At 47.4% G+C, this 144,179-nt stretch overlaps 2 protein-coding genes and 1 pseudogene across 4 annotated transcripts; 2 read left to right on the plus strand and 1 right to left on the minus strand.

Moving 5' to 3' along the window:
* The first annotated feature begins 365 nt into the window (after window positions 1-365).
* On the plus strand, window positions 366-11,519 carry LOC119537485 (ankyrin repeat and protein kinase domain-containing protein 1-like). Its single transcript, XM_037839965.1, is given in 10 exon segments — window positions 366-455; window positions 457-548; window positions 4,722-5,016; window positions 6,211-6,362; window positions 6,624-6,673; window positions 7,321-7,476; window positions 8,184-8,302; window positions 8,573-8,609; window positions 9,472-10,203; window positions 10,206-11,519. Coding segments are annotated over 10 exon segments (2,292 nt in total). The 3' UTR covers window positions 10,775-11,519.
* Window positions 11,520-18,390: 6,871 nt separating this feature from the next.
* Window positions 18,391-79,899, minus strand: DRD2 (dopamine receptor D2). 3 transcript variants are annotated; one of them, XM_037841485.1, is made up of 8 exons: window positions 79,635-79,899; window positions 31,755-32,070; window positions 26,371-26,480; window positions 25,629-25,765; window positions 24,188-24,378; window positions 23,132-23,218; window positions 21,227-21,575; window positions 18,391-19,669 (listed from the first exon to the last, which is right to left on the minus strand). In XM_037841485.1, exons 2-8 carry the CDS (start codon window positions 32,037-32,039, stop codon window positions 19,476-19,478), a joined length of 1,353 nt encoding a protein of 450 aa, XP_037697413.1. In that variant the 5' UTR covers window positions 32,040-32,070; window positions 79,635-79,899; the 3' UTR covers window positions 18,391-19,475. The 3 variants fall into 3 exon arrangements, with proteins under 3 accessions (XP_037697413.1, XP_037697414.1, XP_037697415.1); XM_037841486.1 differs by lacking the exon at window positions 79,635-79,899 and adding an exon at window positions 40,162-40,182; XM_037841487.1 differs by lacking the exon at window positions 79,635-79,899 and having other exon boundaries at window positions 19,476-19,669; window positions 21,227-21,554; window positions 31,755-32,066.
* Window positions 79,900-93,239: 13,340 nt separating this feature from the next.
* On the plus strand, window positions 93,240-96,585 carry LOC119537304 (annotated as a pseudogene).
* Window positions 96,586-144,179: the final 47,594 nt, after the last annotated feature.

A 144,179-nucleotide genomic window follows, 5' to 3' on the forward strand; every position in this document is an offset into this window, starting at 1 on the left:
GCCGTGTGGGGGGCTATCAAAGGCTGAGACTGAGGAAGGATGCTGGCCTGGGAAGGGAGCTTCTTGGCGAGAGAGCAAGTCTTTTGTGGGGTGCTTTAGAGAGCAAACCCCCTTCCCAGGCCCGGGTCTCCCCCCCTACCCCCACTCCCCCACCCCTGCCTTCCTGCTCCGGGTTTCCCCGCCTTTGCAGGGCAGGATCGGCGCCTCCGGGGCGCGGGAGGAGGAGGGCCCGGCCGGCCTCGCGATCCCCACCCACCCCGGGACCTGAGGAGCAGGAAGCCGAGGCTCCTCGCCGCCACCAGCCTGCAGCCCCGGCGCGGGAGAGCGCGGCGCCGGCCAGGGCCCAGGCGGGCCACGCCGACCCCATGGCCGCGGGCGCGGAGCGGCGCCTGGGCAGCCTCGCGGTCTTCAGCCGCGACGACTTCGAGGACGACTGGCGCCCAGTGGCCAGCGGCGGGCTTCGGCCAAGTGTTCCAGGCGCGGCACAAGCTCTGGCGGACCGAGTACGCCATCAAGTGCTCCCCCGGCCTCCTGCCGGACGCCTCCAGGTACCCGCGCGCCCCGGAGGAGAAGAAACTGAGGCCCGGCCAGCTTTCGGCCAAGGGAGGTCCTGAGGGAGGGGTGGGCTGAGGTGGATGCTGAGACTCTTTCTATGGGGTTTATAGATTCTATCCAGAAGCCTGAGCTCCCACAGGCAGAGCCACGTCCTGCTTGCTTTCTTCTCCTGCATAGTTGGCACACCATAGCTGTTTGTTGGAATCGGCAGAGGTCAAAGGTGAGCAGGCACTGCCCTCCTAAGGTGCCTCTGTCCCATCTGAACCTCCCAAACGTGTCCTGCTGCTTCTTCCCAGCCGCCTCCTTCCTTCTGGGTACCAGATGGTATGACGGCCTGACCCGCCCCCCTGCCGCCTTCCCACCCATCCCCAACTCTCGGGGCTCTGCTCTCACGGGGGTCCTGCTGCAGGCCATCTGGAACGCCTCATCAGAGAGTTGGACAAATGAGAAAAGGGCTTCCCTGGGGAAGTTGCACTTGTGAAGAATGAGCTTGAGTTAACTAGGAAAAGAGGAGAAACCTTTCCTGGAAGAGGCAGCAGACTGTGCAAAGGCCCGGTGGTAGGAGGGACTGTTGATAGGTATGAAGGATGAAAACTGGCCGTTATGGATGGAGTTGAGCGAGTGATGGGGCAGGTGGAAAAGAAACACTGAGGGTTTACAGGCCAGGCTGTTGGTGAGGTGAGGTGGTGGTGGGAACTGATCAGATTTACAGTTTGGAGAGTCTATTAGAGGGACAGATGGCTGCTGGTCCAGTTAGGAGACTGTTGTCATCCTTCAGGCATGAGAATGTTGGGGGCCTAGACTGTCAGTAGACTTCAGAGCAAAAGTCAGGGCTAGCAGTATTAAAATTTGCAAGTCATTTTGTTAGGTGGTCATTGAAGTGAGGTCATGGATGAGATTGATTCGTTCTAAGCACTAAGTGAACAAATCAAAACCCCTTCCTCTAATAGAGGAAGACAGAAAATAAACACATAATTGTAACTCTTTTTGCCTTTGGCACTTATGACCACTTGATATTTTCTTGTCTGAAATACTTAGGAATAGGTAGATCTGATATCAGAGAAAAGGTTGGAGCTAGAATATCCATTTGTGGACATCTGTCTATGGGGGGATAAAGAGTGCCAGAGTGGGGTGGGGTTGCTATTTTGTACACAGTTGCCTGTAAAATACTTGCTAATAAGGAATCATTTGAGTAGAGATTTGAAGCAAATGAAAGAGCAAAGCCATGTGGCTCTCTCAGGGAACAGTGTTCTAGGCGAGGGAACACACGTGCAAAGGTCCTGCGGTGAGAATTCTCTTGGCATGTTGGAAGAACAGCAAGAGACTGGGATGGCAGAAGCTGAGGCAGTGAGGGAGTGATTAGTGGGAGACGAGTTCAGCAAACCATGTCCAGAGTTGGGGCAAATCAGGTAGGGCTTTGCATGCCAGTGGAAGGATTTTGGTTTTCACTGTGAGATGAGAGCCATTGGAAGGGTCTGAGCAGAGCAGGGATATGCTCTGTCCTACCATTTTTTTTTTTCCTTTTAATTTTGTTATTGTGGGGAAAATATAAATGACTTAAAATTTACCATTTTAACCATTTTTAAGTGTACAATTCAGTGGCATTAAGTACGTCCACCACCATTTTCAGAACTTTTTCATTACTAGATATGCCATAACTATGAAGCAATAACCCTTCATTTCACCCCCTCCCCCCAGCCCCTGGTAACCTCTCATCTATTTTTGTCTTTATGAATTTGCCTTTCTAGATATTTCATATAAGGGGAATCATACAATTCTTGTCCTTTGTGTCTGGCTTATTTCATTTAGCATAATGTTTTTCTAGATTCATCCATGTTGTATATATATCAGAACTTCATTCCTTGGAATGACTATTTCATTGTATGGATAGACCACATTTTGTTTGTACATTTAATCTGTTGATAGACACTTGGGTGGTTTCCACCTTTTGGTTGTTGTGAATAATGCTGCTGTGAACAATGGCATACAAATATCTGTTTGAGCCCCTGTTTTCAATTCTTTGGTGGTATATGCCTAGGAGAGGAATTGCCAGATCATTTGGAAATTCTACATTTAACATTTTGAGAAACCCGTCCTACATCTTAAAATATCACTTAGGCTGCTGGGTTGAGGATAGATGCTCTAGGGGAAGAGGGAGAAACAGAGCGACCAATTAGGAGGCATGGACCAAGATGCGAATGGTAGAGTTGTGAGAAGTGGTCAGATTCTTGCTATATTTGCAGGTAGAGCTGACGGGACTTTCAGAGGGACTGGAATGGAGGATGAGAGAAGAGGAGGCAGGGAGGACATGAGGTCTTTGCCTGGGAACTGGAAAGATGTGACCCACTCACCGAGATGAAGAAGGCTGAGGGGGGAGTGGGTTTTAGGGGGAGAATCAAGAGTTTGACTTAGACACGTTATGTATAGATACCCAACTGGAGAGGCCAGGATTGCCTAAAGAAAGAGTACAGAGTGCGAAGAGGAGAGCAGAGAGCTTCAAACGGAGCCTAGGGGTTGGTCAAGCAACAGATATGAACCAACAGAGGAAACAGGAAGTGACCAGAATGAGAGAGTGAAATCCAGGAGAGTGTTGGCACGTGGCTGAGGGAAGGGAGTATTTCCAGGACAAAGAACGAGAAATCAGCCGTGCCCCATGCTGCTGAGGAGATGAGTAAGCCGGGAAATGAAAACATGCCCATTGGATATAGCAACAGGGAGGTCGTCAGTCACCTAGCAGTAGCTGCTCAGTCAAGTACTGAGACCAGAAACCAGATGAAAGGGGATGGTGGGAGAGGAGGAAAAGAGAGGCAGCAGGTGTAACAAATGCTTTCAAGAAGTCTGCACGTGAAGGGGAACTGAGCAAGGTCATCACTGTTATTCCCACTGTACAGTTAAGAAACTGAGGCCTAGAGAGCTTCCTTGCCCGAGGCCATGCAGATAATAAATGGTGAAACTGGGATTTGCAATCAGGCTGCTCTGACCCCAGACCCCAGGCTTTTCCCCGTTTGTGACAGACGCCTTCCCAGTTCCTGTGGACCCAAGAGGACAAGAGGAGACAGAGCAAATAAATCTTGCAGAGGTGTGGGCGGGCTGTGGGGTGGACAGCAGAGGCGTGAGGGCAAGAACATGTGGGAACAGCCTGTCCAGCTGCCGAGGGACAGCGGGAGGTTTTTCCCAGAGGTGGGGCCGGGGTCTCAGGCTGGCGTCCCAGGGAGGCCCCCGTGTGCGTGTCTCCAGCAGCCTCTGACTGCATTGCCACTGCACTGTGCTTTTAAAAATGTCATTTCTCCTAATCCCATCCCCGCATCCCAAACAGTCCACGACAATTTGCGTAGTTACTATCCCGTGGTACATACAGTAGAATGAGCCAGAGACTTTGTGAACGCTGATTTTGAAAGGCCTTCCCTTAAGTCTTGATTTCTGTTTGATTCAGCCAAGATGTATTGTGTCGTGCCTGGCAATAGGGTGTGGGCAGCACAAGGAGGAAAAAATTGGAGTTTTTCCCTAAAACAGAGCTCCGGGCAGCCATGAAAGCTCATGCTTTGGGAGAAATCTCAATGTGAGGAAGTGCTTGTGCTGCCTGAACGAGAAAACCAGGTCACAAATGAGCACACACGCTACAACTGAAAGAGGAGAACAGAGCGAAAGGGAGGGAGGAAGGGAGAGAGATACCTTGAACATGTATGGTAGAGGAATATACTAACGGAGCCACTTCCAGAAGGTTGGATTACTAATGATTTACATAGTCTTCTTTCTAGTTCTCTGCATTCTCTAGATTTTCTATGAGGTATGTGTATCACCTTCACAATCAAAACGGCAATAAATGATATTTTAAAACGGAAGTCATGAGGCATAATATTGGCATTCCAGGGCCTTGCAGTGTACCAGGGGTCATACACACATAAACAAGTAGCCAGGATAAAAGGCACGCTGTGCTCTGTTGCAGCGAATTCCTTTCCTTTCTGTCTTGTCCCTGCCGGGCATCTGGCCCTTAACCTCTGCTGCCTTCTAGGGATCAGGCCATGTTTTTCTTTCTACCTCCACTGCCGTGCAAGCCCCCAAGGCTTCCCTGGGTCTGCACAGCCTGGCATCCTGCCTAGTTCTGCTGATTGCACAGACAATTAATGGGGTGCCCTCTTCCATCTCCTGCTCCCCCCTCTCCGTAGCTCTGATGTGAACTGCCTCATTGAAGAAGCAGCCAAGATGGAGAAGATCAAGTTTCAGCACATCGTCTCCATCTATGGGGTGTGCAAGCAGCCCCTGGGCATTGTGATGGAGTTCATGGCCAACGGCTCCCTGGAGAAGACGCTGCCCACCCACAGCCTCTGCTGGCAGCTCAAGTTCCGCATCATCCACGAGACCAGCCTGGCCATGAACTTCCTCCACAGCATGAAGCCACCTCTGCTCCACCTGGACCTCAAGCCGGGCAACATCCTCCTGGATGGTAACATGCATGTCAAGGTAAGGGTCCTGGTCAGTCCCTCAGCCTCCTTTGACTCCAGAGACCACACCAGGTGAGCAGGATTATCTACTTGCCTTCTCTGTGGCCTGTCAAGAATTTCAAGGAGCTCACTTGGTGAACAAATATTGAAGGTATGGGTCACACCTAAAACAGAGATGGGTGGGCACCAAAAGCCAGTGCATGAGGCTGGGCACAGGATCCTTGGAATAACCCTCTTTGGACCTCAGTTTTCCATTTCTAAAGTGGGTAGAATAAACCCTACTGTGCCTATTCTTTCTTAGGGTGGGGATGTGCATAAGTGAGATAATTCCTGGGGAAGTTCATAATGACCATTTTTCAGTTCCTAAAACATGCCACACTCTTTTCTTCTTCTAGACCTTTGCACATTCTGTTCCCTCTGCCTGGAACACTGTTCCCCACTCTCCTCTCTTTATGTAGCAAACACCGGCTCATCCTTCAGCTCTCAACTCAAACATCACTTCCAAAGGGAGGCCTTCCCCGATCCCTGCAGCAGGCCCCTGTTGTATACCCTTATGGTACCTCTGTTTCTTCATAGTGCTAACCCCAACTGTAAAATATTTAATCACTTATGAAATTGTTTCATTAATGATTATATTCCCTCTTCTGATCAGCACTTATGAGTGTAAGGGGGTGGGGGTATCTCTCACCTTTCTTGTCTACTGCCTGATCCTCAGTACCCAGCGGGATTGTCTGAGAGAATGGTAAACTGGTGAACGAATGAATCAAGGGGTGGAAGCAAAGGGGAGTTGAATATACATAATGAGGCCATGGTGTAAGTGCTTCAGGGCCCATGGGGGTGGAGTGAAAAAAGCCTCCCCAAAGACGGCATTTCTTTGCCAACTTTATCCGTTGCCCCTCCAGAAAATGGCGATAACTACAAGGTACTCACTATGTGCCAGACACTGTTCTCAGTGCTTTCTGCCTTTTCCCTCCTTTAATCCTCATCTGAACATTCTGAGTGAAGTACTCACATTATTTCCATTTACGGATGAGCAAATCGAGGCTCTGAGAAGATAAATGACTTGTCCAAGATCACCCAGGCAGTAGGTGGTAGAGCTGGGAGAGCCTCAGCTCTTGCTGTGACATGCCGCTGGAGAGGCTGCGAAACCGAAGCGCTTTCCTGGAGACAAGACTCCGTTGCACCCTATTCCCCACTTCTGGCTTCCTCCCAGATTTCGGACTTTGGCCTGTCCAAGTGGATTGAGCAGTCAACCCGGATGCAGTACATCGAGAGGTCAGCTCTCCGGGGCACCCTCAGCTACATCCCCCCCGAGATGTTCCTGGAGAGTAGCAAGGCCCTGGGGCCCAAATACGATGTGTACAGGTGAGCAGGGGGCAGGGCTGGACTCTGAGCCGCACACCCAGGGGCTGCTGGCTGCCACCACCCTGGGCAGGACGGGGCAGGGCCGAGGTCTGGGGTGGGGCTGGAGGTCAGTCCATCCCTGCCCGCGGGAAGCAGAGGAATGGAGGGCAATGCTGGCCAGAGAGGTTCTGACTGGGATTGGCTGGTCCCTGGCATCCCCTGACTAGGGTGCCCATGAATATCCGAGAAAGTCATTCAGGCCGCATCTTCCCTTGTCCACAGCTTCGGGATCGTCGTCTGGGAGATCCTCACTCAGAAGAAGCCGTATTCAGGTAGCGGGCGGCCATGGTTTTGTATCTAGAGACAGGACTAGGAACCCTCCAGATGGGGTCCTGGGAAGGGGGCTGTGGGAGGGCTGAGGGTTAGTGAGGGCTGAAGAAGAGGCTGGAACCCCGTATTCTCTTCAGGTGTTCCCATTCTCATCCTCCTCTCCTCTCCTCCTCCCGTTTTCTAGTGCTCACATTAAAAGTAAGAGTAGACAAAAATCAGCTCTTCCCCTCATGCTTTCTGGCTCCAAGTCTCTTGCCTTCCTAAGGGTTTGCCCCTGCCTTCTTGCACTCCTGCCCCTGACACCTAGAGGCCAAGAAGACAGACTGTCAGGAAACTTGGATAACCTAGCAAAGTGGAAAGGCAAAGCCTTTAACTGGGCCTGTGTCTGTCCTGCCACCTTGGACAGCAAAGGCCTGCAGTGGGGGGCTGATGTCTGGTCTTGGCCTGGGAGGCGGCTGGAGCCATGCGGAGAGACTCAGTGGCTCAGACCTGACTGTCAGTCTGCCCACAACTTAGCTGTGTACTCACCAACCATTTCTGGAGCCTATTGTGTGCATGGTGCTCTGGGGATCCTCAGAGCCCCTGCCGCCTGCCCAGCACCTCGGCCCAAGCCTCCCAGCACCCACCTGGCCTGGGCCTCCTTCTGCAGGGCTCAACATGATGGCCACCATTGTCCACGTGGCCGCGGGCATGCGGCCCTCCCTGCAGCTGGTCTCCGATGAGTGGCCGGGCGAGGCCCAGCAGATGGTGGATCTGACGAAGCGCTGCTGGGACCAGGACCCCAAGAAGAGGCCGAGATTTCCAGGTTCTCCTCCAGCCTCGCCTCCCCGGGGTGCTGGGGCACTGGGGCGCTGGGTGGGGTGGAATGCAAGGGGTCCCGCAGGAGAGAAGACTGGAGCCCCAAGGCCACTCTTGAGAGCGATGCAGAGCGAGCCCTGTGTCACTGAGGCCTGGATGACTTATTAAGGTGGAATCAAGTGCCGGGACAAGGGCATTGGGGAGCCAGGGCAGCTGAGGATGGAGGCCTGGTTCTGTGTGTGTGAATGTGTGCACCTGTGGGGAGTAGCATAGGAAACTCTTGTTTCAGGAAGTCAGAAGAGGTGGGATCTGGCCTGGCTCTACTGCTGAGTTTTTCCATTAGCCAGGGCTCCTTTCCAACCCACAATGCCCTCACCTATAACAGGTTCCCAGATCCTGGGATCACAGGCATGAAACAGACTTCAAAGTTATCCAGTCCTTTAGAGACTATGGAAACACACGTGAGACCTTAGAAATTGCCTAGTCCTGGACCTCATTTACAGAAAGGTTTCTGATCCCCAGAGAGGGTCAATGACTTGCCAAATGTGGCCCAGCTGAGCTGAGGCTGGGACCCAGGCTTCCCGCCTCCTCGTGCATATGAGTGAGTAAATGAACCCAGAAATGAACTTGGGGGGACATGGGGGATGTTATAGGGTGTCTAAAAGGAGGAAGGGACTGCTGCCAGCCTGTTGCTTGCTTTCCTGTTGCTTGCAGACATCACAGTGGAGACAGACATGCTGCTGTCCCTACTCCAGAGTCCCGTGGCCGACCCAGAGAGCGAGGCCCTGGCCAGGAAAGTGTCCTGCAAGCCGTTGCTGCAGCGGCCCCGGGAGGTGACAGCTGTGGGCTGGGCAGGCCACCCCTCATGTTGCCTGGAGCCCGCTGGGTGGTCTGTCCCAGTCTTGTGTCCTTCACAAGGCTGCCCGGCTGGGGTGGGCTCTGAAATCCAGCTCCCAGCCTGCTCACCAAGCCAAGAGGCCCAGCTCCGGCTGGGAGTCCCAGGATGGGGTACTGGAGAGAGGGAAGGAGGGGAGGAGGGGAGGATGGCACAGATCAAAACCGCCTGCTGATCCGTGCCTTTGTCTTCCGGTTCCCCTCCGCAGGTCAGTGAGGAGGTCAGCCAGGAGCTGATGGACAGCGGTGAGTCCAGGGTGCAGGAGATGGAACCAGAGGCAGGTTCCTTTCCCCATCCTCCTCCAGCCCGGCCCTCCTCCCTGGGCCGTCACAAGTCAGGGGTGGTGACTCCCAGCACTTGGTCCATGTTCCAGAAATGCACATGCCTTTGGGGTTCCTGGCTCTGTTTTCCTTTCCACTCTGTGTTCTTGCAAGGCCCACTCCTTCCTTCCCATCCTGGGAGGTGGAGCATCAGTTCTCAGGGAATTAAAAAGAAAATCCTGACGCCTGGGCCCCACACAGACTGGTTAAACCCGAATCTCTGGGGGTTGGCTGGGCAGGGGTTTTGTTTATGTTTTAATTTAAAATTCTAATGTGTTGCTGGGTGGAGCAAGAAGTGGGTCCTTAATGACCTTTCAGGGGTTCAGGTTGCAAAGCTCCAACCATAAATTTATTTTTGACTTGTCGTTCCTTACTGTGTGCCAGGCACTCTTCCAAAAGCCTTTACCTGCATCATTTGTCCTCACAGCAGCAGGCTGAGGCAGGCATTGTCAGCCTCCCCTTTACAGAGAAGGACCGGGAGGCTCCAAGAGGTGGAGAACTGGTCACATGATGCTAAGTGGTGGCGGCGGGATTTGAACTCAAGCCACAGTGCTCCCTCTGCCTCGTCTTTGCAGGAAGAGCTGCCAGACGCAGTTCTCTAAGACAATGGAGCAGTGTCTGACCATGACAGTAACAGTATTAACTGTGGAGTGATCTGTTATTCTCAGGAAAGCCATTTCCCTCTCCTCCCGTGGTCGCCCTTCCTGGATGGCACCTCCAGGATGCAGAGGGAGGGCCGAGCTGACCTCTGCACAAGTCTCTTTCAACCCCGTCTTCCTCCCAGCAGACTCGGGAGACTACCTGAAGCGAGCCCTGCAGCTGTCGGACGGTGAGAGCTCGGTGCCCGGTGACGAGGAGCTGCACATCTACGAGAACAAGGTCACCCCCCTCCACTTCCTGGTGGCCCAGGGCAGTGTGGAGCAGGTGCGGCTGCTGCTGGCCCACGAGGTGGACGTGGACGCCCAGACGGCCTGTGGCTACACGCCCCTCCTCATCGCCGCGCAGGACCAGCAGCCCGAGCTGTGTGCCCTGCTCCTGGAGCACGGAGCCGACGCCAACCTGGCTGACGAGGATGGCTGGGCGCCATTGCACTTCACAGCCCAGAACGGGGATGACCGGACGGCCCGCCTGCTCCTGGAGCATGGGGCCCGCGTAGACGCCCAGGAGCACGAGGGCTGGACGCCACTCCTCCTGGCCGCGCAGAACAACTTTGAGAACGTGGCCCGGCTGCTGGTCTCCCGCCAGGCGGACCCCAACCTGTGTGAGGCTGAAGGCAAGAGCCCCCTCCACGTGGCTGCCTACTTTGGCCACGTCAGCCTGGTCAAGCTGCTGACTGGCCAGGGGGCCGAGATGAATGCTCGACAGAGAAACCTGAGGACGCCCCTGCACCTGGCTGTGGAGCGGGGCAAGGTCAGGGCCATCCAGCATCTGCTCAAGAGCGGGGCAGCCCCTGACGCCCTCGATCAGAGCAGCTGTAGCCCGCTGCACACCGCGGCTGCCAGAGGCAAGTACCTGATCTGCAGATGCTGCTCAGGTATGGGGCCAGCACCGAGCTGCCGACTTGGCAGGGCTGGACACCCCTGCACCTTGCAGCCTTCAAGGGCCACCTGGAGATCGTCCGCCTGCTGGCTGAGAGTCACGCAGACTTGGGTGCTCGCGGCGACATGAACTGGACGCCCCTGCACCTGGCTGCCCGCCACGCAGAGGAGGTGGTGGTGTCGGCGCTGCTGCAGTGTGGGGCCAACCCCAATGCTGCTGAGCAGTCGGGCTGGACGCCCCTCCACCTGGCAGTGCAGAGAGGGGCCCTCCTGAGCGTCATCAGTCTCCTGGAACACCGCGCAGATGTCCGGGCCTGCAACAAGGTGGGCTGGACACCTGCCCACCTGGCAGCCCTCAAGGGCAACACAGCCATCCTCAAAGTGCTGGTCAAGGCTGGGGCCCAGATGGACGTCTGGGAAGGGGTGGGCTGCACACCCCTGCAGCTGGCCCTCCGAAGCCACAAGCAGGGCACCATCGCCTTCCTAGAAGGCAAGGAGCCCTCACTGGCCATTCTGGGTGCTGCTGAGCCTGGAGCTCACGCAGAAGCTTAGAGAACCTGGGCATCTCCTCACCTGGGAGGAGAGGGGCTGGAGGAAGGGAAGCCAGGCTTCTAGGAGGGCCCCTTGATCTCTGCGCTCCCCATCTGCCCCTTCAGCCTCGAGAGGAAGCAGGATCCTGGTCTCCTTGGTGATGAGGAAGGGGAAGAAACACCTTTGAGGTTGTAGCTGTGGAAGGGGCAGCTTGGAGAGTCTTGGAGAGCCTCTTCCTCAATGTCCCCTTGCACATCTCCTCAGATCCTTACACCCCACCCCCCTCCCTGGGCTCAGGTCCCCAAAGGGGATTCCCCCTCCATTCCTAAGACTCCTGTCACCTCTGCCACTTGCCCCTGAGTTCCCAGGGGGCTTTGGACCCTAGGAAACCCTCAGAAGATGAAGGGAGCATGGAAGTGAGGGCAGTGAGTCCCATCCAGCTCACACCTCGTGTTACTTAGTCCCTTACCACAGACTGGAGCAGGAGAGCCAGGCTCACTCACTCTGCTCGAAGGGCAGGAGCTGGAAGTTCAGAGGAAATCCCCGCTCACTATGGAAAGCCCCAGCCAGCCCCTGTCGCCACGCCAGGCATGTGTCTTCTTGGTGGCCCTGGTCCCAATGCCTGGGTTCCCCACAGTCTCTAGGGAGTGACGGATGAGGTGCTCCGTGGACAAGTGATCCTGTGGGGGAGACTCGTTCCTGGGGCCCCTGCCCACCCTTCTGTGCAACCCATCACGCCACCAGGTTTCAAACCTTAAGTCATTAAAGCTGTGGACCTGAGTGTCCCCCCCTTCAGAGATGGACAGACCTGTGGGACCAGGTGGTATACGGGGGCAGGATTGTGTGTTAGCTGATATGTGTGTGAGTGGTGTGATGCGTCTGGGGCAGCACGTGTGTCTGATCCATATGTGTGAGTTCACATGGGGGGAAGAGATGGAGGAGATGATGAGAGGAGTTGGAGGGGGTGTTTGTATCCTGTGTCTGTGTGTGAGTTCACATGGAGATGGAGATGCAGATGAGGAGAGCTGAGGGGGTGGAGGGTGTCAGGGCTGGGTTTCTGGGCTTGGTGAGGAGCCACTCCTGGCTGGGACGGCTTGCACTGGCCTTGGGCGCCCTGGGCCCTGGCCAAGCCGTTTGTGGGTTTCCTGCCCTGCCCAGACATATGGAATTGGGAAGGTGGGGGGGGGGTGGTAGACAGGGGCCAATCGTGCTTCTCTACCACTCCACACTGCTGGGATAGCACGCTGAAAGCTGCCTCTCCAACTGAAGGATGTTTTGTGATTTTCAGAGAATGCAAATCTTCTGCCCCAACCACTGGCCAGCTCACCCCCAACCCAGGTGGCAGACTCGCCTTTGCTTGTTACTATCCAGCAGCCTGGCTCTCCTGGGCTGGGTGCTGGGGCTAGGCAGGACCCCCCCACCGTCAGCAGCCTCCACCTCAGCATGGGCTGAGAGACAGGGCAGAGGGAACCTGTGGCTCCACATCCACTCCTGCTGGGTGCACAAGGCCTTTTTGGCAGAGCTGGCAACGTTGTCCCTCCATCCTGTGGCCCCTGACTGTGGCTGCAGCTTTTAGACCCTGGAGACTACACCCCACCATGCCACAGCCCACCGCCACAGCAGAGAGCCAGCTGGGGGGTGGGGGAGGGGGCTGGGCTGACCCCAGAAAAGCAGTTCTACGTAGTGGCTGCACGTTAGAATCTCCTGGGCGAGTTAGGGGTTGGGGTGGAGAGCGGTTGCTTAAAAATAAAAATCAATACATGACCCTACCCTCAACCAGTTCATCAGAATCTCCAGGGTAGATCCTGACATCAGCATTCAGGATGCTGAATCAACTTCCTGGATGATTCCCAAGAGCAGCCTGAGCTGGGAACCACCACCAGAGGGAGTCCCATGGGTCCTCCGTGCCCTTCTGTAGCATAACCATGCAGACAGTTACTGGCCAGCAGCCCTGGGCTGGTGGGAGTTTTTTTCTTCTCTTGGTTGGATGCGGGGGGACGCCTGAGGACTGGGCAGGGGACGCTTAGCAGACTATCCTATCCTCCTATTCCCCAATAGTTGCCTGGTCCACTCTCCTTGTGCTCCCTGAGACTAAGCCTTAGGCAAGGCTTTTAGTCATAAACGCCCCTGGGAGTTGTGTGTTTCCCAGGACAGGACTGTGCAGGGAGGAGCAAAGGGGAGGGGGCATGGTGCCGTCTGCTCCTCGTGACACCCTGAATTCTGAGTCTAGCTCCAAGTCTAGGATTCCACATGGGGCAGACAAGGGATGTGGGGGCTACATATTCATAGCCAGTTGAGCCTCTATCAGGAGTGTGAATTGTCAGGAGTGAACCATGGGAGAGAATAGTGTCTTCTTCATCCTGTTCAAAAGAGTTTAAGGAAAGGCAGTATCGAGACCTGGAAGAAAGGGGTCAGAGCTGGTAGATGATCTTTTTGCACCTATTGTCCAGGCCCATGGAGATGGATCCCTAGGAACCATTTCAACTTGGATTATCCTTGGTTCTAGGCCGAGATCCTTAGACCCCTTACTCCTGGGGAGAAGTGAGGTGACTAATTCAGGCCAATACTCCCTGCTGGCACCTGCCTCTCCCTTCTCCAGGTACCAGACCCAGACACAGACCCATGTGGACACGCACAGCACCTACCCTGGTCCCATCCCAATAGACCTGCCTTCTTTGGGTTCTAGGGAGATTCAGAATCGTCACCCTATGAAGTGGCTAGGCTGAGGCAAAGGAGAGAAGCGGTGGGAGGCTGGGTTTGGTGGAAAGACCATGGGCTTTGACGCCAGATAGACCAGGTCCAAATCTCGGCTGAGCCATTCACTCGGCCTATGACCTTACGTTGCTGAACTTTCTTAGCTTCTGTTGCATCTGTAACAGTGATAATGCTTATCTCACACGGTTGTTGTAATAAAATTAGATGCCACGTAGGGCAAAGGACTGGGCACTTAGTAAGTATACTACACATTAGTTTCTTGTGGTTTTTTCCACCACAGTGGAATTTTTCCCATAGAAGAAGACACTGGTAGTTTGAAGCTGTTATGTACTCCCAGAAAAAGCCATGTTAATCCATCCCTGTGGATGCAGACCCAAAGGTGGGACCTTTGGATTAGGTTATTTCAATTGAGATGTGACCCACCTCATTCAAGAAGGGTCTTATTCCCCTTACTGAAGTCCTTCATAAGAGGATAAAGGGCACACAGAAAAAGCCCAGAGAGCTCAGAGAAGCCCCAGAAAAGCTAAGAGATTAAATTAAGACAAGTATCCAGAGAAGCTGAGAGACGGAGCAGCCAGAAGCTGAAAGCAATGAAACCCAGGAGAGAAGGACCAGCAGACGCTAGCCATGCGCCTTCCCATATGACAGAGGTGTCCCAGATGTCGGCAGCCTGTCTTCAGAGTCCTGTTGATGCCTTGAATTGGATATTTTCACAGCCTTAGAACTGTAAATTGCAAGTTAATGAATCCCCATTGTAAAAGCCAACCCATATCTGGGACATTGCACTTTGGCAGCTTTAGCAAACTGAAACAGGCACAGGTCACCCAGCCTTTTTGAGCCTCTTAGCCAGGCTGCTCTGGGTAGCGGCTGCCCACTCTCCTTTGCCAGCCATTCTGGGGAGGCGACACTGAGACCTCTTGGCAAAGATGTTTCTGAGGGACACACCTAAAATAGTGTCAAGACAGCTATAGGGCAGAAGCAAACCTTCCCCTCCAGGCAGCTGTGCCCTCTGAGCCACAGCTCTGAGGAACTTCCAGAGTGTATTACCCAGAGCCACGAGTGCCAAACAGTGGGGCCCATGTGAGCAAAGCGAAGGTGGCCGCGTGTTTGCATCCGCTGGGAGAGGGGAGGGTCGGAGGCCCATGAGCCGCTTGGTTGGACCCTACTGTGCCTTAAAGGGGCAGAGGCAGATTGAGGGCTCTGCAGGCACCGAGAGGACGGGGATGCATACAGAGGCTGCCGGGAGAAACAGGGGGAGGGATGGGAGGGGGCCTGAGTCTTGGTGGGAAGATGGGGCTAGACAGACCGTGGGGCTTCACTCCTCCAGGGCATTTTCCTAACTCTCTTTGCCCACCCCACCCTTTCCCTTGCCCCAGATGCAGCCTGAGCCTGGCCTCGTAAATGGCTCTCTCACCCACACCGCACACCCATGTCGGCAACAGGGTGGGGTCTGGAGTTGGGTCTGGCCAGGAGAATCCCCAAGGTGTGGCTGCTGCCCCTTTGTTTCTGCAGCCCCTCCTCCAGGCCCTGCCCCTCACCACCCCCAAGTGGGACCACCTCCCTCCCCTTGCCTGGCCACCAGCAGTGCCAGGGAGGCTGCGTCCTCTCTGTGGCCTCTCACCCACGTTTCCAGGCTCAGGACAGAAGCCAGGTGTCACTACGGGAGAAAGTCCCAAACACAGGCCGTGTTCAGGAGGCATTCCTATGGACTTGGGGCTACCAATCACCCAGCCAGGATTAAAAGAACCTCTCCAGCCAGGGGGTTCTGCCCCAGCTGCTCTTGCCCTGCTCCCTCTCCTGGGGTATCCCTGGTCCTCTGCACTGGGGCTGCCTTAGATGCCTAAGCAGACCTGGGATGGGAAGAGGAGCGGGGAGCTGTTCTTACCAGGCACCCCCTTCTCCCCTCCCCTATGGCCCCCAATGTCAGGGTGGGTCCCCCCTCCAAAGATGGTCTGCTCTGTCCCACCAGCTCCCTGGGCCCTCCAGAGCCTGGGGGTAGCAGAGCCAGTGGCACATGGTTGGCAAGAGAGGGTCCTCAGGCATGTCGATGCCCATTCCCTGGCCCGCTCACTGCAGAAACCCCACTAAAAACTGCACCCCCTGCTCATCCCACACCCCCTCCTCCCTCATCTGCTTGCTGGGGCAGGCTGTTCCCACACGCCCCAAGGGTGGCAACCTAAAGGTTCTGCCCAGTTTTTCTTCCTCTCTCTTTTTAATTTTCAGACCACACCAGCCTCCTCTAACTTCTCTCAGGGCCGGTGGGAAAACTGGGATGGAATGGACTATCTAAGACACAGAGTCAGAAGCCGTGGGTTCAAACGCCAGCCCTGCCACCTGGACAAACCACCCTCCCCGTACAAGAGGCTTCTCTTCTGTAAATGGGATGAGCTCATTGCTCCTTTCCACACCTCCTGCCCTGGCCATCCAGGAAGTTCTCCAGACTGTCCGCCTTGCCCTCACCAAATCACCTCCATCTGGAGCCAAGGCACGCTGGGGCTGCTGCCTCACTCCTCGCGGTCATCCGGGTACGCGGTGCCCCTGGAGCTGGGCAGCTGGTTGCCTGCACCCCCTACCCCACCCCGCAATGGTCTCTACCCCTAGCCAGGGCAAGTGGAGGCTTTCACTGTCACTGTTGTGTAGCTATTTGGTTAATGCCTGTCGTCCCATTACACTGTGACCCCTGCGAAGGCAAGGATGCTGACCGTCTTCTTCACTGTTTTGTTCCCTACACCTTTCCCAGGGCCTGGAGCACAATAGTTGCTCAGTAAATAAGTTCTGAATAAGACAACGGCTGGGTGGATGGACGGACAAAGTGACTCGGTTTCTAGCCTGCTGGACTACTTGCCTTCACGATTTCCAGAACATCTCCCCCAGCCCAAGGCCACCTGGGACTGCAGCACCCACCTGGAGAAGGAAAAGGGTCGGCAGCCTGAAGAGATGCAGTCACGTCCGGACCTGCCCCCTTGTCACTGTGTGACTCCGTTTCTCATCTGAGTAAGGGGCAGCACCCCCTGCCCCAGGGTGGTGGCGAAGATGAAGTGAGTTGGCACACGCACAGTGCCCTGCCCTGCCTGCCCGGAAGGCTCTAGGGGAGGAAGGGGGCAGGTGGGGGGCGGCATCTCTGTCCACTGTAAGGCGAAAGGATGATCCTTTCATTACAAGACAGGCACAGGGACAGAGGCACCGGGAAAGCCAAGGAGGAGAGAGGAGTCGGAGGGTCTGCATCAGCCCTCCAGCCCCCTTTCCACCCCTGCTGTCAAGGCGCAAGGGCCACAGCTGAGGGCCTCGTGTGAGACCCGGGGCCCGGGCCACCCCTTCCACGTTTGTGTTACCGGGTCCCCCTCCTCCTGTTCCTTTTGCCCCTGAAATACTGAGGGGGGAGGAGGTGGAGCCCTCCCCCTGCCCACTCCAGCTGTCAATCCCCCGTCTGGCAGAGCCGTGAAGCTTCGTGACAGCTGTGGGCAACTTTCCACGGCCCCGCCTCCCGCCCCTGCCCTGCCCTCTTCCCCTCTTCTCCCTGTCACTGCTCTCCCTGCTCTCGCTCCTGCACTCAGATGGTGCTGGGCTGGCTCCCTCTCCTTTCCTTCCTTTCTTCGTTCGTTTCTTTCGTTCATTTCAGGTCATTGGTTCCCTCCCTCCCTCCTTCCTGTCTCTTTCTCCCTCCCTGTGTCTTGTCTTCCAAGTCCCAAGCGGCTGATAAACCTGTGACCTCATAAGATTTCTAATGACGAGATTGAACTTTTTAGCTTGCACCCAAGTCAAGTTCTTCCATAAACTAGTGTTGTTCACATGTTGGTTATGGGGTGGGTGTCAGCGGCCACAAAGTCCCCGGGGTTTGGCTGAGATGCCCCCGGGGTTTCTAGCCCGCTGGGGGTCTGACGCCTTCCCTGGGAGCTGGTCGCTGGGTCACCGTTCACCCCCCCAAGCTCCACCAGGGGCCCGTGTGGCCTGTCTTCTGGGATCAGGGTGCTCCTGGGGACGGGAGCCTCGCCCAGGGCTTACTGCTACATTCAGGTTCAGGGAGAAGATCAAAGTCCATAATTAAGTGTTCAGGGCAAGTTAAGTGTTCCAAACTTTGGTGCTAAAAATATTGTATTTAGTATGCAAATTACGCCCTGACAGCTCCCCAGAGCCGTGGGAGCCTGCACCTTGTTTATCATCACCACTGCTATTCTCGAGGTGGTAAGAATATTCCTCCTTCACCGGGACCATTTATACTTCATTTTTAAAAAGCCAAATTTCTCTTGTCAGGGAGGAGGGAGAACTGCTCAGGCCACAGCACTCGGGACCTTCCCTGCTTCCTCCAACCTGCCCCAGAAGAAGGGAAGAGAGAGAGAGACAGACAAAGCCAGCACCTCGAAGGCACCTTTTCCACGGAGTCTTCTCAGCTCTGCTGTTGGCAAGAAGGGCAAAGCGCTGGTCTTTCCAAGGTGCTGGGACTTGCAGGGGCGGAGGTAGGGAAGTGGGACACGTGGCTCCCCCCACCTTAGTCCCCAGCAGGACCCGGCTGCTCTGTGGGGAGGCGTCGCTGGGCATGCCGTGGGATTCCCATTGGAAACCTCTCCCCTCTCGTCTCGGTTGACAGTTTAGGGTCAGGGCCATGCTGCTGCCTGGGTTGGGAGTGAATCCCCAGGCTGGGAGTATGCACCTAGTGTGGGAAGGGAGGCCGGGAGATGAGGGAAGGAACTTTCTATAGAAGGGCCTGCAGCCCCCACCCCTACATATACCCACATCTACTTGCTCCTTTCTGGAGCAGCTTCTAACCTCCTTTGCTCCAAGTCCTGTCCACCTTGACGGCCACGGGCAAGGGCCTTCAAAGGCCCTCTCAGGCTCTGCTCCCCAGCACAGTTGCCAGAGATTTGGCTGCACCTGATGGCTAACGGTGAAGGTAGGGCTGCGCCTTCCACCCAAGGGTCCTTCAATGTGATTCTTGTCAAAGTTTTATTAGGTTTGGTCGATGTATAGTGATGTTACAGAGTCTGGGGCCCGGGGGCTCCCCCCAGGCTGCAACTCCCCCTCCTCCCTCAGGGCAGGGCCAGGCCAGGCCAAAAGGTATTCAGCAGCGTCTCAGCCCTGGGCTCCTCTAAGGCAGAGGCAGTGGAAGGGAAGGAAAAAGGGGAGGGAGAAGAGGCAAAAAGGAATAGAAAAGGAACTGGTTCCCAGCGAGTGTGGGGGGTAGGGCAGGTCCCCAGATGTGGTTACAAGCCCCGGCTTCCCTGCCTGCCCCCAGGCAGCCCAGTGATCTCTCCATTTTTATGAGGAGGGGTGCACTGAGGCCCTTCAGAGGCAGCAGAGCAGGCTGTGGGTGGGGGCAGAGCTCGTCTCCCCAGAGGCCCTCTTGGGGCCCTGCCAGATCCTTCCAAGGGTGTGGAAGCCACATGGGGAGCTGGGACAGGTCAGGATCCACCTCTGTGAAAAGCAGCGACTCAAATCAGGGGAGGGGAGGGAGCTCCAATTTTTGGCTTGGGCTGCTCTGGGGTTCATTCTGTGGTCTGGTATTTACACGGGTCTCCGAAGGCTAAAGTTGCCTGGGGCCTTGGCAAGAGCTTGCAGGGTGTGAATTGTCCCTCTGTTCCCACTGCATGCTCCAGCACAGCCAGTAACAGTAATGACCAGGCCAAGCCTGACAGGTAGAAAGCACTCAGCCTCTGAGCCCCGATTCTGACCCAGCAACCCCAGAGCCCCAGAGAAGGACAAGGAAGGTGGCTGCATCTTTGGTGCCAAGGAAAGGGTCCTGGATTGGGGAGGGGCACTCTGAGAGCTGCCCCTGAGCCAGGGGGTCCAGCCTGGGGGCTGACACACCATGCCGGGCTCCCTCGCACTGCCCTGGTGGAGCAAGGGTGCACGGGCAGCGAGGGGCACGGAGCCAAGCTAACACTGCAGAGCCTGCCAGGGGCAAGGAGCAGGCCGGGTCCACCCCGCGCCTTCCTGCCCAAGGCTCCCAGAGCTGGGGGCCAGCCTGGGCAGGGAGGAGGGCAGCAGGCTGCCGTGCAGGAGGGCAGCAGGCTCAGCAGTGTAGGATCTTCATGAAGGCCTTGCGGAACTCGACGTTGAAGGTGGTGTAGATGATGGGGTTCACGGCGCTGTTGACGTAGCCCAGCCACGTAAAGGCGCTGTACAGGACGGGTGGGATGTTGCAGTCACAGTGTATGTTCAGGATGTGCGTGATGAAGAAGGGCAGCCAGCAGATGATGAACACGCCTGGGGGAGAGGGCAGGGCTCAGCCCAGCTCCCAGGGCCCAGGGCGAGGCTGGACAGGGAACTGCTGGCCCCCAACGGGGTGCCCCGACTGCGAGCCGCGGGCCCTGCCCCGAGCACCGAGGCTGCAGCTGCAGCGGAAGTAACTCCGCAAGGGGAGCCCCGGGTCTTGGATTCTGGAACTGTCTCTGACACCTGATTGCAGGGGCCAGGTCACTTTGTCTGCCTGAGCCTCACAGTCCTTATCTGTTAAATAGATAACGATAATACCTGCTCCGTAGGGAAGAATAAATGGGTCAAGAACAAGTCCAAAAGGCTGACATTCTTCAAAAAAATAAACAAAGCTAGCAAAGGAAAAAAACCACAAAAGACTGACATTCTGACCCAAGTCAGCCAGCAGAAATGGAAATACTTACTCTAATTTCTGAGCATCTTTGAGAACGACAACTTCCCTCAGAAGCTGCAAGTGGAGCAGGTTTGCTCATGGTGATGGTGGAAGGCAGTTTGGGCCTGGCTACCTGCTCCACCCCTTCCTCATGCCATCCTACGCCTTCCCACCTGCATGGTCCTCCCACCCACTCTGCTTGTCCAACCCAGGTGCGCCCTCCTCCAGGAGCCTCCTGCCCAGACGGGCCTTCTGTGTGGAGGTGTGGGGTGCACTCGAGGAATCCCTGGGGGGCAGAGCAGGCCTGCAGAGCAGAGGCCCAGCGGCCAGGAGGAAGGTCCTGGCTTGAACCCTGCCCCGTGCACTCATCTCTCCTCCATAAAGCAAGGGTGGTCAGTAACACCTGCCCCACTCACTTTGCACGATTGTCAGGAGATCAAAGGGGAGCCTGGTTGAAGAAACACCGTAAACTGCCCCAAGTGCTACCCAGAAGGCCAGGTTACGTCAGTCCTCCAACCACCACATCAGTCCACCCCTTGATTTTTGGCCTTTATTATATGGTTTTCTAGGAGACCTTTGTTCAAAAGTCTTGCCCAGCTGGTGGGACCACAACATAATTAGATCAGAGGCCACCCCTCATGCCCTCTTTTATTTTCTCAGCTATGGTCCCACAAGGACTTACTTGGTTAAGCTCGAGTGAACTGAATTTCTCGGCTTCTGAATAATAGAATATCAACAAAAACAGTAAGAATAAAACTTAAGTGTGTGTGACTTTGCAGTTTATAAAATCCTTTCACCAACCGTGTCATTTCACCACCACCATAACTCTGAGAAGCAAGGAGACCAGGGAGAGAAAGGGACTTGCCCGGGGTCATGAGCTTGGGGTTGTCATGGCAGAATGGCCAAGTTCACAGACTCTGGAGTCAAATCGTGGGTCCCCTGTGGTCAAGTTACACAGCCTCTCTAAACCTGTTTCCCCGTCTGTAAATGAGCCTAGACTCTACCTCCTCGGGCTGGCTGCACTCCAAGGGTCTTGGCCTGAACCCAAGTAAGTGCCAGCCCATGACCGCTCAGCCGTGGTTAGGAAGGGCTTGGCAGGAACAGAACCTGCAGTGATGGGTCCATTCCCCCGCCGAGGCTGGACGGGGCTGCAGCCAGCAGCCAGGCCTACTCACCGAGCACGATGGCGAGCATCTGGGTGGCTTTCTTCTCCTTCTGCTGGGAGAGTTTCCTGCGGCTCATGGTCTTGAGAGAGGTCCGGGTTTTGCCATTGGGCATGGACTGGATCTCAAAGATCTTGGCAATCTTGGGGTGGTCTTTGGCATGCCCGTTCTTCTCCGGTTTGGCGGGGCTGTCGGGAGTGGTGTGGAGGCCGTGGTGAGATGGGTCGGGGAGGGTCAGCTGGTGGTGGCTGGGTGGGATGGGGCTGTACCGGGTCCTCTCGGGCGGGCTGGTGCTGGAGAGCATTTCCATCTCCAGCTCCTGGGCTCGGCGGGCAGCATCCTGCACCAGAGTCAGACAGCTCTGGGTAGAGCCAGCCAAGTTCTCAGGCATCAGCCACCCGGCTTCACCCAGGTCTCCCAGACCCTCCTGCTCCTGCTCCTGTTCTGGAGACTTCTACAAACATCACAGGATCACCCTGCCTTTAGAGGCAAGGAGGATGATCCCTGGGAGGCAGGAACTATTAGGGCACCTAATAGCCTGCCCCTTTCTGTGGGCTCAGCCTTGGTCCCCTCTTCCAGAGCAATCCTTATGCAGCCTCAGTGACCCCACAAGTATTCCAGGATGGGGATGGGGTGCTCAGTTCCAAGGCACTTCTCTTTTATTAACTGCACAAACACTTGTTGTGCGCCAGCTAAGTGCTAGGCGCCAAGCTGGCTGCTGCAGATAAATAACTGAATGACATTCAGCCCCTGCCTCCAGGGGCTGTTGCTCTCACTTTGCACAGAGGGCCCCCTGTTCCTCCTGCCAGGCTGAAACTAGTGGCCCAGTGCTCCTGTATCAAGGGCTGCCAGGCTGACTGAGGCACCAGCACCCACACATGGGCTCCACATTCTCCCAGCTAGATTGATCCAAGTGCCAAAGGGCTGACCCCTGGGACTACACATTTTCCCTGCCGGGCTCACCTAGGAGTCCTGGATTGATCTGCCCGTGGTCCCCTATGTTCTTCCTTATGCACCCCTGTTCTGAGGCCTTGGGGTCTCAGCCTGAGCTCCTGGGCTGCTGCCTCTGCCTGTATTCTGAGTTCCTGCCGTGGCACCTGCCTCAGAAACAACTCTTTGGAGTCCTGCCCTTGCAGCCCAGAAGAACGGCAGGGACCCTGCTTCTCAGGGACACCTGACCTGGACTTTGTGTGTGGCCCTCTGTGGGTTCTCTGGCCAGGCCTCTGCCCATCCAGAGGTTGGGACACCAGCCCATGCCTGGACACTGGTGCCATCGTCACTGGGCGAAGCCTGGGGCCTGCTGTGATTTGGTACCTCTGGGCTCTCTTCACCTGGCTGCCTCTCACTGCCAGCCCTGCAGTGAGCTCTGTTCCCTCCTCCCCAAGCTCCCACCTCCAGCTCCAGAACCTTCCTGTCCAGAAGTGAAAAGAACACGGGCCTGGATTTTGGAGTCATATAGGTCTGGGTTCAAATATGCACTCTACCACTAACTGTGTAGCCTTGGGTAAGTTACCTAACCTCTCTGAGCCTGTGTTTCCTCTTCTGTAAAGTGAAGATCCGTCAGATAAATTAGGCTCGCCTCTCAGGGTTGTTGTGAGGATTTGCAAAATAATAGGAACATGGTAGATGTTCAATAAATGGGAACGGCCATTATTTATTTTTATTATGTTACTATGGCCAGCCCTTCCTCCCCACCAGTTTCTTGTGCTGGGGGCACACATCTGAGCCTCTCAGAATAGAGCTCCATGCCTGCTTCTGAAGTGTGCACAGTGAGTATGCCCTCAGCAGAGGCAAACTGAGGGATCCCGGATACTCTCCTCCCTTTGGCCAGATGTCGAGGTTGCTGGGAATCATGGTGGGGGGGGGTTCTCTAGGGACAGAAAGACCTGGCTCTGGGTCCCTGACCTGGACACTTACCGCTCTCCGCCTGTTCACTGGGAAACTCCCATTGGACTTCATGAGTACGGTGCAGAGCCTCATGTCTTCAGGGTGAGTGCAGTTTCCCTGTGGAGTGAGCCAGCATGTGGGTCATGAAGGCAGGGAGGGACAAGGTGGGGTGGGAGACAGTCCCTGGAGATCCCAGACTTGGCACTGGGATGCAAAGAGGGTCAGCAATGGGAAGAGCAGGGGCCTGGGGAGGTCATCGAGGAAGGGTGAGGGCTGCTACTGCAATAGGAAACAGTGGGCAGGACAAGGGACAGAGGCCCTGATTTTTGTGCAGCACCTGCAAAGGGTCTGGCGCCCTTCTCACACTGAATCCTCAGAAACATCCAGTGAGGTCAGTTTTCCGAGTCCCGATTAACAGATGAGGAAACAGGCTCAGAGAAGTTAAGCAGCTTTCCCAAGATCACACAGCAAAAAAGTGGCTGTGCCAGGATTTGAACCTGATGTCTCTAACCCCAAAGCTCTTGCTCCTTCCATGCTCAGCTTCTCCAGGGAAGGTTGAGGAGAGGGGAGAATTCACCTCACAAAGAAGAGGTGGCAAGAGGAGAGGTTTGAGAGAGGTGAAAGACGGGCAGAGTGGAGAAGCAGGAAAGAGGAAGGAAGAAGGAGATGTGCATGGAGAGAAGGTCAGAGAGTGTGGAAGGCAAAGGAAACAGGACGGGGGAGTCAGAGGGCGGAAAAGGAGACAGGGAAGCCAAAGTGGGGAAAGAAGAGGCCAAGGAAACAGAAGGAAAGGAGCCCACGAGCTCCCAAGAGCTGCTGCATCCACACACACAGACACTAAGACCTCCAAGCAAAGACTCCTCCTCCCCACTGGTCCCCCCACTCGTCCCACCTCCCAATCCTGGAGACCCCAGGTCATGCCATGGAAGTCCAAGCCTTGGAAACCTGCCCTCTCCAGCTCCTCCAAGCCAGACTAGACCTCGTCCTGCTCTGGTGCCCCAGGTCCCACTGAGCATGGGAGGAGCCCCCTTGGCAATGCTTGCGGGGGGGGGGGGGGCATTTGGAGGGGAGGGGGGATCTCGGGACCTTGAGCGGGCCCTTCAGGTTGGCCCTGAAAGCCCGGCTGCTGCGCTTGGTGTTGACCCGCTTGCGGCGCTTGCGGAGGACGATGTAGATCTTGATGTAGACCAGCAGGGTGACGATGAAGGGCACGTAGAAGGAGACGATGGACGAGTAGACGACGAAGGCGGGGTTGGCGATGATGCACTCGTTCTGGTCTGGGGGAGGACAGCCCAAGGGGGCAGGGGGTGAGCAGGCCTCGTTGCCCCAGCGCCGCCCGGGCCCATTCCACATTCACCATCTTTACAGGAGTAAGAAACCAGCTAACAGGGGATAGGAACAGGTGTTCAAAGAGGCCTGGATGCGTTCGAGGTAAAGAAATGCCCAATATAAATCAGAGTATTAAGAACACAACTGCTAGCAAAAAATTAAGCTGTGATTGGGCAGCACTGAGTTTTTGCATGAATAGTCCCCTCATTCCTTGGTCATTAGTTTTATCATTTGTGTGCACACAAGCAGAGTGAGAGTGTTCAGAAGAAATGATGAAAGAAAATTTAAAAAGAGTCAACCATTATTTTAGTCTTTCCTGTATATTGGGGTAGGTCTGCGACTTTTTAGTTTTAGGGTTGAGATAACTTGGTCCTGTTTGCTGAGCTCAATGGTGTTCAGTTACCCGTTTTGAGAATCACTAATTGAGCCAAATTTCATGTTCCCTCCCAGGTGCAGCAGATGCCTGTGCTCTAGCTCGGGGCCTTCCCAGATTAATCCAAGTACACTTAGCTCTCTTCCCACTTCTCAGAATTCCTGTGACACTTAGATTTTGAACTTCTCATTTTCAAGACTTCACTGTAACCTGTCTCAGGATGGTGTCCAGAAGGCGCGTCTGCACTGCTCCTGTCTCCCTGACAAGAGTGAAGTGTGTGGTGCCAGGTCCCCGTGACTCCCATGTCTGAGCCTTACTCAGCCTCGCACGGGAATGGGTGCCAGGCAGACTCACCTCCTCCTCCTCAGTAGGTTTCCTGCTCCAGGTGGCTCTGTCCACCCTGGGGGCTCCAACCTCATTATGTTGTCAGGGGTGGACGGAAGCCCAGCAACACAGCCACCACCATCACCATGCATGTGTGCACACACACACACACATGCACACACACACACACAGAGTTCAGTTAGGTGTCTAGTGTGCTTCAATTTAATAAACAACATTGAAAATGCCCAGGCGTCCTGCTGAATCTTATCCCCACTTTTCACCCAACCCCACTGTGCCCCAGGCCATTGTTTCCTCTCTGGCCCAACCTGGAAAAACTCTGGGTTGGGCTTGGCCCAGGAGCCCCAGCCTGGCTTCAATCCTGGGGGGCTAATGGGACCCCACAGAACCCCCACCGACCTCTGCACCAGAGACCCTCAGGGTTCTTCAGAGCAGCAAGGACCCAGGCCAGCGGAGCCCCAGACAGACGAAGGCAGGACTCACCTGTGTTGTTGAGTCCAAAGAGCAGTGGGCAGGAGATGGTGAAGGACAGGACCCAGACGATGGCGATCATGACGGTGACTCGGCGCTTAGAGCTGTAGCGCGTGTTGTAGAGCATGGGCATGGCCACGGCTGTGTACCTGCAAGGGCAGGAGGCAGGAGACGGAGAGGGCCCTGAGATGGGGTGAAGGCCCAGGGACCTCTCACTTCACAACATGCACTCACCTGACACACTCCCACTCCTTGGGGCTGGACAACTGGTCTACCTTTACGGAGCCTGCCTGAGGGCTCTAACCCAACCTTCCTTCCTACCTGCAAACTCAGACAGTGAGGACAGTTTGTGATGCCCACTCAAGTTCTTAATGGCTGACCAGCTATTCCTTACTCCTGCATCGTATCTATTGCTCCAGGGTTTGAGAACTTCCACAGCCACTGACCAAGGTCACATAACTAGGAAGGGGTAGAGCTAGGGCTTCAGTCAAAGTCAAGTGCTTTCTCCTCTACGCTAGTCATTGTCTGGTCTGGGTATTCTGGGAAACATCACTGTCTATGGATGACCTTTCTTTAGGGAGTCTGTATTCTCCCAGACAAACACACACATGGCACGCACACATATGAACGCACAAACACATGAACTCACACAGTAACACACAGCATCACAGACAGAGCCTGACCCTGAAGAAGTAGGGCACAGCCGGAAAGGTGAATTACCAGCATCACCTCTCCCACCCTGGCTGCGGCTCACCTGTCGATGCTGATGGCACACAGGTTGAGGATGCTTGCTGTGCACATCATGACGTCCAGAGTAACGAAGATGTCACAGTGAATCCTGCTGAACTTCCACTCACCCACCACCTGGGGACAAAAAAGCCGAATGGGTGGACAGCAGAGGGTGAGGAGTGCAGGTGGAATCAGTCTTGGCCCTGTAGCTTGGTCCTCCTGCCGCACAAAGGGCCATGGGCTCAGAGGGCAGCTGAGGGAGTCTCGTGGGTCTCAGGCTGGGGTGTGGGGGAACAATGGGGAGTCGTGCCCCCGGGTGTCTTAGGCCCTTGCCTGGGCTCCTCTACTCCCAGATATGTAACTCATCTTTGTGCCAAGACTGTGCTAGAAGAAAGACAACCAACTTATACCAGGCACCTCAACCTTGAACCTGAATCTGTAAAATAGCTGTGACCACCTTGTCGTCCCCGCATTACCAATGAGGAACCGAGCCCCAGAAGAGCGCCATGACTTGCCTGGAGCCTTTCAGCTCTGCTTCTGGTCCTGCTCAGACCCAGTCTCACCCGGAGACAGGCAAGTCCTGCAATGCCCAGCACGTGTGAGGCACAAAGCTGGGGCTCCTATAAGTGCTGCTAAGAATAATGGTGAATGCAAGGTGCTCATAAGGTGGTATGTGGGAACGTTGTATTTTATGCCTGATTTGTCTATAAACCTTCAATTCCTCTAACGGGAGGGGGAGGGAGGGAAGAATGGTGAAGATGATGATTTTCTATGAAGCCAGAAGAAATGTCTGCCCCTTGTTTACCTAGAGAATGAAAGAAGGAAAACCTGGGACAGAGCTTTGGAGCGGACACAGGATGGGCTGGGGAGGGGCTGCTGTAATGCCCTCTGCCCCATATGATGGGAAATGAAGAGTCTGGCTGCCTGCAAGAGCATCCTGCATCCCTCTCCCTACATCACATGTGTGCAAAGTGCACACACAAGTACTCCCATCATCTCCCTTATACACATCCACACCTCCTATACACCCAACACTCATGCAGGCACACACACACGCACTCCCATTTACATACACACGCATGCACACACACAGCAGGCTGGCCCTAGCAACTCTGGTAGTTTGGAGCAGCCCCAATCCCTACGGTCAAAGGCAGGACAGGGAGATGTGCCTTTAGCGGCTACCAATCGGAGCAGAGAGGAGCAAGAGCGCCCCCTCCCGGGGAGCAGAGCAGGGCGGGTCCGACGTTGAGCCAATGACAGCGCGGCCCGTGCTCATCACCCCGCCCCCTTCTCCGCTCTCCAGCAGAAAACCCCATGTTGGCATTTAAGCGCAATGGTGGGCAATGAAGCTGCTGTTGTCGGGCATGGAGTAAACGGCATCTTTTCCTGGGAGACAGGAAGCCCCTTGTGAGGCACTGCCTTCTCTGGGGCTCAGATGGGGATGACCTAACAGGGCCTCTCCTGGGTTCTCCCTTGTGAGGACCAACCAGGTGGGCAGAGGTGGCAGCTGGGGGTGGGGGTGAAGGGGGATGGAAGGGGCTCCCTGGGGCAAACAGAGTCTACCTTTAGGGAATCACCTGAGGACTCTCCTAGGACTATTTGGGAGTTGCTTTCATGTCACTGGGGATGTAGGTCTGGGATGTCAGGGCCCTCTTCCCTGTCCTCCCTCTGCATTCCTTCTTTCCTGCAAACACTGACTGAGCGAGTTAGCTATATGCCTGGCTCTATCCTAGACTCTGGGCTACAGTTGTGAACAACACAGACATAGATCCTGCCTTCAGAGAGTTCTCGATCCCCACCCCATCCCAGAAGAAAGAAGGGGTTCCCTCTGTGGTCACAGGAGCAGCTGTTCTAGAAAATGGTTAGGGGCAGCAGAATCAAGAAAAAGTACTGGTAGCTTCTGTTCATCGAGCATCTACCAGGGGCACTGTACTTTATCTTATTTATTGTTTTTAAAACAAGGAGGGGATGCTTATCCCCATTTCACAGATGAGGAAACTGGAACTCAGAGGCGCTAAGTACCATGGCCAGGATCACCCAGCTTGCATGCAGCAAGGCTGGCATTTGAAGCACAGTCCCCTGGAACCTCAGCTTGTGCTCTTTCCTAAACTGTCTTGGAGGGTGCCATCTAGTTTGCCAAAAGAGCACTTGGTATACATCAAGAGTGAAAATGAGAGATTGTAATTCCCTGGATGGACAAACTGGAGGTCAGAGAAGGAAGAAGATTTGCCCTATGTCACTTGGCGATTGGGTAACAGAAGAAGGACTAGTGGACTCCAGTTGTCCAGCCCCTCCCAGGGCTCTTTCCTCTGCACCTTTGGATAGTCATTGGCATTCCTGCTCATGTGAAGCTGAGACCTGTAAGACGGGCATTGAGCTGCCTCTGCTAAATAATACTAATAACAAGCATATATTAAGCACTTACTGTGTTCCAGATACATCCCATTCATGTCTACATAAGGTTGATGGCAAACCAGAGGGTAAACGATAGGGCCACCTCTCCATGGAACCTCCAGCAGCTGTGCCCTCTTGCTGCTTGGTGACTTTGTATATGTTTGTTCCTCTGCCTGAATAAGCCTTCCTACAGTGTCACTGCTTCCTGCAAGCCTCCCCTGCAACCTGCAGGCTGGTTGACTTGCCCTGCATTGCTCCCAAATCTCCTGCGGGGACTGCTCTCCTGTGACCTCCAGCAGGCTGCACTGTGAGGGCCTTGCCATGTCTCTTCATTGATGGCAGGGGTGGTGCCACCCACGCAGGGGTGGTAGTGGGCAGAGAAGTGCTCAATAGGGGTCGAATAAGTGAATAATTAACTCCACGATCTTGGTCTCTTCACCATCACCACCTCATCTTCTCATCTGAAAAATGCACACAATCATTCTCATCTCAAAGAGTGGGGAGGACTTGCTGGATGGCGGCCCCTGGCTCTCTTCTCCCAAGAACTTCTCCCATGGCTATCCAGATGGAAGGTGGAAGAGTCAGGAACTGAAGCCAGTCCTCACACTCCAAGTTCACCATGCTTTCCAGATACTGAGCAGAGTAAATAACACTCACCCATTTCCGAGCCAAACAGGTATTGGCATAACAGGCTCTCGGGGGCATCTAACATCATCTGGAGATGGAATGGGATGGACAATCCTCTTGGAGAGAATACAGTATGTGGTTGTGAGGACACTTTGACAGGATGTCACAGATCCTGCTCAGGACATTCTTTAGGGGCTGTGAGAAGTTGAGACAATGTCCCTTAAGTGGGGCTCACCGTAGTGCTATTGTTTTGATGAGGATTCTCAGGGAGAGTTCGAGCATCGCCCTCTGAGTGCCTTTGTCCACCCTGCCCCCTGAAGCACTCAGCTCCCCCTTGAAAATAAAGTGAACAAGTATGTTTAACAGATCTGTTCGAAGGACAGATCCCAGGAATCCCAGCACAGCCTACGGACGGAACCAGCCGTGCCCTAGTGTGTCAGGGAGGGGTGGTGGGTCTGGAAGCCAGCAGGACCCATGCCCGGGTCCTGGGTGAGCACACCTCCCTCTGGGAAGAGGGCACCTCTTTGCCTGCGTGGTAGGGTGGAAGGGGTTCTCCTATGGAGAGGCACCAGAGATCTGTCATCAGCTTTATATTTGTCAGCATTGTCACAGCTGACATTCACACAGTGCTTCCTATGCAACAGGTACTGCTCTAAGCACTTTTCTTCTATTAATTCATTTGATTCTCAAACAATGCTAGGGGGTGAGTACTACTGTATCCCATTTTAGAGATAAGGAAACTGAGGCACAGGCAGGTTAAGTTTGCTCCTCTAAATATCCACCATTTTTCCCTAATGGTCTGAGACCCAGGCCCTGCTTTCAGAAGGGAGCAGGAGCAGAACAAGCCTAAAAACTAAAAAACGGGGGCCCTCAGCCAGGATGTGGGGTGGACAGTGTCTAGGGACGCCATAAATATGAGAGTCCTGGAGGAACTGGACCGTGGACCTGGGTCGCCCGTGTGTTTTTATGTTGCTTTGTGTTTGTTGTTTGCTGCTTTCCTTTGGGTCCTTCCTTAATGCTCAGAACCCTCGAGCCTCTTTTGGCCAGGCAAAAGGAAACCAAGGCCACGGTGGACCAGGAGGGGCCACAGATCCCTGAAGGTAACAACAGGACCCACGGGGAGCTCTCCGGGCTGGGGGGACAGGAAGGTGTGCCACTTCTCCTGCCTGAACTTCTCCTTGAGGTCTCTGCTCAAACCTATAAAAGGTTTCATGCTTTCTTTTAGCAACAGAAGCCCTTCCCTCCTGGGCAGTGGCTGTCTCTATGGCACAGTAAAGTCCTCTCTTGCCCAGGGCAGGAAGGTAAGGGCTCAGTGACCTGAGTGCCTGGCTCCCTTCCTATGCACCCAGACTCTCAGGCCAGCTTCAGCCCCAGACAGGCTCTCCCAGAATCCTGGACAGAGAAAGGGGCAGGATCTGGCTCGTGCCCACTGGAATCCCCTCGACCCTCTCACATCTGCCTGCCATCTCTGCACCCTGGAGGAGGGTCCACACTGAGGGGCTTCCCTATCAGCAGTTTCTCCCTCAGCTCTGTGACCTGGGTCAAGAGAGGCCACTTCTTAAAGCTTCTGTTTATATTCTGTAAGTAAAGAGAACATTATTGACTCCCAGGATTTCTGCATTTAGTGAGTCGATGACCGCAACACGCCAGGCACAGTTCCCGGGCCACGGCGGGGGGCCGCCTACCCACTGCTACCAAGTGCAGAGCTGAGCTCTGTCCGGGGCTGAGCCAGGGGCCACCACATGCTCCGTCCTGAGGACAAGGAGGCTGCAGCACAGTTTGTGGCAGCTTCTACCTGGAGATCCTAGCCACAGGCACTAGAATAAACTGGGGGTTGGGGAGAGAAACTAAGGAAAGCCTGGACAGCAGCCCCCATTTTTGAGTGGGGTGAGAGGAATGAAGATTTAAGGCCTAGTAGGGGGTCCCCACCAGTGACTCCCATTTCCACTACTGCATCCTGAGAAAGAACTACATGGAGCACAGAACCGATGCTGGGGTCAGACAGATGCAACCCAGCCTGGACTTGCCAGCTGTGCAGCCCTGGAGAAGTCGCTTAGCTTCTCTGACCATCAGGGTCGTCATCTGTAAAATGTTGAGAACAACGCCCACCTCTCAAGGCTGCTGTGAGGGTTACATGGGATAATGTTGCATATCAGTTTAACACAAGCTCCAGCACTCAGCAAGCACTCTGCAAATGATAGTTATGATGATTAAGGAGACAGCTCCCTGCTTTATAAGGAGGAAAAAACTGGGCCCAGAGGAGAAGGCATGACTTGGGGGAGAGCATCAGATGATTTATCGGTAGGAGCCTGGAGGAGACTGGGCTCCAGGCTTCAGCCCAGTGCCCTCCTGGGGAAGGTGCTGGAGCAAGGCGGGACCCAGACCTACCTCCAGGTAGACGACCCAGGGCATGACCAGTGTGGCTACCAGGAGGTCGGCCACGGCGAGGCTGACGATCAGGTAGTTGGTGGTGGTCTGCAGTGCCTTCTCGCGGGACACGGCCATGCACACCAGCACGTTGCCAAAGACAATGACGAAGATGAGCAGGGTGAGCAGCATGGCGTAGTAGTTGTATTGGGGCCTGTCTGCCTTCCCCTCAGACCCGTTGAAGGGCCGGCTCCAGTTCTGGTTCTCCAGGTCATCCTCGTACCAGGACAGATTCAGTGGATCCATTGGGGCAGCGGAGCCACTGGGTGGCCAGGCTCTGGCCAGGAAAAATGGACACAGAGTGAGCGAGAGGGCCCCGCAAAGCATGCTGCCCTCCTCCTCCCAAAGAGGGCTCTGAAGCTAAAACCAACACTGGCCGGTGAAAGATAGAACTCTCCAACTTCAGGACTTGATATTTTGCATTCAAAAATTTCCCTCAGGATGTTGGGGCCTGCTGCCATTATTCTGCTAGCAGGTGCTTGCAGATAGTAAAACTATCATTTTTAAATATAATTATATAGTATACGAGCAAGAATAATTTTTTACAAAGTATAATAAAACAAATGAGCAAGAGAAGAACTGATCAATAGGCACTTATTAACAAATCCCATGCACCACACACTTAAGATAAGTTAGGAGTCACAGCTTCTAATAGTAGGAACAGAAATATGCATTTACTCATTCTTGATTCTATAAATATTTATTGAGTACTATTCTATAAAGTGCTAGAGACATAGGAACAAATTAGACATGGTTCTGCAACTCAAAGCCTAGAAGAAACAATTAATCAATTAAGTCTATGGATGGTAGGAACCGGGAAATGGAATGGAGTATATGTGTGTGGAGGGCACGTATCCTAGTTTAGAGATTCAAGGAAGGCTTTCCGGAAGAAGTATTTTAAACAGATACCTAAAGAATGTGCAGGAATTAGCCAGGTTAAGAGTTGGGAGCCAGGGGGAGGTTTCTAGACATAGAAAGACAGAAAGAAGGAGCCATGTGGAGCAATTGAAAGAGATTCAAGATAGCTGAAGCATACAGGGACGTGGCAAGAGTTGAATCTGGGGAGGCTGTGATAGATGAGCTCACAGAGGGCCTTACAAGTCATGTTAGGAGTTTAGATTTGATCCTAAATGGAAATCACATGATCAGATTTGGTGTTCAGAAAGATGATTCTGACTGCAAAGAAAGGACGGATGGGAGGGGGCCAAGAGGGAAGGCAGGGTCCCAGGTGGGAAGCTGTTGCAAGAATCCAAGTAAGAGATGACGTGGTTTTGAATGAGCATCTCATCCCAGGGGAGAAAAGAATTCCTGAAGGAGGTATCATCTGAGATGAACTACAGGGAGGAATCAGCCAGGTGACTGAGTCAGGGGCGATGTCTCAGCCAGAGAGAACACAGCACAGTCCCAAACAGCAACTCACTCTCTTTGGCTAAAAGCATCGGGCATGACGGGGAGATTGGGGAACATGAAACTGGAGGGCTGTGCATGGAGCAGGTCAGGTCTTGGCAGTCTCGGGGAGCCACTGGGAGTCTGGACACAGGGGAATGACCCCGATGGATTGGTGTTTTCGAAAGGTCACTGGCTGCTGCAGGGTGGCGGAGACCTGGGAGGGCAGAGAGGTGTGGCTGTAATTCAGGTGGCAGATGGTAGTCACCAGAACAGGGATGTAGAGAGGTGTTCAGAATCAGGAGCTAATTCAGAAGTCGATTTGATGGAACGTGGCCATTGAAGAGATGTGCGGCGAGAGTGGGGGTGGGACAAGCAGGGAGAGAAGGAGTCAAGGTCACTCCGAATGTCTGCTTTGGGCTCTGGGAGGCTGGTGGTTTTGCTCACTGAGAAAAGGGAGCCGAGGGGCTGAGAAGCAGACTTGGAGGCATGGAGCAACAATGAGATTGACAGCCTGTGTTTTGTGTTTTGTGACTGAAACATAATGCACATATAATATAGTTGGCTTTCCTGCTAACAAAAGTGTTCCTTTTCACACAATGGAATTAACTTTATCAGCATTCCAAGGAATTCAGCACAAAGCATCATGGACTTCCAGGTGCTTTGCTATCCAAACGATTTTGAAAACCAATTTATGCTATTCAGGGTGAAGGTGGTACCATGTCCAAAACAAGGAGGAAGGCACCCCAGCTGCAACAGGTCAGAGGGGACCCCCAGAGAAGGGTCTGTCCTCATCCCTGTCTGACACGCCCACTCTGCCAGCTCTCAGCAGAGAAGCATGAATGATGCCCAATTCCAGCACCACCATTTTGGAGTTTCGGAGAAAAGCAAAATGCCCAATTCTATGTGGAGTGACACACCCATGCAACAACTCTTCCAATTCTAAGAGTGAAGCACTGTGTCATATCGATGCTGTGCTCTGCAAAGCCAACTGATCCCTTTTCCCACTTGGAGCACACAGTGGGAGATCCATATATGCTTATTGATTGGACAACTGGGGCTGCTTCTGCCATTCATTTACTCAATAAGCATACATTGAGCGTGCTAGGCAGAGAGCACTACGCACGGAGACGTGCAGGGCACACTCACTTTCCTGGGATCCTGGCTATCCCACTCTGCCCCCCCCCCCCGCCCTTCTTAATCCCTTAGCCAGTAGGGCAGTGGCATCTGTCTGGGTCTCTGGGCTCCCGGGCTCCCCACAGCCTCTCCCATTCTCCACACCTGAGCAGGCTTTAGTTTCTGCAGCACAATCTGGAGCCTGCCTGTTGATAGCCTCATATACTTGATTGCTTGCCAAGCTTTTTTGATAGACTATCTATCTCCTTTATCCTCAAAACAACCCTCTGGGGTTTGGAGTTGTTATCCCCACAGAAAATTGCCTGGAAAACACTTCCTTAACTGTCCCCCTGCCCCTTACCCAGTTCCTGCACCATCTTCAAGCCTTGCTCAGAAGCCTCCCCTAGAAACCACCCCAGATCCTCCTGGTTGGGCTACCTTCCTTTCCCCTCAGGGCCCCCAAAGCATTGTTTCATGGGTCTGTTCTGGAACAGATCCATTTGTCTATTTCACTGGCGTTAAGCTTCCCAAGGGTTGCATGTGTCTTGCTCATGCCAATTATTCTTTGTGGAATAAAAAAATTTTTAAAATACACTCTTGTCTTCTTTTTTGATTCCTGTGATTTGGATGCAGTGAATATTCAATGATGTCTGCGGAACTGAATCAAAGCCTCTGTTCGTCTAACTGGAGAGAAGACCCCTCCACACCTGAGACAACTCTTAACGTAGGCTACCAGATATAAGAAGGGATTGTAAAAAGTTATGCAGTTCAAAAGCATCGTGGAGGTTGCCTGCAGATTCCACAGAAAGCAGACTCTGAGAAGGAAATTAGCGTGTGGGAGATGCATGGGCAAGTGCTCTCAGGATCGATACCTGTGGAGACGTGAAGGAAGCAGGTCTGGGCAGAGGGAGAACTTGAGCTGCTTTGCAGCCTTCAGGGAACCTGCAGAGTTGTCCCAAATGAGGGAAGCAGGGTCAGGCCTTTGTCCTCTCTCACAGTGGGCTGTCCCAGGGAAGTGAGGATGGCCTCGAGAGTGGCATCCCTCGTCAGTGTTGGAGGGCAGTCAGTTGACAACACTCTAGTTGGGGTAATGACTGCTGCAGGCCCAAAGGGGGTCAAGGTGGTGAACTGCAGCACCCACTACAGAGGACATTCAGAATTAGAGAGAATGTGCACATGAGCACAGCTAGGGTATTCCTGGAACGCATCCTGAAGGAAGGCGAACTTACCCTGGGACTGGAAATTATGGACATGATTCAGATGCAAAAAGTGAACATTGCATACAGAATTTCTGTTTGGTGATGGAAAAGTTTTGGTAATGGAAGTGGTGATGGTAGCACAAAAAACACCACTGAATTATATATGTGAATGTAGTTAAAAAGGAAAATTTTAGGTTGCATGTATGTTACTAAAATAAAAATTTAAAGACAAAGAAGTGAGTGCTGCAGACCAGGGTGGGACTGGGAGTGAGCACTCATCCCCTGAGTCTGGATTGCTCTGCAGAGCAAGCCTGAGTCCCTGTATCCAAGACCGGAATAGGTCTCATACGTTTAATTTTCTAACGTAGGGTTGATTCTCAATTTTTCTTTTTGCTTCTTTGCTGATATAAATGGAGTATATTTACATAGAAAAATTGGGAAAACATGGCAAATGCCTATAAAACTCTATTAGCATCCTGGTAGAGGATTGTCTTCTAACCCCAAGAGCCAACCCCAGTCCCTACCATCCCTCAGCATCCCTCCTCTGGGCTGACATCTCTCACAAGCAGGGCTTCCTGGACAACTCTCATCATAGAACAGCAAGCTGACATCCTGTCTTCTCTTTTCAGACAGCAGCAAATCCACCCACACAGATAAGTTATGATAGCATGGGGAGAGGTGTCAGTAAAGTGTAGAGGATGAAGTCCAAAAAGCAGGGGTTCAAATCCCAATGCTACCACTTACTAGCTTCGGGGCTGTGATATAGTATTTGGCTTTCCTGAGCCTCATTTTTCCCAAACGCAAAATAGGGATGTAATAACTGTGAGGATTAACTAAGCTAATGCATGTGTGTGCCTGGTACAGGTAAGGCCTTAAGGAATGTTAACTTTTAGAACCAAATTAAGCAAAGAATTAAACTAAACAAGCAATCAAACCATAAACCTGAGGCTCAGGGAGATGAAGTGACTGTCCTCCTGGGCTCCTCCTGCTGCACCCTGCTGTCTCCCATGACCCGCCTGATGTCCTGAATTGGGGTATTGATGGGGGGGGGGGTTTCGAGCTGCAGCAGCCAATCCCTTGGGAGGGAGTCAAGCAAAGGAAAGGCACAGTCGGTTCCTGGGCCCTGGCTGCAGGACAAATCAGAGGGACTCTCGGGGTGGGGCAACATCCAGCTTGAAAGAGCCAGCTCTCCCAGAGCACCTGTCGTAGCCAAGGACTGTAACACCAACTCCATATTATATTTCATAGGCTCTACGACAGAATTGAATGTAAGAGGCACCATTATTTTATGTACCACTTAGAGAAAAAAAGGCAGTCAAACCAATATAGCTCTAAGATGCCATTGATTATAAAATGCATTCTGATTTCAGGGGCATTAAGATATGAAGGGAAATGTGCACTGTAGGATGGATAAAATGCAGTGCCTTCCTGGCATTTCTCTACTGCATACCAAAGCTCGGAGGGCAGGGAAACCGTCCTGCCCCCAGGCTTCCCCTGCTCTAGCTCCAGCTCCATCCCTTCCTCTTTGCCGTCGGCCCCTGGGCTGCACATGTTCTTAGGCTCAAAGGGTGTCCAGTGAGAAGGCACACTCCAGGGGCACCTGGAGGACCTCTCAGAGCCTGCTCTTACCGCTTCCCCTCAACCTCTTTATCCTGGTCATGGGACGGAGGGGAGGAAAGGTTCTTACTGAGGCCTCTCTGGGCTGCTCCAGTTGTTCTGGCCTGGGGCTGGTCCAGGGAACCAGGTGAGTGCGATGCTCACTCTGGGGCTCCTGTAGGTGGGAACTGACAAGCCCACACGGCACCCAGCTTCCCGGACTCACCAGGACAGTCCTCATCTTCCTCCGAGTTTGCTCCCTGCCTCAGAGATAAAAGCTTACAAAAGCTCCAAATCCCAGACCCCAAACAACAAGCATTTACTGAGCACCAACTACGTGCATGGAGAAGGGCTGACTCACTGCAGTTTCTCAGCTTTTATTGTGAGAGGGATGGATGACTTAACCCTGAAGATCCCATACCTCTCTCAAGGAACCATCTTCATCTTTCCTGTGCAGCAAAGTGGGGCAACTGCAGACAGCTTACAGACAAGATCCCATGGGTGCTCTGGGACCCCAGGCTTTTCTCTGACAGCTTACCTTGGTTGTGGGAAAGAGGAGGGAGCCAGGAATAAAGGGAAGACTCCATTGGTGTGGATGGCCTGAAAGCCTCAGGCTGCTGCAGTGCCTTTCACCTACCTCCAGGACTCGCAGCCCTGCCCTAGCTCACAGGGGCAAAGATCTACTTAAAGATCTTCCAGAAACATGCTCAGCACCTCAGCACACCTCCCCATCAAGTTCTGCCTAACATTTAGCCGAATAGTGTGATAATGCACTTTACTGAATCTTTGGAGCAGTTTCCCAAGAAGATGCCTGGAATGAAGTAAGCCAGGGAATATCCCAGCATTTAGGTGTTTCCAGCCGTCAGCAGCCTCTGCCATTGACCCCATTTGCCTTACAAATGTTGCCATTTTCTATAAGTGCCCTAATTTGAAAAGGGTTGAGAAGCATGTGGTCTGGGGCTAAGCTGGCCCGCCACACTGGGGGCTGCAGAGGCGAGGAGAGCAGGGGGCGAGGGTGGGATTAGATGCAGTGGCTGGGAGGTGGCTGCCCTCCAATCACACCCCAGGGACTGGCAAGCCCCCAGCCCTGTAAATACAGCTTTGCACAAGTATTTGTTGGAAGGCAGAAGCTCCTTTAAGGCTCCACGGTCGAGGTTAACACCAAAACCTAATCTTTTCTTTCTGAAAGAACTTGGAGGCTGTGGTCACCCTTGGTCCCAGCCTGGCAGGGTCAAGGTCAAAGGGTCGATCTGTTAAAGCAGCCTGGGACCCTGGAGGCAAGCTGGCTGGTGGGAGGAGGAGAAAGGAGAGGATTCTCTCCCAGGTTTCTATTCTACAACCAGCAAAACCCTGGGGCATAGAGCTGGGGAGGTGGGGGGGGTGAGGACCGCTTCGTGCAATATAAACTCAAGAAACCTGTTTTCTGCGTTTCACTCAGCCTAGGTCTCTGGTGCTGCCTCCCGGAAAGTTTGGAATTTGAAGGAATCAAATTGTCTAATTAAAATTTAACAATTCCTTATCAGGCTCCCTTGGCGGGTGAGATACTGCTGTCTTAAACACATCATTTTTTTTCCTCTTTTCTGAGACTTGAAGCATTTCAATGAAAAAGAAGAGGAAAATAGGCATTAGCATTTACATTTGCATTTAAAAAGCAGCAAGCTGGAGCTGCCAGGAGTTAGAGGGGAGTTGGGAATGAGCAGGTAAGGGCTCGATTCTGGTACCTGGCCGGGGTAACTCAGAACTTGGCTCCCACAGGCAGGGTCCACACTTTGACTCGGGCCTGGGCCCAGCACCTTCTGCAGCTCTCAAGAATGAAAGGAGGGAATGGAAGAGAGAGGGAGGGGAGCACTCCATTCCTTCCCCCTCTAAATTGCGAAGGGAGAGAAGAGTCCCTGAATAAGGCCGTCACTTACTCTGGCCAGAGGAGGGCAGTCTCAGCAGGGAGCACAGTAAGGGGACCTCGTTCCTAGAGCCCGGGGCCGCGACCCTGGGAAGGTAAAGCAGGTGGATGGATGGGCACAACCAGTTATATCTGAATAGAAAGAGCTCCAAACAAAGTCCTGGGACTGGGGACAAGGGCAGTGGGGTGGAAGAGGAGGAGGGGGGCTGGGGAATGCTGGGATGGTGAACCCCACAGGGAGTAGGGCTGGGCCGACAGGTGCTTCCAACCCCAGGGCTCACCTTCTCCTGCCCAGAACAGCTTTCCCAGCGCCCCAAGCCTATTTGTACAGGGGTGCTGGGCGGTGAATCTGTGGGTACAGCAGACATCAGTGGTCACTCCTAAGGGTGGAAACACCCACCGACTGCCCTTTCCCAGTCGGGGGACTGGGGGTGGGCCTGCTTCCAGAAATCCCCAGGCTCCATGAGTTCCAGCTCTCAGCAGAGCCCTGGCCCTTCAGGGCTCAGGGGTGGCGTGGGGTGCCCTGCTACCTCCTCCTGACTGTGGAGAGGGGCTTGGGTTAGTGAGGAACTGCCCTCAGGTGGCCTGGCCCACCATTTGGGGGTGGGAGAGGCTTCTGCTGAGGGCCAAGGGAGGTGGGGAGCACACTCAGACACCCCCTCGTGCTCCCTCCAGGCATGGGGAGCCTCCCCGGCCCAACCCGGAGCTCTGTAGAGGTAGCGAAGCCACGGTGCACACAGCAAAGGCGGCAGACCCAGATACATTAACTGGAGGGAACATCGTCACGGTTTCCTAAGAAAGTGCCTGACGGCCTCCCACTCCTGCTCTCGTCCTGGGCCAGCACCACTGGCTGGCGGATGAAGGCGGGCACGGTCTTGAGGGCCGGCGGTGGCCCTATCTTAAAGGCTCGCGTCTTGTAGTTCAGGCTCAGCCCCCTAAGCCCTGGAGCTAAGCCCAGCCCAGGCAGCCCTGGTCGAGCCTCCTACTTCACGGCAAAAGTAAAAGCCATCCTTGGACACGTGCTCTGCTTCCCGGCACCAAATCCAGAACCCGACCAGCACAGACAGCCCCCTGCACCTCCTCTCATGTTCTGGAGTCCCCGTCCTTCCATCTGAGCTCAGGGTCCTGCCTCTGGGCTGAGCTCTCCCCTCCTTCTCGTGTGAGGACCTACCTCAACAGCCACCTCCCCGGGAAGCCTCCCTGATGCTCTAGTCCAGTCCTGTCCTCTTGCGGGACTCTGTTGTTGCCAAACTGGGAGCCACGTCAGTGTGAGGACCGCACCTGCCTCGTTCCCTCATGGCCTTCTCACTCCCCAGCACAGCACCTGGCAATAGTCAGTGGTCAGTGAATGTGGGAGAGACACCCATGGGAGCTGGTATTGCACTCACAGGGGAAGCAGCCGGTTCCTGGGTCTTTTTTCTGTCACGTCTCTCCCTGGGTCCTGCACGAGGGGTGCCAGTCGCCTCCTCTGCGATCCCTTCCTGGCCCTCTGGGTCCCAGTCACAGTGGCAGCTGGGGTAGGAGGCCCAGCTGGTTGGAGTCTGTCCAGTGGGGCACACGGGGGTTATAGGGCATGGAAAGGAAAGAGAGAATGTGTGTGTATGTGGGTGAGTGCGGGGAGGAGGGGACAGGTCACAGATAACATCAGTTCTATGGAAAAGGAAGCACAGAGCTGGTGGGGGGGGCCTGGGGAGCCCAGGATTTCACATCATCTAGATTGAAGCTCCACCGTGGGGGGCAAAGTCGCAGGAGGCAAGGCTAGCCCCAGGGAGCCTCCTCCTCACTTTGGCACCGGCCAGCGATGATAAAGCATTCACAGCGAGAGCATGGAGAGGAGTGGGGGTGTCCCTGGGGAGAGGCTGGAGTACACACCGCTCCTCAACCAGCTATGGCCAAGAATTTGTCTAGGAGGGGGAGACCCCAGTGGGGCACAACGGGGCCTCCTTGTCTGTGTTGTTCCCATCCCAGACACCAGCCTGCCCAGGTGTCCTGGCGTGTGCAGCGCCCGGGACCTCCTGCCGGGTCCCGGGCCTCCCTCAGGGCCAGCTCAGTGCCTCTGGGACCTGTGGTGGGGTGAGGCAGGGTTTGGAGTTACAGTGAACACAAGAGGGGTGTCTGCCTGACAGTCCCATCCCTGTGGTTTTTGATGGCTCCGTAAAAATTTCTCTTCACAAACTGTCAAAGTGTCACAAATTAATTACCTGTTAGCTGAAGTGACTCAGTGTGGGGAGGGGGTGGGGGGAGAATGGCTCCGGTAACGATAATGCTAAGCGGGGTGGTGGGGATACTGTTCTCTGCGTGCACTGCCTTTTGATTATAAATCCTCACTGCTCTAGCACCGTGCGAGGGAAGGGGCAGATCACCGGGGCAGCTCACGTGAGGAGCAGAAAACCGGCGGGTGGGAAGCAGGCTGGAGGGGGTGGGGTCCGCCCCAAAGGCCCCCGCCCCGAGAAAGAGAACGGAGCCTCTAGATATGGCTCAGGAGATCTAAATTCAGAACTGAGCCCACAGGCTGGCACCAGGTTCTCCTCCCTGTCTTTTCTCTCCTTTTTCCTCCCTCCTCAATTTTTCCCCACAAAGAAAAGAATTGGTAAGTTGAGCTTGTTTTGCCCTGGGGGGCTGGGGCCAGGTCCCCGGGGGGGCCAGGGGTACCGCCTCCTGCTCAGGCGGGCTGGGTCTCAGACCAGACTCCTTGACCTTTACTTTAATTTCAGGAAAGAATTGAGAAAACACGCTCTTGAAAGTCAAGAGGGAGACAAATTCTGAATCTTTATTGCTCTAGATGGAGGGAAAACAATCCTATTTGGCAGAAAATTGCTCTGCTTTATGAAAAGATATCCCTGTTCATAAAAAGGGAAATGGAGCCAGTCCAAACAATAGCCGACACTCACGATGACGTGGCTGGGAGCCGTCCGGAAGCCGCTCTCCCCGCGTCCCCAGACTCATCAGCTCCAGAGGTTGACGGAAGAAGGTCAAACTCAGCCGCAACCCCCGGCACTTGGGAGGGGCATTTCTTTCCCAGTTGACAGAGAAAAGAGGAGCCGCCCCCCGCCCTCCCGAAACAGAGCAGATGAGGGCAAGCAAGATTTAACTTCACGACTCTCACACAAATGCCTATTTGGTGTCAGTACCTCCAGGATGAATTGAATGTAAACCGTCACCACAGGGATGCAATCAGCAAAATCCAGACTGTAGAAAATGCTACAGGACAAACGACCTGGTTTCTTCCACAAATAAATTATAAGGGAACAAAAAAAGAGATGGAGGGGGAGCTTCTGTAATAAAAGAAACTTCAAAGCCGTATCAGCCAATGGCAATGTGTGGGCCTTACTGGAATCCTGATTCAAAGAAACCCACTTTTTAAAATTCTGGACATTTATGAGACACTTGAAAATTTGAACACTGAATTTTTTGATGATATTAAGGAATTACTGATAACTTCTATAGGTTTGCCAATGGCATTTGGAGTTATCTTTTAGAGATACACACTGAAATATTTACTAATGAAATTACATGATGTCAGGGATTTATGTGAAAATGATATGGGGAGGGGAGTGGGGAGCACAGATGAAACAAAATCAGCCACAAGTTAATTGTGGTTGAAGCTGAGTAAACGATGAATGGAGGAGGGTTATTATGTATTCTTTCTACTTTTATGTATGTTTGAAATTGTCAATAACAAAAAGTTAAAAAAAAAAACTCTGCTCTGCTTTTTAACTTCCTGCTTTCTTCCTGTGCCCTCAAAAAAGGTGGGTGACAACCCAGGATTCAAGACATCCTTCCGATCCCATTCTGGCTTCCTTTCCTGGCAGTCTAGCCTGGCCAGTCTAGTCTGGCCCTGTCAGTTCTGACAGAGGGGATCATATGGCAGCAATGGGGACTCGCTGCGTGCCAGACACCTTGCTAAGCTCTGTCAAACACTATCCGGTTTAATCCTCACAGCAGCCTACGTGACAAGTCCTATTATTGTCCCTATTTTATAGATGAGGAGACTGAGGCTCAGTGAAGTTAAGAGGCTTGCCAAGGTCACCCAGCTGGTAATCAAGGAAAGCATGGGTCAAACCTTGATCCTCTGGCTCCCAGTCCAAGCCCTCAGCCTGCAGCACTGTGGCTAAGAGTGGATGTGGCGGTGGGGATTGGGAGCCACAGCAGGAAGACAAAGAAAGCTACTGAGGGCTTGCAGAGCCTCCAGATGGGGGCTCCAGCTAGTGCAGAATAAGCCTCTGGCTGACCCTGTGCAGCCCAATGGCCCGGGTCTGCTGCCTGGGTGCCCCCCAGCTCTGGGAGCCCAGAGAGCCGGCCTGGGGCCCTGCACACCTGGGTCCCCTGCACTGAGGAGAGAAAGCCTGCAATGCTTTCTGTGGCTGAGACCCTTTTCAAGGACGGGACAGCCGTGGCCTAATGGGCTGTCTCAGGTTGGGGAGAGACACCTACTTTAATGCCAAATATAACAGCAACTGAGCTCCTACTACATGCCAGCGTATAGGATTTCATTTCATCCACACACAGCCCGAAGAGCTACTAGTCACATGTGAAGGATGAAAAAACAGACACAGAGATGGGGGGTGAGCCACGTGCCCAAGTTCACCCAGGTGTGGTGGAGTGTGAACACAGGTCTAGATGTCTCCATATCTGGACTCTCTTCCTTATACTAGTAATTGATTCTGGACCGAAAATGGGAGAGAGTGACGTCTCCGGAACCCCAGGTCCAAGATCCACCAGCTTTACCTTAGCTTGGACCCCTCAAGGGTGAGTCCAGGGCTGCCTGCCCGCCAGGCTGTTAGGGCTCGCACCGGTGTCCAGTAGGAACCCCTCACAGCCTTATAAAGAAAGAAGTCGAGGTCCAGGACGCGTGGCATTTCCTCGGAATTCCCAGGAACCCTTAGGCAATTGGATGTTTTCCAGAAAATGACACTTTTGGGCCCTCCAGGGCATCAGGCTGCTCCAACAAAGTCAGCTCTTAGGAGTACAGAGCATGCCAGATTCTGGGTGGAAAGAGGGAGCGTGGGGTCACCGGAACCCTCAACGAGACCTGCATCGGCCCCTGCGTGCTCCCTGTGGCTCACCCTACAGCCTGCTCGGCCTGGCTTCCTCCAGCTCCTCCCTTGTGTTTCTTTGGACATGTGGGGCCAGGGTGTGGCTCCACCACTAACGGCAGCACTATGGGTCTCAGCATCTTGCTGGACATGAGCTTCTGCCCCTCGCTCAGAGCAGGGAGGACATGGGCATGGCCACAGAAGCCACCAGGGAGCAGTGTCCCCCCACCCGGCGGACGGTGCCTGACTTCCTCTCCCACTCAACAGTATCAGGCCAAAGGGCAGCCCCAGGGATGGGCGTAAGGTCCTGAGAGCACACTGTTTACCCGCTGGCACTGCCCACCCTCCCGTCTCCCCATCCTTGCCCCAGCACTTGAAGCTTTCCCAAGCAGTGATGAACACTAAGGAGGGTAGCTTCCTTCTATCCCAGGAATCGAAGGAGTCAATGTGGCCCTTTTTTCTTGGAATTCAACAGACAGACCTGGGTTCCAATCCCACCTTTACCCCTTCCTAGCAGTGTAGCCTTGACAATGGAATCTCTCTAGGCCCCAGTCTTCCTATCTGTAAAGTGGGGACAGCAATCTCTCCCGCATTTGGGTGGTTGTGAAATTAACCTAGAAAGGGTGAATCAAAGGTCTAGGGCATGGTAGATGCTCAATAGATGGCGGCTAATATGAAGATACTGTCAGAGAGCTGGAACTGAGCTGGGTCAGGTCCAGAGGCAAAAGACCCAAGTGGGCAGTGGGGGGGGGGTGGCTGAGAGAAACAGAGACCCCCTACTTCACTGTGTCCCCCACTTCTCCGCACACTCCAGAGACTGTAGCCCTGCTCACCATCTATCCATCCCCGGCCCCAACCAGTCCTCAGATGTTGGAAGAACCCAGCAGTTGACCTTGGTCGGAGCCCTCTGTGTGCCATACAGATTTGCAGCAACCTTGATGCTTCCCTCTAAATTTCTGAGGGAAAAAAAGAGCCTTACTTGGCCTGTAGTCTTCCTGGTAAATTCTAAGGATACAAAAAACCATGAACTGTCTGCCCTGGAGGGTAAGATATGAGGTATCAAGCAGTCATTAGCATTGGATTAGTTTGTCTAACTGCGTGGATGTCTGACACACAGAGGGATAATTGAGTTCTTTTGGATGATCTGCTTAAAGTTCTCTGATTTTTAATTTAAGTAATAATAATTTAATAATGAGAGCTGTTGTATCTAATTTCAGAGAGTAGTTGAAGAAGCAGGTGAGATGACATATTCCAAAGCATCCTACAAACTCTAAAGCCTATAAAAAATGTTAGTGTTATTATTATGATCACGATCTAGACTCCCCTTTGCCATCCATATATTGACAGTTCACACAGCCTCACTGGGAAGCAATTGTGGTTGGCACCATCCACTTGCCGTTTGCATGTGCTCTTTGGTATTTCTCTGTTCTGTGTCTGTCGCATCCCTCTGATGAGACTGAGAGCCCAGACGGACAGAGGTTGTCTGAAACCCGTGTGTATCCTTGGCACCCACTAGGAAGGCTACAAGCCTGGGAGGTGCTCAATAAGAGTTCGCGGGGGCGGTGGGTGTTGACAGTGATAGTGCTGCCTCGGGTGGCTCTAAAACGGGGATGAGACGCCCTTCCTTGCAGGGTTACTTTGAAGATTAAATGAAACCCATCAAGTCCGCAGCACAGGAGGCACCCAATTGTCCCTGTCCCCCTGGGGACCACCTTAGTTTCCTAGGGCTGCTGTAATGATTCCTAGGTGGCTTTAGACAATAGGATCGCATTCTCTCGCAGGGTCGGAGGCTAGAAGTCCGACATCAGGGGGTCAGTGGCACCACGCTCCCTCCGGAACCAGCAGGGGAGAATGCGTCCTTGCCTTTTCTAGCCGCTGGCATTGGCCATTGACCCTGGGCGTTCCTTGGCTTCTAGATGCATCGCTCCAGTCTCTGCTTCTGCTGTCGCGTGGCTTTCCCCCTGGGCCTGTCTCGGCGTCCGCATTTCCTGCTTCATATAAGGACGTCGGTCCTATTGGATCACCCCCCACCCCCAATCCAGTTTGGCATCATCTTAACTAATGACATCAACAAAGATGCTATTTCCCAATAAGGTCACATTCACAGGTCCAGAGTTAGGACTCGAACCTATCTTTTGCAGGGCACCATTCAACCCATTACAGGGGCCAACCTGGAAAAATGTAGAACACTGAATTTTACTGTTGGAAGAAACTTTAGAGAATATCTAATCTAATCCCTTCCTTTTACAGATTAAAAAACTGAGGCCCAGAAAAGTGAAATGCTTCCCCAAGTTCACAGAGGCAGTATCTTTCACCACCATTTAAAACCATTCTCCTGCTCTACTGCACATAACTCTCTGTCCAGCATAGAAAGGGCTCAATAAATGGCAGATATTAGCTACCATTGTGGTCCCTGTCATTATCATCATCATCTGCATCTTCAACGTGAAATTAAGTCAGCTAATTTCAGCTAATCATTCCAGACAATGATTCTGGAGCCTCTGTGAGTATCTTTCCTGTAACCTAAATTCATCCTGCTTCCATGTACACTCATTTCCCCTAGACCTGTCCTCAGCAGGGATGGGGAACAGCTGGCGTTTGGCAATGCTGCCCGCTTACACAACCCCCACTGGCCGGTTCAATTCCTGGCAATAGCCATTTTCTTTTAACCTTAACTATAAGGGCTGCTTTCCAAGGCTGAGCCTGTTCTCTTGCTTTCCCCTGGGTATTGATGAAGGCACACACACCATAGTTACATGCCCATGGATGGTTTCCCCAGATGCCAAGGGAGCAGCATCTGGGACATGGGGCCTGTCAGGTTTCCTTGTGGAATGCCGCTTCTTGAAACAATTTATTTGGGGTGGGGTTTTTCTGTTCCATTCTTCCCCAGGAACCTGGGGAAGGGATGAACCTCTGGATCTGTTGTTCAACCGCCAGACAGGGCTATGAGGGGGGCCCGCAGCATCCATTCGTCAGCATCCATTCGTCAGGTGCAAAGACGACAGGGCATCCCCAGGCAGGACAGCTGCTGAGCCACAGAGGATGGTGGGATGGGGCCAGGTACCCTGCTTACAGCAGATCCTCTTTTGATAAAGGTAACTGCACTTTACTCCAAAATCCCACCTATGGTTGGGGGTGGCAAGGCGGGGAGGGAAGGAGGGAGAGAAGTGGAGGATGCTCATTGGGAATGTCACTGAGGAAACACCCCTGGCTGTAGCTGCCACCCTGGCTCCCAAACCTGAGAGTTTCCAAGGCAGAACATAAACACTTCAGTCTTTTCTTGGGACTCCTGGGACACAGATGAGCTAAGTTTTCTGAGACCGTCATGGCAAACAACATAATGTCGTTAATCAAACTTCCTGTGCGCCCACCCAATTTTGATAAATCAGCCTTTTGATGCACTAAGTGAAGATGAATTAGCAGTAATGAGGCTGTGACAGCTCCCTGATGCACGAGCTGACTGAGAGCTTTGATGGCTGTGGCAAGAAGGAGGGGGAGCTCTTCTCGGGGATCAGTTCGAGCTGCCAAGCTCATGCAAATAACCTACTGATGCCGAGACACCTCGGCTTCCACCTGCAAATCATGTGTTCTCACGCACAGAGTAGCCATCCAAGAAGTCTGAGCCTTTGAGTATCTGAGGAACAGAGTTTGCCGTCCTTCCACAAAGAGCCGAATGCCATAAGCTCCGAGCCAATAACAACTTTGGGCAGACCAGAACAAGGAATCAGTCCATATTGCTGCATGGGGAAAATGCAGGCTGGTAAATCCTTCTTATTTGCAAGGCTGCCTATGACTTAGCTATGTTCTCTACCAGTCCAGCAACAGAGACTCAGCACTAATGAGCTAGATTCTTTCATAGCACAGGTTGCAAACTGGTAGCCCAACAGGCTACACTCAGCTTACAGATGTGTTTTGTTCAGCTCGCAGAGTGTTTTTGAAGATTTTGAATTTATTTTCAATTGTAGTGGCTTGAATTGTGTCCCCCCAAAAGATACGTTCAAGTCCTAACCCCTAGCGCCCATAAATGTGTCCGTATTTGGAAACAGGATCTTTGCAGATGTAGTCAAGATGAAAGCATACTGAACTTGGGTGAACCCTAAATCCAATGACTCTTTTCTTTATAAGAGAGCACAGAGATATTTTTTGGACACAGAGACACTGAGAAGAGGGGCACAGAGGGGATAAGGCCCTGTGAAGACAGAGGCAGAGACTGCAGTGAGGCAGCTCTAAGTTGGGGAACTCCAAGGATGGCCAGCAACCACCAGAAGCTTGGAAAAGGCAGGGAAAATTCTTCTCTACAGCCTACACCAGGAGCCTGGCCCTACTGACAACTCGAATTTGGACTTCCAGCCTCCAGAACTGTGAGAGAATAAATTTCTGCTGTTTTAAGCCATCCAGTATGTGGTACTTGGTTATGGCAACCCTGAGACACTAAGACATCAATATTTAAAATGTGGAGATTCCACATTAAAATAAGATGTCCAGCTTCTCTGTAAAAAGAAGCACACTATCATGGAAATACTGGGCTGGCATTCCTGCATGGCAACAAGAAGGTGGGAATAAGCAGAGGCAGCCCTCCTCTCACAGGGCATGTGTTCTTAGGTTTACCACAGTCCCCACCAAGCCTTATAGCCCTGCACCCAGCTGGCTTCACTCAACTTAATTTACTGCCAGGTTCCAGAATGGATTTAAGTCTGTGGCTTCTGTTTTAGAACAAGTCAGGGGGAACTGTTATTACAGTGCTGAACTACAAAGGCTGTGTCCGAATGACGCTCCAGCATCCTCTTTCTTGATCCCCACTGTCGAGGCTGGTGGAGGCAGGAGGATGGACACTCTCGAGGCTGGAGAGTCTTTAGGAAACCCTTGGTGTCTTTTCAGCAAAGCTGTGGTTTTCTCCACCTCCCCAGGCCTGCCTTGAGACTTCAATCCTCTCTCTTGAGGCCCCTGTCCTACTGTTTCTGAAGCACAGGCTCTCTTGGGGTATTTTCAAACCCCTGCTGATATTCGAAATGACACAGTAAAAACAAATCTCTCTCCTCAAAGGCTGCATTTGCTTTAGACTTTCTATGATTGATCATCTAATTACATTTGTGGCCCAGGAAGTGATAATCTCTTCAGCAACTGGGGCGTGCATCGCAGCTAGAAACCAAACATTCCATCTTCCTGGCGTGCGACAGCGTGGGGTCTGGAGTGCACCATGTGCACCACCTGATAGCAGGGCTGTATGTGACCCGGGGGAGCTGCACCCGTCCTAGTCTGAGCTTACTCGGTGCAGTGCTGAGCTCCCTGAGGGAAGGCTGGTTCTGCAGCTCCCATCCTCCTTCCTTACCTGAAACGCTAACAAAAGAACAAAGGTGTACTTAATGAGGAGGGGCCCCAAGGATTCTGGCCCCTTCCAGGATGGATGGTGATGAGGGTGAAGCCACTGCCGCCGCTCACCTGTGAACTCCAATTCGGAGAACACCTGAATGTCCCGGAGAACTCCAAGTTCAGGCTTGTGGGAGGATGTTGTCCAGGGGTCTCTGCCCCTTCCAAATTTCTTTCTCTTTCAGTTTCTGTTACCTAACTGAGGCCACCTCCTCCGAGGAGCCTTCCTGATCTCCCCCGGGCTGAATTACTTGTTTATTCCTCTCCAGCACAGCACGTGCTTTGTTCTTGGAACTTTGGCATTAGGGTCTGCAAGTCTGTCTCTTCCCATCTATCATGCCCTTAAATGGCAATCTCCGGGTGTTATCTTATTACTCTTTTGCTCCTGCAGCATCTAGTACATGCTAGGTATGGAGTGAGAGCTCAGCAAATGACAACTAAATTGAGATGAAAGACCATACACTACAGAAGCTCTCCAATGACCTCCCTGTTACCGATGCATTGGAAAGATGCTGATCAAGACCCATGGCACTTGTGTGCTGCCTGCTAAGATGCTATGCTCTGTCTGCCCCCATTCTCTCCCCTAGCAGGAGAGCTGTATGCTCACCTTACAGTCAGTTACATCTGTCCCCAAACCCTTCTTGTAACTGTAATTATATAATTCAGTTCACTATTTCATAACAATGAAACATGAATACCAAACGAATTCTCAACTCCATAAAAACTAAGTTGAATGCACCAGAAAAAATTTTGATAAAGAAAAATCACTTTTAAAATATTCTAACAAGTTATGTGTAGGAGACAAAACTCTAAAAATTCTGAAAGTCTAGGAGTCCACACTTACCGTGTTTTGCAAGTTTAAGTCTTTGCTATAATTTTAAAAAATAATAATAAATTAAAAACTGGAAGTTGTAGATGAATTATGGACATAAAAGTAGTAGATGAAGAACTGTGGGCATATTTATGCAAATAAGCTCCAAGTGGACTCGTACTCAAAAAAATCAGGTCTGGACATACACAAAAATCCTAGTAAATGAATGTACATGAATGTTCTCATGTAAAATGAATTGTATATGAAGGATCATTTTTAATGAATGTCCTCTTTAATGAACTTTTCCCACTGGTCAATCAATCATTCTGGAGAAAAGAGCTTCTCCTATACTGGCCAGCCAGTAGATTAGCTTTTTCTGTGTTTTCTGTCTCCTTAATGGTACTATGTGTCCCTTGAGGAAATGGCATGCCTGATACTTCTGCAACCTGCATTAGCCCTCTGCATCCATGGGTCACCTATATAACTGGTGGCTGGTTGGGGGACAATGGCAACTGCTCATTTACTCAACACTTATTTGTTGAGCTCCTGTTATGAGCCCACACTGATGAGGAATTGGGGTTATATCACTGAACAAAAGTGGCAAATCCCCTGGTCTTCATGGACCTACCATCTAGAGGAAGAGAGACTGGCTCTGCGGGTGAGACTCGGATGTGTGGCAGGCTGGGCATTGCGAGTAGGAAAGAGGACACACTTTTTGGGGGGAGGTGACAAGGCTAACCAAACAGATCAACTTCCTGCCACTTTTGCAGCTGAATGGGATCTTTCACTCCACAGGATGTATTTTTAGCAAAAGGAAAGTCTCTGGGAGTCTAGTCTTGTGAAATACAGTCAATTCTCATTATCTGCAGTAGTTACGTTCTACAAAGTTGCCGCAAACAATGAATTAGAGAAATACTGAACTAGAGGATTCCTGCCAGCCTCTGGTCACAATATTATTGTCAATGATCAATAACCTTGTTTTACATATTTCTATTTAAAGGTCCCTTATTTAATGTACAGTTGATTCATGAACATTGAACTCACAGTCAACAGCACTGTAGCTTTTGTCTGATCAAAGCCTACCTGACACACGTATTTTCTCCATAAGGCACATCACCTCCTTCTTGCACTTTGGAATACTGGATAGCACTTCAGCACTACACTTGAGGGCCATTTAAAAAAGCAAAATCTACTAACAAAAAGCACAAAAATGAGAAAAACTAAATATACCTTGGCTCTAAATACACTGTGAAAAGGACACTTTACAGTATGAGAGCTGAAGCAAGAAAGCAGAGCATCATCTTGTTTGACCTCAGCTGGAAACACTCATGTGTCAGGTAACTCAAATTTTTCATGCCACAAATGACTGCAAAAGTGCTACAAGTATGGATTTGGGAGTTATAAATAAATTTTAACAAGTTGGCAAATTTGTGAATACAAAATCTGCAGATAATGAGGATCAACTGTCTAAGGAAGTGGGAAGGCATTAAAGCAAGACTGCAAAACTCAGTGCTGTCCACTCCATCACAAATGTTTAAAATAGTTGCCCCACCTTCTGCAAATACCTGGCCAGTACTCTTCCAAAGAAGAGAGATGAGGGGGCTGAGGAACAGTCACAGACTGGAGGGGACTAAGAAGACGTGACAACTACATGCAATATAGGATTAGATCCTGGATAAGAAAATGGACATCAGTGGGAAAACTGGTGAGATACAAATAAAATCTGTCATTTAGGTAATGGTATTGAACAACGGTACTTTCTTAGTTTGAATGACTGCACCATGGTTATGTAAGATTATGTAAGGTTAGGGGATGCTGAGGGAAAGGTATATGCAATCTCTCTGTACTACTTTTGCAACTCTTCTGGAAGTATAAATTATCTCAAAATAAAAAAGCTGGAAAGAAAAGCAACGTAAAACAGAGGCATCCAGTGGGGACACTGAGTGGGTTGGGTGCAGGTGTGACGGGGTGGGCCACAGTCTCCCTGGACTTCCGGGCCCTCCGAGGCCATGCACCTCCTCCTGCCTGTGGGCAAGGCTGCGGGGCCTCCTCCTACATCAAGAGAGGGTCCCTGCTCACTCATCCATGGATGGGGCATACGGAGTGTCAGGGATGTGCCAGGCGCGGTGCTGGATTCTGGGGCCAGGGGTGGGAGACAGAGGAGGAGAGGGGACTTTATATCTGTCAATTGATCAATTTTTAATGACAGTACATTTTAATCACTACTGTGTGCCAGGCACAATTAAACTCCTTACATAGATGTTCTCCTTTAAAACTTACAGCATCCCCGGTTTTCAGGAGACTGAGGCCCAGGGAGGTTCAATATTTATCTAGAGTCCCAGCTGCTGGGAGCAGAAGCAGGACCAAGGCCAGCCTGTGCCCCAGGGACACTGCTGGACACAGAGGCTACCGGAGCAGCCTGGCCTTGGAGGCGCCTCCCCTGAGCATTCCCAGGGGCCCAAGAGTGTGAGTTCCCTTGAAACGTCATCCAAGTTTCCCTGGTGGCCGTTTCTGCTGAGAAGAGCAGCTTCTACCCCTGGCCTTGAGGATCAGCGTGGGGTCACTGCAGGTGCTGGGGAAAGCTGACTTTTGTCACCATGACAATAACAACAGTGATCAGAGCTACTGTTAATTGACTGTTCCCTGTGTAGTAGACGCAGTGTTGGGCACTTCATGCATCTTTTTTCTAATTCTTAAATATAATTAACCTCTTTATTCCAGATGAAGTGAGTGAGATTAAGAGAGGTTAAATAACCTGACATAGTGAGTGAATGGCAGCAGAGGTGGGAGACTGGGTTTGTCTAGTTCCAAAACCCATTCTCTTCCCAGGGTACGAGGAGGCCCCCACTAAGGTTCTGAGAATGCAAGGACACCTGTAAGGCATTTTTACCTCTATTATTGCCAACCCTCAGAATAATCTAAAAAGCCAGGAAAATGATCCCATTTTACAATAAGGTTGATGGAGGTAGCTGTGAGAAAAAGAAAAAGAAAGCCATAGCGTTTGTCAGTGCTAACGTGTGAAGACATAATGCTGCCTTCACCTGGAATAAGGTGTTGCTGTTTCCATCTGTAATTCCACTGAGAGACTCAGTGACCACACAGCTAGGAAGTGGCAGATCGGGCCTTCAGATCCAGGCCCCTCTGGCTCTAAAGCTCACATTCTTTCTGTCATTATCAAGGCCAGGTCCCAACGGCCCCGGCCTACTGGTAACATACAATCAAACAGAAGGAAGCCCTGTTGAAATGTGCAGCTGTAATGGCACCATTCAGGTGTCTGCAGCAGATGAAGATGAAGCTGTCACCAACAGTAAGTCATGGTCTCTGTGTTTCCACAGTGGGGAGAGTTTGCATGGAACCATCCACACTTTCCATCTGCTCACCTGCCTATGACTAGCCATTTGTGCCGAAAGCTGGCAACAGAAACCCTAACCGGCCACCCGTGATGTCATCTGCAGCCCTGACTCATGAGCAGGGCCAGAACTGGGCGAGGAGGGCTAAGCAAACACAGACCTGTGTAGGGGTCCTGTAGCACATCACAGCCCTTGGGAGTCCAAACATTCTCCAATTCTGCTCCATCCCCCAAAGCCAGCAGGCCACACACCCCCTGGGCCTGGACAGTGTGAAGGTGAGGGGTGAATGTAGGAGATCCATTGCCCCACACAGCCGCGTTCTGTTTCACTGAACCCGTCTCTCTCCCCACTGTGTCTGCACTGCAATTGCACAGGCTCCATTATGTTGTTTCTGAAATTATGAAATCTTCTCCCACTCCTGCACCTTTCCTGGGCCAGCTCCCTCAGCTTTCCTATTGAATTTGCAATTTCTGGCACATCCCTGTTGCACAGAATGCCAGGTATAGGTTGATGGAAGCGGCTGTGAAAGCAAGAAAAAGAAAACTTATACCACTTTCCAGTGCCTTCTTAACACCCTCTGAAAAATGAACATGTTGCTTCTTCCAGTACATCCAGAGTACATGAGACAGCTGGCCACCAAATTCTCTATCCACCTTGCACACAAACAGTGGTGCACGGGCTCAGTGGGCAATGGAAAATAAAGAGGGAGCTCCGGGGTGTGAGGGTGTGAGTGTGAGGACGAGATGGGGACAGACACAGGAGCAGGGGTGTATAGGGAAAGACAGATGGCCAGAAGCCAGCAGACCTGAGTTTTGGTGCCAGCTCCACCCCACCTTACCAGCTGCGTCGCCCAAGCAATTCCCTTCCCTCTTCTGGGCCTCGGTTTCTTTTTCTAACAAAGGGGCTGGACTAGATGACCCACAAGTTATCTTCCTCGTGGCCCTGAGAGCCCATCCTGCTGACAAGCTCTCCAGCTTGTCCACACTGAGGGGCCAGTGGTTGAAGGAAGGGAGTTCAGGAAGCCTGGGACTTCTCCCTGCCAGTCAGAGTGATAATTGTCTGTGGTGGTCGCTGCATATGGAAAACAGACTTCTGATGAGCAGAAGACCCCCACAAAAGGATTCTAAGAGGCCTCTGGGGGTGGGTCTTGCAAATGAGGACATGATTGGAGGACCTTGGGGCTGGGGCCTCAGCATCATTCTGCAAGAGGGAGCCAGGGAGTTAGTGGGAGGTAACAAAAAAGTCTTCTGACACCTTTTCAGATCCTGGTGAGATCTCTGGTCTCTAGGCGAGACGGTAGCCGAGAGCAATGGCTTCAACCTGGGGCAGCACCAAGGCCTGGAGGGAGCCAGCTAGTGACTGTGCTCCCAGCAAACCAACCCTTCCCCTCAGTTCCCCATCTGCCCCGGTGAGCTCCGGCTGGAAACCAGGCTCTGAACCCTGGGGGAGCTCCCTGGCTCTTCCTGGAAATCCGAGGCTCCTGGCTCCCTCGCAGAGCTGCTCCCCACTGTAATAAGCCCAGGAGTCAATGCCACAATATTTTCTCCTCTGAAGGGGTTGGTGTCGCAGTAATTGCCACTTGGTGCTCCCTTGGCGGCTGCATTCATCGCCTCTCTCAGTCCCAGCCCCAGCCAAGAGAGAAGGAGCTGCAGGAAGCAGAGCCAGAGGGGCCTGTTGTGGCACACTGTCCTCACCCAGGGGCAAGGGCAAAGCACTCCACTCTGTCCCTCCATCAAGCCCGTTCTGGCTTCCTGGGGAGGCCTGAGGTCCAATGTCACTGGGGTTCTCCCTGTGTGACAGAGGTTGATGAGGAAGGGGTAGCTCTCCCTGGCGACCTCCAGAGGAGCTGAGCCTTGCTTGGCCGGCGCGGATGCGACCAGGCCCCTGGGCCGGAGCCTCGATGGAGGAGAGAGTGAGGAGTCAGGGAGAAGCTGGAACCTTCCAGACTCCCCTCCCACCCGTCTCTTCATCCTCACTCTATGCCCTTTCTGCACATGCCCTCTGGAACCATCTCCCAAAGCCATGGCTTTAGGCTCATGCCATCGCCTTGCTCGAGATACCCTCAGTGACTCTCCTGAAGGATAAAGTGCAGATGCGTTAGTCCTCTACCTTCCTAAATAAACCTGCTGCTCTTCTGTAAAAAAATCTACAGTCTAGCTGGAGTTGTATTCTGTGACTTTCCTTATCTCCTCACTTAGCATCATCCTCCCTATTCCCTCAGCTTTGAAGATCACCAGTTCTTCTCATGCCTCCATCCCCAGATCTCCAAATCCTACCGACCTTTCAAGGAGCAAAGCAAGCCTACTTCCTCGAGGGGACTTTCCCTGACTGCACCACCCAAGGCCAACACCATCTCTTCCTTCTGAACTCCCGTAGAGTTGGATACGTGAGGCTCAAACAGAAGGCCATTTATAACTAGTTTTTATTACAAGGCAGAGGAGCAGCCAAGGCCCCTGGGGAGGAGGGACCCCGGAATGCTCAGGGAAGCTGAGCTATGGAGACAGCCTGGCTCAGGCATTCGTTAGGTTTATGGAGTGCCAAACACCTACATTATGCAAAAGCCCTGTGACCTGCAGGCCTCCTTCCACAGGAAACAGACCCCAGTGAGCCGAGTGCAGGCTCTTCTCCCAAGGAAGACACACAGCCACAGTAAGTGCTCAGTAAAATTTGCCGAGTGGATAAATGCTGCACTAGCAGAGTTACCGAGGTGACGTGGAGCTGCATCCACGGAGACAGAGCCAGCCACGGGAGCCCTACTGGGGGTTTAGGCCAATTTTTAAGCTGGAGTAATATTTGAAGAAGCCAAGCCTCACTTGAGAGTAGAAATGGCCTTAGTATCTGGCAGATGAATATGCTATTGGCAAGCCAAACGGGTCTTCTAAGAACTGGAGCCAAGGAGATTCCCAGAGATCTCTTGAAAAGTCACCCCAAAGTCAGAGCAAGTTGGCTGAAAGCCCGAGAAGCAATCTGGGGGCGTAGGAGTGAGCTGAGGCAGGCACAACCCAGCAGGAGGTAGAACTGATCGCTCCGAGCTGGAGCTCCCACTGGCACAGGCCCTGTTCGTTGTACTTGTCACACTGTATTGTTAATATTTCTTGGCACTTGAGATGAGTCCCTCCTCAGCATCTGGCATGCGTCTGGCACCCGGGAGCACCCTCTATAAATGCAGTGTTGGTGAGTGAAGTAGTGTGTGTGTGGGTAAACAGGAGAGGACACACCTCACTTAGAGGAGGCCCCTCAGTCTATTCTAGCCTTATGAGACTGCGACAGATCCCAGTATTTCAAAAGAAGACAGAAATCTGGACTTGCATTTGAAATCACCTTATTTTTAAATGCTGGCACAACTAATTCATTACAATGTTTGAGCCAAACCTCCGCCATGGGCCAGATCCAGCTTGCATCTTCCACCCACGCCATCTATAACACAGAAGCTAAACAAACAGCCACAGTTGAAAGCCATCGCTGAATTTTGCTTTTACAAGCCTATCTCAACTAGGCTTCCCAACGGCAGGGGGGTAGGATTATCACTCCCTCCTTAGGAGTTGAGGAAGCTGGCTCAGAAGGTTTGTTAACTTGCCTAAGGTCACTCCGCTAGTAAGTAGCAAAGGACCAGAGCTCACATCTCTTTCTCCTGGATTCTTTCCCCAAACCCCACAGTGTCCCAGACCACAGGCTGCCGAGCACAGGACTTTGAGCTGTTCAGAAAATATATCCAAAGCTAGGAAATAAGGCTGCAAGCCCAACTAGAGCATGTCACTTTGTTTGGTTACTGTAAGGTAGATGTTTACAGGTAAAAAACTGAAAACATGCAAATGATTTTTTTTTGTCCTGTAGAGACGGTAATCCCAAATTGTATCTAATTTAGCAGCCTTACTCCAGCATTTTTCCTTTCTTCCACTGATACATTCATCAGTGGCCTTAAGCAAATTGTATCTGTTGTAGCTTCTTTTGAACCCAGCTTTGTCATTCCAAGGGCTCCCTCATTAAGGGGTTAAATAAATCTTTGGTATGTAAGGGTTTGAGAAACATGCTTTTCACTCCCTGAAAACTATTACTCTAACAGTGTATATGATTAAAAAAAATAAACTCTCACAGGAATATGAAGCAGCTGGGCATGGACCAGGAGGCCGGGGGAACCCAGCCGTCTCGTTTCTTCTCACCTCACCTGGCTCCCCCCAACCAACACCCTTGACCCACACCCAGCCTGCATGCCAGTGGTTTAGGAGGCCCTGTAGGCAAGCTACACACTTCCTCCTTGCAGGTGATTCACAGCTTCAGGCTCCGCAGCTGTGGTTGCTGTCTTACACTCAAAAGCAAGAGGTGGCAGAATTCTGATTAGGTGTGGGAGACAGGCACTTTCCAGGTAAATGAAGCAGGGCAGCAGCTCCAGGATGCGGAGATGCCAGCACCATGGAAAGGCCAATGTCGTCTGGGCAACATAAGGGCCGGTGGATTCCTGCACGTAAATAACCAGAAAAATAAACACACAGGGAGTGGCAGCAGCTGCCAGGCACTTCTCCTGTGGTCCGCAAAGGATGGGGTGGGCCTGTCTAAAAGTTCATCACTTGCCGTCTATATTGGGAAGCAGGGGGCAGGACCACTGGTGTGTGTGTGTGTGTGTGTGTGTGTGTGTTAGGGCACGAGGAGGTGACACCTGCTGATCCAGGTCAACCCCTAGCTCCCGAGGATCCAACTCAACCCACACATCTGGAAGTCTTCCCTCCCTCTGGACCTCCCAGGGTCTCGCCCTCCTCTGAACCACCTCTTGTTGTCTACAGCATCTCACACCACGCTTTCTTAAGCTAGTTATTTTATTTGGAATCAGGAGGCCTAGGGCTTAATCCTGGATCTGCATCTTGTTCGCTTCGAGCAAGTCACTTAGTCTCCCTCTCCCTCTCTAAGCCACAGTTTTCTCATTTATGAAATGGGGATAAAAGCTGCTCTCTCTGCTTCATGGGGCAGTAAGGATCAAGTCTTGAGTTCAAATCTGACTCTGCCACATACAATATGTGTGACCTTGGGAAACCGACTTAATGACTATTGCTCACTTTACTCATTTACGAAATGGGAATGATGATAATCACAGTAGTTACCGTAAATATTAAATGAAATGACGTATGCTGGGTGATTATATCGATCTCTGACATATCATAAGCATTTAATAAGTTTTACCTGCTATTAACTGAAAATTCTTTGAAGCAGTAGGACTCATCAAATGAGAAGCTTTGTAATTATAATTGCCTATTATCTTGCATTAGTCTCTGGCCGTTTCAGATGTGTTCGTTTTGTTTCCGCTGATAGATTTCAAGCTTATGAAATCATTTAACAAATATTTATGGAATACCTTCTATGTGGTATTGTGGATTCCAAAATAAATAAGACACAGTTGTAGCCCTCAAGGAGAGCACAGCTCAGTGAGAAGAGTGATAAGGACATGAGTGGTTAAAATAACACCCGACAAAGATGACAGAAGGAACTTGGGAGGACCCTCTAACCAAGCTGGGGGCAAAGCTATGCCACAGGCTTTAAAAAAGCTCCATGTTCCTCCAAATCCATACACTCTCCTCCTAGTGCAAGGCTTTGCATATAGTAGAAGCTCACTATATATTTGTTGAATAAACATTGGAAACTGAGATCTTTTATTATAATCTAGGTCACCCAGAGTCCTCCGTGTGTAGGGGAAGGGGAAATGAATACTAATCCTGCCACATCCCAAATGTGGAAAGGCATTTTCCATATGGACCAATGGTGTCCTGGAGCTGGCTGTGCAGATCCCTTCCCGACTCTGCATTCTGTGACATCAGGTTGGCAGCTTGAAATCAGCTACAACAGCAATGGTTCAGAGAGGTTAAGTAAATTGAGAGAGGCTAAGAAAATTGCTCCAGGTCATATAGTGATAGAAAGCAGGTGGGATGTGAACCCACCTGACTTCAACCCTGGCTTTCTCCTCTGTCACTTGGGCTTGCTCCAGAGCAGATTAGCACATCTACTGGCTGAAGGGGGGAGCAGAAAAGCTCCGCCCTCTACTGACTCTCCTTGAAAACTCGGGGCTCCCTGGACTCCTGGTCTGGGAGAGCCCTGTGATACCTGGCTCTCCTCCTATCCACTCTGTTCAACCCCACCAAAAATGAATGAACCGCGGCGCTGACGGTGAGCCTTCACGGGCATCATCTGAGATGCAGCCACCACCGTGGAAGCCTGTGGGCCTGGGCAATGACCTGAGATGACCCAGCCAGCTCAGGAGGTGATCGTCACCTGAGATTATTCCAGGAGGAGAATGAGGCCACAAACTGTGAGTGATGTGCTCAAGCTTCCATAGCTAAGTAGGACAGGGATAAGAAGTTTTATAAGAATTCTAAAAATGAACGCATTTGTTCTATTTAATAAATACTCATCTGTACCTACAAAACACTTTGCTAGGCTTGGTGGGGGGATTTTAGTTTCCTTGGCTGCTCACGCAAATACCATGAAATGGGAGGAGTTAAACAATGAGAATTTATTAGCTCATGGTTTTGAGGCTAAAAGAAAGTCCAAATCAAGGCATTAATGAGGTGATGCTATCTTCTTGAAGACTGAGGCGTTCTGGGGCTGGCTGCCAGCAATCCTTGGTTCTTCGCTTGTCACGTGGCAAGACATGGAGGCATCTCTTAGTCTCTCCCTTCTTTTCCGAGTTCCATTGATGTTCAGCTTCTTGTAGCTTTCTCTATGTTTCACTTTTAAAAGACTCCAGTGATAGGATTAAGACCCATCCTGATTGAGGTGGGCCACACTGTAACTGAAGTAACCTTATCAAAAGGTCCTACTTACAATGGGTTCACACCCACAGGAATGGGTTGGGTTTAAGAACATGTTCTTCTTGGGAGCATACAGCTTCAAAGCACCACATGGGCTGATGTCAAGATGACACATTCCTTCTCCTTAAAGCTTGTTCTTGGGTGGTGGAGGCAGATAAGTACACATGCAGCCGGAGTATTGGAAAGGTCGCCAGACTTGCAAGTCAGACGATGCTGCACTGGAATCCTGACCATGCAGCTTCCTTGGGCAAACCACTCGATTTCTGTGAGGCTCAGTAGCTATATCCCTCAGGGTGTCTGGAGGATTGAAAAATATATACCTATGGCAGTGGGTTGCTTATTCAGTCAGTAAATATTCATTCAATCGTAGGAAGCTACAAGCAAACAGAAAGAAGGGGAGTTCTCAGCAATAAAGCAGTGAACCCATTCTCTTGTACAGTAGTTCTTCATGGACTGTATTTTTCCAGGCATGGACCTTGAGGATTAATCTACAGGGGTTTTAGCACTTCTGCTTCCAAGGAGTTGAAAGAGTGCAATAGAACCGATTCTCAGCCTGCTTTGGCTTCACTGGCTCCGATACCTCCTGGCCTGCCTGCAGGCTCTGATAACTCAGTCCCCCAAGACCCCAGCTCCCCAATCCCCCTCCATCACCAGAACCAGAACCAGAGCAGCGGGGAATTCCCAGAAACAAAAGCTCTATTTGCATCTAAGTGAAAATGGGAAAAAGGGAAGCCCAGTCCTGTTGACTAGGAATGAAATCCCTTTTCATTTCCATTTGTGAGATTTCCATTTGTCTGCTTTCTGCAGCTTCTGCCAGGGCAGCCTCTGAGCTCTGTCTGCAGAGCAAAATCCAGGCCTCAGAAATATCTAATTTGGAAATTATGGGCTGTTTGAGTGGCAGCACTCCAGCCTGCTGGTCCTGGTCCCCTCTGCAGGTAACAGTTCCAAGCGGCTGATGAGCTTTGTCACCTTGGCCCTGCTCATTAGAGCCTGAGCCAATTACTGCCTAGCCCTGCAACAAGCTGAACCTCCAGGGCTGCCCACTGGTGGTGCAGGCAGGGGCGAGCACTGGGCGAGACTGGGCTGCGGAGAGGCACCCAGGCCCTGTGCTCTTTCAAGTCTGGGTCGTGGGGAGGCCAGACAGTCTAACAGGGATTAAAAGGGCAGAACCAGACTTTCTTAGCTCCCCTGGGCTCCCAGCTAGCTGGTGACACAGCCAAGACCTGCAATTAGAAAAAGAACTGCCTGAGGCAACAGCTCAGCCTGTTAAATGGTGTTCAACCTGAGTATTTAACAACTTTAATACATAAACATCCTGTAACACATACATAGCATTTTGTGTGTGTGTGTTTTTTTTTTTACAATAAAATGATTTTCCAGGTCTCACACTCTGTCTGATAAACACTTCTCTCACCAATTTCCTCATTTCATGCCTTGCCTCTACTCCTTAATGCATCTGCAATCTCTGGTCCATATGGGCGATAATGCCAGGAGTGGGCCTACCTGTATCACCAGGAAAAAATGAGAACAAGGTTGTGTTTACTGCTTCCTGATGTTTGCTACTGTGAAAAAAACACAGCATTTATGGTTTCTGATGGAGAGGACATGGGGCTCAGCCTTGTGCTGGCGTGAGAAATTATCGCTTCCTCCAAACAAGTCAGCCAAGAGGAATGCATGAATTGATTTGAAAGGACATGTATCAGCTGTAGTCTAGAAAATATGATCATCCACTACAACTTGTGCTGTGTGTAAACCAACACAAACAGGTGTGTGTGCAGGGTGTGTGTTTGTGTATGTATGTGCACATGTAAATTAGCATTGATTGAAATCTCCATTGTGTATAGCCCTGTGGAACACATTTGCGTATGTAAAAGCAGTCCACAAGTTCCAAAATTTGGGAATGTACACATTCCTTCCTTCATATATTTGCTTCACAAATATTTGAGGGTCTACAGTGGACAAAACAGCAAGGACAAGGAGAAGCCCTATTGACCTTACATGCTAGGGACAGGGTAGAGGGATGGGGAGAGAGAAGTGATCCCAATACATTGCGGTAGGCTCTGTCGTGAAAGTGAAGGTGAACTAGCATGTGGGAGTGCTTGGCATGGCTTAGGGACAGCACGGGGGTGCTCAAACCAGACGCACCTGGGTTCAAATACCAGCTTCAGTTCTTCCTGCCTGTGTGGCCTTGAATAGGTTTACTTAATATTTCTGAGTTTCACCTTCCTCATCTGTAAAATGGGAACAATAATTCCTTTCTTTTATGGTTGTCACATGGATCAAAGATGATGGGTATGAGGTGCATAATAGAGCCAGTATTTAAAAATGGTGGACATTATTATTTTTCACCTGGGTAAACTGAATGCTACTCTAGGCAAAACACCATCTGATTGTAAAATTAACACCTTATTACTGGATGTGTTTTAAAGCAAGGTTACCTTCAAATGCATCTCTGGGTGGAAGAGGAGCTGTCATTGGTGGTCAACTCTCAGACTGTGGTCTGTTAACACTGGAGGGACTCATCCAGGTCAATCCCATCATTTTACAAATAGGGAATCAGAGGACAAGAGAGCTCAAATATCCCGAGGCCACCTGATTAGGGTGGCAGAACTTGGACTAGAACCCAAGACTCCTGACTCTCTAGACCCCTGTAAATACCCCTGTGGGTCTAGTTTGCCTAGCAAGAAAGGCCAGCAAATCAGCAGATTGCCAAATCGCAAAGAAACTGGGAGGCAGGCCCCAAGGAAACAGTGCCACAAGTCTGGAAGAAATGTAATGAACTGCAACTTGACTTTCCATCCCCCTGCTTTTTATGGCCATTCTATTAGGTTTCCCTGGGCCTCTGTGTCTAGGGGACAGTAACTTGGAGCCTGTGACTAGAGGCAACATCAAATCCACTGTCTTCCAGACCATTTGCTCACTTAGACATTATTACAGTTCATCCCCGCCGGGCTGCTCCCAGGGCCAAAGCCACCAGCAGCTGTTTGCTGAGGGCCCCGCACTCATCCAGCAGGACACTGGCTGCCTCCAGCCCCAGCTGATTGGCCCCAGGAAGATGCTTGAGTGGGAGGGGAGCAGTTTGCAGGCTGGTGCAACAGGGACAGGGGCAGGACAGGGGAGGAGAAACTGCAGGATACCCAGGTGGGTAGGTTTCCCAGGGCCACAGAAAAGCTGGACTGTCTGGGATTCCCGTCTAAGGAGATGTACAGGGCTGCCAGCAATCAAAAACTTCCCCAGCAGAAACTCCACCTGCTGCTCACGAGCTCCCTGCCACTTTTTCTAGATCAAAGAATGTTGGGGGACACTGCTGTGGAGTACTTAGTCTCAGCCCCTCCTCACTGTGAGGGGTGGAAGTGGGGTCATCCTCCCCGGCCTGCTGAAGCTTTGCCGTTCAGGAGAGGCATGTGGACACTGCTGGCCATGGACACGCCTTTCCTTGCCCTTTTCCTCCTCTCTCCCCCGGCCAGGAACATGGACTCCTGTGGCTGTGACATTACCATGGAGACAGGGAGTAAGCAGATGCTGTTGAGGGCAGATAGCTGCACCAGGATGAAGAAGAGAAGCTGGGAGCCAGAGAAGCTGGGAGGCCCCGGAGTTCTGGGTGCTCAGGGGGCTAGAGCAAGTCTCAAGTCAAGTCCCAGATTGAGGCTTAAAGTTCCAAAGCTGGACTGAGAACAGCTCCTTGGAGATCCCCCATTCCTCTCACCCTCCTACCTCCCTCCCTGTCACAGTGACAGGATTCATTTTTCTTTCTGGGCTTACTCAATTCATTTAACCAGTCATTATGGAGCATCTACTATGGACCGGATCATTACAGACCAGCAGCCAGACTGGAATCCCCAGGAGGGTAGGCTCTGACAGGTCCAGCCCTACCAGGAGCCATGCTGGCTGCCAAGCAGGACCACAGGGCTGGTGGCTCTGAGGACCGTGGGATCCTCGGTTGCAGGCATGTGACACCATGCCCAATGGCCCCAGAAGCCTCCCTATCAGCAAGTGCATTTCCTAAATCCTTGCGGACTGGATAGCTGGGCACATGGAATGATGCTGTTCCCCCAGGATCTTGGGTTTAAGATGGAGAGCGCATCCCTGCCAGCCTCAGTCTGGGAAGTCCTCATTCTTCTCTGCAGCAGCAGGAGTCAGCGCCTCGCCCCTGCCCCAAACCCCACCACATCTGGGAGCAGCAGTAAAATGACTTCCAGGAACGTACTTGGAGCACAACCTTGTATGGACGCAGGGGTTGTTATTCTTATTATCACTATTTCCTAGCAGAGACTGAGGATCCCCATGCTGGACTGCAGTATATGAGAACATTGCTTTGTGCAAGTACATTGAGAGTCAGACTTCGATTTTAGCCCTAACTCAGCCTCCTGGAGACCGTGGATAATTCCCTTGGCCACCTGGATTCTCAGTTATCCCACCTGTGAAATGGGAGTATTTGACTCAGGACCTGGCACATAGATGGTGTTTCACAAATAACTGCAGAACAAATGTTGAATGAACAGCTCCAAATCTCTGAGTTCCTTATGACTGTAGATGGCACTTTATATTTGTGCCCAGCTACCAGTCTCGGGAATCCAGCTTCCCATGGATGGTTCCCATCGGCCTCTCCTTTTTGGAACATTCAAGGCACCCCCTTCCTTCTCCCCTCTTCCAACAAATTCCCCTTTACCTCCCCCCCTTACCAACCACTGCCCAGCAGGCTAGTGAATACCCTTTTATCCCCAGTCCAAGTCGAACTAATTGCTTTCTCTCCTGTCCTTATTTGCCTTCTAATTCAGGAGATGAAGCTTCAATTAGATAAGCAGGCCAGCTGTTCCAAGAACAGGTAACTGGGAGGGAAATGGTCCTGCCATGGAGAAGGCAAAAAATATCTACAGGGACCAGGAATGAGCCAGGCAGGAAGCCCCTATAATGGGTTGAATAGTGTCCCCCCAAATTCATGCCTATGCAGCACCTCAGAATGTGGCCTTATTTGGAAATAGGATCTTTGCAGACGTAGTTAATAAGGATTGAGATGAGATCACAGTGATTAGGAAGGAGCCTAAATTCAACAACTGGTGTCCTTATAAGGAAAGGAGAGGACACGGAGAGATGTAGGGAGCAGGACAGAGGCCGAGATTGGAGTTATGCTACTACAAGCCAAGGGGCCATCAGGAGCTGGAAAAACCAAAGAAGGAATACTGCCCTAGAACCTCTGTAGGGAGTGTGGCCCGGCCAACACCTTGATTTTGGACTTGTGGCTCCTTGAACCATGTGACCTAATGAGTTCATGAGCTAGCCAGGGAGCAGAAAAGAAAACTAGTGTGACGAGCTTTAGAAGGGAAGTGCAACCAAGAAGAGTACCTAGTACACAATCATGCTGCAGAGGTCTGCCCACCTTCCTTCCCCCTCAGGAGACCTTCCTGGTGTCCTGGGGCTCAAGCAACTCACAGAGATCTGTAGCCATCCTACTCTACATGCTCTTCCTATCACATTTAGGAGCCAAGCAAAAGTGCTTAGAAAGGAAGGCAGTGGGCCTTTGGGCTGGTTACCTGGTTTTTATCCAGATCATTCAGGATGGTGGAACAGGGGAGCTATGTGATATATATCAGCTTTTGAGCAAATCTCAGCCTCCTCTGCAAGATGTCTGCATTTATTCATTCATTCGTTTGTTCATGCAACAATTACTGATAGCCTACTGCCAGCCAGGCATGGGAGTTGTCCCTTCTCCTACCCACCTCCTGAATGCCCAGTCCCTGAGACCTCATTGATGACAGAGGAGTAATCAACACATCTTATGTTTTCTGGAGCTGGTTAAATTGGGGAAAATTTTGATGAGGCTACCTGTGGTCGAGCAGTGTGGCCAAGACCATCTTTGGCTTTGGAGAACAGGACAGGGGGCTGGCTTGGTGCAGTGGGCTGTCATGGGCAGACTGGGGATCTGGTCTGATCTGCTGCTAAGTAGCCAAGTGATTCTGGACACATCCTCTCCCTCTCTGAGCATGAAGAGTTCGTGGAGGTCCCTAAGGTCCTTTTCAGTGTTGCCATGCTGGGGGCTCTCCAGCCTGCCTTAATAATGTGGGGATTTCAAGGATGAGCAGAAGACAACATGTTCCTGTCTTATTATTGTTTGGGGTGGGTGGGGCCCAGCTGTGGGGAGCAAATCTTATCATCACAGTCCCACCATGTGTAGGGGACTGATACCTAGGCCTAGAGAATTCTGGCCTAGGGAGTCTCAAGTCAAGTCCCAGATTGAGGCTTAAAGTTCCAAAGCTGGACTGAGAACAGCTCCTTGGAGATCCCCCATTCCTCTCACCCTCCTACCTCCCTCCCTGTCACCATCCAGTTGGGGGGAAAGACCACTAAACAGGCAATTATAGTACAGTGTGATAAACCCTACACTGCATGCTTTGGAAATAGAGTGAAGGGGGTTCTAGACTCGACTGGTGGGGATTGTAAGGGGGAAATCAGGGAAGGCTCCCTGGAAGAGGGGCTGCCCATGCTTGGTTTTAAAAGCTGAAAGGGAGTTAGCCAGGTTAAGGACGGCAGCATTCCAAGCAGAGAAAACAACATATTCAAAAGTTAGATATAGTATAGTGGGTGCAGAGGAACAACAAATACCCAACACATCCATTTTCTTTCCTTCTCCTTCTAACCTCTACTCCTTTCATCTCTCTCATCCACATCGTTACATCCACTTCCCACCTCCCTTCTTTTTTCTTCCATTCTCTGTGGATATGAAAATGAATGTGACCTAATGAGTTCATGAGCTAGCCAGGGAGCAGAAAAGAAAACCAGTGTGACGAGCTTTAGAAGGGAAGTGCAACAGGTTACCACCGCAGGCCCCTCCCCTCCCAACCTCATTCAAGGGCACCAGCCCTTCCAGGAGACTGCTCATGTTCCCCTATCCCTGTACCTCATTACCACCCCCTCTCCCCTCTTGCACAAACCCTGTTCCTTGGAGGTGCATGCCACCCACCTACAACTCCCTGTGTCCCTCTTTGTCATGTCATGAACAAATTCCTGGTGACTTTCCCTCCCTCACTGCAGACTCGGGCACTTAGCTCTCTGTCTTCCACTCCACCCCAAGTCTCACCATTGAGTGGAATTAGCTTCCAACACCTTAGTCTCCCCGCAACTTGACTTCCTCATCTCTAAGTACTCGTCTCCACTTCAGTGACCTATTCCCACGATTACATCATGGACTTTGTCATCACTGGGGACTGCTCTTTTTGGATATCAGAAATTCCTTTATTCCCCACTAAGACCACAGCTGCCTGTGTCCCAGCTCAGTCACACAATTGCTCCAGGCACACCAGTTCCCTGACCTCAGCAACCCATCAGTCCAAATGGGACTAGATTTCCCCCTAATATCTACAGCCTGCCTTTGCTTTCCTTTCTACGTGGATTTCTGTCCCAGCACCTCAGACATTTAAAAATACACTTAATTCCCTTTGCTCATTGTCTATAAATCATTCTTGGCTTCTCTCTTCCCCTCATCCTCCACATCCCATCAGTCACTCAGTTCTGTTGAGTTTTAAATATCCTTCAGGTCTTTCTATCCCTACCTTAGTCCAGGCAGGGCTCCCACATCTCATCTCTGGGCAGTTGCAAATCCTCCTAGCCTAATCTCCCAGTCTCGTTTCCTCTACAATAGGTTCCCCACACAGCAGCCTCTGTGATTTTCTTTTAAAGCAAATCAATTAAGTTATTCTCCTGCTTAAAACCAAACCCTTTGAAATGGCTTCTTGTTGTCTTCTGGATAAAGTCCAGTCCTCTTCACCAGGCCACGAAGTTCATAATCTGGTCCCTGCCTAATGGCTCTGGTGCCACCTATGCCACCCAAGTTCAACTCTGCTCCCCAACCAAGCTGAGTTTCCCTGAGTTCCTTGAACACTCCACGCTCAACCCGAGGCTTACGGCGGCAGATGGTGGAGGGGAGGGCCCTGGGGCAGCAGTCATTCTGCTGGTCCAGCTCTGTCATTCTCTTGTTGTGTGACACTGGGCTTTTCCAGGGAGAACGCTATGATTCAGATCACACCTTGTCCAATTTCCTCACCTATAATGAGCTGTTTCTTCCCTTCCAAAGAAAGGGGATGAAATTTGGAACACAGATCAGAAGGGTCCTCTGGACCTTTCAATACCTTCTAATACTTATGACGATGATAAGAATGACAGTGAATGTTTACTGAAAGCTGACCACGTGTCAAGCACTGGGCTAAGGGCTTTCAGTGCAGGATTCATTTACTTCCCACAAAACCTTCTGTGGTAAGTACCATGGCTATCTCTAATTCATTAAGGAGAAAACTGAATCTCAAAGGTATCAAATTAACACCTGGTTACTGGTAGAACAATGATCAGGAACTATATCAGTTTGGATTCCAACATCGTGGTCTGTATCACTTTGTTATGCTGAACAGCTGGATGGGCAGGGGGTGGGTATCCCATATTTTGGAAGGGATTTGGGGAAAGGTAGTAGGTTCAAACTGTTACTGCTTTTAGGGGGAGGGGGGAAAGTTGTCTCAGGTAGGATGATGCTTATCTCTACCTTTTAAACTGAGGACCAGCCCAGCTCCCCAAACTCTAAATCCCAGCATAAATCAAAACCACCCAGAAACTCCAAAGACAGAAACTACCCAGAGCTCCAAAGACAACTCCCAAACAACTGCTCTATCCTGTTTGTCTCCAGGTCCCCAGGCTGACCTGACCCAATGCATCTGCATTATGTTTCCGTGACAGCTCACCCCAGCCCCGCTTCTGTGTGTGTGTGTGTGTCTGACTGAAGCCAGCTCCAACCATTCAATACCCCTGACATGCATGACCCACAATGACTGCAGAAAATCTCCAGCTAATTCATTATACAGTCATGGGTGAAGGGAGCCAGACAGAGCTGGCTGAGAGGGAAAGATGGAAGGTATGAAACAACTTGTTGACCTCCTGGACCTGTGGAAGGCTCCTCAGACACTGCCAGATACTCGTGTTGGGCTCCAAGGGAAGTGGTGAGAGAGTGTGTGGCTATAAGGAGTAAGCCATCACTCCCCACCTCAACAATTTAACTGACTACCAAGTGCTTAGCACTACTTTAGGCTATAATGGATTTGAGAGAAGTATAAGACAGAGTCTCTACTTCAAGAAGCTCACAGTCTGGCAAGGATGACAAGAAATTCAAAATTGAAAGGTTAGTATTATGCATTAAGATGGCAATAAAAGAAAGGAGGACAAGAGATGTCATATAGCCCTATAAGAAAGTAGCTCAGGTACTTTCTGGCTCTGTGACTGAGCAAGTTTTACTTAATTTCTTTGTGCCCTAGTGGCCACATCTGTAAATGAGGGTTATGTTACCTACCTCAATGGATTATCATAAGGATCAATATGATAGTGTATGTGAAAGTACTTTATGAACAGAAGAGATTATTATTGCCTCGTGGGTTTTTGCAAGTTAAAAGGGAATGACAACTGGAATAGTATTTTATATTGAGGGTGGTTCTTTCTGAGTGAAGAGTTTGAGAAGTATCCTAGCCTAGGTTCCCTAATACAAGGGTGGCAAGCAGATACTTTATTTGGGAAGTGATTTCTAGAGACCATGAGTGCAGGACCAAGGAGAGTGAAACAGGCAAGGGGCAGAAGCTAATACAAGGATGCTGTTGAGTTGGGCATCACCATGGCCAACTGGTGCTCCATCACACCAGATTCTCTGGAGGAGGCATACAGAAAGCATCTCAGAATAGTCCACCTAAGGATCAACATAGAGAAGTACAGATCTATCAGCTTCCATCCCCACTGGTTGAAGATTGCCACACTACTGGGTTGTCCATGTGTGAATTCCAAGCGGGTTCCCACAGACATACCATGCCATTGCACAAATTCATCTTATTATTATAAGAGACACTCTGCACATACTTGAGTCAAAGTGCTATCAATGGAAGAAGGTCAAACCTGCCTGAAACTATTTGCCATAGCCAAGGCTGAAATAAGGATTGAGACTGAGAAACTTTGAAGTGTCCGATATAGAGTTATTTTTTTTTCTCTTTTTTCTTTAGAGAGGTTGTGTGTTTACAGAACAACTATACATAAAATACAGGATTCCCAATAATCTAATAAGAGAAGATAAGATATTGAGGGTAATCTTAATGACATGGTAATGCTCAAGAATGACTATGGTTCATTAATTTTCTTGGGGCATGGTAGGAGCATATTGGAAGCAATGCACTTATTTTAGGTTATTTGTTTTTCTTATTCCTTTGTTTTGTTTTGTTTGAAATGTTTTTTATTTAACTATTTGATAAATAAATTTTAAAAAAAGGAAAAAAAAAAAAGGGGAATGACAAATGCAGAGTATTATCACTATTTCCATTGTTCCATGGGGAAAAGGTAATTATTAAAAGAGCTTAAAGATGCATGCTGATGGGGGAAGGGGGAATAGGGAGTAACTGCTTAGTGGGTGCAGCGTTTCCTTTTGGGGTAGAGAAAATGTTTTGGAACTAGATGGAAGTGGTAATAGCACAACATTGTGAACGTACTAAATGCCACTGAATTGTTCACTTTCAAATGTTTCATTTTATGTTATATGAATTTCACCCCAATTAAAAAAAAAAAATGCATTCTGCCTTTTGCCTCATTGCATCCCTAAAAGCAAAATGGGTCACCATTAGCTCCACTGAAGCCACCCATGAAAATTTTACCAGGGTCTCCACTCTCGCTGCACCTGCTCAAACAGGCATGGTCTGATGTGGAAACACAGCCTCAATATGTGCGGTCAATGCTTCTGTCAGTGCATAAAGGATACAGGCTTCATCTAAGGTTGATTAGAGGATCTTCCTTGAATGGATTGTCCAAGACATCTACCTGACTAAAGAAACAATCCTAGCTCTTTGTATCTAAAATAAAACTTAAAAAAAAAAAAAAACACAACACCCTTCAATTAAAAAAAAAAATGTATGCTGATTGGCTGATTCTCCTGCCCATGTGCCCTTCTTTCTGATATTTGCATAGCACACCCTCCTCTGTATCTGTTAAGTCTTTTCTCAAATGTCACTTTCCTAATTAGGCTAGCTCTGACCACCCCATTTAATAATGCAAACTGCCCCCCTCCTTCCATCCCCGAGTACTCCAGATTACCATTACTCTAATCTATATTTTTTCCTCTACCTTTATTATCTAACATACTCAATAATTTACTTTTTCTATTTATTGTTTACCATCTCTCTCCTCTAACCAGAATGTAAACTCTACAGAGGGGCAGGGGCTTTTGTTTTGTTCACTTTTGTCTTGTGCACTGATGTAGCTGCAACCAAGAAGAGTGCCTAGTACACAGAAGGTGCTCAATAAATATTTGTTGAACGAAAGAAATTTTTAAAAATGCATGCTGAGTGGCCACATTAGCAAACATTGAAGGAAGAGTGAGTTCAGGAATGCAGAATAGTCTGGAAAGACAACGGCTGAGAGGGCTTGTGACCACAGTGTGTGAAGCATGAGTGCTTCCAAATCTCAGAACAATGTAACCTGAGGGCACCCCTGGAGGCTCACAAGAGGTGGTTCAGTCCCATAAGAAGATGTCCGTCCATATACAGGGGGTAGGAAACAGACTCTGTGTCATTGCAGAAGACAAGTTTGAATAACTTCATTGCGAATATTTTCAGGGTATGTATTAGCCACCTACTGTTTTATGACAAATCACCTCAAAACTTCATACCTTAAAACAATAAATATCAACGATATCATAGTTTCTGTGGGTTATGAATCCAGGCAGCTTGAGTGGTGGTTCTGGTTCAGGATCTCTCAAAAGGTTGCAGTTAAGAACTTTGGGTGGGTGCAGTCACCTGAAGGCTTGTCTGGGCTGGAGGAGCTGCTTCCAAGATGTCCACTCACATGGCTGTCGGCAGTTGCTCATCATGTGGACCTTTGCATAGGGCTGCTTGAGGGTCCTCGTGACATGATGGCTGGCTTTGTCCAAAATCAGTGATCCAAGAGAGAATAAGGTGGAAGTCATGATATCTTTTATGGGCTATCCTAGAAGCCATGCTCTGTCATTTAGGCACTGTCTTATTGTTACACAAGTCGGTCTGTTTAATGCAGGAGATGACACAAGAACATGAATACCAGGAAGTAGGGGGTACTGAGGGCCATCATGGAGGCCAGCTAACACAGAATGTAACCAAGGAAGAACCGAGGATGTTTAGAAGCTGCATGGCTCTATGGAGAGAAAATATTACCTTCCACCACTTTCTTCCAGCTCCCCAGAGTAGACTGGTCGTGGTGCAGACTTTGTGCCACTAGTCACCCAGAGTGATCCCAGGCCTTCAGCTATCCACATTGCATAGAAACATGGATAACTATGGGGACCTTGACACCCTCTTCTTGGGACCCAGGATACTAGTTTGCACCTTTCAATATTCTTCTCTTGTTGACCCTGCCATAAATGAATGAAAAAGTTGAGGGAGCTCAGGGTCCAAGAAAGAATGACCACACAACCCACGGAAGATGTCCTGCTATCGCTAGGCAGCAAGCCTTTTTAATTGGCCAGCAGCAGGTGTGTCAATTGGGAAGGAGTCTTCTCCAAGGAAGGATTCATAAAAATAGGAAAAAAGCCAAAGAGAGAGAACAGTTTCCTATATGGAAGAGTGCCAGGGCCAGAAGCTGTTGTGTTCCATCCTCCTCTCTCAGGAAGGACCACAGTTGATCCAAAATGAAGGTGGCATTTTCTCCTGCCATATATGATCCAAAAGATGGAGAGCACGTAGTTCAGTTCAGCTCAGGGGGGATTTCTTTGACCCTCTCTGCTAAAGAACTTGTCCTTGCATACCGGCATGTACTCCTTATTTTTCACTTTTAATAAAAAGTGGGCTGTGCCAGAATGCACCATCCCTTGTGACAATGCCAGTCAGGAAGGCTGACATGAGGAAGCTGATGGAGGACTGGGGAAGCCAGAAAGGAGAATGAGGCCATGAAAGTCATCACCACTGAAGACTGACGACTCTTCCGGGTTTGCATGTGTTAAGATGCAGGTTCAGCTGCTTCTAGTTCAAAGGCATGACAAGCAATTTGAACCTCTCCACTCAGAAGGAGTAAGAGCTTCTGACAGGTGAGTGCCAATGAATTTTGGTGCCAGATAAGTGGAGAGCACAGGATAAAGAAGTGTAAGCTTGAATTCTGTCAAAGTTTTAGAAATGTGCTTAATTTGGGGGAGGTAAAATCACATGCTGAATTAATGCCAAAGAACAACAGCAGAAAGTGCTCCCCATCTCAGGTTTCTTAATAATAACAATAATGATCACTATAGTTAACATTTATTGAGTGATTAACTCTGCCAGGGACTTTTTCAAATATCTTATATCTATTACCTTAATGAATCGCAGCAACCCAATTTGATCGCTGTTAACCTCCTCATTTATAGATGAGAAATTCTAGGTAGTAGGGTTTCTTGCTCAGTGTTTAGAACCAGGCTTCAAATTCTGGCAGTTTCACTCCAGAGTCCACTAGCTTAACTACCATACTATGTTGCTGGTAAAAGGCTCAAATAAGAAATCAAATGTTGGTGCACGTCATTGATAAAACTCATGCCGAGGTTCAACAACTCAGATAAGAAGTCTTCTAGCTTGGCATAAGGTGAGCATCATTAGTCAATTATTTTGGTGGAGCCTTCAGTGCTGACAAATCTCAGAATTTCCAATCTATTTAGTCGGCACATAATCAAGTCCCTTCTTCTGTATGTGAAGAAACTGATATTCCTGTAAAGCGACACGCCCAGGAACACCCAGGCACGTCCTGCCTCTGTCCACCAGAAAAGCACTGATCAAACTAGGCCTTAACGATAATTCTCGGGAGTCACTCCTGAGGCTGGTGCAGGATCCCAGGTCCTCCCACCCCTCACCTCCCTGTAAAATCAAGAAGCTTAGTCTTGGAGATGTAGCAAGTATTCAGTCATAAGAAAGCAACACCAAGGGCTAAATGTTGGCAGAAGTCTTGGTTTCATCCTTTCCCTAGTCTGATTCCCTTCAAAGAGAGGTGAGGGAGGTGAAGGTATCATAGTTTCAGGTGGACTGCATAAATAAGCCATGACTTTACCAGTCCTCATCTCTTCCCCAACCCTGTCCTCAAGCTAGAAGTCTTAGAGACCCGCTTCCCTTCCGCTCCTGCCTCCCCTCTGCTCCCTTGGCTTGCTGAGATTCATTCCTAAAGCACTTCATCCACAGCAGCCTGGACCTAGGTTACAGAACAATACTTCTTAAATGGTCCTCAAATTTAAGAATCCCAAGAAGTTATTTCATCCATCTTTCTCCCTCTACTATATCCTCTGCTCACTCTTCTGGTATCAAAAACAAAGCTCAGTATCACTTCAGTTTGTTAAAGAAAGTACCTTCTTAGCCCCATTCCCCTCCCTTTGTTATTCTTTCTGCCACTTGGGTCAGACGAAATGTAAAAAGAGGTAAGGCTCCAAGCCTAGGCTGCTTCCTCTGCAGAATGGGAATAATAAAAGCATAGGTTTCATAAGGTTGTTGGAGGATGGGGGGTTGAAGTGAAAAATACATAATAAGTGCTTACTACTGTGTCCCATGCCCAGCAAGTACACAATAAATGATAGAGGCACTGGTGAGCAGGACGACTTCTCAAAAGCAGCCCTTTCCAAGGAGTCCTGTGAGTGAGTCACTTTCCCAGACCCAAGGTTCCCAGGGAATTGCTAGTGATGTGGCTGCCTGGGGTAACGGGAAGGAGGAGGAGGCAATTATACAGTGTGTAACAAAAATAATTTCATTTCTAATGCCTTTCCCCTGCTGGGCCACTTAGAATCCAAACAATAACAAGACGGGAGTGGAAATGAAAAGGGCAAGCACATTCTGAAGGAGCCAAATGACGAATGGATGGGCCCAACACTCAACTTTGACTCCCAGACGTCTGTAGGAAGAATGTCCTTGGGGCCACGGCTGCTGTTCTGGGATGAGCTGCAGTGCCCTGGAAGGCAGGTCTGTCCGGGTCAGCTGCAGGCCTACTGACAGGGCCCCTGGGGACTGAGTCTGCCCGACTTCACTTACCATCCTCTGTCAGCGAGCAGATGACATCACTCAGAGGCTCCAGGGAAAGTGAGGGGTCCTCCCTCCTTCCCCTTCCCATCCTTACAGACAGCAAAGAATTCCCCCATTTCCTCTCAGAAAAAAGTGAAAAATCCCTGCAGGTGCCATCAGATTACAACAAAATTGCCCAAGCTGCACTAAGTTGATATCTGTACACAATGTGCATTCAAGGACAGCCTTTTCTGAGGGCCTCAGTGAGCCTCCTTCTCTGCCCCCACCTCCATGCCCTGCCCAGTCCTCTCCCATATGCCCCCAGCAGCATCCAGGCCTCAGCTGGGAACACTACAGCGGCACAGCCTCTTCTATCCAAGGGAGGAGGGATCCCCAGGCCCAAGTGCGTCATCTCTGGCTCCTCCCTGTATATCTTTGGCAGAGACACATTCCCGTGTCTCCTAGGGAGAGAAGAAGCTGCACCCTCCCACGGGGCATCCCAACTGCCAAGGGTGTCAATTTAACCCATCTTTCAGACCGAGGTGAAAGGGATAAGAAGAGGGAAAATGTGCAGTCCAAAAGGGCAGGATTCTCTCCTTTTTTCTGGACCCAAACAGAAGCAAACCAAGTGGCTGAATCTTACAGTTTTACTCTCCACTCACATGTACTGACATTATAATGAAGCTATTTTCCAAGCCTGTGCATTTAGATAATATGAGTCTATTGTTAAAAAAAATAATAAAATAAGAAAGAAATCTTCAATTGCATTGGTGAATGGGGAAGGTGAGAGGCACGGGTGTATTAACACTGGCTTCTAACACTATTAGAGTAATTAAAGAGGCTGGAGATAATTATTATCAGTCTACCACCCAGAATTGGTAAATAAGCAACTTGCACACCCTTAGTGACTCCATTTAGTATCCTGGAGAGCTGAGTGCTTACACATAATCTCAAAGCCCTATTGAGGGGAGGGAACAAATGGTGCTGGGGTTCAGCAAAATGACTGGCTACGTACAGTGGAGGGTCCTGCTGAGAAGCTGAACCAAGTTGAGCTCTTGCTGCTGCCTGTGGTTTCCAAGCATTTCCTATATGCAGGATGCTCTCCTTCTATGCAGAGTCCTGGTAGGATGGAGAAGCTTTGTTCGCTGAATCCAGTCCTGGTGCCTTGGAACCAGAAAGCTCACACCACTCCTTTTGGGGAGAACTTTAATAACAAGAAAGAGATCACCATATTTCTAGACTAATGGTACAGCTGCCCTGTTTGGGTTCCCAGGCATCCAGGATGACCTCCTAGGGGCCAAATAATCCAAGGATCTGAAGTCCTGTAAACTGTGTCCCAGGGGAAATATGACTGACTGGGCAGTCATTTTCAGTTACTTTCAAGACCCAAGATCTTAGATTACTGTGACCTGCTGATACGCAACCTGATTCCGGGACATATCACAAACATGGCTTTGGGGTCCTGGCATCATAAAACCTCAACTTTGATTCTCCTCTCCTTTTCTAGCTGCTGAAACACCATCACTGCTGGAGATTCACAGGGAGGGAGAAACTGAAGGTGGCAGGTCACAAAATATGAGTCACTGGATGGGTCAGGGTTTGGCCCAAGGAGTTCTTATCACAACCCCCAGCCACCCCCACCATACTTCCTCTGTGCTGTCTTCCTAGCCATGCTTCTTCCTCAACACCAAAATACAACTTTCACTTGCAGATGAGATGGAGACAGCTCTCTTCAGGACAGAGTCCACCTGCCTCTCCCCTGTCACTTGTTTACCCAGAGAATGGTGACCTCAGACCAGCCTGGCTTCAGTAGATCAATCTCAGGAATATATAGTGTCGGATTTCTGACGAAACCATGAGCTTCCCTTTACTTCCCATGGTATAGGAGTAGGAACAGAAGGGTTCCTTGCAAGTTTGGGCTCTCTTTCATCATTCTCAAAATTATAAGTGCATGTTCTAGACAGAAACAACCCATCCTTGCAGGTGAGGGTAGAAAACTGACTAGCCACAAGCATCATTTCTGGTCTATTCATCCCTTGCAAGCTTTCTAGCTTATGGAGCACCAGAGCCAAATCACAACAGTCAATATGTCACCGCCAGCAGGGCACAAGTGGCTATCAGCCTTGGGGAACATGACGTGCTACCAGGCTGAACTAATCACTCCTTGGCATTTCAGGAGTGGCTGGGTTAGCAAACTACAGGACATGCATAAGGAAAGAGAATAATTCACCCAGAAGGGGAGAGTAGAAAGAACACACTGGGTCGGTGCCCAGCAGGGGCCAGTTAGTATTTACACAAATCAACCTGAAGCCATGTCGGTGATTCTTAAAAAGGTAAAAAATATATATGTTTTTGGAAGAAGAAAAGCCCAGGAGGATCCTGGAGGGAAAGAAGAGGTTGGGCTGCATCTTTCACTGCAGCAAAGGGATTGAATCAAGGGAATGGTCCCTCCACCAACAGTCGTACCCGTGAAGAACTTAGCAAGTATAAGTGCAGGAGGCAAGAGGTCAATTAAACACCTTAATCATATTCCCTCTAGTCTAATAGGTCTGAACTTTAGGAGATGATTCCTTAACCCATTGTACATATGAATCACCCAGAAATCTTGTTCAAATATAAATTCCTGGGCCCCAGCTTGAGATTCTCATCCAGTAGATCCATGGAAAAAACAAAAATAGGCATTTTTAACAAGCTTCCTAGGTGATTGAGATGCATGGAGTTCACTGAGAAAAAAACAAACACTTAGATAAACGCTTCTCTAAACCTCTACAACCAATCAGAATCTCTCCTTTTCCATACACCCCAGGCTGTGCAGGGAAGGTGAAAGGAACTCAATCTTCTTCAAAAGACCAAGGCCTGGGATGCCATTGCCCCTACTTGGCTCTAGGTCTAACCCCTCCCCAAACTTCTCCCCAGTCATATGCTTGTGTTCCTTGAGTTCAGAGACAGCATCAAAACCCTCTGCCGACAAATGTGCCAAGAATGTTGAACACTAAACAGAGAAGTCAAAGGCAGGGGGCTGGGACCCAGCAAGCCAGCTCACTAGATTCTCTTGAAATTGGTCACATTCACCACCGCCTTTCCCTCTGCCCACCCGCATCAAACAGCAGAAACACGGGGAAAAATGAGAATCATTTCTTTTTCAAGTAGTCCTAATGCTGCATGATGAATCAGGGATAAGCACAAGTATTTGCATCCAAAGAGGGTTGAATCATTGAACACCTAGTTCCATGGGGAGGAGCAAAGATTAGCCTGGAAGGTTTATAGCCTGCTCAAAGTCCAGATATGGTGGGATCTGGAGAAGGCTGGGCAGGGGGCCCCCAAAGTGCCTTTCACCTCATCCAACCTCAGGAATCCCCAGCACAAAAAGTAGTGGGGTATGAAGTGGGACACGAGCGATTCAGTCAGACAGCTTATTAGTGGTTGAAAGCAAGGGCCTGTCCCTCCGGAGCTGCAGCCCTGTGACTCTGGCGAAGCCTGTTGTGTAGACGCACACGCCCCGTCTTACCTTCACTCTTCCAGAGGAACCGCTCCCAGGGTGACCGCCGCAGACAGGGATGCGGGACGCGCTCTGTCTGGCGCTTAGAGCGGCCGCTTGTCTCCGCACAGCACCCTATCAGGGCTTTCGGTCCATTCCAGAACCGGACAGTCACCCTCCTCTACTTCCCCCACCGTCACTCCCACCTCCAGGCCGAGATGGGCCTGGAACCCCAGCTCCCTCCCCGACTGGATCTCAAACAGACAGAAGGGGAAGGAGAACCGAAAATTCAGAACCAAGGACAGCGGACAGGCTAAGGAGAGGGAGAGCGACGTCAAAACTGTCTTCTCCCCCACCTTTGGCTTCTGTCCTTAGAAACATTAGTCTCAAGTCGCTAGCATGAGGAGTTGCCGAGAACAACCCTTCTTCCTCCCGGGCAACCGGAATCTCTGGCCGCGCGCCCTGGGGTGCCGGACTCGGGAGCCGGCGGTCAAGTGCCGGCCCGAGACGCTCAGCTGCCGCGGCTCTGCGCGCTCCCTATCGGCGATCCGCCCCCGCCGGTCCCTGGGCGAGACTCCCCTCCCGGGCGGCGCGAAGTACGACCGAGAGCGAGCGAGGGGTGCCGGCAGCCGCCGGGATCCGCACCTCCGGAGGGAAAGGGGCCCGACGGAAAGTCCGTGGAGAGCCGACCCCAGGCGGGGCGCCCCGTGCAGACCGCACAGGAGTGGCGCACAAACTTCTGGCCCCGGCCGCGCCGCCCGCGGAGCACCCTCCTCCTCTCCCTGCCGACCCGCCTCGGGCCCGGCGCCTCTCCTGCCGCGGGCGCTTACCTTCAAGCCATAAGGCGCCCGGGGGCAGAGACGGCGCCGGCTGCTCGAGGCTTCCGGCTCCCGCCGCATCCACGCGCGGCCGCCCCTCGGCAGCCGTCCGGGGCCGCGGCTCTCCTCGGCGGGTCCCTGGCTCCTGGCCCCGGAGCCCCTGGCCCCGCCGCGCCGTTCAGAGCCCCGGCGGGCAGCCGCTCGGCCGGCTCGGGCCCGCGGGGAGCAGTGGACGGCCGCGGCGGGGCGGGGCGGGGCGGCGGGGCGCTGGGGAGAGCGGCGCGGAGGTGGCGCGGGGCGCGCGGGAGGCGACGGCTCCAGCACTGTGGCCCGACAGCTCCGCCGCGCCGGGAGCGCGGGGAGCGCTGGGGAGAGGCGGGGCCACCCTGGCCACGAGGCGCCCCGGGCCCCGCCCCCGGGCCCAAGCCCCACCCACACGGCTTTATCAGCCGGCTGGGTGCAGCTGGACCTGCAGCGAGCGGCCACCGGCTCCGCGGTCCCCGGCTTCGTGCAGGTCAGGTGGCCCAAAGCTGCCGAGGCCGAAACTGAGCCCTCGATTGCATAGCAGGGGGTCAGTGCAGAGTGGCCGGACTTGGAGCCACAAAGATGAAATTTGTCTCAGTATTTCCTCCAGAGACCCACACAATTATGGAAATGACCTCAGAGGGGGAACTGAGTCCCAGAGAGATGGAGTGCCCTTCCAGATTCCAGAGAACCAGTGCTGGACCAGATCCCATCTCCTGAGGTGCAGGCCGGCACTTCTCACGCACAGATCCAGCTCTGCAGGCACCGAGGGAGAGGCTGTGAATGGGCCCGGCCTCTCCCCAGCTCCCTGCCCTTGGCTCTATATCACGTGGATTCTGGCCTGTACCCCCATCCCCACAGGCTTGTGGAGATCGTCAGGAATCTTAACATTTTGCTGTATATGCTCTTGTTTGTTTGTTTTGTTTGTATTGGGGTGGTTTTTGTGGAGTTTTTTGGCCATATTTGCTTTTAAAAGTCAAAAACATTACAGATAAAATAAAAACACACAAAACCCAGTGTTCCCGTCCCATACCCTTGGGTCATTCTTTCAAGGTTTAATCCACTTAAGCAGGGCCTTGGTGCCTCCCAGCTCAGCGCCTCCACATCAGCTCAGAGACAGGGCGGACAGGCTGGGATCCTGGGTCCTCACACAACCTACCAGTTGTGTGATCTTGGCTACATTGTTTAATCTTCCTGAGCCTCAGTTTCCCCATCTTTAAATCCAGGCTAATAACACCTATTTTTCTAGGCTATACTGAAGATAATAGAGGTAAAGCTGTTATACAAACTGAAGAGGTGTGACCCCTGGCTGACCTCTAGGTGCTCTGAGATGGGGAGGGTGGCCTTGTTCAGTCAGGAGGCAGAGTGGGCTCAAGACGACCTCCATGGGACGCACCAACCCAAGGGCACGGTGGCTCCACGCTGCCTTTATTACCCCAGTCTTGCATGGCTGAGTGGATTTCATGCTGCTGTGAGTGAGACGGATGGATCTTTTCATTTTCAATTAGCAAACACCTCGCTCTTTAAACAGGCAGCCCTGTAAACAGATGCACAGAGTGATGGATGACAGGAGCATCTGCGGCTGAGCAGGCGGCTGCACTGGAGGCTCCCAGCGCCCGGGGCTGCCAGACCCCTCTGGAGGACACTGGGAGCCCCCCACCCGCCTCCAGGCAGAACTGTGGCCCAGCCCAAGTGGGCAGGAACAGTGTGTCCTTTCTCCTTACAGCTTTCTAGGAAGGGGGCCTCACCTCATCTGTAAGTTCCAGAGCCTCGGAGTCAGGAAGTTCTTCCTGATAAGCTACTCAGATCTTTATTTCTACCCTTTTCATTGTTGAAGATGGTAAGCAAATGGATGACAATGGGTAGTAGAGTAGGGTTTCAAGATGGGTTTAGGGGTTGGTGGGGGTTAAGAAAAGACTGAGCAAACAGACAGTAAGGGAAGAATATGACTCCATCCTCTGCTCCTAGGACTGCCCTCCAAGGTGGAGAATGCGGGAGGGCTGGAACATGGAAAGCAGGGTGCACCCACAGGGAGACACAGGCTGTCACAAATTATTCCACAGGAACATGCACTTATCTGAGGAGTTGGGCAGAAGAGGATAAGGTAAATGACACTGTGGAAGATACACAGGTTCCCACTCTGTGACCTTGGGAAAGTTCTCAATGTTTTTGAACCTCAGTTTTCCAACTGTAAAATGGGGATAGAGAACCATATTGCAATATTATCATGGAGATTAAAGGAAAATAACTTTTTGAACTAGTGTTTGATCTATTTTGCTCGTTCTCACTTCTTACAGAAAACTGCAACTGGAGAAGTCCTCAAGGAAAGGCAGACACTCTTGGTGTGGTGTTCCAACTCAAGATTTCTTAACCTACTTTGCAGATGAAAATTCAGTCCCTATGCTCAAGCTCCAGGATTTTTTTTTTCTCATCCTCCTATCTTTTCTCATTTTGTTCTTATCCCATTTGCAAATGCGAACACTAGGAACACTAGGGTGGCCATCCATCTGGGTCAGAGAAGGTGTGGGACAAAAAGAAAATGATCTCTTCCTTTTATACCTTTATTATTTCCCTCAAAGCACAGAAAATCTTAGAGCAGGGCAGAATCCTTGGTTATTGCTGCCAGGATACTCCAGTTAAAGAACTGAAGATAGACCAGGCTGGTAGTCCTGAGGGAGGGGTGTGGAGGGAGAGGATTCTTTCCAAAGCACAGACATTTAGGGCACTCTGTCTGACCAAGCCAGGAGTGCAGCGAGAGTTAGCTGACATTTGCATGTGTAATTCATACTTAAACAATGATTTCCTCACTGGTAGAATGTAACGGTCTTCCACATCAGTGTGACATGTGACATGGACATAAACAGATGTTGTTTGCATCCTCCTGTTTTGGAACAATAGAGAATACAGGTGTGACTCAATTTAAGAAATTCTATTATATAATTCTTTAGAGTTACAAAATAGAACAATTAGAATGCAATTATTCATATTACAAATTTTTCTAATTCCTTGATGGGAAGAGTTCATAAAAATATACATCTTGCATTTCCAAGACCACTGCATTCATCAATATATACAAAAACAAAATAAAACATCTTTGGAATTACCAGGTATGTAGGTGGGAAAGTGATTGAGTTTCGAAAACAATTAACTTATACACACCGTCTTCTGTTGTATTTTGAGAAGTCCAATCAGTACTGTCTTGGATTTCTTTAACCTTTTTTAATAGATAATAAACCACTTTCTCATCTGTGATCTCTTTAACCTTCCAATAGCCTTGTGATGTCAATAATGTCATTAATTTGGGAAAGCACTGGGAAGATTACTAAGGGGCTTCCCCTTCCAGAGGATGGGAACAGGCAACAAAACTAGGGTGATAGTTTCAAGTCATCTGCAAATGCAAGGACCATTCAGCCACTGGGGTGCAGGATGGAAATGAGCAGTCCAGCTCTCAGTTGGGAAGTTCTTCACCCAGCTTTCTTCATTTGAAGGTGAGAAAATAAGGAGCAGAGGTGCTATTAGTCTATAAACTAACCAGCAGAATTTGAGATTCTCTGCCTTACAACTTGCTCCTCTGCATGTGTTTCCCACCTTGGATGACTTGATAACTATACTGCCCAGCTGTTCATGCTGCTGCCTCTTCCAGCTCAGTCTATGTTTCCATTAAGGAACACAGATGTAAGAAACAGAAACAGTTCTGGGCAGTTTAAGCAGAAAAGCAATTCACTGAAAATATTTTGTAATAGCTAACAGAATCAGAGGGATGATTAGAGAACCAGGCTAGTAAAACAGTCAGGAATGAAAGAGATGGACACTCAGTCTTCAACCAAAATCCAGCCTGAGCAGCAGTCCAGCAAGAACTCAACTATGGTAGCTAACTTAACACAGGGCATCTGTGCTGCTTTGAAGCTGTTATGGACCCCAGAAGAGCCATGATCTTTTAATCCAATCTTGTGGGGTGGGACCTTTTGATTGAATGTTTCCATGGAGATGTGACCCACCAATTGTGGGTGAGAACTTTGATTAAATTATTTCTATGTAAGTGGGTCTTGATTAGGTTACCAGAGTCCTTTAAGAGTGCTCATGAAGAGAAGGAGCTCAGAAAAGCTGAGAGAGACATTTTGGAGAGAAGCTAAGAGACGTAATCCAGAGTTTGCCCCCGGGAGAATCTAAGAGCCAACACAGACCCAGACGCTTGGAGATGCAGACAGAAAGACGTTCAGAGATGCTAAGCTAAGAGATGAAGCCCAGAGTTTGCCCTGGAGACACTAAGAGAGGATCCCTGGATGCTTAGAAATGCCCTGGGAGAACCAAGCAAGGATGCACAGAGCCTGAGAGAGAGAGGTGAAGAGAGACAGAAGCCCAGAGACATTTTAGAGAAAGCCATTTTGAAACCAGGACCCAGGAGCAAAGGACCAGCAGACACCAATTACGTGCCTTCCCAGTTGACAGAGGTGTTCTGAACGCCATTGGCCTTTCTTCAGTGAAGGTATCCTCTTGTTGATGTCTTAGTTTGGACACTTTTATGGCCTTAGAACTATAAATTTGTAACCTAATAAATCCCCTTTTTTAAGGCCAATCCATTTCTGGTATTTTTGCATAATGGCAGCTTTAGCAAACTGGAACAGCACCTGAGAGCCCCTTCCTGGCTGCCAGCATCAGATGCTGGCATTCCTCTGGCACTCTGCTATGCTGCTACTTATGCTGCCCCCCTCCACTGTCCCTGCTCTTCTGAATCACTCGCTCTTGAGTCAAAATCTGGGGCAGCTGCCTTTGACTGGTTGAGCCTGGTTCTTGAGCCTCACCCTTCAGTGGGATAAGGGCTCTGTATCCCACCAAGAACAGGCACAGTGCGGGGTTCTCCAGATAAAAGGAACAAAGGTTGTGGAGTCAAATAACAACAAGTATCTACTGTATCCCAGATCCAGAGAAAAATGAAATCACTAAGTCCTGTCCATTCTACTTTCTGAATGCTGCACAAATCCATCCCCACCCTCCATCCCCACTACCACCACAATCCACGTCAACACCCTCTTTCATATAGATTATTATCAAAGCCTTCCAACCACTCTCCCACTTTCAGCCCATCTTGCACACTGCATAAGAATGCTGCTTCTAAAACACAGATCTGATCATGTCACCCTCTGCTTAAAACCCTTCTAAGTCTTTCCATTGACTTCAGTATGAATTCTAATCTTGTTAAAATGGATCAAGTCTCCACATCTGTTCCTCTGCCTCTCTGCTCCTGCCTAATCTCTGGTACTTCTCTCTCTTAGTGAATGAATCAATGAATGAATAAATGAGTTTTGAAAAGAGTTTCAGGGATTATCTACTTTGAGTTTCCCAAATATCAGTCCTTGGATTGAATGTAAGAGAAACCCCTGGCAAACAAAGAGAAAAAAAAAAAAAAAAATACAGGTTTGGGGGCTGAAGCTGAGATCCAGTAGATTAGAATTTAGGGTCCTGGTGTTCCGGTTCTGTGTTTCTAAAAGCCAACCAGAGATTCTGAGGACCAATCAGGTGGAGAAGCACTAATCTAATCTATTATTGCCCCACACACACCCACTTTTACACCTGTGGAAGCTGAGACCCCAGAAAAGTTAAATACTCAATGTATATAAATGGAGTTTGGTGTTGAAATGAAGCAAAACTTTGAACAAAATTAATCTGACACATTTAGTGCAATACATAATCATTATTGTGCCACATGGTAATTAGGCATAAATAGTGGGCAAGCTATTCAGAGGGAGGACAGTTATTACAGTTATAGAAACCAAGAACTTAGGGGGTCAGCCTGCAGGGAGGGAAAGGAGCCACTGGGAAAGATTGGAGGGCTCCCAGGTGTGTCACCTGGGATCCAACAGATCTGACGACAGGTGGGACTGCCCGTGGATTTGGAGCTGGGCTTCTGGGAGGTGGCCCACGGCAAGCCCTCAGAGACTGGGGAGGACACAAAACAGCATTGGGTCCCTCCTTCCCGTGAGGGGAGACTGGACCAGTGAGGCATCCTATGAGGAGGGAGTTAAAACAATTGTAAACCTCAAGTCCTTCCCTGAAAGAAGTTTTGAGGGATGAGATTTAAAGGAATCCCATTCTCTGCCTACTTTCAAGTGGAGATGTCTTCCTGAACACAACTGGAATTGTCAGTTGCTTTCTGAATACACGTCCCGCACCATCGTATATCCAGCCTTTGCCCTCACTGTTCTCTTTGTATGAAATGTCTGATCTTCCCCTCTCGACATGTACATGTTGATTCCTACCAGTCCTTCAAGGCCCAGCTCAGTCGTTGTGTTCCAGAAGGCCTCCATCCAGACACAACAACCTCTCCCCAACCTAAATAAAGACGTGAACCTCTTCCTGACATTTATTGCATTGTTCTTTATGTCCCTGTCTTACTTCTTAATTGAAGAATGATATCTTCTAGCTCACCTGCATTATCCATTGTCCCCGGCACAGAACCTGTCACAGGGTAGACTCCCAACAAAACAAAAACCACTGTTAGATACCCCCTAGTGTGGAGTGGTTTATTTAGACTGCCTTCTGACCTCCGACCTCAGATACCCTGGGGTGTGGAAGTTTTGCTGGGGGTAGTGATGGGGAGTGCGGGGCAGGGGAGGAGATAACCTTTTGCTCGGCACCTGGACAGAGGGGGGTGGCTTGAACTAGGTGGCCCAACACTGGGGGCTTTTGAGAACAGCTGGATGCTGTTAGATGCTGAGGCACTGGGATATAAGAAGGGATAGAGAAGGAAGGGGGGAGAAGTGGCAGGGAGGGACAAGGGGAGATGAAGAGGGCGATGGAACCAGACATAACTGGCCCTCTTTGTACTTGGATGTCTCTTGCTTAGGGCACAGCCCTTTTCCTCAAAGAGATAGAATAGAAAGGAGCCAGCCCAGCAGTCACCCTAGCTCTCACCAAATTCTTGGTCTGCTTGGGTTACAGAAGGTGGGGCACAGAAGTCCAAGAGGAAACAATGCCTGGGCCATGTTCCTGACCTGCACTCAGAACTAGGGAACTGGTTTTCTTGTATCATTCACCCTCCTCCAGATGTTTCACACACTTGCTACAGGGTTCTGTCAAACCTATGGACGGCTCCAAAAGGTATATGCCATTGCCTTGTTTTGTGACCTTGAACCAGTTGCTTAGTTAAGAGAGTCTCAGTTTCCTTATCAGTACTAGGGATATAATGATTATTTTAAAAAGTTGTTGTGACAATGGGATTGGGAAAGCCATAAGGACCACACTCCACTTTGTCTAGTTTATGGATGGATGAGTAAAAAAATAGGGGAAGGAAACAAACAAACAAACAGACAAAGGTACCCAGTGTTCTTTTTTACTTCAATTGCTCTTTTTCACTTTAATTATTATTCTTGTTATTTTTGTGTGTGTGCTAATGAAGGTGTCGGGGATTGATTTAGGTGATGAATGTACAACTATGTAATGGTACTGTGAACAATCGAATGTACGATTTGTTTTGTATGACTGCGTGGTATGTGAATATATCTCAATAAAATGAAGATTAAAAAAAAAAGAATAAAAACGATGATCAGCACAATCAGAATGACTACCATTTGGGGGATGTTATGTGCCAAGTGTTATTATAAGTGCCTTATGGAAATTATCTTACTTAACACAACAACTTAATGAAGTAGATACTGCCAAATATCCCTACTGTTTAAGTTGAGAAAACTTACAAGATTATAGGGGACAATTAACTTGCCTAAGTGGCTGTGATGGTTAGGTTCATGTGTCAACTTAGCCAGGTGATGGTACCCAGGTGTCTGGTCAAGCAAGCACTGGCATAACCACTACTGCAAGGACTTTTGTGGCTGGTTAATAAACCAGAAGGCTGGTTTATTAAATCAGCAGTCAGTTGGCTACAGCTGTGACTGATTTCATCAATGGAAGACATGTCTTCTACAATGAGAGAGTGCAATCAGCTGGATTTAATCCTATCAGTTGACTTTTAAGGGAGAAGAGAGAACCTTCACTTCTTCAGCTAGCCAGCATCTCCTGGGGAGTTTGTCGAATACCTTAATAGAAGTTGCCAGTTTGCTGCCTGCCCTACGGAATTTGGACTCGTGGGTCCTGCCCTATGGAATTTGGAATTATGCATCCCCACAGTTGCATGTGACACTTTCATAAAATCTCGTATTTACAGATATCTTCTGTTTCCCTAGAGAATCCTAACTAATACAGTGGCAGTGTCTGTTTTTGAACTTAATTCTGTCAGACTTCAAGTGGCCTTTGCCACTATAACTCTCTGCTTTCCCCAAACATGCCATATGTCCCTAAACATACAATTGCCAAACTCCATATCTATAATGCAACCCCACATTAGTGGCAAGTACAAATACCATTGCCAGTTAGGCCATATTGCCCTTTTATGTGCCATACTCATTTCAGGCTCCAAAGTTCTGCTCAAGCCACCACACTAGCCAGGAACATATCTTCTTCCCTTTCCCAGCTGTACAAAACCCTGGTTTCCAGCTCACATCCCATTTACCAACTGCAGTCACCGAAATGCCTGTCTGTTCTCTTCCCCTACTTCTCTCAGGTTCTCTGGCACAAATCCTCATGTCTGTATATCTGGTCACCTCAAATAATATTGTATTACTTGTGCACAAAAACTGGTCTTTAAGTTTCCTTTATTTGCCATATAATTGCTAATAATGGTAGGCACATAGAGGAGGTGCTCAATAAATATTTGCTGATGTGACGTGAATATAAATATTCATTTAAGAAAGTGAAAAAAAAAAAAAAAAGTTGTTGTGAGGGTTACATGTGACCTTGTAGTGCACCTTGAGAGGGCATGCCCAGCCATAGGAAGTGCTCTGTAATTGGACTTTGCTATTTCTAATGATGTGTTTGACCTTGGGGCAGGCGATTTTGTAGGAACTAATGGAGTAAACCCACCTGCTTCCAAAAGCATCTTCTTCTCTCCTTGTGCCTCTCATGGGGACAGGCAAGGCTTCCCAGCTAGGAGGGTGGCCAAGCTTCCTCATCCTTCTCCACGCTGCCCAGCTCCCAGGGTATCCAGCAAGCCTTCCCAGAGGGCCTTCATTTACCTCTTTGCCACTGAGGCCAGAAACCTGAGAACTACCTGGGTTTCCCTGGGTCCATTATACAATCTTGTAATTTTCTACAGCAATATTGTTTCTTAAAACCATGACAGTCATAAGTATAGTTTAGGGTAAAACACTACTCAGTCAGACAGCTGGGGAAACCCTCCCTGCAATAAGGAGGCAGCGGCAGCCATACATTGAGCCCCTTCCAGGGAAGGTTCCCAGTGCTATGCCAGGTGTGGGGAGCAGAGGCAGGGAGCCCCTGAGCCCTGATGCTTCCCTGCTGAGCTTTAGGCCACACTGTGTTCCTCATCCCACACCCAGAACCCTAGTTTCTGCCTTGGATTCCACGTGTAACATTGTAGGACAGTTCTAGCCTTTGCAGGGGGGAGTGAAGAGCCAGGGGGCTGGCATTATAGCCTGGCTCAGGCCCTCGTCATCTCCTGTGTGGACCATTGCAATTGTTTCCTCATCGCTCTCTGGCTCCAGCACTACCCTTAGATTCAACTTCTGAGAGGGCCATCCAAATGCAGATTTTACCTCCTAGCTCTTCCCCCAAGCCCTTCAAGCCCTACTCATTGGCCACAAAATGAAGTGTGCTCCTCCTTGTCTGCTCCCCAAAAAAGATCTGCCCTGCTCTGTCTCCATCTACATCTCCAGCCTCACTTCTTGCCTCTTCTCGCCTCTCTTTTGACTCTGTGGGTTACTTGCCCATGCCGTAGCTCCTCTCACATACACACATCCACAGGCGTTGCTTGTCCCATGCCTTCTAGCTGGAATGCTCTTCCCTGCTTTCTTGTCTGCTTCTCACTCGTCCTTCTGGAGGAACCTAGGTCTCATCCTCTGCAGCAAGCCCCAAATGGGAGCTCCCAAAGCACCCTGACATACCTCTATCTAACCACATCCGCATTACATTGAAATTATTGGCTGGTTCTGTTTCCCCCAGGTAGACTGGAAGTTCCTTGGTGGAAAGGATAGTTAAAGCCATCTTTAATTTCCCAGTGCCCAGACAGTGCCAGAAATAGGGAAGATAATTCAATGAATGTTGAGCTGTATTTTTCTGCTGAAGTCTCTGAATCCTGACTGCTCTGAGGGTCCTCATGGCTGTGTCCAACCAACTGGATGGACCATATCTTCCCCCATGATGGACCTGCCTGTGCCTACAATTGCACCACTGACCTGCTGTCTGCTTCCCAGTGTTCCAGACATCCACTTCCGTCCACCATACCAGCTAGCCCTCCATGCCTTACAACTGCCTGCCCCTGGGGCCTGCTTCCTTGCCATTAGGTTTCCTATTGGGTTGGACCATTTGGGAGCACTGGAGGGAAATCAAAGGCAGGAGGAGAATGAAGTCAGGATCAGTCCCCAGGTCACTTCTGGGGTCTGGGTGTCCCCCTCAATCAGAGGTTACGGCTCTGCCTACTGCCCTCTCCACACAGCTCTCACTCTCTTGCTTCCCCTCCCTTTCTCTCTGTCCATCTCTTGGCCCCTTCAGGCCCTTCCAGTGGCAATGGGACTCCACTGTCACTAGTCCTGGAAGACTGTATTAACCTTTCTGGTTTTCCCATACTCTGCCTACACACTGGCAAAATAGTCTTTTCTTTTCTTTTTAACTAGATTCTTTCTCAAATTATCCAATTTGAGTGTGCCATCTGTTTCCTGTTGGAATTCTGACTGATGGAGAACCCAAAGTAAAAATCCAGGTATCAGGGCATGGGCTATTGAGAGCACAGTGGAGTAAATGAGCCAAGTCATAGTTATAAATGAGAAGCAAGGTCAGGAACCCACAGCACCAAACGAAGCTGCAAGTGTTAGAATGCTGAACAGAATAAAAAGCAGTTCAAGCTAATTCGAGTGGATGGTTTTTAGGCAGCAGGGGGATTTAACTTTATATTTTGCCTGTCCACCATCCAATCCCCCCTTCTATGTGGAAATAATCCCCCATTGTGATGATCTATGGTGGGTCCTACTGACCTGCCTTTCACTCTATAGGCTGAAGGAAGGGTCTTTTCCTCTCCTTGCCCCATGACAGGTAGGACATGAACATGTGACCTGGGCTCAGCCAACTGGACATGTTCACCTCAATTCTGGAGTTGGTGACCCTAAAATGAGAGCTTGCAAGGGGTCTTTCATGGATGGCCACGGTGCTCTGCAGGAGCTGTGGGGATGCCTGCTAAATAGACACTGTACCTCCTTCCCCTCATGACAGCTGCCTTGGCAACTGCCCATCTTCAAAATCTAGGTCTCTTATGCTGTGAGCCCACTCTGCCTTTCCACTAAATCTCCTCAGTTGTTGAACCTGGCCAGGATTGGTTTCTGTTGCCTGTAACCAAGGCCCCTGACACATACACTGGCACAGAGCTCCCTGACAGGACTCAAGAGGACATGCCCTGGGTTGAGCTAAGGTTGGCCTCCAAGGGGCTCCCCAGGTTCCAACACCACCCCAAGCTAATCCACAGTCCAAGGCACTCCATCTTTCAGCTCACATCAGATGAATTAGATGGACAGAATTAGATGGACAGTGTGGAGGCATGGGGCCATTCCATTTCAGCACCACTCCCTGGCCGGGCCTTGCCCATTGGGAGCTTTAAATCTGGACAGATATAAGATACAAACCAGATGCACAGTTGAAAGGCCACATATTCCAATACAGAGGAAATGAGTTTCCTGCCTAACCAATGGCTCTAGGATATTCTTGGATCCCTTATATGAGGGAAAGGCCCCACCTACCACTGTGCAAAACAAGGAATGGGAAGATGCAAGCTAATGGCACCCAGTCTCCGTACCTAGATACCTAGATACAGATAGAGACTGGATTGAATAGTGCTGCCTGGCTTTGCCTGGTCCATCTCTGCTTCCTTTCCTTCTCCATGCTTGGGGCCATTTGACCCTCACCTTTAGACTCAGCTCCACCCCCCTAGTTCTCAGGACCATCCCTCACTGATATAAGAGGGAGTAACAGGGTCCCCGGCTAGAGCAATGCTCAGTGTCAAGTCCTCACCCTTTGGGGGCTTCCAATCTAGACCAAGACAAGACACAGACAAGATACAGAGTTGAGCAGTCATGAGCTCAAAGCCCCTTCAATGAGAAACTGCTCCTGTCATAATTGAACAGCCCAGAGCAACCGATCCAAAGGCCATCCAGCAATCATGCAGAGGTCTGACTCAAAAAGAGCACTCTCAGCGGAGATATTTATGATTAGCTGGATCAATTAGATTTTCTCTATTAAGAATTTGAACGATGAGATTCTTAAGAGAGAACTGTTCAGTTCGTGAAGAAGCTCATTCTGAGAGAGGTCAGGAGGTGGCAAGAACCACGAGCAGCCATGAGTAAGTGACATTTATGAGTAAGCCAAAATTTTAAGTAAGCCAAGGACACAGATAGGGTGAGGGGGTTGGTCCACAGCCTGAGAAGTGCACAAACACAAAGAAGCAGACACACAGAGTATAAGACCTTTCAATGAAGATGAAAACCACCGAGGGTGATGATCTCTCCTGATCCCTAGAGCTGCTTTGGATTTGGCAGAGTCTTTCCAGTGTGGTCTCTGTGAAATCCAAAAGGACATCAGTTGCTTCTCATAAGGCCTGGTTGTTAAACCCTTCCTGGATACCCATGAGGGCTGGCCATGTGGTTGAGATTTCTAACTCCCTTATTTCCATGTGCTTCCTTACAACACTCCTTCCCTCACCCCAAACACACACACGCGCACACACACACACACACACACTCACATACACAATCAACTCAAAGTCAAGACCTGGAAGGAGTAAAAGAAGTGGGAGGGCACTGGGACCTCAGAAAGGACATGTCGTGGTGCACTTAAAGCTGACAGAAGGAGATGTAATCAAAGGCCAGGAGAAGGCCTTTCATCCACCACTGACTGTTTTCTGCCCACCTCCCCTTCAGACCCCTGGGGTGTCCTGTCTCTGGCTTCTCCAGCTACATGCCCTTCTTCATTCTCCTCCAGGTTGGTCATTGCTCTCAGGATTCTTGGCATCCAGGTCACTCTGAACTCCCCCCTCCCCCCACCTTCTTTCCTTGGTGTTGACAATTCCTGCTTCCCTTAGATCAATAAAAAGTTGGCATTTTTCAACCTTGGAAAACCAAACACAGCCCAAATTGGGGAGGGGGGGTGGTGGAAGGAAAGGCAAGCAAGACCCATCCATTCATCTAGTCCACATCCTTTATTCCAGGGTTACTGAATCCTCCTCTCAGCCTGCCTTGCCTGGTCCACCGTGGCTGCTGTGGGTTTGGATGGATGAGGTTAGGCCTGGCCTAGAGAGCCTCCATCCCTGCAAAGCTAACTGTCTTGCCTCCCTATTCCATCAGGCTTCCCTTTGACCCAGCTGGGCTGCTCTTTTGTATATCACCACCCTAGTCATGGCAGATCCTTGTCCCTGGACCTTAGAACTCCCCACACATTCCCTGGGATCTAGGCTCTTCTGTCACTGCCTTTCTCCACTACTGAGGTTTCCAAGACTTTGAGAAGCCAATGCTTGCCTCTGACCCAAGTCTGACTTTTCTGACCACCATGGGTGAGAGGAGTCTAATGCTTTGCCGGACTTACTCTGCTTCAGGCCCTGGGGAGCACACACGGGCTCCTCACCACCCTTCAGATTGCACAGATGGTGAAACAGGCTTGAGAATTACTTGAAAAGGGAGTACCAGGATCTGAACCCAGTCACCTTGAATTCCAAGTCCAGTGCTTTCGCCACTAATGTTTTCATGGAGCTTCTAATCCACGGATGGCAAAGGGGTTTCCTCTCCCATGTCAGTTTGAATTGGCTTAGTGACTGCCTGGAGAACTGCCTGGAGAACTGGTGAGAAGGATGTTGGGGCCACATCTGTGTTCAGTGGGGGCGAGTATCATAATAGATTAGAGATACCTAGCATGGGGCTAGCTGGAGGGGTCGACAGCCAGCCATGTGCCATATGTTTCCCACCCTTCATACAAGCTGTTTTTGTGGAGGCCACTTGGCCTTAGGGATGGTGCATTGTCCCCACAGCTTCTCTGCTTTACATCCATCCCCTGCCCCGTGGAGAAGCCTGCTCCTTCCCAACCAGTATTCAAGTTCCATCTTTGCTTCTTACTAGTGACATGACGTTGGGCAAGTTAGTTAACCTCTTTGAGCCTTAGTTGCTTCCTAATAAAGACAGATAAGTCTAATGCTTAGCTCATATGGCTCAGTAAGTGTGAACTGACATACTCCCTGTAAAGCACCTGGTATATAATGCCTTACACAGAGGAGGCATTTAATAAATATTAGCTGTTGTGGTGGTTGTCATTGTTACCAGCCATTATCCTATCTGAGATTATAGCCCACACTGGTGCACGTACCTGCTTCCTATTTCTATGACCTGTCAAGGCAAAAGAATCCCATCTTCCCAGTTGGCCCAGACTTTCCTTTGAATGTCATTGGAGCTGTCACAGCCAATACCACATCTCTGTTTACCATGAAGTAAAACCAGACTCTCCACTTTACTGACAGACATTTCAAATCCTCCCTTGGGCTCCCTCCTAGTTAATGTATTGGGTGTCTTGATTGTCTCATTAAGCTCTTTTTCATAAAGTAGTTGGTAAATACTTGATAGGACATGAAAGCTAATTATCATCTTAATGGCTGAAGATGACCTGGTAAATAATATGTATAATTTAATTGCTAGAGTAAACCCCATAAATGTTAATTGAGAAATCAAAACCCATAACCAAAGGCTTTGAAATTTCTGGGCAGGTAGTTCTGGAGCTTTGGAAGCAATAGGATCAGGTTACTGCGGCATAGCAGGCTGGTGACTCTGTTCCTTACCTGAACCAGAGAATTGAGCCGTCCTCCTTCCTAATATCGGAGAATGCGGCTCATGGATCCATCGTCTTCTTTGGACATTTAGTCATTTTATTAAACATTTCTTAAGGGCCTTGTACTTTTCAAGTGAGCCAAGGCTGCCTCATCTCACTACTTACTAGTAAGGTGATCTTGGGCAATTTGCTTAATCTTTAAGAACTTTAACTGAGATGTTGTGAGGATTGTAGGATATTATAATTTAAGTACTTTAAATTACCAAACACCACATGCATTCAGCAAATTTATTAAGCACAAACTATGCAATAGACATTGTACTAGACATTATATAAATATTAGATTTCTTGTAACACTTGAACAAACAATAACAGTCTCCCAGGAAAGTAAGCAAACACCATTCTACTCCACGCTTTTAATGTTTCATTTGTGAAAGTCCTGTTAATTATTTTGTATTTTGGATGTTAATTCTTTTGTATTCCCAAATATTTATTGAATTCCTACTATGAGCCCAATGGGGGTAAAATAGTGATCAAGAACCTGTCCTCCTGCAGTTTTATGGGTATGAAGGGGGAATTTCTGAAGGTTTCCAGCAAGAGAGTGATTTGATGAGATTTGTGTCTTAAAAATATCATGCCTTTTTTTTTCTTTCCAATCATTTGGAAATTTCTTCCCTTCTTTGCCTAGCTAAGTCCTGTTAATTCTTTCTTGCTTTATATCACTTCTCCCAGGAATACTTCCCTAATGCTAAGTCTGGGTTATGTGCCCTCCCATGTGCTCCTTTCAGGTCTGCTGCAGAGCCCTCATCACACCGCATTGCAATTGTTTGGTTACTTGTCAAAACCCTCCTGGACCATGAGCTCCACGAGATCCTCCTGTCTTCATATTTGTACCCCCAGTGTCTAGTTAGAGCACAGAGGATGTGTTCAGTACATACCTGCTGAATAGTGACTCAGGCAAGAGCAGTTTCAGAGTGTAGAAACTACAGTGGAATTTAGCCAAACTCCAAAGTCAGAAGGAAGAGTTCCCACAAGACTGCCCTCACTTAAGTAACCAGCTGCAAGTTTGGGGGTCCTCAGTGCTGGCTACAAATTTGAGAGACCCCACAACTACCTTCAGGTTCAATAATTTGATGGAAAGGCTCACAATGATCACTGAAAACTTTTATACTCACAGTTTTATTACAAGGAAAGGGTACAAATTAGAACCACAGGTTTTAAATTTTGATGAGGTCCTATTTATTTTTTTCATTTGTTGCTTGTGCTTTGGGTGTAAAGTCTAAGAAACCATTGCCTAATACAAGGTCCTGAAGATGCTGCCCTGCATTTTCTTCTAGGAGTTTTATAGTTCTGGTTCTTATATTTAGGGCTTTGATTCATTTTGAGTTGATTTTTGTATATGGTATGTGTTAGGGGTCTCCCTTCATTCCTTTTCACGTGGACATCCAGTTTTCCCAGTGATTTTATATCCTTATTTTTATTTGACAATATAACATTGAGGCGTCTTGATCAGTGCTCGCGCCAGGGCCTACTGCCTCTGCTTTGTCCTGTGGGATTTCTGGCGTCGCCCTTTACCACTCTCAGCGCAGTCGCTGCTGTCACCCTACCCAAAAAGGAGTCACCAGCTCAGAAATTCAGTCAGCACAGCCAGGCCTAAGAATAAAGGTAAGGGAGGTAAAAATAGGCATAGAGGTAAAAATGAGAATGAATACCAAAAACGAAAGTTGTTTTTTAAAGAAGATGAACAAGAGTATGCACAGATAATGAAAATGTTGGGAAATGGATGATTAGAAGCAATGTGTTTTGACGGTGTAAAGAGGTTATGTCATATCAGAGGAAAATTCAGAAAAAGGGTTTGGATAAATTCCTCAGACGTTATGTTGGTTGGTCTACGGGACTATCAGGAAAACAAAGCTGATGTAATTTTAAAATACAATGCAGATGAAACCAGAAGTCTGAAGGCATATGGTGAGCTTCCAGAGCATCTGAAGTAAATGAACAGATCCATTTGGTCCTGGAAATGATTATGAAATTCCAGTTTGATGACATTGGCAATGATGATGAAGACATCAATGATATCTAAATTGAATTCAGTGTTTTACATTACAGTTTTTCTGAGAATTGTTCTACAATTTGGATTTTGGCCATCATCTGTTAAGAAAACTAAACCTTCATTTAGCGAAAGTATAGTTTGTTAAAGCAGTTCGATGTTTGGTTTAAAGTATTTATCACATTTCTTTAAAAACTTGTGATGCTTAATATTTCAAGGAAAATGTTAACTCGTTGTTCTTTTGATGTTAGGGAACTTAAGGGTAAATATCTGCTATTGTAAAAAAAGAAATTCCTTTTCTTCTGTGACCATTTCCAGCAAATTGATGTGTTAAATAAATTGTTTGGCTTATAATCATCATGTATTATGATGAGCCCTAGTATGAAAAAGTATGAGTACTGTACAGAGCTGCATGTTCCAGTTACCTAGATGTTCTCTTGTGATTTTTATAAAATTTAAGGATTTCTTCAGAAATCTTCACCAAAAGTAAAAATGACTGGGGTATTTTCATATTTATGTATCCATGTGTATTTTCTACTAACTTTGATAGCTCAAACATTCATTTCACACTTTTTTGTTGCCATGTTCATCTAAAAAAAAAACAAGCAATTCCAAAATGCAGATTTTAGAACATGGGTTTGAATAATACTTTCAGTCTGTAAGATTAGTAGCTGCAGATACTCAATTGATAATCAGTTATCTTAACTTTGGAAATATGGATACTTAGTTGACAGTGTTTTTACTTAAAGGCATAAACAATTTCTCAAACAAAAGATAGATTTAATGGCAAGATACACAGAATATTTTTACTATGCAAAAGTTATGTTAAAAGATGTAATTTTAGTTTTAAAAGATGCATTTTATGCTATAAGCTACAGTTTCAAACGTTGTGAACACTTAAATGAGAAATGTGTAAATGAAAAGTTAATTTTATAATAACTTTTATAAATTAAACTTTTCTCAAACTATTAAGCCTGGGGAAGAAGAGGGAACCCCCAACTTAATGAAAAGATGTTTTCTAATTTCTGAATGGAACAGCCACAGTTAATTTAAGATCTATGATAAAGAAAATTTCACGTCTCATATATATACATATATATATAAACATTGAACATATTTTCATGCCAATTAATAGTCTTCCATGACTGTGAAAGTGTTCTATTGTGCTGGTGTCACCAGTGACCTATTGTTTGACATCTAGGTTGGTCTCCAAGCATCAGCTATCATAATCATAAATGATGCTTTGCTAGGTCTTCGTACTCATCCTGAATTATTTCCTTAGAGCCCCTCGACTCCCTTTCCAGACTCTCCTTTATCATCCGCTCACTCTTGCTCCTCTTTCCAGCCAAACTGAACTTCCTCTGGTTCCTTGAACATGCCATGCTCTCTCTTCTTCTCACCTTAGTACTGACGTTCTCACTGCCTGGACCTTCCCACTTCCCTTCTCCCACCTGTGAGCCCTTGCCTAGCAAGTTCCTTCTCTTCTTTCAGATCTCAGCTGAGACATCACTCCTCAGATGAGTCCCCTCTGAGACGCCACCACCATGACCAGCACGGACTGGGCCAGTGCCCCTCTTATGAGGTCCACAGTCACCTGCTCTATACCTGTGAGGGCATAGACTGCTATGATAGCCTGTTTACCCATCTCCATCACAAGGTATAAGGCCTGTAGAGCAGGGACTATGACTGTCTTGGTCAACCTATCTGGCACTGCCAGGCTCATATGTGATACTCAATAAAAATGTGAGGCAGACATAGGGGACTCGTGGTTTGAGGGGTTGAGCCCTCTACCACAGTACTTGCCCTTGGGAAGACGGTTGCTGCAAAGGAGAGACTAGGCCTCCCTATAATTGTGCCTAAGAGCCTCCTCCCGAATACCTCTTTGTTGCTCAGATGTGGCCCTCTCTCTCTAGCTAAGCCAACTTGAAAGGTGAAATCACTGCCCTCCCCGCTCCATGGGATCAGACACTCAGGGGAGTGAATCTCCCTGGCAACGTGGAATATGATTCCCGGGGAGGAAAGTAGACCCGGCATCGTGGGATGGAGAACATCCTCTTGACCAAAAGGGGGATGTGAATGGAAATGAAATAAACTTCAGTGGCAGAGAGATTCCAAAAGGAGCCGAGAGGTCACTCTGGTGGGCACTCTTACGCACACTTTAGACAACCCTTTTTAGGTTCTAATGAATTGGGGTAGCTGGTGGTGGATACCTGAAACTATCAAACTACAACCCAGAACCCATGAATCTCGAAGACAATTGTATAAAAATGTAGCTTATGAGGGGTGACAATGGGATTGGGAAAACCATAAGGACCACACTCCCCTTTGTCTATTTCATGGATGGATGAGTAAAAAAATGGGGGAAGGAAAAAAACAAACAAACAAAGGCACCCAGTGTTCTTTTTTACTTTAATTGCTCTTTTTCACTGTAACTATTATTCTTGTTATTTTTGGGTGTGTGCTAATGAAGGTGTCAGGGATTGATTTAGGTGATGAATGTACAACTATGTAATGGTACTGTGAACAATCGAATGTACGATTTGTTTTGTATGACTGCGTGGTATGTGAATATATCTCAATAAAATGAAAACAAACAAACAAACAAAAAAATGTGAGGAACAATAAATAACTAAATTCCTAGAAGTAACTGGCTGGGTCAAACACAAGCACTTTTTTTTTTTTTTTAATTCAGTTTTATTGAAATACATTCACACACCATACAATCATCCATGGTATACAATCCACTGTCCACAGTATGATAACATAGTTATGTGTTCATCACCACAATCTATCTCTGAACATTTTCCTTACATCAGAAAGAACCAGAACAAGAATAAAAAATAAAAGTGAAAAAAGAACACCCAAATCATCCCCCCATCCCCCCCCATTTGTCCTTTAGTTTTTATCCCCATTTTTCTACTCATCCATACACTAGATAAAGGGGGTGTGATCCACAAGGTCTTCACAATCACACTGTCACCCCTTGTAATCTACATTATTATATAATTGTCTTCAGGAGTCCAGACTGCTAGGTTGGAGTTTGGTAGTTTCAGGTATTTACTTCTAGCTATTCCAATACATTAAAACCTAAGAGGTCAAACACAAGCACTTTTTAAGGCTTGTGATACATACTGTCAAACTGCTCCCTCCAAAGGCCCAACCTATTTCCCTTTACTCTCATAATGTGCCAGCTTGCTCATCCCCCCACATTCTGGATAGTTCTGCCAAAAATTCAGAAAAAAATTTCTCTCCATGGGGTTTTATTTAGACAGCAATGATTGGAAGGATGTGCAGTGGGTGACTGAGGAGTCTCAATTCAGTGGGTATAAACACGAAAGTTCATTTTTTCCAGTCACTGCTTTCTACCGTTTTCTGTTGAATCCCTTTCTCCCATCACTTATATGATATTGTGGGCAGAAAGTAAATGTTCCTGTCACTTTCAGTTATTAATAACTCAGTCCAGTCAGTTTAAAACTCCAAACTTTATCTGATTCAGAGCTTTTCCTCCCTCAACCCCAGGGAGGCTGTGGCTCTAGGTCCTGGAGGTGAAGGAGTGGTGTGGTCTGTTCCTTCACTTCTCCTCCTCCTCTTTGAGGCCAGCGGTTCTAGGCTAAGGGGCAGGAAGGAGGGAGGGCGACGAGGCGGAGTCCTCTCAGCATGGCTGAGTGCGGGTGGTGGTGAGGAGGGGTCTCCAATCTCGGACTGCTTCGGTCTGGTTCTGCATGAGGCTCATGGACTTTGTTGAAGTGGCAGTCTCCACGTGGAAGGTGGGGTGGTTGTTTTGAGCAATGTTCAGCCTAACCTGGGTCTCCTCGCATTCAAGGACCACACTCAGAGAAGTGGTAATGCCCCTGTTGAACTCAGGCATCCGGCTGTGCCACCAACCCCTCTGCATGGAGGCTCTCCTTACTTGCTCTTGTAACTATAGGGGCAGCCTACAACTCCTACCCATCCCAATTCCATGTGCCTTTTGGTGGAGTCACAGGAAAGTCTGTGGTCTTCCAAGGGCTCAGGGGAACTGGGTTGGGGGTTCCCTGCACAGTCCCTTTTCTCTCTGCTTGCATGGGCCACCCCCATAGGCTTCTGACAGAAATCTCCAGACCAGAAGTGGACAGTGGTCTCTAATCACTTATATCTTCCTGTGAGGAGAAAAGGGAATTGCGCCTCATCACCCACACTGTAAGGCTGACAGCTCGGATGCCATCACCCCCACCACTCCCCTGATCTCTCCTAATATAAACGGCAGTGGAGGAATGGGGGTTGGGGATAGGGTGTGTGTTGAAGGTGGCAGGTTGGTTCTGCATCCTGCAGTTTACAACCCCCTTTGCCATATTGCCAGGATGCACTGGCCCTGCTCTGGGGCTGCTCCATTTGGGTAGGATTTCTCACTCACTACCTTTGTCCTCTGTTTTGGTTTAGGCCTTAGTCACAATTCTAGAGCACCAGGAAGAAAACCTCATCATCTTATTGCAGATGTACGAGTCAAGGTCCTCAACCACATTTTTTATAATAATTGCAGAAACAGATTGCACATGGCTATTTCTTAAGCAGCACTAGATACAAGCTGAGGACAAGATCAGGCAATCTGGAATTAAAGGGGAAACAGCCACACAGAGGCAGAGCCCAGGCCCTGTAGCTTGGGAGTGAGGGAGGGTGAAGAATGGAAGATACAGAGAGCAGGCACTCTGGTGCCTCCAGGGGCCTTTAGGGTCAGGAGTCCTCTCTGTCCAGCCTTGTCTATTGTCAAGGGCAATCAGAAATCTCCTGTACAACAGAGAGAGAGAGAGAAAGAGGCTCCAGTGAAACCCTCTCACTCTGCCTCAGTCCTCCAAATGCAAAATGTCCAACTGAGTTGGCTGAAGTCCTTCTCTCTCACTGGCGCTGGTTGCTTCCCAGAGTGACTGGCCTGAGCTCTTACAGGCTGCCTGGGTAAGTGCACAGGTGGCCATGGGATGGGGGAGGGCTAGCCAGGGGTTGTTGCAGCCCCCAGCATGCACAGAGGAAAGGAACCTTGGAAAGGGTCTCAATGAATCAATCAGAGTAAGCAGGACCCTCTTGGCCACCAGCTGCCTGGCATGCTCTGCTGAAATACAAGCCTTGCTTTTGCATTTACGGTCAGAGTGGTAGGAGTATTGGGATTCATTAGTCTTGACTTCAGTAACATTGATTTCTTGTTTAGTTATTAGCTTACCAGAGCCCCTGATGGCATAACCTCTCTATTTACATAATTAAGACATAAATCTTGAGCCTGGATAGTAGCCAGGGCACTGGGCACTGGACACTAAGTGTAGCAGGTGCTTGGCAGCTTGTAGCCCCAGTAACATGTTCTCACCGGCAGATCACATTTGCCTCAGTGACTTCAATGGGCTGCAAACTTCTTAGAAACATGTTTTTGAAGGCTCTTACCAATGAGATCAATCCACTTAAAGAAGGTTACACTGAGGCTCTCTGATGGTTTTAAAATATGTTCACAATTTCTTTGACACTTGTTCCTTCAAAAGGTGGAGCCTAATTCCCCTTTCCTTCAATGTGGGCTACAATCAATGACTGGCTTCTAAATGAATAGAATGTGGCAAAAGTGACAGTGCGTGATTTCCAGAGCTAGTTCTCGAAAGACAGTGTTGCTTCCATCTCTCTCTCTCTCCCTCTCCCTCTGTGTGTGTGTGTGTGTGTGTGTGTGTGTGTGCGTATGTGTGTGTATGCATGTGTATCTTCTCTGTCTCTCCCTCTGATCGCTTGCTCTGGGGAAGCCAGCTGCCATATTGTGATGACGCTCACATATCCTTGGAGAAGCCCACATGGTAGAAACTGCCCTCCTATCAACAATCAGCACCAGCTTCCCAGGCTCACGACTGAGCCTCTTGGAAATGGATTCTGCAGTCTCCTTCAAGCTTTCAGGTGACGGCTGCCCTGGCTGACATCCTGAGCACCACCTTGTGAGAGACCCCAAGTCAAAACTGTCCATCTGAGCCACCCCCAAATTTACAATCCACAGAAACTGTGAGGATAATAAATGTTTATTGTTTTAAACCACTAAGTTTTGAGGTAATTTGTTACACAACAATTGGTGACTAATAAGGGTGGGCATTTCTCTCTCCCATACTGCTTCAGGAAAGAAATAGTCTGATATCAAGACCAAGACAACCTCAAAAATGTTCAGACTGCTTGAGGGTATTTATCTTATAAAAATATACTAAATATACAAATATATTAAAAATAGGAAAACACCCACAACTTTGCAAAGAGACTTGTATACATGTGTTCGTTGAAGCATCCTTTGTAATAGTGAAAACTGGAAATAATTTACGTTTCCATCAATAGAGTTTAAATAAATAAATTTTGGAGAAAAATCTGAATAATTCTGTATTATTTAAAGAAATTATTTAATTAATAAATACATTAAATAAATTGAATTAGTAGTGAATAATATTACTGCTTGTAAAACTCCAGGTCCATATGTCTTCACCAGTGAGTCTACCAGAATGTATGGGTAAAATATTTTAATCTTTATACAAATACTCACAGGAATAAAAAAAATGAGAGAATACTTTCTAGCTGAAGCATAATCTTGATTCCAAAATCAGTCAGAAATATTAAGAGAAAGGAAAAATATAAGGAAACTCCACTCCTGAACATAGATGCAAAAGTCTTAAATAAAATCTAAAAACAAATCCAACAATTTACAGAAATACATATACCATGAAAGTTGTATTTAATGCAGGAATGCAAAGGCTGATTAACCATTAGAAAAATCAGTGAATGTACTTTACTTTATCAATAGGATAAGGAGAAAAATCATACGATTATCACAATAGAGGCAGAAAAATCACTTGATAAAATATAATATCTATTTATAATTTCAAAAAAGAAACACTTAGCTGAATAGAAATAAAAGAGTGACTTCTTTATCTGGTAGAATATTTATGAAATGGTAACAAGACAAGGAACTCTGATATAATCATTGCAGTCCAACAATGTACTGGACATCCTTTTTGGTGCATTAAGGAAATTAAAAAAAAAAGACTTCAGTAGTGGAAATGAAGAAACAAAACTATTACTATTCACTGGTGAAATTATTGTGACCTAGAAAATCCCAAAGAATCTGCATTGAAACTATTAAGCATTATTAAGAGAATTTAGTAAGCTTGCTGGATCCAAACTTAATATTTAAAATAAAATTTCATTTTTTATATCAGTCACTGAAAGTTAGGAAATGAAATTTATGAAAGACACCATTTATAATAGGAACAAAAAAAAATCAAGTACCTAGGAATCCAGCTGTCTTCTATTGAGCCAGATATTAAAGAGCTTTGCAAAAAATGTAAAATATCCTCAATCCCTGCGCATGACTCTACATCTTTACAGAATTAAGATCCTTAAAATACTTAAAATATTTACAATATTGAATCTTCTGATTTATATATGTGGTATATTTCTTCACTTGCTTAAATCTTAGTCAATGTCCCTCAGTGAAATCAGAGCGTTTTCCTCATAGAAGTCTTGCCTTTTCAAGATATTCCCTAGGTACTTAATTGTTTTGATGAAACATAGAATATTAAAAAGGCATGTATACAAGGTCCAAGATTTAATAAAATTAATAATTTTCCTACTTATTCAAGAACATTCTTAAGTGAAATGGAAAAATTTTAAAACTGCAGTCCATTGTAGTGAGTAATACAGTGACCAGCAGTGCAGTTTAGTACTAGTAGTACAATATGTAGCATGATTCATGTAAGGCACCATGTGATGGTTTGAAACTATTATGTATCCCAGAAAACGCCATGTTCTTTTAATCCATTCCTGTGGGTGCGGACCTGTTGTGGGTGGGACCTTTTGATTAGGTTGTTTCAATTGAGATACAACCCATCCAGGTCAGGGTGAGTCTTAATCCTTTACTGGAGTTCTTTATGAGATGATAAAAGGCAGAAAAAGTCAAGAGAGCTTAGAAAGCAAAGTCCCAGAGGAACTAAGAGAGGACCCAAAGAACCTCAGAAAGGAGGCCACTGGAACTGGGAGCTAAAAGCAACAAAACCTAGGAACAAAGGACCACAGACACTGGCCCTGTACCTTGCTACCTGACAGAGGAAACCTGGATGCCAGCAGCCTTTCTTCAGAGAAGGTATTGTCCTGTTGATGCCTTTTGGGACATTTTCATGGCCTTAGAACTGTAAGTTTGTAAACTAATAAATCCCCATTGTAACAGCCAACCCATTTCTGGTATATTGCATTCTGGCAGCTTTAGCAAACCAAAACACACCAGCAGCTTTAGCAAACCAAAACACACCAGCAGTTCTCCATTACTGCTTTTGCACCACCACTGCTTTTGCACCACCAGTGCAACTGTCAACATAGTGGGAAAAAAAACAAACAATTTGTTGTGAAAAGTTCTAAGCTTGTTACCCCTGAGAGGGTGTTAAGGATCACTATGGGTGTCAGGTTACACTTTTAAAACTGCTGCTCTAGACAAATGCATGCCCATATGCACCCATAAAAATCTTCAAGAATGTTTGCAAAGCATCACTTACAATAGTCCCCAAATGGAAATAACCCCAAAGTCCTTCAGTTATAGAATGAATGAATATAGCATACACAGCAATGGAATACTATATAGAATGAAAATGAAATAGGTGTAGCTATGCAAAACGGTATGGTGGCACCTGGAGGGCACATCTGAGGAGTCAGATGTTCCTGGGGATTGCACTAGATGGTCACTATTAGGAATCAAATTAGAGATCTATAATACCATGGGAAATGTCTCATCAAATAGAGTCACAATACAAAGAGAAAATTAATAAAGGAAAAGATAATCAGTTTGGAGAAAGATCCAGAAGACCTCACATGTAAATAATAAGAGATCCAGAAGGAAAAAAGAGGAACAAATGGAGAAGATACTTTCTCCGGAGCTCAAGATAGACTTGAGTTTGTAGATTGAAAGGATATGGAAAAACCAAGCCAAGATTGATGAAATTAACCCATACTTAGAAATATCCTAGCAAAATTCCTGAATTACAATATTGAGTCTTCGCAAAGGGCCAAAAAAAAAATATGAAAAGTATTTAAAGTGGGGGAAAAAGGAGCTTACACATGAAAGAGAATCTCACCTGCAACACTACAATTAGAAGGCTGCAGAATTACAACTGTTCTACAGATCACCAGGGTTCATTTTGGGGGAAAGGATGTTCAGGAATATGTAAAGGATGGAAAGAGAATTTTAATAAAATAACAGAAATGTTCCATGTAATTATAACTGTTAGGAATGGGAAAGCAATTGGCAACAGAAATGGAAAGCATAATAAAACATCAAAATTGATGAGAAGAGAATGAGCATAAATTCAACCAAGCCAGTGTAGTGGATATCTGTTTTGCATTCCCAATATCCTTTTTCCCTTCTTCTGCTAACTGCACCCAGATGTTCTTTTTACCTAATAAACTCTAAGAAAGGTGTCAGCTACTAAGTTCTTTAACAATACTAATTTATTTAAAACTCCTAATAACCCATTTTACAAGAGGGGAAACTGAGGGACAGTTTCTCTCCTCCCCTCTGCCTTGTGTTTTGGGTGGGGCTGTAGCTAAGAGAGGACAAAATGCCCCAAGAGCAACATTTTGGAGAATGCCATTTTGAAACACAATCTGGGAGCAAGCAGACACCAGGAACGTGCCTTCCGAGTTAACAGAGGTTTTCCGGACACCAATGGCCTTTCTCCAGTGAAGGTACCCTTTGTTGATGGACACTTTATGGCCTTAAGACTATAACTATGAAACCAAATAAACCCCCTTTATAAAAGCCAATCCATTTCTGGTGTTTTGCATTCTGGCGGCATTAGCAAACTAGAACAACATGTGAGGCACAAATTCCTATTTGGGGTTAAGTTTGGTTTAGTTGGGTTCCTACCACTTGCAAAAGGAGTCTTGTCTAAATTATGCCTTTAAAACTAGGGGAAAAGAAAGAAAACAACAAAATGTAATAAAAGGTAATTGTAAAATATTTTAGAAGGAATAATATGAAGTATAATGAACTAAATGTGAATGGGTTGTTTCCCTATAAAAAGACAAATTTTTAAGACTGGGTTTCAAAAAATCCAGTTTAAATATTTTTAAACAAATAAACATTGAAAAAACATGGTGAAAAAGAAAATTTGAAATGATTGAAAATAAAAAGAACTACTAGGCAAACACAAAGGAAAGCATGAATGACAACAATAATATCTAATAAAGTGGAATTCATGTATGAGAGCACAAACAGGACAATTCTAACAGTAAAAGGCACAGTCCGTGAAGAAGATATAGTAGTCATTAAGTTATTTGCACAAGCAACATAGCTGCCAAGTCAGAAAATTTTTTAAATTCCTATAAAAATAAGAAAATGTAATTAAAATAGTGGGAAATTTCAATAAATTTTAAAAATTTGATAGATCAAGTAGAGAAAAAATAATGAGGATAAAAAAGATAGTTATGTAAACAACAAACTCGATTTAATTGTCCTCTGTGTCGAGAATATGTATTCTTTTTTATGCCAATGGAACATTTATAAAAATTCATCATATACTTGGGACAAAAAAAAGAGCTTAATAAGTTCCAAAATATAAAGCTTTTAGTAGGCCACATTGTATGATTAAAAATCTTTAAGAATAAAAGAATAAAAAAATAAAAAATACTCTCCCTCAGAAAGAAGGACCTTAACAATCTAGCAATGACTTGAAAGTAAGGAAAACTTTTCTGTTTATCACTCAAAATACAGTAGTCACTTTCTTAAATCTCATGGTATTTGAAATTAAAAGTAAATAGGATATAATGGGAAATAAAATACTACATATAAAAACTTACCCAACACAGCTAAATCTGTATCTTCAGAAATTTTTATGGTCTAAATTTTACCTTTTACTACTAATTAAAATTGAAAATAAATGAACCAAGTATTCAATTTTAAAAGCTAAGGAGTGTGATAACAAAATCAAAAAGTGGTTAGGAAAGGGAATTAATAAAGAGAAGTGTTTAAATTAATGTAATAGACAAAGCAATGAAGCAATTAGAACAAAAAAAGTCAAAAGCTGTTTTTTCAGGAAAAATAATAGAATAAGATAATTTCTGCATAGTCTGATTATGAACAAAGGATATAATATTGTGAATAAAAGGGGGGGTGTCTAAGCACAGATATGCAAGATAAATGATAAAATAATATTATGTGCAGTAAATTTGAAACAAAAAAATGGATGATTTCCAGTCAAATAATAACCATCAAAATTGGCCCAAGGAGTGGTAGTAACTTTGAATAGACAATAACTACATAAGAAATTGGGAAGACAACTAAAGATGTATGTTAAAAATAGCTCTAGGTTCAGATGTGCTCACAGGCACATTCTGCCTAACCTTTGAAGAACAGATCGTTTCTATGTTATTTAAAATATTCCAGACCATTGAAAAGGTGGAAAGCTTTCTAATTTACTTATGAATAATAAAGCTAGCTTAACTTAATACCAGAATCTGACATAGTACAAAATATAAAAATATTGATCAATTTTACTAATGAAGAAGGATGTAAAGATTATAAATGTAATAGTGGCAAATAAAATCTCTCAATGCTATCAAAAGATTAATACATCATGACCAAGCATAGAGTATTCCAGGAATATTAATGCAGCTCAACATCAAGAAATCTAGCAACATAATTTTTAGCTTCAACCAACCAGATGAGAAAAACCAAGTGGTTTAACAACAGGTTCTGAAAAGGCATTTAAAAAAATTTCACATCAATTTCTAATAAAAATGCAAAGTATAATTGAAATAAAGAAACTCAAATAATATGACAAAGACTATTTTCCTGAAAGCAACGGTACATTAGCAGTTATCTTTTGGAGGGTGAGGGAGACAAGGGGATATGCTAGGGGAGAGGGATGTAATTTAACAAGATCAGTCCTGTTGTAATTCTTAAGTGGGTTATGGGTTCACAGGTATTCACTGGATCATTACATATATATATGTATATCTCACAAATATTACTTTGTAGGTATTTTTTTTACCTAAGAATATTTAAAGCAATAGTGAACTTTATACTAAACACTAAATTCTAAATTATTTCCATAAAAACAGGAGCAAGGCAGGGCTGCTTGCTATTACCAGGATTATTAAATATTATTTGGAGAATCTAGTTAATGCTAAAAAAATTAAATAATCCATATAAATATTGGAAGAGTCAAAATTTTCTTTATTTGAAATTGCTATACTTTTCTCACTAGAAGATCCGAGGGACCCAGTTTTTAAAAAATAAAAAACTTCTGTAGTTGATAAGATAGTTTGGCATGGTGGAAAGTATATATATATATATATATATATATATATATGTGTGTGTGTGTGTGTGTGTGTGTGTGTGTACACATATATATATATCTTTTTCCTTTCCTTATCTTTACTCAACGATGATCAGTTAGAAATCAAAATGGAAACAAATGTCCCATTCTAAAATGTGATAAAAACCGCAAAATACTGAGGAATATAATTTACAAGAAAAGGACAAAACCGTCATGAAGAAAATACTAAAAATGTACTGTAAGGCAAACATAAAAACCTAAACAAAGCACATATGGAAATGTCAATAAATTACCAAAAAATGCTGTTCAATTCATTGGAAAAAAATGGTTTGTTTAGAAAATAATTCTGCGTAACATTGACTAACCATCTGGAAAGAAAACAAAGCTAGTTCCCCTACTTGTAATTTCAGATGAATTAAATATTTAAATAGAAAAATAAAAGAATAAATATGTTACACCAACATATAAGAATATAAACTCAGAATGGAGAAGACCTTCCTAAGCAATCATGAAACCCAGTTGTTATATGAGGAAAGAGGAAAAGATGACCCTATTTAACTATATAAGCTTAAAAATATTTTAAACAAATGACATCCCAAGGAAGCTGAAAACAGAAACAATAATAAAGGGAAAATATTTAGCGCTGTATTTTAAAGAGGTAATATCCTTAATATGCAAAGAGGCCTTAAACCAAGAGGAGACCAACAGCACAATAGGAAAATGGACAAATGAGGCAAAAGGGTAATTTACAGAAGAAAGAATACAAATGAACAATAAATTTTCACTCGCATTGTCATGGAAAAGCAAATCACAGCAAGTATGAGATACCACCATTCCCACCTATTAAATTGGAGAGCTATGTATCTGTTGTTGTTTTTAAAGATTACTGATTCTGACACAAACAGCCTGGATTCAAATTTCAAATTACTCAAATATCTAATTACTGGTTGTGTAATTTTGGGCAAGTTTCTTAGCCTCTCTGTGCATGAGTATCCTAATCTGTAAAATGAGGGTAATAATCATAGCTGCCTCACAGGGTCATTATGAGAAATAAATGAGCTACTGCAGGTTAAGGCTTAGAATAGTGCCTTGCACAAATAGGCAACCAATAAATGTCAGCTCTTGTTATTTCTAATCCTGAGTAGGGCAGTGGAGTAATGAGCACTCACAATCATTACTGGTGGGCTGTAAATTCCTACCAGCACTATAGAAAGTTAACCTTCTCTCTCTCTCTCTATATATATATATATATATGTATATATATATATGTATACTTACATGGGAAGTGAGGGCAGGGATTGACTGAGAAGGGGCATGAGGGAACTTTCCAGAATGACGGTAATGTTCTATATTTTGATAGAGGTCTATGTTACAACAGTTTGCATTTGTCAATTATATTTAATATTTGAGCATTTTATTGTATGTAAATATTACATCAAAAGAAAAAAACAAAAAACAAATATGGAACTCTACATAACCTTTTATGCTCAATGAAACATTTGGGGAATGTGCATATTGATGTCTGAAATTTACTTGTATCAAAAAAATGTATCAAAAAATTAGTTGGTTTGATGGATGGTTAGAAATTTGGATACTTAGATATGTAATTAAATAAGTATAGTAAAATGCTAATGAAAGGTAGAATTGAGGTGTTGGTATATGGGTGTTCACTGAAACATCTTTCAACTTTGATGTATTTTTGAATTTTTTAAAATGTTGGAGAGAAAGGAGATCATTACAAAAATGTTCTCTTAGAACAAAAGAAAATTCAACTCTGTCGCAAATAGTTGTTCCATTCCTAGAAATTCCATGACTAGGTAATTCCACAGAAAAGATCAAATAGCTTCAAATGACAAACCACAACGATTACTAACAATGGCATTTAACACACACAGATGCACACACACACACACACCCCTACATGTTGACTCAGAAATCTCACTTTGCAGAATTGCTCTTATAAAATAAAAACACCAGCTTCTATAAGTATATATTTGTATATAAAGTATACATTTGCCTATTTCCCTATTTATAGTGACAAAAAAAAAAAAAAAAACAACTGGAAAAAAGCTTCAGTAGTGGACCATTGACTACATTGTGGTTCACCTAAGGAATACTACGTTGCTGCTAATGAGTTAAATCCGTATTGTTTCACCCACACTCTAAACCACTGCCCTATAATATATGTCAACAGAACATGCTTCACAAGAAATAGTTCTATTTTTATAATAAAGAACTAATACAGATACAGTTTTAAAAGATGAATGATTCGGGTCATTCCTCTGCTCAGATCTTGCTGTGGACTGTTTGCCTTACCCTCCAGGCCTGCTGCTATACCCCAGCCTTTTAGGAGAGGGAGAGCTGGCACCCAGGGCTAGCCAGAACTGCCTGCCCCAAGTTCAGCTAGCTAAGCAAGAACGAACCCTGCAGTCAGAGCAGGAAGGTGAGCTGAGGGTATGAAATGCTGCATGAGCTCCTCCTGACAGCTGAACAATTGTGGGAATAGCAACAGAACTGGGGTTCAGTCTGCATGAAGAAACTAGAATTTGTTTGTTGAAAATCCAGGCCATAGAGGTCCAGCAGAACAAGGAAGAGTGGGTGGTTAAACGTGTAGGAAGACTCTAGAGCCAGAATAGACTGGGTTTAGAAAATTGGCTCTTTCACCACCTGTGAGGCTGAGCAGAGGCCTCAACCTATTTTGTCTTTTGCAAAATGGGAATAATGATATTTATCTCCTAGGTTTGATGAGAGGAGTAAATGCAGTAATGTCTGTAATATACATATTGTAGATGCTCAACAGGGACAACTCTCATTATTCTTGTCTCTGTGTATGCCCCCAGCCATGGCAGGTGCCAGAGATCGTGGCCATTGTCATCATGACTGCAATGTTTTCCTAGTTTTCACTGGAGACAAAAACAGAGGGAGAGACTGTCTTCTCTCCTTCCTCTCTGCTCCACAATCCCGGAACCTCCTCCTGTTTCCTCTTCTTTCACTCTGGATGCATCTAAGGAGCACAGCCCTGAAACAGCCTGAAAGGCAGGAAGCTAAGGGAAGAGCCCATCACAGGGTGTCGTGGTGATAATGGCCTTGATTCACTTATGCAAATGATGCACACCTTCCTGCGCCAATGATGACCTCAGGATTCGGGGGCCAAGTTTAGGTATCTGGTACAGGACTAGGCTCTGACTGCTGTGTGTGTGCATGTGCACGTGCGTGTGCATGAGTGTGCATTTCATAGAGATAGGGATGGAGAGACGGAGAGACAGGAGGAGGGAGAGAAGGTTGGCCAGTTTGACACACCAGAGCAGATGAAGAGGGCAGCAATAGCATGATGTTCATAATGTTATTTATGAAAATCAGAAAGTGATTACCCTAATGTCCATGCAGATCATCTTTAGATAGAAAATGATCTGCTCTGATAAGCTCCCCAGCTGACAAGGTGCCCAGCACTATCCCACGGACTGAATCTGGTTAGGTGAGTTGGGTAGCAGGGAGGTAGAATACCTACAGGTGGCTCATAAGATTGCAAAATTAGTGAATCAAAAAGTTATTTGTCTATCCGTTACCTCCAAGGCAAGCCACACCTAACTATCCTAGACAGAAAGGCCTTCTGAAATTTAAAGACCCTTGGATCCTCTCCCATACTGTTGCCACCATGTCTCTTTTAAAAGAAATTTCCTCACTTTCTTGCTAACATGAAATGTTTAATGGTCCTAATGGGCAGAAAATTCTTCCCCTGAATTTCACTTGCAGTTTTGCTGCTATGATTAAATGCTTTTTCCTTGATGGAAGCAGAAAATAGGAGACTGCCTTTCTTTAACTAAATTGCTTTCAACAGAACTGCAGGACATCTTTTCTTTCCTCCATGAAAAAATATCCTAATCTCATGGGAGGCTTAACATCTCTGTCCTAATTGTGAACAAACCCCCCATCCTTTCTCCTCCACCACCTTTCAATTGACTAAGACTAGATAAAGGAGGGTGAGGACCGACAGCTTCTGCTGCCAGATGACTTTCAGTTGGTGTCTTTCAGTTGCTGACTCTCCTGGTATCCGAGCTGGCCTTGGCCATTGAGACTTTGGGTCTTTTATGTCAACCAGCTTCTTGAACACCCTATTGGCTGCCTGTCCCCTCTTTTTCCTTTATAGTCCTATAATCCCTGGAGCCAATTGCTTATCATTCTTAAGCCTGTGTCACTAGCCGCAGTGGTCCTGGTGGGTGGTGGTGATTGAAAACATCCCTCTCCTTGGAGGTTGACTTGACTCTTTCGGCTTAGTCAAAGTTAATTTGGTTTAATCTTCCTTGACTAAATTGTAGCTCCACAGCTCTGTAATTCAAGGCTACTGCCCTGGGTTGGCCCTTCCCGCTCTGTCTATTGCATAACAAGCACCTTCGCTCCTGGCTAAGCACCAACATTACTTAAATGTGACAATGCTCCTTTGTTCTCCTCCTCCCAGCACATCAGTGCCAGCCATTCCACACCACACCACCATGAAAACCAAATCAGCAGTTGCCACTGGAAATTCATGCGTGATGTCTGAAAAATTCACTCCGGATGCTAAAGAGATATGCATTATTGGCAACTTCTCTTGACTGTCTTGAAATTGCTTTGGGCCCTGACAATCAACTGCACAAGTAATGAGCTGTGGAGCCTCATCCACCTTGGCCAATTGCATGGTCATTTCAGTTAGAGTTATAGATTCCCAAGTTTCCAAGCCAAATAAATCAACATTCCACTGTCCAAGACAAAGTGTTGTCTGTTATTCTCTTCAATCTCCATAAGATCCCAATAAAGATGTCTGTTCCCATTTCATAGATGAGCAAAATGGGGCTTGGAGGGAACACAGGGCTGGTGAGTGGTGGCACTGGCCAGGAACCCAGACTTAGAGCTTGTTTCACTACCCCAGTCTGGCCTTCCAGATTTAGAAAAAAAAAAAAAAAAAAGTTCAGATTGTCTTCCCCTCTCCTGCTTCTCAGCTACCCCTGACAAAGATGAATGGGGCTTGGAAAGAGATCTTGGTCCCAGGGATAACCTGAGTCCCAGATCTTGACTCTGTGTAGCAGGGTTGTTTGTAGAATGGGGCAGTAGAGTAAGGGGCAGTAAGTGAGCATGATCGAGTTGTGCTAGCAGGAAATCTGCAAGACTTTGATGAGTGCACAGTCCCTGTAAGCCAAGGCTTTTCTTTCAATATTCCAATATGGGGGAAAGAGAATAGAGGCACACATAAAATGTAGACTCACAGGTCTCCAGCCCAAGCTAGAGCTGCCCCATTGAAGAGATCCATGCAGAGAGGCAGCCAGACTGAGGGGCCTGGAATCTCAGGCAGAAGACTCCAGGGCTCCTTCACTGAAGTTTCTGACTTCTCTTGCATTTGGATCCCTCCTTAACCCACCTCTCTCTGTGAGATGAGGATCCCAGAGTTTGGTCAAGGTGCAAGACCCCTCCCTGATGGTCAAAATGCTGGCTTACTCCATGGCTTAGGAGGAGCATAAAACCAAAGGTCTGCCAGGGCTCCCAGGATTTGTGTAGAAGAGGGGATAGGCAATAGTAGAGAGGGGGCTGGGGACCTGGGAAGGGGGTGGTGGGAGAAAGGAAGAAGGGAGCTAGAGAGGGAGAAAAAGGGGAAAGGGGGAGCTAGAAGAAAGAGTTGGAGGGCAGAGAAGAGAGAAAAGGGAGAAGGGAGAGGGAGCAGGAGAAAAAGCAAGGAAGAAATAGAAAGGGAGAGAATGGCAGAGAGATAATAAGTGTTTTCCATGTGAACCCCATTTATTTCAGGGCTGGTTTGTGCAAGTTTCTAGCCCACTGCTCACTCAGGCTGAGGCCTGACGATGGTTTTCCAGGGAGTGATCCAGGCTGAGCAGCAGAAAATGGAAGCTGTTCTAACAGTAATGATAACGTTAATAAATAAACCAGCTGACGTCGAGGGTAATTAGGGTTGAAAGGAAAGCTCACTGCAGGAAAAGAGAGAAGCCATTCTGCTCCCCAGTCAACTTCAGTTGGAGTCTAGTGGAGGAATTTTAAGTGTCTTAGCAGCATAGTGTTTTAAAGCTAGAAGGAACTGTGGGAAACTGTTCAACCTCCTCATTTTACAGATATGGCTCAGAGAAATGAAGTGATTTCCTCAACACCACTTAGCAAATTAATGACAGACTCTGACCCATGGAAGTCTTAACTACCAGTTTGAGAGGGAACCTTATGGAGCCGAAAGTTGCAGAGCTACACAACTCTGAGGTCTAATCCCAGCTCAGCCCCTCCAGTCCAGTTGGAGAAGGTTTATTTTTTTCGAGTCTCCTCTGGGGGAAGAGTTTTGAGAAATGTTGCAGTGGAAGAATGAAATTGTTTCTCTTAAAATACGAGCCTTGGTCAAAAATGCTCTCCCTTGAAAAGAAATGAAATGAAAGTTTCAGTGGCTAAGAGATTTCAAATAGAGTCGAGAGGTCATTCTGGAGGTTACTCTTATGCAAGCTTCAGCCAGATATTGCAGATTGCTACAGTCTGCCAAACCCCAACCAACAGTATTCCTGCAAACCCTAAAGAATACCCTGGGCTCTATCTAAGACTCTATAAAAGTTTTTCTTAGTAAGCTTATTTTCTCAGAAACTTAAGTCCTCCAGATTGTTCCTATGCCTGATAAGCCCTGACACCCAGAGGTACCAGTCTCTCCAAGAACATCAACCAGTTTCATTCCTCTACCCCATAAAGTCAGTACCCCTTTACAATATGAAGAAATTTAAGTGGTCATTGCTCAGCTATCCCTGAAGACTGAGAGAAAGATCAAATGAGAGGGAGGAGGTGTAACTGAGAAATTAGGATTTAACAAATCTTGTGACTACTGACTCATTTTATAGATATTTCTTTTTGGTTTCTGGTGTATTGGAGTGGCCAGAAGGAAATACCTGAAATTGTTGAACTGTTATCCAGTATCCTTGATCTTTGCTAATGATTATATAACTATATAGCTTTTATTCTGTGACCATGTTATTATAAAAGTCTTGTGAATGATACTCCCTTTATCCAGTGCATGGGTAGATAAGTAATAAAATGAAGACAAAAAAAAAAAATAATAATGGGGATGTACTGGATGTATTGGGTTTTCTTTTTTCTTTTTATTATTTTTTTGGAGTTATGAAAATGTTCTAAAATTGATTGTTGTGATGAATGCAGAACTATATGATGATATTTTGAGCCATTGATTGTATACTTTGGATGATTATATGGTATGTGAATATATCTCAATAAAATTGTGTTTTAAAAAAATGCCCTCCCTTGAGTGTAGCAGGATACAGCCATAGCCTTTCCTTATGGTGTCAGGGGCACCATAAGGACAAGAACTCTCTGCATTAATCCAGGATCCCAAGAAGCTGGTTGTCACAATGAGGGAAACATTTTTATAAAGTGTTTGCTCCATCCTACCCACCTGGGACTTGAGATTTTCACATTTTAGTCTGTGCTAAAGGTGTACGGAACTGTGCCAGGGTTTTCCCACCCCACCCCAAGTTTGTCCTTCTTCCTCTCAATCCACTCACCCCACCCTAGAGATCTGCACTATCCAATATAGTAGCCACTAGCTAATGTGGCTATTAAATATAAATCCATTACAATTAAATGAAATTGAAAATTCAATTCCCTTTATTAGTGGCATTTCAAGACTCAATAGCCACATGTAACCAGTGCTTACCATATTGGACAGTACAGTATGGAGCATTTCCAGCATTGCAGAAAATAAGATTGGACATTACTGGTTTCGACCCACTCCTGTGATTTTGCAGTTCTTTGTATCTTCGTCTTACTGTTTCCACTAAAAATTGCTGTCAGCCCTGCTGTTGGCTGGTTTGCAGACTCCTGGGTTTGGGGATAGCCTCACTTTTCCCTGACTGCTTTTGAGGGCACTGCAGGCACTGTAGAAGAGTGCCCTCGGTTTACCCTTGGGAAGACGGTTGCTGCAAAGGAGAGGCTAGGCCTCCCTATGGTTGTGCCTAAGAGCCTCCTCCCGAATGCCTCTTTGTTGCTCAGATGTGGCCCTGTCTCTCTAGCTAAGCCAACTTGAAAGGTGAAACCACTGCCCTCCCCCCTACGTGGGATCAGACACCCAGGGGAGTGAATCTCCCTGGCAACGTGGAATATGACTCCCGGGGAGGAATGTAGACCTGGCATCGTGGGACGGAGAACATCTTCTTGACCAAAAGGGGGATGTGAACGGAAATGAAATAAGCTTCAGTGGCAGAGAGAATCCAAAAGGAGCCGAGAGGTCACTCTGGTGGGCACTCTTATGCACACTTTAGACAACCCTTTTTAGGTTCTAAAGAATTGGGGTAGCTGGTGGTGGATACCTGAAACTATCAAACTACAACCCAGAACCCATGAATCTCGAAGACAGTTGTATAAAAATGTAGCTTATGAGGGGTGACAATGGGATTGGGAAAGCCATAAGGACCACACTCCACTTTGTCTAGTTTATGGATGGATGAGTAGAAAAATAGGGGAAGGAAACAAACAAACAGACAAAGGTACCCAGTGTTCTTTTTTACTTCAATTGCTCTTTTTCACTCTAATTATTATTCTTGTTATTTTTGTGTGTGTGCTAATGAAGGTGTCAGGGATTGATTTAGGTGATGAATGTACCACTACGTAATGGTACTGTGAACAATCGAAAGTACAATTTGTTTTGTATGACTGCGTGGTATGTGAATATATCTCAATAAAATGAAGATTAAAAAAAAAAAAAAAGAAGAGTGCCCTCGGGAGTAGCAGATAGGTCTCAAGAGTAACTCCTCACTGCTTGCAGAGTGCTTACTTGCTGGTTTCTTTCTTCATCCTCGTCACTGGCTTTCTCTGTTACTGCCTAGTGCTCCTGATGACTGCAGTTAAGTGGCTTGAACAACTCCCCAGGCTCCAGGGTCCTGCCAGATTGAGCTGAGTGCTGGGGACTAATCAGTGAATTCCAAACCGACGCATCCCTCCTCCCTCCTTTTCTAGTTTCCCCCTACTCACCATGACCTCAATTTCCAACCCGATGTATGTGTTAACAATAAGGAAGCAACCACTACAGCCTGCAAATTGGAATCCAAAGAGAAAAGGCCAGACTCATATTTCCAGACAATTATTGGCTTCTCCCAGAAAGAAGAAGGAAGGACAGCAGGAGGAAAAAGCTGCATCTTGCTTCCCCAGCAAGTACTGCTTATTTTGCCAATAATAAATTGTTACCTGAAACTAGTGAAATGTCATACCCACCAGTTTCCTAAACCACATAGAATGCTCATCTGTCTTTGCTGCTTCAGTTTCTTGGCCCCAATTAAAACTCCTATTAGCTCAGGTGTCTTATTCATTCATTCATTCACTCATTTTTCTCAACAAAATCTGCACACTGTAATCACTTGGAGAGTCTTTTTCAAAGCATACAAACCCAACCTATAGCCCCAACTCAAAGAATCAGAATTAGTGCAGGATGGGGAGGAGCTGAAGGAGGGGTATGAAGAGTGGCAGGGTGCATATGTTTCAAGAAATATTCCCAGATCGTTCCACCACTCATTCATGGGTAGGAGACCCTGAATTCATTCATTCATTCATCATTCATTCATTCATTTGACAAACCTTCCTTGAATGCCAGGGACTTTGTTAGGTGATGGTGAGACAATGGCACTTATGCTCTAATGCAAATGTTCTCAGGCTTGACTGCACATTTGAAACACGTGGAGAACTTATGAAAATCCTGATGCCCAGGCTGTGCTCCCAAGCAATTAAAAGAGAATCTCATTAAGGCATTAGCATTATTAAAAGTGTTCCAGGTGATTCCAATATCGCAGCTGAGGAGAGAAGGAAGTTTTGGAAGTATGAGGGTGAGACAGAGAAGAAGTTTCTTATCCTTGTGGGAGGGATCAACTACAAAACTTCCCTAAAGATGGGTGCAGCCACGCTGGGCATCCTGGCCTGTCAAATATCTTCAGTAGCTTTCACCAGGCAGAGATTAGGAAGACAAGAAGGAGAGGACTGACTCGTCTGGGGAAGTGTTCACAGGATAATGGTCTCGGTGCTGCCCGCAAGAAGGAAGAAGCTTCCCTCAGCAACTCAAAGTGGTCCAACTACAGATTCAACCTGGAAACAGCCTCGTCCCATGAACAGCATGAAATCTTTTCTGAAGCAAGATGTTCCTGTGCTCATGGAACCATTTCTGGGGGAATGGCCATGGCTTAGGGGTGGGGGAAACCATCCCTCATCTCATTCCACTATTTATACTCTTTGTCAATATTTTCATCAACATTTTTGAGCCTACTGTGAGTCAGGCACTCTGCCAGACACTGGGAACCTAGAAAGTCAAAAGGCATGGAAATAACCCTCAATGAGCTCATGGTCTTGGGTCGGGGAGAGACGGGTAAACAGAAATACAGTGCAGCAGAGTGAGAGCTACTATACGAGTCCATGTAACACACCAAAGGCAGAGGAAGACAAAAAAAGCAAAGCAACATATCCTAGAATTAGTGTGCAAGCAGTTCCTGGAAAGGAAGAATCTAGAAGGAGCCTTCATTGGTTGATTCAACACTGAATATTCACTGATTCGGATGCACTGTGCAAAGTGCTAGGGACCCAGATGTTGAGAGCAGATGTTCTCCAGGCAGAGAGAACTGCATAAGCAGATGCATGGAGGGGAGAAGCATGTTGCTTTGCCTGGTAAGTCCACCTCCCCTGCCTTCTCTCCTCGAAGTCTGTTCCCCGTCCCACTCCCAACAAACACGAGGTACTCAATAAGCCCATTGTGGCCACCAACCACTGTAGGGCCTGTGCCTCTTCCTCCCTCATTGCCTCTCTTTCTCTCTCCATAGAAGGAGGGCATAATTAAAGAAAATCTTTGAGGCCCCAACAGGCTCTCATGTTAGTTGCTTCCATAGGACTCAGTTGGGTTAAATGGAAAGATGTTCTTTGCTCTCTACACTAACTTTTTCAGGTGGCTGGTGAATAATGAACACACTTTTGTGATGCTAGGAGGCAGGTCCAGATGTCCACAACCAGGAATTCAGCTCTGGTGAGAGGTATACATTCTGCTGAGCCCAGGAAAGGTGTGTGGCAAGACCCCAGCCCATTCCCTTTCACTCTTCAGGGACCCCTCTCTCTGGTCTGCACCATCTCAGGGACAGGGCTATGTCAGAACCTCTTCCTACGCAGGAATTCCTCTACCATCCCCACCAAATTTATGTTTAGAGAATTGTTTGCTTGTGTTGTGATTGTTCCAAGATCAAAGTCCAGACAGTTTGTTTCTGTCTGGCAACCTTTGTAGATGGTACCTGCTCAGGAAATTCTCACCAGGCCACTGCTTCTTAGAGCAGAAAAAGGGCCTTCCCAAGTTGAGGGAGAAGGTTAACGGAACTCATATTCTATTCTGCAAGCCACCAATTCCCTTCTGTTATAGAATACAATTAAAAAAAAAACTGCAAAAACAAGGCTATGATATAATGCAGATGGCAGGAATTTTGGAGTAAAGAAAAAAACTGGGTTCAAATCCTGGTCACTTTATTTATAATTAGGTTGGGTCATATGAAGTTGATGACATCGTTTCCATTTTTTAACCTTCAAAATGGCAATTTCATATGGTTCAAACCAATGTACCCTTAGATAAATTATTTAATCTTTCCAAGTCTCAATTTGTGGGGTAATTATTTGGCAGGATTGCTGGGAAGACCAGATGAGATGTGGTAATGTGCCTTATATAGTTCCTGAACATAGTCTTTTTATTCATACAAAAACTGAATGCTTAGTATCAACCAAATGCCAGGCCATTCAAGAAAAAGAAATAAAAGGCATACAAATTGTAAAGGAAGAAGTAAAACTTTCACTATTTGCAGATGACATGATCCTATATATATAAAGTCCCAAAAAATCTACAACAAAACTACTAGAGCTAATAAACAAATTCAGGAAAGTGGCAGGGTACAAGATCAACATGCAAAAATCAAGGGGCAAGATCTAAGATGGCGGCATAGAGAGGAGTGGGAGCTAGTTAGTCCCCCAGAACAACTAATAAGCAACCAGGAACAGCTAGTAAATAATCTGGAATAACTGCGGGGAGACAAACATGACCATCCACTCATCATACACCAACCTGAACTGGGAGGAATGCCCAAGATCACAGTATAAAATCTGTAAGTAAAAACTGCAGATCCAAGCCGGGAACCCCCTTTCCCCACAGCCCGAGCTGCAAAGACTCGTGGAGCCGGAGCAGCTCTCTCCGAGCGAGTGAATACAGCACAGCTGAGCTCCAACTGGGGTTTTAATTAACAACTGTGGACTACTCCCCAATAAACAGACAGAGGCTTTGGGTGAAGACTGACCTTGGAGAGTCAGACTGGCCCTGAAGGGGGCTTTCTGCTCCTGTTTCGGCTCAATGGAGAAACCCTCAGCCATTTTCAGTTCCCAGCTTTCTGACCCAGACAAGGGTGGAGACAGCACAGGCAGAGAGAGACCATTGAAATGCTAATGACCTCTCCCTAGGGGGTTTATCTTCCCTAAGAGGAAAAAGGTGGGGCCCATCTCTACTACTGGCCTTCTATTCAGAACCAGACCCCAGAGCCTGGGGGAAAACAGCCATGGGCCACATCTCCTTAAACCAGTCTGGAGCTACAGGCTGACAGGTGCCACCTGCTGGGCAGAAAAGCACAGTGACCTGAGGCATCACAGGGTGTACCAATTTTCTAAGATATACCCTCAGGGAAACTGGATACTGAATCTTTCTTTCTTCTGGGTCCGGAGCCCATTTTGGTCTGGGAAAACCTGATTGGGGTAACCAAGGAAACCATGCCTAGACAACAGAAAACTACAACCTACAAAAAGAGAAATGAAGTTACGGCCCAGACAAAGAAACAAACTTACACTTCAACTGAGATACAGGAACTTAAACAATGAATACTAAGTCAATTCAAAAAATTTAGGGGGGATATGGCAAAAGAGATCGATTGTATAATGAAAACACTGGTCTTACATAAGGTAGAAATTGAAAGTTCGAGAAACCAACTGGCAGAATCTATGGAAATGAAAGTCACAACACAAGAGATGAAAGACACAATGGAAACATACAACAGCAGATCTCAAGAGGCAGAAGAAAACACTCAGAAACTGGAGAACAAGACACCTGAAAGCCTACATGCAAAAAAAGAGATAGAGAAAAGAATGGAAAAATACAAGCAACGTCTCTGGGAACTTAAGGACAAAACGAAAATCTGGAATGTATGTGTCATTTGTGTCCCTGAAGGAGAAGAGAAGGGAAAAGGGGCAGAAGCAATAATAGAGGAAATAATTAATGAAAAGTTCCCTTCTCTTATGAAAGACATAAAATTACAGATCCAAGAAGTGCAACATACCCCAAACAGAATAGATCTGAATAGGCCTACGCCAAGATACTTAATAATCAGATTATCAAACATCAACGATAAAGAGAGAACACTGAAAGCAGCAAGAGAAAAGCAATCCATCACATACAAAGGAAGCTTGATAAGACTTTGTGCAGATTTCTCAGCAGAAACCATGGAGGCAAGAAGAAAGTGGGGTGATATATTTAAGATACTGAAAGAGAAAAACCACCAACCAAGAATCCTATATCCAGCAAAACTGTCCTTCAAATACGAGGGAGAGCTTAAAATATTCTCAGACAAACAGACAATGAGAGAGTTTGTGAACAAGTTACCTGCTCTACAGGAAACACTAAAGGAAGCACGGCAGACAAAAAGGAAAAGATAGGAGTGAGAGGCTTTGCATGTAGGCTTTCAGGTGTCTTGTTCTCCAGTTTCTGAGTGTTTTCTTCTGCCTCTTGAGATCTGCTGTTGTATGTTTCCATTGTGTCTTTCATCTCTTGTGTTGTGACTTTCATTTCCATAGATTCTGCCAGTTGGTTTCTCGAACTTTCAATTTCTACCTTATGTAAGCCCAGTGTTTTCATTATACAATCGATCTCTTTTGCCATATCCCCCCTAAACTTTTTGAATTGACTGTCTTTTTGGGAGACAGTAGCCCAGCAATGTAAGTACACTGAACAAAGATGACTGTGAGTATGATCAAAAGAGGAAGGTTGGGACCATGTGGGACACCAGCACAAAAGATGAACAATGGGGACTGGGACTGTGTAACTCAGGGAAACCTAGGGTGCTCAATGATTGTAACAAAAGATACAAATATGTTTTTACATGAGGTAGAACAAATGACTGTCAACATTGCAAGATGTTAAAAATAGGGTGGGATTGGGGGGAAAATACAATCAATGCAAACTAGAGACTATAATTAACAGAAACATTGTATTGTGCTTCCTTTAATATAACAAAGGCAATATACCAACTTTAAATGCATATGGGGGGGTGGGGTGGGTAGGGGAAGGATATGGGACTCCTGGCATCGGTGATGTTGTCTGACTCTTTATTCTACTTTAGGTTAATGCTATCTTTCCTTTTGTTGCTTTCTAGCTGTCATGTTTTTTGTTGTTGTTTTATTTCTCTCTCTCTCTCTCTCTTTTTCTTTTTCTTTTGTCTCTCTGTCTTCTTTGACTCTTCCTCCTCTTTGGGGAGAAAATGGAGATGTCCTTATATAGATAGTGGCTATGGTGGCGAATACATAAATATGTGACTATACAGGGAACCATCAATTGTTTACTTAGGACAGAATGTATGGTGTGTGAACAAAACTGTCTTAAAAGAAAGGGGTTGATGAAGAAAACTTGAGGGCACTATATTAAGTGAAATAAGACAGACACATACAGGCAAATATTGCAGGGTCTCACTGATATGAACTAATTATAATATGTAAATTCATAGACATGAAATATAAGTTACCAGGATGTAGAATGAGGCTAAAGAAGGGGGAGTGTTTGCTTATTATGAGAATGGTCAACTAGGGTTAACGTAAATGTTTGGAAATGGATAGGGGTGATGGTAGCATGTGGTGAGAATAACTAACAGAGCTGAAAGGTGTGTGAAGGTGGTGGAAAGGGGAAGCTCAGAGTTACATATGTCACCAGAAGGAAAGCTGGAGATTAAAAGATGGGAATTATAAAACAGTGAATCTTGTGGTGGACAATGTCGATGATTAACTATACAAATAATAGAAATCTCCCTCACAAACTAGAACAAATGTATGACACTATAACTAGAAGTTAATAATAGAGAGGCATATAGGAAAAATATATATATCTATTGCAAACTATATACTACAGTTAGTAGTATTTTAACATCCTTTCACCAACAGTAACAAATGTACTATACCAAAACTATGAATCAATAATGGAGGGGGGGGTTGGTTAGGGGTATGGGAGGATTTGAGTCTCATTTTTTGTCTTTATTTCTTTTCTGGAGTAATGAAAATGTTCTTAAAAAATAGGAAAAAAATTAATTGTGGTGATGGATGCACAGCTGTATGATGGTATATGGGCAATTGATTGTACACTTTGGATCTTTGGATAGTTGGATGGTATGGGAACAATCTCAATAAAAAAAATATATATCTATATCTATATCTATATCTATATATAAAATAGCATTCCTATACACTAGTAATGAGCAATCTGAGGAGGAAATTTTTTAAAATGCCATTTACAATAGCAACTAAAAGAATCAAATATCTAGGAATAAGTTTAACCAAGGATGTAAAGAAGTTGTGCATAGAAAACTACAAAACATTGCTAAAAGAAATCAAAGAACTAAATAAATGGAAGAACATTCCATGTTCATGGATTGGAAGGCTAAATATCATTAAGATGTCAATTCTACCCAAAATGATTTACAAATTCAATGAAATCCCAATCAAAATTCCAACAACCTATTTTGCAGAAATGGAAAATCCAATTATCAAGTTTATTTGGAAGGGTTAAGGGGCCCCAAATGGTCAAAAAATATTGAAAAAGAACAGAGTTGGAGGACTCACACTTCATGACTTAAAAGCATATTACAAAGGTACAGTGGTCAAAACAGCATGGTACTGGCGCAAGGATAGATACATTGTTCAATGGAACCGAATTGAGAGTTCAGAAATACATCCTCACATCTATGGCCAATTGATTTTTGACAAGGCTGCCAAGTCCACTCAATTGGAACAGAATATTCTCTTCAACAAATGGTGCCGGAAGAACTGGATATCCATATGCAAAAGAATGAAAGAGGACCCCTGTCCTACACCCTAAACAAAAATTAACTCAAAATGAATCAATGACCTAAATATAAGAGCCACGACTATAAAAGTCCTAGAAGAAAATGTGGGGAAGCATCGTTAGGATCTTGTGGTAGGCAACGATGTCTTAGACTTTAAGCCAAAGCACAAACAATGAAAGAAAAAATAGATAAATGGGGCCTCCTCAAAATTAAAAACTTTAGTGCATCAAAAGATTTTGTCATAAAAGTGATTAGACAATCTACTCAATGGAAGAAAATATTTGGAAACCATATATCTGATAAGAGTTTAATATCCAGAATATATAAAGAATTCCTACAACTCAACAAAAAAAACAAAAACAACTCAATTTTAAAATAGGTAAAATACTTGAATAGATGTTTCTCCAGAGGATGCACAAATGGCTAACAAGCACATGAAAATAGGCTTAGCATCACTAGCTAATAGGGAAATACAAATCAAAACCAGAAGATATTTCACACCCCCTAAAATATCTACTATTAAAGAAACAGAAAACTACAAGTGTTAGAGAGGATGTGAAGAAATAGAACATTCATTCATTGCTGATGGGAATGTAAAATAGTGCAGCCACTGTGGAAGACGGTTCAGCAGTTCATCGGCAACCTAAGTACAGAATTACCATATGATCCAGCAATCCCACTACTAGGTATATGCGCAGAAGAATTGAAAGCAGGGACTCAAACAGACACTTGCACACCAATGTTCATAGTGGCTTTATTCACAATCCAAGTGTCCTTCAACCAATGAATGGATAAATGAAATGTGGTATATACGTAAGTGTTCTAGTTTGCTAATGCTGCCAGAATGCAAAACACCAGAGATGGATTAGCTTTTATAAAAGGGGGTTTATTTGGTTACACAGTTACAGTCTTAAGGCCATAAAGTGTCCAAGGTAACACATCAGCAATCAGGTACCTTTACTGGAGGATGGCCAGTGGTGTCTGGAAAACCTGTTAGCTGGGAAGGCACGTGGCTGGCGTCTGCTCCAAAGTTCTGGTTTCAAAATGTCTTTCTCCCAGGACATTCCTCTCTAGGCTGCAGTTCCTCAAAAATGTCACTCTTAGTTGCACTTGGGGTATTTGTCCTCTCTTAGCTTCTCTGGAGCAAGAGTCTGCTTTCAATGACCGTCTTCAAAATGTCCCTCACCTGCAGCTCCTGTGCTTTCTTCAAAGTGTCCCTCTTGGCCGTAGCAGCTTGCTCCTTCGGTCTGATCTTATATAGTGCTCCAGTAATTTAATTCAGACCCACCCTGAATGGACGGGCCAACACCTCCATGGAAACTATCCAATCAGAGTCATCACCCACAGTTGGATGGGGCACATCTCCATGGAAACACTCAAAGAATTACAATCTAACACTGATAGGTCTGCCCACACAAGATTACATCAAAGATAATGGCGTTTGGGGGGACATAATACATTCAAACTGGCACAGTAAGACAGAATATTATTCAGCTGTAAAAATGAATGAAGTCCTGATGCATGTAACAACATGGTTAAACCTTGAAGACATTATGCTGAGTGAAATAAGCAGGACAGAAAAGGACAAATATTATTCAATCTCACTGATATAAACTAATTATAAGCAAACTCATGGAGTTTGAATCTAGAATATAGGTTACCAGGGGACAAATTGGAATTAAAGAATGTGGGGGTTGATGATTAATTTCTAAAGAATTTCTATTTAGCTTGATTGTGAAGGTTTGGAAATGGATAGTGGTGATGGTAGCAGATTATCGTGAGTGTAATGAACAGCACTGAACGTGTATACAAATGTGGTTAAAAGGGGGAAACTTTAGGTCATCTATGTTACTAGAATAAAAATCAACAGATAAAATATTGGACTTACAACACAGTGAATCCTATTGTAGATGATGGACTATAGTGAACAGTACAAGTATAAGAATGTTCTTTTATGAAACATAACAAACATATGACACTACTACGAAGTATTAATAATAGGGTAATATATGGGAAAAAACACAGCTAATGTAAACTATGGACAATAGTGACTTGAACTATTTTAATAATCTTTCATCAACTGCAACAAACATAACTACTGTTAAAAAAATAGTTCAATTACAAAAAAAGTGCTATTATCAGTTGTAACAAATGTTCCACACCAAAGCAACATGTTGGTGGTAGGGTGGTATATGGGAATCCTGTATTTTATGCATGATTGTTCTGTAAACCCACAACTTTTCTAATAAAAAAAATTTTTTTGAATGCCAGGTCATTGGCTCATATCTGGCAGCCATCATTACTGTAATAAACTGCCGGGTCACAGCATGGTCATCCGTCCATGCCCTAAGCCATGTCACAGTGAGTGGACTGGGAAACGACATGAAGCACTGGGCTCAGGCAGACCCAGGGCAAGTCTGAGCTCTTATCTTTTCCCATCTGTGGGGCTGGACTAAGTCAAGCCCTTCTAAGACCCCCAGTTCCCCTCCTGCTAAAAAGGAGTGGTCACTCTTACTCCAAAGCTTGTTCTGAGAATTAAATGGCAACACATGTAAAATGCCTGGCAAAGAGTAGCTTTTTATCAAAAACCCTAAGGCCACGAAGGACAACGGGCAGGGATCTGAAGGGGGCAGGGGATGGATTTTGGGAGGACAGGGAAGTGGGGGTGGGCTGGCAGCGAGGCTGAACCAAGAGGTTCCCCACACACTGCAGCATCGCCCTGAGGAGAGGTTGCTGGTTTTCAGGAGCCTGAGGGAAAGATCCCCTCCCACTGGAAACTGTACTTGAAAGTGAGCAAGAGAGAGGGCGAGAAACACAATCACCATAGCCATCGGCAACCAGATGCCGGATGCTGCGGAGGCCGGGTGCCTTAATTGGGGATTAGAGGCTGAATTTTACAGATGCACTGCCTCGTTGACCTCATTTAAAGCTGAAAAATCCTCCGTGCAAGTGCAGTGACCTTTTGCAAAGTGACCTAGAGGCCAGCTGGGCCTCAGGGGGGCATTTTGCCCCCAGATGGATGCTGGTGACCTCTCCACCTGCCCCTGCCCCTGCACAGCATGACAGAAACACTCTTTCTCTTCTCCACCCTCCTGCAGGACCAGCCCCGAGTGGCAGAGAAAGATTTGTGCCTACTTAGATGGTACCACTGGATGGGGCCTGGGAGATCCCGGCGTCCCATTTCTCTTTTCTGCCCAGGGACCTCTTGGTCCTAACTTCCATCATTGGGTTTAGTGAGACCTCTTTAAAACTTATGATGTAAAGATTTCTCTTTAAAATGCAAATGATAAAGATCCCTTACCTCGGCCTCACACAAGACGTTATCACTGTACACAGAATATGACAACACATTGTCCGATTTGATTCTCATGATTCTGCAAGTGAGGGAGAGCGGGAGGTACTATTCATAGTTTATAAAGGCAGAAACCGAGGCTCGGAGGTGGGGCAGCACTGAAGTCAAGACCCAAGTCCACCTCTTGTGAGGCTCAGTCTTTTTTCCACCAATTTGGTGTGAATAAATTTCTCAATAGATGATTCGAATGGGAGTGTCTGAAAGCCTTGGACATCTGTGGAATGCGGAGGGGAGAAGATGCTGCTGGACGGGATGGGACGAGTGAAGCTGGGTAACCCAGAGGCCATTCCTCCTTCCTAGGCTTGGCCTTGCTCACAGACCGTGAACCATTTGGGTCAAAGGATGTGTAGGAGAGAAGAGCTGGGCAAGGGAGTAAGACCAAGAAATGAATTTTCAGTGAACAAGAGGCAGAAATGCAGGACCTGGTGGGGCAAAACGACACTCCCACCCCAAGGAACTTCAAGAAACTTCATGGCACTATGACGGCTCCTCAGGCTGACGACAGGAGCCGGAAGAGGTGACTTTGGCTGGACCCTGCTGACCAGTGTCCAGGAACATTGCGCTCCAGCCAGGAGGCACTTCCTCTGCCCTCTTGGAGATGAGCCAATCAACCACCAATCAGGAATTGAGACATACATTACCAAAGGCACCAGAGAAGTCACAGAGAAGGATGATTCTGGAGCTTACAGACTAAGTGGGGAGCCAAGACAGACAGACATCTAAAGATAAGTAGTGATAACAACATCGCCTTCATTTATCTGAGACTTTATCTAATTTCAAAGCACTTTATTATGTGGTATGATTATCTCCTCTGTATTTGTCTCTGTCTAAGGCAGTCAGCCCAGGGCACCCTGGACATGGAATGCAAAAATGGGAAGCTATTATTATTATTATTATTATTATTATTTTCCACTGGACTACAAGTTACTTGAGGTTGAAGGTGTGTTTTACTCATCTCTTTTGTCCTCTGAAGTGTATACAGAATAAATGTTTGTAAACATCAAATGAATGAAAGTCATTTAAACGTCACAAAACGTCTGTGGAGGGATTTTCTTTCTTCTGAAGACAAGGAATCTGAGACAGAGGTAGGTTCGTGATCCACAGATAGTTGCAGAGCTGGGACTAGAAACATCCCATCCCAAGTGAAGGCGGGGGATGTGGGGTGGTCAGGGAAGGCTTTTTGGAGGAGGTGTCACCATGACAGGCTCTTCCACAGTGAGTGAGCCTCAGAGAGGCATAGAAAAAAGAGGAGTCAGTGAGGGGGCACTGCATCAGCAGATCCCGGCGAGGCAGGGATACACCAGTAGGAGGGGACAGGGCCCCTGAAAGACTGGGAACACTGAGTCACCCCTAGACAGGACAGAGCCTGATGCTGGGCAGCACGACTCATTCATTAGACCGGGAAAAGCTGATGAGCAATCTGCCTTACCGCTAATGAGAAAGATTGGAGCCTGCAAGGTGCATGTTTATTACTGAAGGTGCCACTCTAATTACAGACTCTGAAAGAGAAGGTGAAAATGTGTTCTTGAGCCGGGGAATGGAGGGCTGCCTTCCCTCTGGAAAAGGTGGCCTGAGGACGGAACACAGTATTCTGAGCCCAGTCTCTAGGGCCTACGCTCAGCCCCCTGAGGAGAGTTCACGCAGCTAGGTGTTTATTCATTAACTCAGCAAATAGGTGTTAAACACCTACTGTGGGCAAGGCCCCTGTACCAAGGCCTGGGGCTCTGTGCTCTAGAGGACTCCAGTCTAGCTAGTGACTGTGGGGGCAGATGTACAAACAGATATTTAGAATAAAATCTCCTGGGATAGACTCACTCAAAGCATGGGCCCCAACCCAGACTGAGGTGACCTGGACGGGCAGGAGTTATCTGGAGCTCCTTGCAAGACATTTAAAGGAGGTGGTTCTTTAATCTGCCAGGAAAGGGGAACCACTGGAAGGATTTGAGACAGGGAGTCACATGGTCAAATCTGCTCTCATCCCAGGGCACCCAGCACCCCGGGCTGCACCGTGCCTTCTCATGGGGCCACCCATCTTCTCTCCTTCCACCTTGCCTGTCTTGGGTCTCATCTCTTGAGGGACAATGGGTGCTAGGATGCTACCCCATGGGACTTCCACAGTTAGTGTGTCCAGCAGCTGAAGCATATGTTTTTGAAGACAGGACAATGATGGGTGGGACTCCCAGAGCACGGACTAAGTGCTCACTTCGTCTTCCCCTTTCCATCACCACCTGGACCCAAAGGACTGCTGATGCCGATGCTGACTTAGGGTAGAGGTAGCTGAAGCCTCCAGAGATCACCTGGCAGAGGCAGAGGAGAACAGCTCTGGGCTCAGACTCTGAACAGTCAAAGCTCCTTGGGCTCAGGAAACCTGTCTGTCTGATCACCTCTGTCTGTCCAGTGTCAAGCACAAGGTCTAGAGGAGTTGCGAATGAATGAATGAATGAATGAATGAATGAAAAAATGCATGCTTGTATCTCAGCTCGGTAACTTTGGAAGGGTCACTTCACCATCTAAGTCTTTCCTTCCATATCTGTGAAATACCGATTACAAAGCATCCTCCAGAGAATTGTTGAGGTAATAATATGCCCTAGCTATGAGGCTAGTTCAATGCCTGACACTCAAGAAATGTCAGGAAATATGGGCCTGCGAGGTGTCAGTTCTTGCAGCAGGTTGTAATCAAAGTAGGAAATTAGGCCATCTGTGAAGATCGTTTTCCCAGATACGGTCATTTTTTAGACACTCATTTCCACTGGAAATTGAGGAATTAAAGAAGCAGAGTGACTTGACACACAGCTGGGCTCAAACCCAGGTCTTCTATCATTCCCTCTTTCAACAACATTCAGTAAAAATTATTGCACACCATCAGGTGCTGGGCACACCGAGCCGTCTCCCCAGTACACCACAGCAGGCACAGGGCAGAGGCTCCCCAAACACCCATCCTCAGAGGGCATCTCATCCACCCCCCTCATCTCACAGGGAAGGAAAGGGCACTGTTTCATGACACAGACAAGATCACATGACTAGGAAGTGGTAGAAGTGAGCACACAGACCTGTTTTCTAATTCATAGTGGGGCTCCTTCCTCACCCCAAGATGAGGGGAGCATTAATAAAGATTTGACAGCGGCAAAGATTACATTGGCCCAGCTGTATGGAAAGTAGAAAAGAGAAAGGAGGGGGAGGAATGACAGAGCAGAGAAGTGGAAGAGGTGGAGGAAAGAGAAAAGACCCTGGTGTCCCTCGGGTGAGGGTGTGGTTGAGCAGTGCCTTCTGGGGAACACTCCAGGAGAGCTGGGTAAGGCTGCAGAAAACTCCAGACAAGGAGTAGGGGCCGGGCTCCAGGGCAGTGTCTTCCACATGAGCTGAGCTCCCCGAGATGGGTCTCCCAGAGTCAGCTCCAGGGTCTCCAATCTGCTCTTGGGATGTTGGGTCTAGAGTTCCTACTTCCATCCCTATCTACCCTTGAGCTCAGGGACTGGGTGGATAGGTGTGAGGCTGAGAAATGGAAGCAGGGGAGGGAGGGAAGGAGAAATAATTATGCCTCCAAGTCCCGCTCTGAGCTACAACCTCAGGGGCAAACAGTGTGTGCACGTGCATGTGTGTGTGTGCATTGTTTTGTGGAGGAATTGAAGACATAATGTCTCCCACACCCCTGCTGGATCTCAGTACCAGAAAATTTCCTGCCATGGAATTTGGTAGCAAATCTCACCAACGTCCTCACTGAAAGTGTGAGAAGACCCTACTGAAGACTGAGTGTATGCATGTGTTCCCAGGCCAGTGTGTGACTATGTGGCTCCTTGAGGGGTCCCTGTGGGACTTGAGAGTGCCCGTGTCTGGTTGTCAGTGAGAGGATATGGCCAGATGCTGGTTGCAAGAAGCCTGTGGCTCTGTCAGTGCCAGCCAAGGAAGTGAGCATTTGTGCCTCGCGTCCACACTTACTGCACTTCCCCAGAGCTGATGACTCATCACTGCTGGAAAGGGCCCCATTATCCTGCTGTGCAGGGCTCTCTCTGCGAGATCACACAGTTGCTGAGTGGAAAGTGCCATGTCCAAATACACAGCATCGGGCTGATACATCCGTCAGGGGACCAGAAGCACTGCCTGTCCCAAGAAGCGATGGCTATGTGTTGATCGAACCAGGAAATAGCACACAGAATACAGACTGTTGGGCAAACCCTGGCATTCTCAAAACAGGAGCTCCTAATTATGCCATGAGAAATGCCACTGTTTTCCTCAGTTGGTCCAGTACTGACATCATTTACAGACCTAGTCTTTTCTTTTACCCAGCCTGCGCCCCTCCAGCTAGAATACAATTCCATTTCATATGTTACAGACTCGGTAGAAATTGAGAACAGCTGGTAGCCTACTACTCCTCAAAGCTTTTTATTTCCTGCCTGACTTGTGATGCCCCCTCTACCACAGCCGCTCCTCTTCCTGCCTGGCTATCTTTTCCATGGTTCCACTTGCCGAATTCCCGGGCAGTGCCATGCTGGTTTTATTCCGACACCTCTGAATTTGTCTTGATATACGGCCAAGCTAGGTTCCCTCCTTTGTTCTTCTTTCTCAAAACTGTGTTAGCTATTTGTGCCCTTTATTCTACCATCTGAATTTTGGGATCGTTTTTCAAGTTTCTCAAGTATACTATTGGGATTCTGATTATAATTGCATTGAACATAATGGTTAATTGAGGAGAAATGATAGATTTACAGTCCTGTCTTCCCATTCATGAATATGCCCCATCTCTCTGTTTTTGTTTGTTTGAATACATTTTTCTCCAAAAAGGTCTTATCTTTTTGTGGCTAGCTTTGTTGGGCTGGGTTCCAGCAGCTCTGAGCCAGGGGTGCAAGCACAATTTATTGAGACCTACAAGAATTATGAGAAGGAGTGATCCAGGGAAGGAAGGCACCATTAAAGAGTATGTTAAGAAACCAGCTACTCAGTAGGGGACCGGAGTGTGATCCTGCAAGACAATTCTGGGAAACGGTGCAATACTCATGCCTCAGAATTATCCCAGCCAAGGGACAAGGGAGCTGGGTTATTTATACCCCTACACACATGCAGGTGCTGGCGTTGCAAAGAATTGGCAAGGGTATCCGAGAGCCCAAGAGCGCAGCATCGACATGCAACCCCTCTACTATGTAGAACCATCTGCTTTAGGCGGTTTGTAGGAAAGAGCCTCTCTTTCTCTAGGAGGCAAAACTAGTGCACTGGGGGAGCTCAGTAGCAATGAAAACTTTCTACCTAGTCAAGCTGCTGCCTGAGGGCTGAATCCCACGACACTGGCAGTTTTCAAGCATAGGCTGGATGGACGTCTGTCAGGGATGTGTACAAGGGGTTCCATCATTGTCCAGGAACTTGGACCAGAGCCACAATCCTTAACCTTTTTCTACAGAGATACCCATGCGATGCTACTAATCAGAGACCCTCATATAACCCTTCAAGGAAATGGAGCCTTCATGAGTGGAACTATCCTAATCCTCCACCTAGTCTCCTAGCTTTATAAATCCTAAGACTTGGACCCTCCTGACATCTGGCAGGGCTATCTAGAAGCCATCCCCCCATCTCAAACAGGTCCACTTCTTACTGTCACCCACCACCTGGCAACACAGTTGTTGTGATAACAACACAGCTAGCTAGTCAGCTTCCAGGAGGACTTGAGTAACATAAAGCTGGCATTTCCTCCTCTTCTTGGAAATCACCACCAGCAACAAGGAGAATGACAGACAGGAACACAAACTCCATCTTAGCAAAGTAGGAGAGACCTGAAACTTGGAACCACAAGATAAATGGAAGCACCATCAAAAGAATGGAGATCAAGTTGGAAGAAGTAGAGAAAGGAAGTCCCAGGAATCGAGCTCAAAAAGATCTTTACTGAGCAAAGTGGAAGGTGAGAAGCCCTCCTTGAGATGTCAAACCTAAATCCCCGACTTTCAAAAGCAGGAATGGAGTGCATGGGGTTTCCCGGACCCAATTACAAGAAGCAGAGAAGGTGGAGTAGGACAAGATACCACATAGTCAAACTATATTTGCAAGAAACAGTCTATCTTTGTAAATGGGGAGTGTGTGTGTGTGTGTGTGTGTGTGTGTGTTGAGGGGGCAGGGTGAGGTGCAGGGCAAGGAGGCTTTGCCTTGTGAACACCCCACAACTGCCTGTCTTCACTGCCTGGAGAGAAATAAGCCTAAGAAACTCATACACAAAACCCTGAGTCCTAGTGAGAAATTCTGGTAGACTAGAATGCAGCCAGCCCTTCCCACACACAAACCAACTACAGATAGCATTTCCCAGAAAAAACTCACTTCCTTCAAAATAAGTATCCAAAGAAGAACCAGCACAGGATCCACACAAAGGAAGCAAGAGAAAAGGATGAAGGGAAAACAAACGGTGAAGAAGCGTCACCAGAAGGATGTTTTCACAGATCAGATAAAAACTGTGACTAAATATTTCACCATAATTAAAAACAAAAAAAAAGTAACAAGGCAATTATCTCTGTGAAGCAAAAGCACTGAACAAAGATGTGAGAAAAAAATAATACCTATTATCTAAAGAGTTAGAGAATCAAATGTGTTATACGGCAAATTAATAGATACTTTCTAAAGAAATAGGAGATTAAGAGTATTACATATAATTATTACATAGTTATAAAGGAAACTACCAGGGTAAAAATACAACCATCCCAATTTATCGGAAGAAACACACACATAAGGGAAAGAGGGAGGGGAGGAAAGACCAAACAGAGAAAGTTTTTGAAATATAAAAAGAGAAAGCATAATATGAAAAATGACAGAACACAGCATATCAATACATTTTAATCAACTGAATTTACTCATTAAATGGAAAAAGACTTCAGATTATATCACAAAGCAAAACCAATTCCACTACATATAAAAGCCATACCTAAGACAAAAGGATTTAAAAAGGTTGAAAATAAAAGGATAGACAATGGTATACCAGGCACATGTATAGAAAAATAAAATAGGTCATGATCCTGATATCAGAAAGGCTGAATTCAGATGGAAGGCATGAACTGAGACAAAGAATGACAAGTTATAATGCTTAAAGGTAGAATTCACAATGAAGTAACAATAATTATGGCTACCTGTGCACAAAATAGCATAGCAACAATATGTAAAAAGCAAAATTAACAAATGATACAAGGATAAATAAGTAATAAGTAAAAGGCTTTAATTCAACTCTGTATGATCAAAGATGAAGTGGATAAAAAATGTTTACAGAAGACCAAAATAACATAACTTAATAGGGTACATTTATTTATTTCACAGTCTTACCCTCAAAATAGAGAATACATCATCATTTTAAATGCACCCGAAGTAAAACAGTATACAAGTCATTCTCTGATTATACTGCACAAAAACTAGGAATGAATAATAAAACCAAAAATAAAAATTTTTGGAAATTTTCTAAAAGTCTTTTTAAAACAACTCTTTGGTCAAAAAAGAAATGCAAATAAATATGGCAGAATAACTGGAAAAGGATAACAATTAAATATACATGACCTCAATAGACCAATAACAAGTAAAGAGATTGAATCTGTTTTTCCCAACAAAGAAAAGCATAGGGCTTATGGCTTCACTGGTGAATTCTGCCAAACATTCCAAGAAGAATTAACACCAATCCTGCTCAAACTCATCCAAAAAATTGACGAGGAGGGAACACTTCCTAATGCATTCTATCTTCTAACAGCAAAGCAGATAAAGACTCTACAAGAAAAGAAAATTACAAGCCAAATATCCCTCATAAATATAAATGCAAAAACCTTCAATAAAATACCAGCAAATTGAATCCAACAGCTACATTAAATAATTATACACTATGATCAAGTGGGATTTATCCCAGGTATGCAAGAGTGATTCAAAATAAGAAAATCAATTAATGTAACATTAATAGAAGGAAGGAAAAGCAACAAAACATGATTATCTCAACTGATGCAGAAGAGGCATTTGACAAAATTCAGCATTCCTTCCTGATAAAAACACTCAGAAAACTAAGAATAGAGGGAAATATCCTTAACATGATAAAAGGCATATATGAAAAATCCACAGCTAGTATCATACACAAAAGTGAAATCCTAAACGCTTTCCCCCCTAAGATGAGGAACAAGACAAGGATGCCCACCATTCAACATTGTACTGGAAGCTCCAGGAAAAGCAATTAAGTAAGAAAAAGAAATAAGAGGCATTCAAATGGAAAGGAAAGGGAAAACTGTCCCTATTTGCAGATGGCATGATCCTATACAAAGAGAATTCTAGAAAATCCACAACCAAGCTACTAGGGCTAAAAAACAAATTCAACAAAGTGGTGGGGTAGAAAAACAACATGCAAAAATCAGTGGTGTTTCTATACACCAGTAATGAGCAAGCTGAGTAAGAAATAAAGAAAAAAAAGCCGTTTACAATAGCAGCTAAAAGAATCAAATATCTAGGAATATATTTAACCAAGGATGAAAAGGACTTGTACATAGAAAACTACAAAACATTGCTAAAAGAAATCAAAGAAGATCTAAATAAATGGAAAGACATTTTGTGTTCATGTATTGGGAGACTAAATATCATTAAGATGTCACTTCTACCCCAAATGATTTACAGATTCAGTGAAATCCCAATCAAAATTCCAATAGCCTACTTTACAGAAAAGGCAAAGCCAGTTATCAAAAATTTTTGGAAGGGTAAGGAGCCCTGAGTAGCCAAAATCATCTTGAAAAAGAAGAACAAAGAGGACTCATACTTCCTGACTTTAAAGCATATTACAAAGTGACAGTGGTCAAAACAGTGTGGTACTGGCACAAGGACAGGCATATAGGGCAATAGAATCAAACTGAGAGTTCAGAATAAACTTCATAACTTTGTCTAGTTGAACTTTGACAAGGTTGCTAAGTCCACTTATGGGGAAAGAATAGTCTCTTTAACAAATGGTGCTGGGAGAACTGGACAGCCATATGCAAAAGAATGAAGGTGGACCCCTACCTCATCAAAATTAAAAACTTTTGAGTATCACAGTCCTGTATTATGAAAGTTAAAAAGACAACCTACTCAATGGAAGAAAATATTGAAATATTTTCACAAATATCAGATTTTCACAAATCTGAGAAGGGTTTAATATCCTGAATATAGAAAGAAGACCTACAATTCCACAAAAAGACAAACAACCCAATTAAAAATAGGAAAAATACTTGAATAGACATTTCTCCAAATCAAATGGTCAATAAGCACATGAGAAGATGCTCAGCATAATTAGCCATTAAGTAAATACAAATCAAAATCACAATGAAATACCATTTCACACTCACTAAAATGGCTACTATTAAAAATAAAACAGAAAATAACAAGTGTTGGAGAGGATGTGGAGAAATAGGAACACTCACCCATTGTTGGTGGGGATGTAAAATGGTGCAGCCACTGTGGAAAACAGTTTGGTGATTCCTCAGAAAGTTAAGCATAGAATTATCATATGAGCCAGCAATCCCACTTGTAATATAGCTATATTCCAGCAAGAGTGAAATAATGTCCTTTGCTCTTCATATTTGTTCTTCGTCACAGCATTGTTTGTAAAAGCAAAAGGCTGGACAACAGACTAGTTAAAGAAAGTATAATACACTCATTCAATGGAATAATATGTAGCCACAAAAAATAGATTACTCATGAGCAATTGCATCTAAAAAGTGAGGGAGGACTGTGCAGGACAATGTTATGAAATATTTATGTTATAAAAAGGTGGGGGTGTAAATTGTATTTTCTTGGATTTTCACAAACTATCTTGGAAAGAATACCCAAGAAGCTAGTAACATTTGTCACTGCCAGCAAGAAGATCAATTGTCTATAGGACAGTGGTGAGTGAGAGACTTCTCACTGTACAAATAATATTGTACTTGTTAAATTTGAATCATTTGAGAGCTTTACCTAGTCCACAAACAGATAAAAACTGTTTTAATAATTATTATTCCTACCATTTATTCAGGGCACCCTAGTTTTCAGCACTCTTCTAAGACTTTGCAAGACTTATCCCTTGTAATTCTCACAATAACTCTATGACATTTCCTTTCCATGAAACAGGAAGCTGAGGCCCAGGGAGTGGAGTAACTTGTCTATGAGCACAGAGCAAGAAAGCACCTGAGCCAGGATTGAATCCCTGCAGCCCTGCTGCAGAGCCCCAGAAGTTGACCACTTAGATATACTGCTGTAGATCACGTCTTTTTCTGAATGCTTATATGGTAGACAATGTGTTAACAGATCAAGATCAGTCCTGGCCCCTCTGAGGGGGTCTCTCCTTTCAGAGGCACATCCCCTAAGGGCACCAGCCTGCCTCACATTTCCCATGGTTAGCAATGGACTTTCCATGGCCCCTGGAGGCAGACGCATGGATGGGGAGCAAAAGGAGGTGGCATTATCCTCGACTCCTCCTTCCTCAGCCCACCTATTCAGTCTGCACCACGTCTCACATACGTAACCTCTGAAACGGCTCTCATGTATCTCCCCTCCTCCTCTTTCCAACTGCCTTTGACTCCTTTCAGGCTGCCGTCATAACTACTCGTTGGCAACAGCCTCCTCATTCAGTAGGAGGCTACCAGAACAGTGTTTTCCCATTTATATTATATTTTGCACAAGTAAATATGTTTATCATAGGAAACCATTTAAATGTCATTATGCAAAAAGAGGATGTTTTTCTAATGCTCTCCCTTGCTTTCAAATGATTGGGACATGATAAAGTACAAGAACCTTCATGCACTAGGTTTTCTTGTCTCATCTCCCTTACAATCCCTTCCCTCCAGGTGTACAGAACAAGGAACTATTTTCAATTTTCTGGTTGCTTCCAGGCATTCCTCTTCTCTGGGCCTTCAGCCACACTATTTCCTGCCCTTGGACTGTCCAACTGCAAAGCTACCTAGCCAAGTCCTATTCTTGCTCTTGAAACTCAGAGAAGCCTTCAGTCTGATTTAATCCCTCTCCTCTTTAACTCTAGTATCCAATGCAAAACTCGATCCTGGTATACATAACACACACTATGGTATTGCTTCCTTGTCTGTCTGTACCCATTGACCTGTGAGCTCTGTGACAGCAAGGATGGTATCTTTTCATCTCGGTATCCCCAGTGTCTAGTAAAGTGCCTAGCCACTGGTTAGCAAGTTTGAATGACTTACTACTTGTTGAATGACTGATGGAATGAAATATGTTAAAGCCATGTGCACCTCCCAGAAGTGCTTTCCCACCTTTACACTTGGCCCATCAAGCTTGTACAGGGCTTTCTTGAGCAGCTATTGGCAGCTCCACGTCCAAAGGCCATGTGATACTGTGTTACATAGTTCCCAATGAACTGCATCTTCCAGTATTTACACCCTATGTTGTCCCCTCCCATAGTGGCTCTGGGCTTGACTATGACTTTCCTTGACCAGTGGGACATTAGCAAGTATGATGCAAGTAGAGTCTGGATAAGTGCCTTGCATACCGGGGCTTGTCCTCCTGGAATGCTCTCATTTGGAAGAAAATCTACCATTTTATAAAGAAGCTCAGAGTAGATAACTGAATGATGAGAAGGCACGTGGAGAGGGTCTCTGGAGGTTGAGACGCCATCTCAGCTCCTAGCTGAGTAGGAGCCTCATGGGTGACCTCAGCTACATCTTGTGGAATGGAAGATCCACCCAGCTGAGCCCAGTCAACCTAGGGACGTGTGAGAAATAATAAGCGACTGTTCATTTAAGCCATGTTTTCGGGGTTTAGATAACTGAAACAGGACAACATGGAAACTACCATGTTCCTGACTCCTGGCAACCCCAGCTGGTCACTGCAGCTGTCTTCTGTGCCAAAGTCATTCACTGGGACTAGGGTTGCCAACAAAAGCCAGACCTAAGTAAAGAGAACTGGAGCCCCCAAATCAAAGCATAATCATAAAATAGAAAACACCCCAGGAAGAACCACAGCTGTGTGTAAATAGTGAGTGGCTTTTGTCAGGGAGAAGAAAGAAGGTTCAGGCTTTGCTTTGATGCTACCTTCCTCTGAGCCTCCTCACGAAGTGCACCTGGCAGCAAAACTGCACAAACCTCCAGCCTCCCAAGGCTTTTGATGTTAGGAAAAAAAAAAAATAATGCTCAGCACCACCCTCCCTGCAAAGAGCCAGGTGGTGTTCAAGCCCAAGGGGATTTCTGGGCTCTGGCCCCTTCTCCAGCAGGATGGAGCCCACATTCCTGCTCTCTTTGTCCAGCACGTCTGCATACCCGGCATGGTGCCCAGACCCATGATTTCTGATGTGAAGATGATCTGGAGGAGCCTGTGGGAACGTACGGCCAAAAAAGTGGACCACCAACTGAGAGACGGCACAACAGTTCTAGGAGCCAGCCCAGAGGGTGAGCCACTCTGGGGATCCTGGAGAATTGGGGGGCCCTGAAAGAAGGGAGGTATTGCTCTTGATTTATATACAATATCCTCTCCTCTCAAGACTAACCTAGATTCCTCTTTCATGCCCTGTGACTCTCATTTCAATTATAATCAAATCATTTTCATTGTTAGCCAATCTCTTTCTTCCCCAATAAAAAGGCAACTCCTTGAGAGCAGGGACTATCTTTGCCTTATTCTGCATTGTAACTATCCTTTCCTAACACAGGGACATGACATAGCTAGATACTTAGAAAGTAGCTGTGGAGTGAATGAATGAGTAAATGAATGAGTACCCAGCCAGTGCCATGCATAGAGGATTTCTTAACTGAGGATGCAGATGATGCTGGTTCACACCTTCCCTGCCTTTATGTGTGCTGTTTCTGTGCTCAGAATTCCCTTTCTCTCCTGTCTACCTGGAACTTCGGCCTTCTTACTTGCTCTGGAATGGTGAGCTAGTTCCCAAGTCTCTTTGATCCTCACTTTGCTCCTCCAGATACAGGTGATTAAACCCAATTTAGAGAGTGGTGTAAGCATTACATGAGATCATGCCTACACCATGCTGGGCACACAGTCAGGGTGCAGTAATGCTTGCTGGCTTTCTCTGACTTACTGAAGAGGATGCTTGTGACCATTTCTCTGCACCAGATTCTCAGCCCCCAGTGCTGAGCAGCCAGAAGTGATCCCTAGAGTTATCCTTATCATAAAGGAGTTGGGTCGTGATGGCAGCCCATGAGTGACCTACAGCCAGGCTTCTCAGGCATTATGGTACATACAAGTCACCTGGGGATCTTGTTAAAATGCAGATTCTAATTAAGTAGGTCTGGGTGGGGCTGAGATTCTGCATTTCTAACAGGGACTCAGATGATGGGATGTCGTAGAATATTCTTTGGGCAGCAAAAGGCCACAGCGTCAGCTGTGAGATGAGCCAGGAGAGAACTGTGGGGTAGCCACGGAGGTGGTCACTGGAAGCAGAGATGGACATTATAGGCGATCACGTACACTGCTTTGGTGAAAGGGTCCCCCTAGCTAGGGAAGAGTGGGTATGGCACCAGTAGCTCTAGGGCCCCTCCCTAGAGGCCTGTGCTGGTTTGGTTGTATTATGTGCCCCAGAAAAAGCCATGTTCTTTAATGCAATCTTGTGGGGGCAGACGTATTAGTGTTGATTAGGTTGGAAACTATTGATTGAGTGTTTCCATGGAGATGTGACTCAATCAACCAGGGATCAGACCTTGATTAGATAATTTCCATGGAGGTGTTACCTCACCCGTCAGGGTGGGTCTTAATTAAATCACTGGAGTCCTATAAAAGAATTCACAGACATAAGGAGCTCAGAGCAGTGGAGAGTGACATTTTGGAAAGCAGCTAAGAGAGGACAAAACACCCCAAGAGCAACATTTTGAAAAGTGCACAGAAGCTGAGAGAGGAGCTGGAACACGGCCTGGAATCAGCAGGCACCAGCCACATGCCTTCCCAGCTAACAGAGATTTTCCAGACGCCATTGGCCTTCCTTCGTGAAGGTACCCTATTGTTGATGCCTTTGTTCAGATACTTTTATGGCCTTAGGACTTTAACTTTGTAACCAACTAAACCCCCTTTGTAAAAACCAATCCATTTCTCATATTTTGCATAACGGCAGCATTAGCAAACCGTAACAAGGCTGAACAGCTGAACTGCAGCAAATGCCTGGGGCCATCATTTCCCAGTGGTGGAGGTAGGAGAGAAGGGGTGAGTTTTCTCCTGGGGAGTTTGCTCTAAGGATTAGTGCCCGAAGGGCACATTTTCCCAGCTGCAAGCTCTGAGCCTCTGCCCCCCCCCCCCCCACCAGTACTAGAGGCCAGTGGGAGAAGAGCTCTAATCCCAGAAGGAAGCCGAATGACAAGGCTGTTTCTGATGAGCTGGAAGTCCTGCCTGAGTAATCCCCCTAATTTGAAGCTGGGGATGTAGGAAAGAAAGGAGAACAATGCCAGACTTTACCAGAAGCTCAGTCAAGCCTGCCGGGGCCTGCTGGTGGGCTCGTGGTACATTCCTTGCCACCTCCTGGCAGCCTCCGAGGAGAGGAGAGGACTCCCGTTATCAAAGCCCTGTCTGGTCAGAAGGCCCTCCTCCTCTTCTGGGCTCAGAGAAGGGGGAGACAGGGGCTTTGCAGGCACTATCCTGATGGGTCCCCACCTGCCTGCTGGGCCCCTGAGGACTATCCTCTCAAGGCAAGCACATCTGCAGGTGCCTGCATAAGAGTGGTGGTATTTGGGATCTGTGGATTGAAGAAATATCATCATGAAGTCTCCTAGGGATTCTGGGATGCTTTTCACAGAATTCATGGTTTATTTCTTATAAGAGCATTAATGAATATATGGAAAGTAGTCAAATGTTTACGAGCAGGCAGCATTAACTTAGTGTTCAGATCATGAGCTTGACATGTCAATGGAGACCAAGATATTCTGCAGTAAGTCTTGGCCCTCCAGCCTCCACGTTGGCCTGCATTATCTCATTCATCCTACTTTATCTCATTTAGTCTTCAAGATAGCCCTCCAAGGTAGGTGTTTCTGTCCTCATTTTATAGATGAGAAAACTGAAGCTCTGATAAGTTGAGCCAGTTGTCCAAGGCCACATGTCTAGTAAGAAGCACAATCAGGATTTTAACCTAAACCTTTCCACTCGACTCCACCGGCCGTCCCGGCAGCTACTTACCACTGAATCACTCTGGTGCCCTCTAGAGGTCACTCCTCCATCCTACCCCCTGGTTTCAGACCGACAGAGGTCACTTAGGTCTGGCATGGAGCATCCTGAGAAGACTCTTTAGTGAGGGCTAGCTAAGTCCTATGATAACCTGTCCAAGAATGGAAACACGTGCAGCATCTCTCAGCCCACACCCATGGCATGAAGAAGAGGGGACGTTGGAGAGGGAAGAGGTGATGGGGCCCCCTCCACCCCCACCCCCACCCCACGCCGGTCCCACAGCTGTCTGTCTGTGACAAATGTTCTGAGCAGAGGTTGGGGGCTTCAGCTCCCCACACAAAGAGTTCAGAGCTGTCAGTGCCTTCCCCACGATACACTAGCGCTGAGGAGCAGGTGATAATTGCAGCCCTGTCACCCTCATCACCTCTGAGCTGGCTGGTTTCTTCTAAAAACAAATGTTGTGCTGCCTGGAAATGGAAGTTTGAGTTTCAGTGGAGGAAATACACACATGCAGCCTGCTGCTCTTTCCCAGAGAAAAACAACTTGAAGAGCTCTACTTTGACCTCCTGTCAGGGGAAAGAGGCTGGGATGGGCACCCAATTCTCCCAGGAGGTGTTCCTTCCATCTGCAGACAGCTTTGAATGTCAGAGCTCCATCTCTCCACTGAAATGAAAACTACTTTCAGCTACTAATCTTAGCTCTGCCCTTTGGGTAAAACACACAAGGAGTCTCAGCCTTTCTCCCCGTTATGGCACTTCACGTATTTGGAGAAGCTTTCACGTGCTGCCCACCTACACC

This window comes from Choloepus didactylus, chromosome 6 (genome assembly GCF_015220235.1).
Source record: "Choloepus didactylus isolate mChoDid1 chromosome 6, mChoDid1.pri, whole genome shotgun sequence".
NCBI classification, from domain to species: Eukaryota; Metazoa; Chordata; class Mammalia; order Pilosa; family Megalonychidae; genus Choloepus; species Choloepus didactylus.

What these genes read in the sequence shown, in the direction of transcription:
- DRD2 (XM_037841485.1), bottom strand. Translation starts at nt 32,039, where the DNA reads ATGGATCCACTGAATCTGTCCTGGTACGAGGATGACCTGGAGAACCAG. An exon ending in CCTGGGTCGTCTACCTGGAG is followed by an intron (nt 26,481 to 31,754) that starts GTAGGTCTGGGT and finishes TTTTGTCCCCAG; the next exon opens with GTGGTGGGTGAGTGGAAGTT. An exon ending in TGTGCCATCAGCATCGACAG is followed by an intron (nt 25,766 to 26,370) that starts GTGAGCCGCAGC and finishes CTGCCCTTGCAG; the next exon opens with GTACACAGCCGTGGCCATGC.